Genomic DNA, 144179 nt, shown 5'->3' with positions numbered 1-144179 from the left:
GGTTTGTAGGGAGGAAAGGAAAGGGGGAAATGGGTGTAATTATTTTATAAGCTCAAAATGTAAAATAGTTTAAAAATAAAAGAAGCCAATGCCTAATTGAAAAAAAAAAAGAATGTGGGTGTCAGGAGCTAGAGAGAAGGCAGATAAGAGCACTTGCAGATAAGAGCACCCTCTTGGGGGCCTCACCACCATTTGGAACTCCAATTTCAGAGAATGTGATGTGTTCTTATAACTCCTTTAGACACCAGGCATGTATGGGCTGCACATACATACATGCAGACAAAAACATCCATCCATATAAAATAAGTAAATCCAAAACATTGTGTTGAAATAAAGGGCGGGGGGGATGTGGTCTCTGCAGTCAGCGTGCCACACCAGTTCCACAAACACAGCTTTGTCAGCACCAACCGGGAAATCTGGGTGAATGACTTAAATCGCCCATGTCTTGAGGCACTCGTATAAAAGGGAGGAACAACACAGGTTATAAGACTTCTGGAAGAAAGGCCCTGACATATGGTTGCAGGTTACTGGGCTGGGGAGATGGCTCAGTCAGTAAAAATGCTTGTCTTGCAAATATGAGGACCCCAGTCCCATCCTCAGAACCTGCATTTTAAAAATAGTCAGACTTGGTGTTTCATTTGAAACCCCAGCTCAGAGAGGTCAGAGGCAGGTGGACCCTTGGGGCTGGCTAGCTTGCCAGCTTAGCATGATTGGTGAATTCTAGACCAATAAGAGATCCTGTCTCAAGAGAAGTGGCTCAGGAACAATACCCAAGGTTGACATCTGGCATCGACATGCATGAGAATTCATGTTTCCAAACACACATGCATGCACACAGACATATACACACTAAATAAATAACAGATACATGCTATCTGTTAAATATCCTGTGTTTAGTAATGTTATATCCTACTAAAGGTCATGCCCCCAGTGTCTCTTGCAAAGTGCAGGGAGAGGAAGAAAGATAATTACCATAATTCAAGCAGGTGAGTGGTTGTGATGGAATTTTGTCACCGACAATATACTTACTTGCCCATTGGTTTTAGAGGTCAGGTGCCATACGGACAATTCCTCTGTCAACTCCCTTACTGCACAGACTGGTCTAGTGACTCTGCAGCCACAGTTATTCAGACAAGACACCTTCCATAGGAAAGCAGACACCGAGATATATGCAGGGCAGGGCTTCATTTGATATAAAGAGGGGATGGAGCACTTTGCTGGCTACAACTTTCAGGGTGCTATCTCTGTTCCGTTCTGTTGTTCTTTTATGAAATGGGGTTTCACCCTGTAGTCCTGGCTGGCCTGGTACTCTCAGAGATTCCCCTGCCTCTGTCTCTGGAGTGCTGGGATGGAAGCTGTTTGCCACATGCCTGGCATTTCTGTTCTCCGTCACAAAGGAATCTATGTCACCCTGCCCAGCAAAGTGACATGTAGTCCTATTCAAAGAGAAAGAAAAGCAATGAGACAATTAGATATATGACAGAATTAATCCTTTTCTCACTTCCACCTCTACTTTTTGAAATTGCATGTGATTATCTTTTCACTTCTGTCTGCTTCCCAATAAATTACTTTTAAGGTGTTATTACCTCAAGCTCAGAATAGAATATCAGCTGTCAAAAATATTGTCTAGATTTCAGTTTTGTTTCATCAGTGCTTTTTATTTTTAAGTTACATTTTATTTATTTTAGTGTGATGGTGTATATATGTGTGTGCATAAATATCTGTGTGTGCAGATGTACATGTGTGTCCGTGGGGGAGGTCAGAGGACAAAGTAGTGGTAATTGGTTCTTTCTTTCTACCATGTTGGACCCAGGAATGGAACTCAGGCCATCAGATTTAGCAGCAACTTCTTTATCCCTATAAGCCATCTCCGCCAGCCCCTGTTCATCAGTTCTTTTAATCTATAATTGGGGGTTGTGTCTAATACCACTTATGATGCTCTGTACATACTGTACATATGAGAATCCTGTAGGAAACAGTTGTGTGTGACCCCTGACCTCCCACCACTGTCACCGCATCAAGGCAGAGAAGCAACAAGTATGTCTACAAGAAACAAATATGTTCATTCTGGACTGCTGTCATTCTGATGCAGGAAGCAAATGACAGAAAACATAGGACAGAAAAGAGAGACAGGGTGTCTAGCTGGAGTCTGATCAGTGCTTTGGGAGGAAATTGAAGAGCAGGAAGAGGCATAGAAGAGAACTATAGGGTGCAGGCCTTGACAGCAGCTAGCAATGCCCTCCTTCAGCACACACTGCCCTACACTTCCTTTAAGAGCCTGCCTGCCTCCCTTCCTCGTTCCTTCCCTCTCTCCCTCCCTTTCTTCTCTTCCTTCTTTCTTTCTCTCTCTCTTTCATAGAAATAGGCACTGATTCATTCTGGTTCCTTCATGACTTTGAAGCCCTGTTCACTCTCCGCCAGACCACTCCTCAGCCGCGTTTGCCTAGCCAGGAACACGCTGGCCCTCAGCTCCTTCTGCACAGTTTCTTGCATTTTACTCGCTCCATTTAATTCACTTATTTACTCATTGTCATGGCCTCACCACACAGACAGAAGCCATGCATTTTTCTAAAGTAATCATGAACATTTTTCCTCTTTGTGCACACTTCCTTTACAGTCATCTTCCACCTCCCATGGTCAGTAGCAATTACTGACCAGTTGATCTGCCTGGTGATGCCTCTAATATGTAAACCACTAATCCATGCCTGGTTCTCTAATGGCCATGTATTTAGGGTACAGCATATCTGTAAACTATTGAAGTGTATCAGTGAGAGCTATTATCTACTCCAATCATGAAGCAGAAGGAGTGACCCTGAACCTAGTAGACATTTCCCCTCGATACCGCCATTTCTCCAGGAGTTCTTACAGAGGATTATATTATATTATATTATATACATCATCCCTCCTAGGAACTTACCCTTGTGAGGGTGCTCTGGATTTACTCCAGACCCCATTGATGGGGAAAGTCCTTCTGTGTATGTTTATCTTATTGAGTGTTGAATAAAACACTGTAGGCCAATAGGGGAGCAAGTTAGGCAGGACTAGGAGTCGAGGAGGATTCTGGGAAAGGTAGTAAGAGAAGGAGCTGGCATGTGAGCCCGACAAGAGAGGACACATGCCTCCGGCACCCTCGATCAGATAAGTCTTTATAAATATATAGGTTAATAATTATGGTTGATACTTAAGACAGAGATAGCAGATAAGTAATCCTAGTCATTGGCCAGCAGCACTGTACCTAATATAATAAGTCTCTGTGTTATTTTGGGCACCCACATGGCGGCGGGGTTTGGGTGGCTTGGCAGAAAGATTTATTGTTACACCCCATATTCTTCAGCCTTGCAACATGAGGGACAAGGGAGCAGAAAGAAGTGAGGAGTCCTGGTGAGAGGGAAGCACAAGTTGCTTTTCTTTACTACCAGAGATTCCCTACTGTCCAGAAAGTTGGGCCACACAACAGGAATTCTTGAACCCTTTGTGTTTCTTTGTTAGTTTGGTTTGTTTGGTTTTGCTTGGTTTTTGTTGTTTCGTTTTTATTTATTTATTTATTTGTTTCCTTGTGCAGCCTTGGCTGTCTTGGAACTCGCTCTGTAGACCAGGCTGGCCTCGAACTCACAGAGATCCACCTGCATCTGCATCCTAAAGCTAGGATTAAAGGTGTGTGTTACCACCACCTGCCCCTGAACCCCTTGTTTTAATTCATATGAAACAAGGGATTAATAGATGTAGGTAGCTTAAAAAAGGATGGCAAATTTTAATAGTTATGATACTTAAATATTTATGATATAATGAATATGATATTTAAATATCATAATTGTTAGAGACAGGAGGAACTTAGCTCACATCTACATCCCATGCAATCTTGGCTGTGTCCCCCCACACCATGAAGTTGTTCCTCCTGTACAATGAAGAGAACATTTACCTAAAGGGATCTGTGTGAAGAAGTAGTGACAGGCATGCATGTGTAAAGGTCTTATGGAATGCCTGGATATGAGTAGTCACAGTGGCTCATATTCACAAGGCCTAGCAGAAAGACTGGATAGCTCTATCTCATCTGGTCACTATAAACAGATCTGGCCTGACCCCGTCACAGGCATTAGAAATACATAGACGTCTACCCCCAAGACCCAGGTCTCAGCATTCTTCATTTGCCAAAATAGTTCACTCAGACATCTATTTGCTTCTTACTGCCCACATGGTCTCTGACTCCCTAATTCTATCTCTGAACCCTTTTGCTCTAGTGACCCTGAAGGACCACCATCTGTCCTTGTGATTCAGACTTTTATGGTCTAGGTTCACACACACTCCAATGTGAGTAGAGGTTGTCTCTCCTCCCCATCCTGTCCAGGAAAGACCTTCACATCCCACTGAGGGAGAAAGAGAGTGGTCCATATTTGTCCGAATGGAGTGCTAGCTGATGAAAACAAGAGCATCCATCACCTACTTGAAAGGAGTAGCAATCGTGGTTGTGATAATACTTTGACTAATTACTGAAAAATAAAGTATTCCATATTTTAGTATCATGCTACCCACTCTTAGAGGCTCATGGTCATTGTTGCTAATTCTTTGACACAACCCATCATATACAACTACAAATGCCAAAGCCTCTTCAATGCATAAGTACACACAAATGCAAAACAAAACAAAACCAAAACAAAACAAAACAAAACAAAATCTGAACTTGCCAAAATCTATCCTTGGGTTTTCTTTAAGCAACACTGTCTCCTGCATACCTTTTCTGGGATCTGCTGTCTCCCTACTACTTAACTTTCAGCTACTTGTCAATGATCTCCCCTCAGGCATAGATGACATTACCTTGAGGTATTTTAAGTGAGGGGGGAAAAGAAAACATTTGAGGCTTAAAATACAATGTCCCAACATCTCTGGTGGTATCTATATCTTTCTAAGCAACTCTTGAAGGAAGACCCAGAGAAATGACTCTCGGGGTTAGATATCAGATATCAAAGGTTCAAAATTATCTCTGTTCCTGAAATTACATCAGTTGTGGGATTGTTCATCTTCCACAATTGCTAAAACCCAAACACAGCAGACAAAAAGCAACAGGAGGTGCTGTGTGTGAAATACGCAACTCCCTTCTTTCACATGACCTCTGAAGTTCGAAGCACTCCTGTCTTCCCCACTGATCCAAGATGTGAAAACCCTCTCTGGGTTTGGATTCCTTCAAGCAGCAGTACTGTGAAAAGTCGTAGCCTTTTCCTCAGACCAACCCTGAAAGGATTGCGCTCTCTGTAAACCCAAGCTGGCCCATGATTCTGGAAGAGTATCATTCTAATAATGAAACTACCAACCCAGAAAAGGCAGAAATGTCCATCTGAGCAGTAGTGTGGCTCCCAACCTGCACATGATGCTGTTTATTGCAGCCCTCTCCGGACTGTTTCCAGAGAGCTAGGGAGCTTTCATTCCATGAGAGGGTGTCTTCCCTACGCTCATTTCAAGATCACAAGACACACCAACTCATCTTATTCATGAGAAGACAGAGACTGTGAAGGAAACCAAAGCAGCCAGGAAAAAGGTACAGAATGTGAAACATGGCAAGCTTGTCTGAAATTTCATGGAGTCAAGGAAGGTAGAAGTTGCGATAGTTGGCAAGTGTGGCTTCAAGACTAGAGACTACTGCAGACAAGGGAGCGGGGGACTCATGGAAAGGGACAGTGCAAGAAACCTAATACTCCTCTAGAAGTACCTCAGGGAGCCAATGAGGCAGGGACATCTTAATAGGTCAGTGGAAAGGATTCTGATGCATTCATTCATTATTGTCACTGAAGGGCAAAGGCTCTTCCAAAGTCAGAAACACTGATATTGTGACAGTTAGTGTCAATGCTGGAAACCCCAAAACTCCCAAAGAGCCAGGCATGAACCAAACTATATGAAGTGTTGTAGGCCCTGAGGGTCCACTGTCTTCCTTCTCCTGGGCTTTTTGTCCTGTTCTACTGCACTTCTGAGAAAAGAAACTAATGGAACTAAATGAATGTAAGTGTAGGTTTATCGGTGTCTCTTTAAGTGGAATGGTAGCATGCTTTGCCAACTGCCCCACTTCTGCTTCTGAGCTGGCATAAACTGCTGCCTCATTTAGCCACAGTTGAAAATCAGGCAGAGTCAAGGTGAACAGCTGGCAAAGAGCTTGGAAACCCTCCAGGGAGAAAGCTGAAGGCATTAGTCACCAGAGCAGCAAATGAGAAGGAACTGTGCTAGCCTTTGACTTCTTCAGCTGCACCTTCACCTCTGCTTTCACTGAGTAACCAGGGCTCAGTGCTTGACTTGGGCTTAAGGAACAGAAACTAAACCTGCCCATGTTTTTCATCTTGAATCCACCAAGAAAGTGTGACCCAGCTTCAATCATCTCCCCTCGAAGGTATTTTAAGATGCAGCTAAAATCATGCTGAGGTTCTCACTATGTACAATCAGTGCCTGTTTATCAAAAACAAAGTCAAAAGACCAGCAGAGTCTGGACGATGAGAGACCACATGGGGCAGAGATGTACCACAAGCAGAGATGGCTGTTCTCCAGCTTGTTAATAAAAGAGAGACATAGATTTCTGTCTTGTTTAAAGCACAAAGCATACAACCAGATGAAATATTTGAGCTGAAATGTTGAATTATTAGTAAAACATAATTCCTAGGTCCAGAAACTTATCTAAACAACATCCTTTTCTAGAAGGAACTTCATTCTCCAACAGAATAAGATAAATATTCCTCACAAGTATTGTGCAAAGGGTCATTTCTAGATTAGCCATTCCACAGTAAAGGATCAGGGATTGGGAACAATTGGCCTTGGCATGAAGCTACTTAGTAGAAGAGCGTCTTTTCCCTACTCCTGAAACTTTGTATTGGTTGTTCATGACATATACACAATTCCTGGGTGTCTAACATGCACACAGTACTATCTAATGGCTATGAAGAGTTGAACCCAAGTAAGTCCTGGCTCCCTCTCCCCTTGAGTATATGTGGAGGTCACTGTTCATCAGATAGCATCCACTGTGTGTGGAGAGTCAGGCTCATAAACATTACCGTCCAGATACCCACTGCATGAGGATAGCCAGGCTAGCAAACATTGCTTTCTGCTTATGCACTTTCTTCAGTCTTCAGAGGAGGAAACTAGGACCCAAGACAGTCGTGCAACTGCCTAAAACTAAATAATTCATCTGCAGCAGAGACCAGATTTGAACCAGATGGTGCCTAAATCAGAGACCTTGGCTCTTACCTGCATCCAAGACTATCCCACACTGAAATGTTCCACTGACCCCTAGAGGAAATGGGAAATACTTTAGTTAAATGCAAAAGGAGTTTCTGAATACTTTTCCGTGGGAGTCCACATAATTGCCCTCCATAGATAGCTTTGAAATGAGAAGGTGCTGGATGGGGGTCTCCTTTGGAGTAGGCCTGCCTATTTCATAGTAGGAAGTGAGAATAGTGTATCTCTGTTTTCTCCCACACCATGACTCTAAGGAACAAAAATAGCAACAAAAACAACTATCCCCTCTGTTTTGCCTGGCATTCAAATGAGCAGAAACTGGTAAACTGACTGCAAATAAAAGAGACTAGCAATGTCCTAGAGAAAATACACATGAACTTTAAAGGGTTGAGGAGATGGCAGTGTTTTCAGGCTGGTGTTGAAGATTAGGCAAAGGTATGTGTTTGTGTACAGTGACTAAGCCGGTGTGCAATGGGAAGCAGCCACTCCAGATGGCTGAAAATGTGGTCATGCTGGAAGACACATGTAATGATTGGCACCCTAAAAGAAAAACAGGTGTCTCCTCAAAAGAAAGATTTTTAGAATAAGGTGCCTGCTGACCTCTTCAGGCCTCTTGAATTGGATCTCAGAGTCCATCACACAGGGCAATTATTTAGGCTTCAGTGCACTTCACTGTGTCCCAGGAGAGAAACAGAGCTCCAGAAAAAGAAAGAAAAAAAGCAGCATGCACTTGAGTGCACACACAACAAATAAAAATTAAATAGAAAAAAATTTAAAATATTTTGCTGATTGCACAATGTGACCAAGGAGCTCACTAATTTTATGTCTTAATTAGATAGGGATCATCTCCACAAAGCCTGAATTTTAGCCTGAGATGATAACAAAATTGGTCTTGGTGGGTATCAGAGATAGCTGTGAACCGTTCTAGGCTCACTTTCCCTGGGCAATGTTCCCTACTAGCTTCAGGATAAATTTACGTCTTGTTGCTTCTCACTTCCTATCTGGGTTCAGAATACTGAATTGTAATAGGCACAAAAATATCTGGAATTTGAAAGGGTTCATGTAACAAGGTGTCCACTCCATGGAGGAACTGGATAACAATGTGTGGCCTAACACAAAATCGTAAACTTTCTTTTAAAACTATGAGATTTTTTTAAGTAATTGTTTTATAACTCAACTGCATATTTCAAGCAGAAGCTTTATAGATGACAATGCTGCATTTCTATGCCATGCAAAATAAACACACACAGGTTCCTCCAACCCATGGACTGTGGATTGATACCCATGTATTTAACATATGCTCAAGGCAATTGCTTGTCCAATGTGTCTCAGAGAAGCAATAACATTGGAGACCCTTGCTAAACTTTAGAGATGAAATGACACTACCTGAATGCAACTGCTCATATATCACCCTTAACCATTCCTGTAGAAAGGCAGAATTAAATCATCTGCCACTTCCCATTATTTAATGAGGAAACAGTATAAATTATAAAGGGGTTGCTAGCTTTCATGATGGCTACACGTCCTAAATCACTAACTCACTTCCCAACTAACAAATGTATGGGATGAATCAAGTGGATTAATGAATAATACCCATAGACACTAAGGAAGCTTGTTGTTCATCACCCTGCACTGGAAAAGCAATGAGAAACTGTCAGAGCAAAAAAATGCCGTCTATTTTCTGTTCATCAGGGAAGGGTTTTACAGAAAAGATGGGAACAGTCTTCAGCCAAGGCTATTTAAAGACATCCTGACTTTTAAAATTCCTCACTGCCTTTTCTTAATGGCTTTTCTCCCTTCTGTCCTTCAGGTCACAGAAGTTCTCCAGCTGACAATGCAGCTATCTAATGGGAACAGTCTAAGAAAACATCAGTAAACCCCCGAGGAACTGGGACATGGTGATGAGACTCGCCTTGTGCTTTGCTTGATCCAACTGGAACTGTCCTTTGGGACTCTCATGCTGACTGCTACAAAGCCAGGGAGAACACTGGGGCATACAAGTGAGAGGCCAGAGGGTGGGACAGAGCCAAGGGAAGACATAACAAAGGGAATTTTAGAAAGGAGAAAAGGCTCAAGCTGGAGCTGGTCCAAGAGAAAACTGGAGGCCAGTAAGGAGGCCCTAACCGCACTGCTCACTTCTCTTACTCTGCTGCACTTTCGTGAACACCAGCTCCCTCCCCAACAGTTCTCCCAACCTCCCAGTCACCTGAAACAACAAACCCTTGGAGATCACCACTAAGTTTTGTGTAACCAGTGAAGATTAGTTGTGCACAAATGCAACATATTCTGACTTTCAAAACTAGGCTTGCCACTTATACATTCTAAAACTCAAACCATAAACAATTCACTAGCATATGTTAAGGTTCTAGTGGCTTCATAGTAAAAGCCAGACCAGGATACACCCTGCAGTAAGTGCTAGAGTTCACACCTACTCTTCTACTCTACAATGATCCCATACCTACTTTGAGGGCATAAAGCTTTGAAGGACCATATTACCATTCTATATGCATTCTTTTTATTCCATCTTTGGTCTAGATTAATTGTAATCCAATTTCAATGTGTATAATAATTCCTGAGTGTAAGAATTCTCAAAGATATCTATACTCTATGCCATAGGTAAGTGCTTTCATGCAAATTTAAAAATATAAATCATGTATGTATACACATGTTCATGTGTGTATATATGCACATGTGTGTGGAAGCCAGAGGCTGACATCAGGTATCTTCCTCAGTCACTCTCCCTGTTTATGAGAGAGGATTTCTCACTAAACCTGAAGCTCAGTCTAGATATATCTAGACTGGCTGTGCACAAAGCCTCAAGAACCCTCACACTTCCATATCCCCAGTTCTGAGGTTATAGGTGTGCAGCACCACGCCCAGGGTTTCTTTACATGGGTGCTAACCATCAAACTCAGCATTGTAGACTGAGCCATCTCCCGAGATCCTTAAGCAAAATTGTGTCTCAATGGATTTTTCATCGAGTTTCAAATTTTGAACATGCCTAGTTGCAAAAGTCACCTCCATGAACAATGGTATGTACATATTCTGGATAGAGGATCTATTGCTTTGAAATGTTCTCTAAATAGATCAGAAGTAGCAGGGAAACTGTCTAGGGGATAAAAGCCAGGTAGGAGAATGTAGAGGGAATATATTCAATGTAAAATGTATGTGTTTGAAATTCTAAATATACAGATAAATAAATATTAAAAAGGAAGATTGGGGAGTAGGAAGGGATGGGGAGCAGGAAGCAAGTAAACTACACTTAAGGGAAGTTTGGGAAGGAAGAAATGACCCTTAACGCATTGAAACATCTATCCCAACTCATAGCAGGAGATCACAATGTCTGCCTGATGAAGGTGAAGAATCTTAAAATTCTGTGCTTTGGGATATTTTCAGGTCACACTCTAGAATAACTCTCTGCAGAACAAAGGTCATAATCTTCCCATCACTACATCCCAGACCAGGGCTGAGTCCTGTGCACGGTCCAGTGCCCATGGAAATGGGAAGGACAGTATGGAAAGCCACTTGTGTTAACACTTGCGCTCCAGGAGTAGATTCTCGTCAGAGGGCATTATAAAAGAAACGTGGAGACAATCCTGAGCAGCTTGATGCATAACCTGTGAAGAATGTCAGCTAGAGGCTGGAGAGATGGCTCAGCAGTTAAGAGCACTTGCTGTTCCTCAACAGGACTGAATTCCACTTCCAGTACCTGCATAAGGTGGTTCACCAATGCCTGTAACTCCAGCTCCATGGAGTCGGGTACCATCTTCTAGCCTTGGCAGAGTATCTTTTTCTACATAAACAGTCTCTATATCTATGACTAACTAAAAATAGTGTAGAAAATAATAGTTTCCAATGGCATTTCCATTCAAGTATATCATTGCATTCTGCTCATCTGTTGCCCTCTTTGTCTCCCTGTCCATTGGTCCCCCTTCTGCTTTTATGTCATATGTGTATTTAAAGTCTGGTTTCCACAAATGAGAGAAATCACGATGTCTGTCTCCTCTGTCCCCAACTCTCTTGTTCCTTGCTCTTGTCAGTCTACTCCCCATTCCTGAAGTTCTCTCTCCTCCTCTTTCGCGTCATAGATAAATCTAGATTCCCTGTATGAGAAAAAGTGTATGCTGGTTATTTTCCTTGAGTCTTGATAACAAGATTTCCAGTTCCACCCATTACATGACAGATGACATAATTTCATCCTTCTGTATGGCTGAATAGAACTCCATGGTGTACACAAAGCACATTTTCTTTATCTACTCATCTGCTTGTGGACATCTAGAATGGCTCTGTATCTTGGATATTTCCACCAATCCCTTAGCAAGGAAAAAATTAATATTATCCTTGCTTCCATTGTCCTAATCCTAGAAATTGACTGAGTACAACACTGGAAAATCTAGATACTTACCCATAATGTACCTAGAAATTGTTTTACTAAACTTGTAGAAAAGAGAGGAATTGTCATTCACCATGGAGAATACAGGAAGCTTCCAGCCAGAGCCCCTGCTACACTGAAATGGAGCTTCAGCATTGGGGAGGAGAAAGAGGGGTTGAGGGAAGAACATTTGGAGCAGTCCTTTCCCTAGGCAGCAATCTGAAACAGGGGTAACAGATTTCGTGTGGTGTGTGTGTGTGTGTGTGTGTGTGTGTGTGTGTGTGTGTGTGTGTGTGTGGTGTGTATGCTGTATGTATGTATGTATGTATGTATGTATGTATGTATGTATGTATGTGTGCCTGTCTGTGTGCATGTGTTAAGTGTATCTATCTCTGTATATGTCTATGTGTGCTGTCTTTATGTGTATATTTCAGTGAAAGATTTTGAAGGTCAACATGAAGTAGTCCATAAAGACTTAAAGGTCCATGGTAAAGGGGGTGTCTTGCTTAGTGTTCTATTGCTGTGAAGAGACACCATGCTTTCTTTCAGAAGGGTTTCCTGCTTACAGTTTCAGAGGCTTAGTCCATTGTCACCATGGCAAGGAGCATGGAAGCAGGCATGATGCTGAAACAGTAGTTGAGAACTACATCCTGATCCATAGGCCAAGCGAGAGGCAGAGGACTGGGCCTGGTACAGACTTTTGAAATCTCAAAGCTCACCCCCAGGGACACATTTCCTACAACAAAGCCACACCTCCTAATCTTCTCAAATATTGCCACTCCCTGATGACTAAAATTCAATATATGAGACTATGGGGGCCATTCACATTCCACTCCCTGATGCCCATAGACTGGTAGCCTTATCATGTTGCAAAATGCACTCAGTCCAATATCAAAGGGCCCCATAGTCAATCACAGTCTCAACACTGTCTGAAAGTCCAAAGTCCTCCCCAGTTCCAAATGAAAACTTCACCAGGGCCTGGAGAGAGGGCTCAGTGCTTAAAAACCCTTGCTGCTCTTTCAGAGGATAAATTTGGTTCCCAACACCTCTGGCAGATGGCTTATAGTGCCTGGCCTCTATATACACATGACCTACACACATCCATACACATAACAAACATAAAAATATTACCAAGAAAGAAACCATAGCTGGTTGGGATATTTTTTGTCTTCATTATAATAATACACTGTTCTCCCTCTCCCCAAAATCATACTTTTTTGTTTGTGTTTTGTTTTTCAAGATAGGATTTTTCTTAGTAGCCTTAGCTGTCCTGAAACTCACTTTGTAGACCAGGTTGGCCTAGAATTCACAGAGATCCTCCTGCCTCTGCCTCCTGAGTGTTGGGATTAAAGGCATGTACCACCACCACCTGGCAAAAGTCACATTTTTAATAATGTTATTAACTCTTTAAATAAATAAAAAGGAAACCTACAAAGGCAATGAGTTGCCAGGTGGATTTCAGATAGCTTTACTTTTTCACAACACTGAGTTGCACAGATGCTGTGACCATTAGTCCCTGTTTAAGGTTAAATATTTGTGTTTTTGCAGATGCAAAATAGGTCTGGGATCTACTCAAAACCAACGTGTTTCAGTTGCAAGGTTTATCCCAAGAGGAAAACTGGAATAATTTTTGCATGATAAAAATCACTGATTTGTATTCTCAGCCTTGGCTGATTTCTACACTAATGTGGAAGAATTATAGGAAACTGTTTCTGGAACATGTCCATCATTAAGTTTCCTAACAGACAGCTGCTCACCAGCCCAAACGGAGCTAGAACAGGAGCTAGACACATGCGATTCCAAATGCTGAGATCTCTTCATCAAATTCTGTCAGAGTGATTTTCTCCGCACAGGACAGTAGACCTTATTTTTAGATTTTCATTAAATCTCATACAGCAGGTGTCGTTGTATGCTAAGATTGCATTGATATGAACACTCCACTATAGACAGAACTGCTTTGCTCCTTCCAGAAGGTTCATCTTTAAAGCAGTGTGTTAATAACAAGCTTTGATCTCAGTGCAGCTCCCATGCTCAAATCCTGTTCCTCCAAAGGTGGAAACCATCTCTCTAGGGACATCTTGGCTTACCTCCAGCTGAGGTGTGTGCTGCCACCCACCCCATGGTCCTTCAAATCAGAAGACTGAGTTTGAGAACTGGGAATGACCTTGTGGATTACTGGGCCACCAACCTACTTACTTTAAGACAAAAAATTAAAGCCCAGAGCTGCCTCTTCTACGGAAAGCAATGCTTCAGAAACAACACACCCAGCTTTGTCAGGACTCGCTCTATGGCTGTGGTCAGTTAAAGTCTTAGGGTTCCCGGCGGTTGACACCACCTGGACTCTGTTTAATACCCCTCGTGTTGTTTTTCTGTCGTGGACTGTACTCCAGGCTGGGGAGCAGGCTCTCTCATTGCATTATTCTGCTATCATAACTTGTGGTTGTTTTCACATCCTGGGTTGTTATAGCTGGGTGCTGGCTGGCTGAAGTGGATCAAGCATGTAATCCCAGCACTTAGAAGGTGGAGATAGGAGAACCAGAAGTTCAAGGCCCTCCTTAGCTTTATAATGAGTTTGGGGCCAACCTGTGCTACACAAAATCCTGTCTCAAAAATCTAAACAAAGGAGCTGTAGAGATGGCTTAGGATTAAGAGCATTTGTCTTAATGCAGAGAAGACTTGGGGTCAGTACCCTTTTAAGACGTTTTTCTCTGGTGTTTTGGAAAATAGACTAACATAGGGTTATAATAGCTTATGTAGAACATTCTGGATTTGGGTTTTAGTACATAGTTCTGAATATCACCCTGAACAACACCCTTCTGTGTATCTTTGTACACACAAACTGATGACTTGAAGCCTTGGGTCATGTAAAATAAATGAAAGTAATTGTACCACTCCAAGGGTCACAGCCATAGTTTAATGAAATCAATGTCTGTAGCTATCACTGAACAAATGTTGGCTCCTGTTTGTCCTTCTGATTTCAAGTACCCAAGGAGAAGCTTGACTTTCATCCAAGGAAAATACACAAAACACAAACATCATGTAGGCAGAAACAACCTTAAAATAGCCACTCTATAATTAACCGAGTCCTCAGAAATGAAAACAGTTTCATGATGACAGAAGGGAAAAGAACGATTTTCAATGTCACCTCAACTAGGGCAGCTGAATGAGGCTCCTCTGGTCTCTTTAGGGTGTCCAGCTGCACTGCTGAATTTTTTACAACCTCACTGATTCAAGATGCCCAAGGGGGTCACCTAGGCTGTAGGCTGCTCAACAATCTTACTGTTCCCCATGGAACAGTGAGCTGCATAATCAGAGGGAGATATGAAAGTCACATTTTTGTCCTGACAGGTGGGAAAGATTAATTTTTAAGTCCAATTTTCTTGCAATGGCTGTCTTTTCTAAATGTATTGTGATTGATATATAAAATATAAAATCATGTTAGCCAACTTAAAGAAGAAAAGACTTGTTTTAGCTCAGAGTTCAAGGTACAGTCCATCATGTGGGGAAGTGAGATAAATGCAAGGAGCAGCTGGTCACATCACATCAGAAGAGAAAACAATGGGTAGTTGCTGCTGTGCGTCTCCTTTTCTCCACTTGTACAGCCCAGAATCCCATCCAGGGAATGGTACCACCTACAGTGGGCAGGTCTTCCCTCAAATCAAGATAATGTGCCATGGGCATACCCAGAAGCCCATCTACTGGATGCTTCTAGATTCTGTGATGTTGACAATTAACACTAGCCAACACAACATAACCCTTGTCAGATGCACACTAGCCAATATGTTCTCCTGTGCCATGGTGCTCTGAGGAGGATTTTTTTGTGTCTGTGTTCATTGAGGATGCTGGTCTATTGTTCTTTTATTGTATTGCCACCTGCTTTGCTAGCAAGATAATAATGGCCATATTCCTTCCTGTTCTATTTTATGGAAATGACTTGAGAAGAACTGATGCTGGTTCATCTGGAAATGTTTGGTCAAACCCAGCAGTGACTCAGCTAGTGCAGGTTCTTCTCCAATGGGCTGCATTTAAACAAGACTCAAAAATCATGACTTGCTGCTACTCCATCCAGGTTGTCTGCATCTTCACCAACCAGTGTTCTTAGAGTTGGTGTTTAAGAACCCATCCATCCTTTATGTTACTAGATTTTGGAGATCATCCATAATAATCCCCAATGACCACTGTACTTATATGATCTCAATTGTAATACATCTCCCCTCTCATTTTCTAGCAAAGGGTTTATTATGTTAGTTTTCCAAAGAATATCTTTTTGCCATCAACCATTTGCATTTTTGTTGTTTGCTTTTTGAATTTCTGCTCTAGCCTTTATCATACCTTGCCTTCAACCTATTCAGGATTTGAATTGTTCTTGCCCCCAATACTGGGATTATATATGTGACCTGCTGCCCCTAGCCTTTAATGTAGGCACAGGGCATCTGAACTCAGGTCCTCATGCTTGTGCAGCAAGCACTTTACCTACTGAGCCATCCCCCAACCCCAAACTCTTGGATAAGACAATACATCTTATCCAAATTAAGTATAGTTATCCTTGTTTTCCTTTATGGTTCATCCCTTCACTTTCAGATCATGTGTGTTCTGCCAGGTGAAGTGAGTTTCTTGTAAACAACATATACTCAGGTCTGGTAATTTTTCTTACTTCCTAGAGTTGCTCTGTGTTAATCCAATTAGGTAAACCAATCCATCAATATTCACAGTAACTACTGAGAGGTAAGTTGGCACCAGCATGTCTTCTAGTTTTATTGCAGTGGCCCTTTGTCCCTCTTGGTCTTCCCATGTGGTTAAATGAACTATTATTATATTAGTATGTTTTGATTCCTTACTTACTATGTTTTGGCTTGTTTACCAATGGATTTTCTTTTATTTGTGTGGTGGTTTGATGAGAAATGTCCCCCACAGTCTTGGACATTTGAACACTTGGTCCCCAACTGATGATGATGCTTGAGGACATTTAGGGGACACACCCTTGCTGGAAGAAGCACATCCATCACTGGGGAGTGGACTTCAAGAGTAAAACCCCATCACTTTGAACTCTGTCTCTGCTTTGTGTTTACAGCTGAAGATGTGAGCTTTTCATCTTCCATCTGCCACCATGCCTGCCACTTTACTCTCATGCCTCCCCGACTTGATGGACTTCTATCCCTCTGGATCTAAGCCAAAATGAATCTTGCTCCTGTAAGTTGTCTTGGTCACTATGTTTTATCACAGCAACAGAAAAGTAACTAATAGACCTAGTAATTACTATGAGGCTTTAAAACATCTTTGAACATACTAAATATTTCAAAATGAGAGCAACTTCACAAGAACATAAGGATATAAGCAAAATCCAATAAATACAGAGAAGATGCACTATTAAGACATGTCCATAGTTATTCCATTTAAACCATATTGAATGTGTGATATCCCATTTTACATATTTGTTTGTTGTTGTTATACTATTTTAGTGATTTTTAATTTTCATATTGAAGGTGTTACTTTCATACCACACCTTAAAGCTGGAGGACTCTGTGTATGTCTTCTCTTCTGCTGCATGCTAGGACCTTTCAAGCTCTTTTTCCTCACAGATTTCTCCTCCAGTTTGAAGATCTTCCTCTACTGTTTCCTGCAGAACAGGCCTGGTAGAAACATGTTATCTCCGCATTTGTTGTTCTAGGAGTGTCTTTATCACACCTGTATTGCTCTGTTTCTCCTCCTGTTGCAGTTTCCTGGTATGGGTCCTGGTGTGTAAGCATCTGCTGAGAAGCTCTGCGCTGCTGCCTCTTTTCTCTTGAACTTCATCCTTTGCCTTTGGGAACTTGGTTCTAAACAGTCTCAGGCAGGGACTGGAGAGATGGGTCAGTGGTTAAGAGTGCTTACTGTTCATCCAGAGGACCTGGGCTCAGTCTCCAGCAAGTGGTGCACAGACACACATGTAAACAAAGCACTCATAAGCATAATTTTTTTTCAAAATTCTTTTTAAAAATGACTCAGACAGACTTGGAGATGTTTTCTGTGTTATTTCTCTGAATAAGCTTTTGCCACTGTGGCATTCTTGAGCCTTTCCAACCCCAATACGGCAGTGTTTGCTCCTTTTATACTACTTGTCCCTTTTATACTATCTGTCCCTTTTATACTACCTGTCCCTTTTTCATTCATTACCTTCATTCTTTCCTCTCTGTTCCTCTCCACCTGAGTTCTGAGCCTGGGGACTCTTTCTTCTGTCTCACATACCACATACCTCACACCTTCTGCCGTTTGTTTTACATATGTATTTGTTTACTTTAGTCGCTTCCATCTATTTGCTAAGTCTCTCTGTTATAATATTGAAAGCTTTTTCTGCTTCCTTCAAACTTATTGTTAACTTCATAACAATCATTTAAAGTTCTCCCCGATTGATTAGTATTTGGTCATTGGATGGCAATGTCCTAAGTAAGATACTCTATAGCTCTTGAGGACACTTTGCTGCTGCATGAGCAGGATCTGGAATTGAAAGGGAAGTGTTCATTTTGGTGGTCCTCACCTGGCTTTTTCTGTGTCAGCCTTTCTAGAAATTCCTGCAAGCTGTTTATTTTCCTCAAGTCTGTGGTCCCTTTAATGGCCTAGGTGATGCCCAGGTCTATGTTCAGTGTGAATCTGTTGTTGCCATGTTATCATGAAAGAGTAATCCAAACTCCAGTCTATTTACACTGCATTACAGGTGTATTATTCAGAAAACAAAAGAGGATAAAAGAATCATCTGCCCCCATATGTCTCTCTCCCTGGGGCCAGCGTAAGTCAGCATCCTTGTTGGCAGTTAGCATGTTGTGATCAAGAGCCAGGATGTACCTGGATCTGGATGGCCACCCAGCATGGGGACCGGGACCTGGGCTCCAGTCCTCTGAGGGAGCACTATTCGATCTTAACTGCTGAGTCATATATTTAGCCCTAACCCTTTCTTTCTCCCATGAGACTTTCCATGCTATCTCCTTAAAGGTAGATAATTCATCACACAATGAATATTCATTTAAATCCTATAGAATAGGGCCAAAGAGACAGCTCAGCGATTAAGAGATTTGCAGAGGATCCAAATTCAGTTCCCAGCACCCAGGTCGAGTGGCTCATCACCAACCCTAACTCCAGCTCCAGGATCTGATGTCCTCTTCTGGCCTCTACAGGTACCTGCACACACATGGAGCACTACCCAGAGGAGAGGGAGGGAGGTAGGGAGGGTGGTTGGGAGTGGGGGAGAAATTCTAAATCTGTAGCATGGAATGACATGGTCAGGACACTATGATGAACAAAGAAATTTCTCATATCATAGTGGAACTGAGGGTGGAAATAAGTTGGAAGAGATCTTGACTAGCAGGCACAAGGCCCTGTGTTCAATATCCAGCATCATATAAGGTGGACATGGAAGTGCATATCTATAATCCTATCATTTGGGAGGTAGAAACAAGAGAACCTTTCACAAGTTCAAGGCCTCCTCAGCTAAGTACAAAGTTTGAGGCCAACCTCAGATGCATGAGACTGTCAAAAACAAACAAACAAAGCAAAACCAGAAGCACATGGTATCTAGATTAAAACATTTACAGAGCAGGACCAGGAATCCTGGGGTGGGGTTGAGGAGAGGGGTAGAAAGTTCCAATCATTGTCATTGCGAAGTGAGCTTTTAAAAACCCCAACATAAGCACTGAGTCTCCAGTTGTGTTGGTTACCCTTTATAGCCAACATTCCACTCTCTGTGTTTAATGACTTGGCCCAGAGTTAGGACCTATTAGGTCCTATCCCAGCAAAATATGCTCTCTTTATCTCAAGAGTTCCCTTCCTAGTGTGATCTGTGGGTCTTTGTGTAAGCAAGATCCCTTAGGAAAAAAATAAAATGGAAGAGAGAGTACTGTGGTCACAAATGTGTTCTCCAACCAAACAGCCTGTGTTCAAATTCTAGCAAAGCTGCTTGCTCAGTATGACCCTGGTTATCTCGCCAAGTACACTAGCCTGGGGGACATTGCGCCTAATTAAATAATTTAAGTTTACAAGTTTGGGAATTGCATTGTCTCTCTATATAGAAATTCACAATACTCTAATAAAACTTGTCCTCAACATTTAGCTTTAATAAGCAACACTTTCTAAGTGTATTCACCAAGACATAATTCATGTGTATGTGCGTACATGTGCATGTATGTGCAAGTATGTGCACAGGTGTGTACATATCAAGGCATGCTTCTGTGGAGAACAGAGGCCAAAATTTGGTGCTTCGGTCATTCTCAACTATATTTTCTGAGGCATGCTATCTCACTGAATCTGGAACTTTGCTTGCTAGCCAGGGAGTTCCTGGGATCACCTGTCTCTTCCCTGCAATGGGATTAGAGGCATGAGATGGCAGGCCCAGCTTTTCCTATGGGTGCTGGGGACCCAATGCAGTCCACCTGCATCCAGAGCAGGCTTATTACCAGTAGTTGGACTTTCTTTTACTCTGACAGCCCCAAATAATGACATGGAGACTTGATTATGAAAGCTCAGCCTATAGCTTTGGCTTGTCCCACTAGCTCTTAGAACTTAAATTAACCCATTTATATTAATCTACGTTTTGCCTCATGGCTTGTTAACCTCTCTTCCGTATTGCACCTCCTCTTTCCTCTCCCTGTCCTCTGACGTATCTCTTATGCCTAGATTCATCTCTTCTTTTCTCTCTGTGCCCAGAAGTCCCACCTAATCTCTTTGTGCTATTGGCCATTCAGCTCTTTATTAAACCAATCAGAAGGTGCATTGGCAAAGACACATCTTTACAGTGTACAAAAAAGATTATTCCACTATAATCCCACTGAGCCATCTCCCTAGCCTCCTAAGAATGTTTTTGTAGTTTTAGAAATTATTCTTAAGACACACAAAAATTTTGGATACTTGCTGTGGGAGTGTGTGCTGGGTGCCACACACTCCTAGTGACCACCAGACTTTGAATCAAGAAGGCACAATTCAGAATTCTCCCTCATTTGGCTGGCAGGCCACTTCTGAATCTAAACATATAACTTCCCTTCACCATCTACCTTTACATGGCTAGTACAGAAACTGGCCTTGGCTAACTGAAGATGCAAAGAGGCACCCATAGGCAACAATGTCAGTGTGTATTTAATCCCCCATCTAGAGAAACAGAGATGAAAGCAATGTCTAATGTCTATGAATACACAAGTAGACATTCCTATTAACTTTCAATTACCCAGTAGAGGAATCTGGTCACTGATGAGCAGCAAGAATTTGCAATGTGTTGTCAACATCAAAACAGAAAAAAAGAAAAAAAAAATCATCTAATTTGTTACAACATTAATCCTCTAAAATCATGCCAACCCTAATTATTTTAAGGCTCCCTCTTGTTTAATGACAGAGATGAGGGGGTGTGTAGCAGGTTTTATTTTATTTTAAAATTTATTTTGCATTTAACATACCAGCCCCAGTTCCCCCTCCCTCCCCTTCTCCCACTCCCCATCCTCCCATCCTTCCCATCCCCCATTTACTCCTTAGAGGGATAAGTCCTTCCTTGGGGAGTCAACAAAGTCTGACATACCAATTGAGGCAATCCTCTGCCTTCTGTGTTCTCCAGAGAAGACAAAGTCTCCTCGATGTACTGCCATTCATGAAGTACAGAAAGCTGAGGTGCTGGAACCACCATACTGCTAATTTCCTTCCTCCCGGGGATTAGTCCTGGACTGCTGTGCAAAATCTGAACAAAGCTATTACATACACATTTGTCCAATTTCCAGTGCCCTGGGTGAAGAGCAAGTCCAGCCTCAGTGACTGAGTTACATCTGGAAATGTAATGCCAGAACTGTTTTAATCACTATTATTCTTTAGGCAAAAAAGGCTTTCCAATTAAAACAAGAATCACATGAATCCACAAAGACTTAGCCTTCCTCTTCAAAGACCAGAGTAGTCCCTTTTAATCCCTCAGCAGAAGCCCTAAGGTGATGAGGTTCTATTCAAAAGGAATGAGCTTCTGAACTCTACAGAGCAACCACTGCTGCCACATCATCCTTTCTTGTTTCCTAGTTCTGAATCCCTCACTTTCTTCTCAAAAGTCTCTCAGTAGAATATTCTGCCTAATTATCCATCTGTTCAGAGTGCAAGGACCCTTCGGGACTGCACAGTGTATGGATGGCTGCATTCCAGGGGTGGTGGGGAGGCTAGCTCGGGTTTTATTGCTTTTTTTTTTTTTTAACCAAGGTGAGAACACCTGTTCTTTTAGGAAAATACTTGCTGGAGACCACAGATCTGCCTTTATTGTTTAATATAGAAGAAGATATTGCCTAACCAGCCCAGGGAGGAATGGAGGCCCCTTTACCCATCATTTAAAGGGAACACTTTAATTAGGTCTGGACTCAAGTTCATCTTCAGAAAGGTAGTTAATAATATTGAAGAATTTTTAATAACAACCAAAACACTCCTCTTTCCTTCCAGTCAGCAGAAGAGCAATGGAAGGGACCATTAAAAATATTGTCTATCTAATTGACCTCTGGAGAATGATAAATTACACCTAGCAAGCATGTATAGGTTTTTAATTTGGGTTTGTTTTTACTCTTTTAAGTAATTCACCAAGGGATATGTGTGGAAGCTTTGGTTCATTAACTCAAGAAGTGTTTACTTTACTCTTGTGTTGTGTCATGACCAATGCTAGATATTCCCTGGTGATGAACTGAGTGTGGTCCAGTGGCCCAGGAGCATACAGTCCCTGGAAGGAACAAGATCTGTAACTAGATCACAGTATGTGATCATCACAATATGTGTGATAGAAAATATAGTAGTCACGCTTTCATCTAAAAGAGACAGACTTAGCTACTGGAACACAGAGGCCTGAAGATGAATTCTTCCTGTCATAGGAAAGTTTCCTGGAGGCAGTAACCATTCCACTAGAGGATGATGGACAACATAACCTGAGCCAGCTGTGAACTGGAGATAACAGAAGAGGCATGGGGAATGCGCACTAACTTAAACACTGTTCTGTGGGTTGTGAGGATGCCAGTGTAAAGCTAGGTCACCAGTCCCTTTGCTGTGCTCAGGTCATTGCCAAGAAGTGGGGCCAAAGCCAGGAAGCAGGTCTGACAGATAACTGCAGGTAAAGTCAGCCTGAGCTCTTGGGAGGGTGAATAACAGTGAAGAATGGAGAAATGTAACTGATGTGAGTACAGCAAAGCCTCTCTCCAGACCTGGGGACTTTAGATGAAAACAAGTCCACTCACCACTTAACCCAAATTTGCCTTTTCTTGTGTTCACATGTGCATTTGGAGTTTATGTAGCTTCAAACAGAGCATCAGAGTGTGAAGACCACTGCTGTGCTGACTACCAGGAGGCACTGATATGAGGCTCACTTCTTCCTTGTGGAGCAGTGAGGCCGTGCAATTCTCTACAAAAAAAAAAAAAAAAAAAAAAAAAAAAAAAAAAAAAAAGACTTGGACAAGTGCAAATATTTGAAGATTTATTCTAAATTTTTCACTTCTCTGAAGTACAGCTAATCCTGCCTGGAGGTTAGCTCCTGTCTGCATGCACATACGTGCATGTATGGGTTTGTGTGCAAGCCTTAAATTTTTTTTTTTTTTTGTGTGTGTGTGTGTGTGTGAAAGTTACAAACATACACAGAAGGAGAGAAAATAATTAAGGAACACCATATGGCTGTCACTGGTTTCCATAATTACCAACATCTAGCCCATCTATGCCTTGTTCCTCTTCTCCAAGAAATACTCTGTTTCTTTGTAGACATTTTAGTATGTTTCTTCAAAAGAACTCCCTTTTTCCTTTCCTTATGTAGCCAAGGCTGGCCTCAAACTCACTACGTAGGTGTGGATGATCTTGAACTTCTGGTTCTTCTGCCTCTACTATCTCAGTGCTGAGATTACTGGTGTGCAACACAGGCCTGGTATATGGAGTACTAGGGAGGGACCACACACAGGGATTCAGGTACACTGGACAAGCATTTTATCAACTGAGTTAATCCCTACCTAGCACAAGAACTCATTGTAAAAAGTGAAACTATTCTTTAAACATAAAAATACCATTGTTGTCCTTCAACTATTACAGCCAATGCTGTTCCACCAGTGTTTAAACTTCCTTGATTATTTTATTTTTTTAAGACAGGGTTGTTTGTTACTCAATAAACAAATGACCCAGAGACAGATACTGGGGTTCAAACTTCAAGCTAAAGATCAGAAAAGCAAAGCAGCTGGGCACTAGCTCTCACTCTACCTCAGAATGAAATGTGATCCTGGCTCCACTAAACCTCAAACTGCTGCCTCTCCTCAGCATGGCTGGAGAATCCTGAGACTTCAATGTCTTCCTATCCTCAATGTGGCTGGAGAATGAATGCCTGATACTGACTACTGAGACCCTGCTCCTGTCTTTTATACCTCTCTAGTGCTGGCATTAAAGGCATGTGATCCCAGGTGCTGAGATCATCTTTGTGTGAGCTGTTTCTCTTTAGGACTGATTCAGTCTTGTGTAGATCTGAGTGGCCTTGGACTCACAGAGATCCGTCTACCTCTTAATCCTGAGTCCTAGGATTAAAGATGTGTACTACCACCACCTCCTAGCTTCTGGCTGCTGAGATTAAGGGTGTGCATCACCACTGTCTGATCTCTAGAGCCTGAGGCTGACTTTGCTTTCTGAATCCTTGGGCAAGCTTTAATAAATCATAATGTATCACCATAAAGGGTCTCACTGTATAGCCCTGGCTGGAGGCTAGTCAGGCCTTGAACTCACAGAAATCCAACTGCCTCTGCCTCCCACAGGGTGGGATTAAAGATATGTGTTTCTGGCCCTGGTTGTTTTCTTTTCTTTCTTTTTCTCTTTCTTTTTCTTTCTTTTTCTTTTTTCTCTTTCTTTCCTCTTTCCCTTCTTCTTCTTCTTCTTCTTCTTTTTCTTCTTCTTCTTCTTCTTCTTCTTCTTCTTCTTCTTCTTCTTCTTCTTCTTCTTCTTCTTCTCTTCTTCCTCTTTTCTTCTTCTTGTTCTTCTTGTTCTTGTTCTTGTTCTTCTTCCTCCTCTTCCTCCTCCTCCTCTTCTTCTTCCTCCTCCTCCTCCTCCTCCTTCTTTTAGTTTTTCCAGACAGGGTTTCTCTGTGTAACAGCCCTAGCTGTCCTGGAACTAAGTTGTTTTCTTAAGACAGAGTCCAAATAAGGGCTACTGAGCTTTTCCTGCTAGGACTCCGAAAGTTCACTTGATCTCAGCCATTCCTATAATTAGGGCCCCAGGCATCCCCCATGAAGCCCCCATATGTAGCCAGGGCCTATAGCAGAAACCCCAGGGACCAGCACAGGTTCACATGAATATTTTCTTTCCTCTCAGTAACCCTTTAACTCTAGTGGACCTGGATTTGCATTTCTTTACTTTCTGCCTTAATTTCCAGAAGGCCTTCCTGATAGTTGATCTCATCTCTTATGATTTCCAGTAGCTATAAATCTACCGTGGATAATGTGTTTATGCCACTGTTGTGCCTGCAAGGGTTGGGCCAACACAAAACAGCAAAAGTGACAGAGTATGGCACACATAGGTGGCCATGAAGCAGCTACCCTTTTTGCTGGACAAGTCAATCATCACATGAAACTCAAATTACACGAAGAGAACTCACACAGGAACTCTAATTGGCAGTCCCAGAAGAACCCAGTCCTTACATCACCTCATTAGCCACTATGCCTGTGCTTAAAGATGTTTCTAGAGGATTCTGTCCTTCATCATTGGGGTTTCTCTTGATGTCCCATTGAGCCTCTAGGTGTTGTGAAGCAGATAAAAGCTGTCCCCACATAGTTTTTGTGTGTGTGGCCTGAAGATGGGCCTAAGAAACCATCAGCACAAGAAAATGGTGTTTTGTGCTGTTGTATTTGTTGCAATTTGGTAATGCATTATAACCACCGTAGCCCTTGCCTTGCCTAATTAAATTCCCCCAAACCTATGACTCAATGCAACACACTGAGTGTCTGAATTTAGCTGAGAGTTCAGATAAATAAGTGAGCTTAGAGATCTCACCATCTCTATGTAAAATGTAATGCCATACCCATTTCTAGTCTGCTGACTCACTCGACCTTTGGCCTTGTCTGTCATCACTAATTACAGAGTGTCTTAATTTTTCTGTTAGCAAGCCTCCAGATGCCTACCTTGATAGGGATGGGCAGAAAGTTTCACAAAGTTTAAGTCTTTCATTCAGTTCACCCTCTCTCTCTTGCTTCAATCCCATCTTTCCTTGGTCCTGTGGAGTGCAACAGCTGCTGCACCGAAGCTTTGCCTTCTGCAGGCATTATGTTCCAGCTCTTCTAACTCTACTAAGTCTGAGCAAAAACCCATCCATTTTCTCTCTTCTAAAATATTTGCTAGAATCTCATATCTGCCATGATATCTGGGAAGGTGGCCAGAGGGCCTGTCTTTGTTCTGTGTGTGACTTTCACGATGCCTCTGCTCCCTGCTCTCCTCTCATTTGAGCCATACACGAGGTTTTATGATGTCGACTGACTTTGTTTTGTTTGCTGTAGCTTTAGAGCTATCTTCTGTTGCAGAAGATCGGGCCGGTCCTCATTCCTAATGCTGGGTGCTGAGTCTTGCAAGGCTTCTGTGGTGGTGAACTCATGCTGCTTCCCACTTGTAAAACTCTTTGAATCTGCTAATGATATCTGACATATTTCACACCCCACCACTGGTGAGCATTGGGTTTGCAGTGTGCTGACATTTTCTTAACCAGTACGAACACAGGGCATTCGGATATGTGAGAGAGCCAGTAATGTCTTTTGCAAATTCAGAAAGACTACTTTTTCATGCCTGGTCTGCAACTTCCTGGTAGAATGTTGGACTAGTATGTATAAAGTCCTGGGTTCAATCCCAGGCATTGTAGAGAAAAGGGGTTGACTTCTGATCCATGCTGTAAAATAAAAATGGGAGTAGAAACACATACAAAGAAGATTAATATCAACACTCAAAAGTCATTAGTTAGTTTCCACATTCCAGCAACCAGTGGATAGTGGGTGAGTGGATGGGCATGTCCCTGGAAGGCTGAGACAGGAATGCTCAACATAAACACTATCCTATCCTCAGTTCTACTGCTACTTATTAAGTACCAAAAAAAAAATCTGCATGCCTTATTAGGTACTGGCCCATTTTGTCATTGCAGTGACTTTCTATTGCCTGTCACAACTGAAGTTCAGCTCTGAAGGAACTGTGGATGGCAAAGCTGGACAGGATGTCCATCCAGGGAAGTACATCCTAAGTACAGAAATTTGAAATCACTTTGGTATGGCGAGGTTGCTAATTTTAATTTTAAAAAAGGGTTTATTTATTTTTTATTTTGTCTGTGTGTCTGTCTGAATGTATACATGTGTACCTCCATGCAGATGCCAGAGGAGGTGAGAAAAGGGTATCAGATCTCCTGCAGCAGTAGTGACAGGTGAGTGACCTGCCCAGAGTGTGTGCTTGGAGCTGAACTCTTGTCCTCCCTAGGACCTGCAAGGACACTGAGCTATTGAGCCATCTCTCCAGCACTGTTTTTTAAATTTCTTAATGTTGTTTTGTATGTAGATTTCAAACTTTAAAGTGCACTTTCCTTTGTTACATTATCTGCATTGTGAGTTCACAACATTGATAAACTAAAACCACACTTTCAAACTGTGCCTGCTCTGCTACTGAAAGTCAGACAGCCACAGATTGACAAATGTCAGATCTACTGGTCCGTCAGATTACATCATGTTTCCACTGCTTTATTTGCTAAATTGCCTATTACTCCCTCAAAATGCCACCTGCTCAGTAGAAGACACACCAGGATGTTGACTAACATTTAACAGAACATGGCATTGGATGGCAAAACATTTCCTGCAGAGATGCGCATCTACTCACCCCAGATAGGGGGCCCATGACAGACCAAAGGATGGATACCATCAAAGTCAAACTTGGTAAACAATGACTCTGGGGGGGGGGAGGATCTACTTACAGGAATGTGGGTGAAGGGTTACTTACAAGAGCAGAAATGACTCTAAGACAGCCATGTCCCCAAAGCCTACCCCAGCATGGGTGACAGCTCACAAAGCTGGGACATGGAGCACACTGCACAGCCTGCAGGTGGCTCAACAGGTTGGAGAGTGTCTCTTCCAAGTGACTCTGGTCTAAACTTCTTCCAGGGAGCTCAGCTGGTTTCTGCTTCTTTCAGGTAGCTAGCTCATCTGGGTCTTAGACTTAGAGCAGTGGCTCTCAACATTCTTAATGCTGCAAAGCTTTAATACAGTTCCTCGTGGTGTCGTGACCCCAACCATAAGATTATTTTCATGACTGTAGTTTTGCTAGTGTTAATTTTAATGTAAATATCTAGGGTCCCCAATGGTCTCAGGAGACTCAACCCCTAAAGGGTTTCGACCCATAGGTTGAGAGTCACTATCTTTTTGTCTTCTTTGCAGTCTGAGTCTTTTTTTTCAGCCTGGCTTCTTTACTCTGGGAGGGAGGGGGAGGGAGGGAGGGGAGGGAGGGGGAGGGAGGGAGGGAGGGGGAGGAGAGGGGGAGGGAGGGAGGGGGAGGGGAGGGAGGGAGGAGGGAGGGAGGGAGGGAGGGAGAGAAGGGAAGGGAGGGAGGGAGGGAAGGAGAGAGGAGGAAGGGAGGGTGGGGGGAAGGAGAGAGGAAGGGAGGGAGAAGGAGAGAGGGAGGGAAGGAGGGAGGGAGGGAGGGAGGGAAGAGAGAGGAGGAAGGGAGGGTGGGAGGAAAGGAGGGAAGGAGGAAGGGAAGGGAGGAAGGGAGGGGAGGGAGGGAGGAAGGGAAGGGAGGAAGGGAGGGAGGGAAGGGAGGGACCCAGTGAATCTAGTCAGTTTCAGGGACTTCCTGGAGCTATTTACTTTCTTGCCTAAGGAGCTTCCCTCAGGATGGAATCTTACAGTCTGGAGGAAACTGGTGCACAACAGCATCTACAGATTGCTAATATGACTTCATGAGAGGGTACATGCACCCGTGAAGTAGAGTGATAAACTAATATAACACATTTTGTCTTTATAGTATAAATATATCCTATAGTGTACTTTGGAAGTTCGTGAAGAAAAAAAATTATTCTAACATTTGCTCAAAACAAGTTAAAGTATTAGAAGTTGATGCATCACTTGTGGTACCCACAGTGGCCATGCCAGCACTGTCCGTGACTGCTCATGTGTACTGCCTTTCCCATTGTGTAGAGATCTGGTGGCCACACTCAGACTGCAGGGAGTCTGTGCCCGAGCCACAACTGAATGGATCTGCAACTGATACTTAGGCCAGGTCAGTCAGTTGAATTCTCTCAGCTAATACTGGAATTTTCGATTTCTTCTTCATAGAACTGACTGAAAGAACACAAAGCTAAGATGTGAGGCGGGTTTTTAGTGGTGGAAATGAGGCCCAGCTGGCTTGAAGATGTCCTATTTTTTGCTCAAGACTGCTCTGGGTGGATGGGTGTGAAGTAAGCTGCAAGAGAATCCAGCAAAAGTCTTCATTCAGGACTCAAAAACCAAGCTGAGCTCCCAGGCCAGAAGAAGGGCCATGGGAGTGTGGCATGCTCAGATCACAGACCATGAGGTATAAAGTTCCCAGTGACTTTAGAGGGGATTCCAGAGAATGTGGAAAAGCCCCAGCTTTGACAGAGCCTCGTGTCTCATTTCAGGAAGTCAGCTCTAGACATCTGCTAAGTCCAGAGAGTAAAGCTTTCAGGTGAAGCCAAGCATGGTGGTCGATGCCTGTAACTGGTGCTCAGGGGGTGGAGATGGGCGATTTGGAGTTTAATGTCACTTTTGCCCCTACATATTGAGTTCAAGGCCAACAACCTGAACTGTCTTAAAGTAAAACTCGACTGCTTGTCTCCCTGCTTTGTGACAAGCTGAGCTAGAAAGAGTGTAAACTGAAAAGAGCAGGCAGATGGTAGCTGGAGAAGAAAAGGACCATGGCCTCTACAACAACAAATGGCTGTAGGCAGCCACCCACCTAATAGGATGCTAGGTGCTGGGCTAAGAAACCTCTGGAAGCGTTTGAAGAGATAAACTAACACTGGAATTAGGAATATGAATTCAATATGTACATACATATAACAACATAAGGCAGAAAGTCATGACTGAGGCACAAGGTACATTAGAAACTAGATAGCAAAGTACCATAGCTCCATTTTCAGATCTGTTCCACCCCCTTATTTTGGGTTTCACTCATTATTTTTTAGAATTTGCAACTTATTATTCAGGGTACTAATACAGTAAAACATTTGGTCCAGTACTTCCATAACATTGGATATTCACTCAAAAATTGAAATTTGTCAAATTTCATTTGACAAAGAAAACTGACACACTTTATCCTGCCCAAAATGTTATGGAATAATCTTTTTGTATGCTGTGTCTTTGTCAAGGCACCCTCTGATTGGTTTAATAAAAAGAGGTGACTGGCCTATAGCTAAGCAGGATGTATGGGGGGACAGCAAGACATAAGAGAGGAGGCTGGGAACAAGGGTGTAGTCTTGGGAGTCTCAAGAGACAAAGAGGGAAGCAAGATGAACATGCTACTTTGAAAGAAGGTACCGCCATGTGGCAGAGGATAGATAGGAAATATGTGTTAATTTAAAATATAAGAGTTAACTAGTAACTGTAAGATCTCTGGAAAGCTCAGGCCTCCAGGATCTCAGCCCAGGACCGCTGCCACCCCAATCACCATGCAGAGTCGAAAGCTTGATGCAAACAGCATGAGGCTTTATTATAGTTGTTTAATGAGCTAACCCCATGTTAGCTCGGGCCTTCCATCCATCCACCATGGCGGATGGCTAGGAAAGACAGCTAGGGAAGTGTCTACATAGAGTTCTTGTAGGGCAGCGTAAGGGGACTGTCTAGGGGTACACACAGGCTCAGGATTGGTGTGGCTCCAGGCTTGGAGGGCTTGCCCTGTGTTGATTGGTCAACTGGTTGTTATGGCCCATAGGCCCTCCCAGGGTGGTTGCTATGCTCTGCGTGTCATTGCTGTGTGCTTGTCCGTAAAGCACACCCAGAGCCATAAAGCATAGCACCACCAGCTAACTTCTGATTGGTTCCTTGCCATGAGGCAGGTGTCTGACCTCTTAGTGACTAAGACAAGGTCAGACAAGCACATGTGCGGTTGCTATGGCTGCCAAAAGGGGCAAGCATCTGACCTTAGTGACTAAGACAAGGTCAGACAAGCACGTGTTTGGCTGTTATGGCTGCTGATATGGGGAGCTGGTCCCTTCAGTAACAAGCCAGAACTATTGGTAGAGCATTTATAATTAAGTCTTTGTGCATTTAATGGGGATCCATCAGTCCTGACCAGAAAAACCCTTCACCTACAAATGAAGCCCAATGTGGGCTCAAACCCACAACCCTGAGATTAGGGGTCTCATGTTCTACCAACTGAGCTAGCTGGGCATTTACGATTACTAAGAAGTTTCTGTGTTGTTATGTGGGAACCGGTTGGTGGGAAGAAAAGTCTGCCTACACCAAAATTTGTCAGGTTTTCACACGGCAAAGGAAATACAATTTTTTTGAGCTGCACTGAAAATTATCAATACAAGAATAATTTGACAGAAGCTAAAATAGCCAGCCTGGTTTCCCAGATTGTCCTATTAGCAATGTATAGCTTCATTCATCAGATATGGAAAAAGTCTGTCACCTGAAATACACAGATCATGTTAACTACCCTTAAGGACCATCTAAAGCAGTGGTTCTCAACCTTCCTAATGCTGTGGCCCTTTAATACAGTTCCTCATGTTGTGGTGACTCCAACCATAAAATTATCTCATTGCTACTTCCTAATTGTAATTTTGCTACTGTTATGAATGATAATTTAAGTATCTGATATTCGACCCCTGCCAGCTGAGCCCCATAGGTTGAGAAACTGCTGATCTTAAGCATGTGAGAGCTTAACTCAAAGCATGCCACTTCTGACTTGGTGAGAACTGAAGGCATAGGGGAGCTTTCATGGCTGCACAAGTTGTATAGTGTGTCATATAGCACCGTGCTGCATCCACAGAAAAGCAGTGATGCTCTCACTATCTGTGCCACCACTACCTAGATGCCCACTGTCTTTGTTGGAGGTAAACAGCTTCTAATTCAGTACTACTATCTCCTAATCTACTGTGTTGCCCTCAAGTGCAATAAGAACAGGTATGATGGACTGATTGCTTGTGAAATGTATTCACATATAACAAAACATTCAACTATAAGTAACTAGAGTGCTGTTGATGGCTCAGCCTAAAGGCTAGGCTCACAGCTAAGAGGCTGGCTCTAGCCTCTGAGGGTTCTAGGGCTGGGCTGGCTAGGTACCTGCTGCAGTACTGTTTCGTAGCAGAGCCCTCCCTCTTGTGGACATTGGTAGGAATTTTAACAAAAAGGTTAAAATCTTACCAAGATTCATTTCCTCTTAGTATGCACAGAATTTTAAGACAGAGGGATAGTTATTTATGAGTCAATGATTTCTAGCTTTGTATAGGTTGTTTTAAAGTCAAGGTCTTTAGGCTATTGGAGAGCCAACATGTAAATCCATTTTCGGGCTCAGAGGAGTTTGTATTCATTCTCTCTAAAATTCCTCTGCTGGATCACCAACTGTTGACAGTAGAAAGCGAGGGAATATAATGCCTTAGACACGAGAAGCCAGCTGCCTTGACTTTCCACTGAGGATGTGATGAGAAGCTAACATCTAAGAGTAAGTCCTCTCCACAAGTGTGAAACCAGCCAGTGCCTTCATCTTGGACTTTGTCTGGGAAACTGTGAGAATCAGTGTTAATAATCCACCAATATAAGGTGCACTAGGTCAGGTGAGCTCAACCTGAGCTTGCAGCCACCTTTACTAACAGCTCTTGGTTGTGCAGGCTTGCAGAAACCTTTACTAACAGCTCTTGGTTGTGTAGGCTTGTGCACTGTAGAAGGTAGACAAACCTTTATTCACTTGATCCCAGGAGCAGCCCCTCTCCAATCTCACCTGCCCTAATCATCAAAAATATAAGAGGCTTGGATGGGTAAGATGGATCAGCAGGTAAAGGTGCTTGTCACTAAGCTTGATGGGTCCGAGTTCGAATCTCAAGACTCACACAGTAGGAGAGAACTGACTCCTGCAAGTAGTACTCTCACCTCCACAAGTACACTGTGGCATAGGTGTCCATGTGTGCGTGAGAACACATACACACACAGTAAATAAAAAAAGGTAAATTAGTAAGATATGTTAAAGAGGGTTAGACATCTCAATGGAGTTGCCAAGTTGTACTGAAATACAGTGTGGAAATGAAGGTGGATCTGGTCTGCTATTATATATTTATGCAACACTAGACTTACAGGTAACATTGTAACATTTAACAAACTAGGAAATGAGTATTGTTTTAAAATTTTAAGACACAGAATGGAGGCCTGAATGCCTCCAAGCCTTCAATATGAGATTGGGGGGGGGGGGGAGAGACAGACTAAGAACAGGAACAAGGAAGGAGACACAGGAAGTTGTGGCAAGTTGGGACCCTGAACTTGGCAGTCACAGAACATTTTTGTTCTTCCCTCAGCAACTCGATCCTTTGCTCCCTTAAAAAATCTGGTGCTTGCAGATCGCCAAAAGCAATGACTGGCAAATGGCTCATGAAAATGATTAGATGTGCTCCATCAATGAGCTCCAGTTCCAGCCCTATGTTGTTTTGTAGCACTGACTCCGTTTGTTAGGAGGTAGAAACAGGAGCCAAACCTACACAGCAGCATCGCAACTGCCATTACTCAGACATTGCTGGAAGAAAATGAGCAGAAGCAAACCATGGATATCTCCAGGGACAACCTGGAGTGGTGGCGACATTATTTTTCCTTTCTTCCTTGAACTTAATGCTGCTCACATGTTTTCCTTCTCAGTGAACAGAGCATAATTTGGTAGGGATCGCTGACACGGTGTTTTGTATTTCGAGATGTCTCATCACACTGGCCAGGCTGACCTCAATCTTGTGACTCTCCTGCCTCAGTCTCTCAAGTAATAGGATTACAGGCCACACAATGTCCTGTTTGCATTGCCCTTTTCTTTTTTTCTTTCTGTTTTTGCTTGCTTGTTTTGTTTTTACAAAAAGCTGGATCACAAAATTGGGACAGTAATTTACACATCACTCACCTAAAAGCAACAGCTCAACCAATTCTGCTTTCTTTATATTCCAATCCATTTCTCTCCATGAGATGAATCAAAAACCAAGCATTTAACTTAGAAGGTGCCACAAAGACTTGTAAAGAGTAATTATAACCATTATCACACCAGAAAATGATTCTTCAATCACATTACAAAATAACCAGTGTGAAAATTCCTCTATTGTATAAATTTCTTCAAAAAATTAAAAATTTGATTCACATTAAAAATGAGGGCCACCAAATATGATTGGTTATTTGAGTGCCTCAGGTTCCATTTCTATTGCTTTCATCCCCTTGCAATTTATGAAGAAATAACAGTGCCAATCACATCCTTTTGGTGTGCCTTTCAATCTGACCTTGGTTCTATTTCCTTCTAATTTGAAAGAAACTAAATCTACTAACTGGGCAACTCTTTATAGGGAGTGTTTCTCCATCAGAACACTCAACTGTAACAATGTGCTCTCTCTACTGCAAGTTGCAAAAACAAGAGATCATTATTCCATCTTAAGTTTTGGCATAAATGGATTATTATTTATTATTAAGTGGATTTTCCTCCCAAGAAAAACTGCCTTTAGTCTATCTGTCTAGCGGTTGAAAATAATACCAGTGTTCAAAATAATGAATTAGTCCCTAACCATTTGTCAATGGTGACCAATTACTGCTCTGGTTTTGTGCTTCTCTGTCGTTTAATTACGTACATAAACACAATACAATACATTGCTTTTATTTTCTATGTAGTGTTAAACTGCTATATTCAGATTGGCTTGCCCATCTCACTAAGGAAGAATGAACCAGATAGGATATTCTTCTAATGCCCAGTCCCAGTCATTTCCCCCATATCTATTGTGTTAGGACTTCCTTGGAAAACCATGAACCTTAGGGAATGTGTAATAATGCCTCGCCCCAAAATGTACACAATGAGATTCCTACACCTGGAAATATGGCACCCTTCTGGACAACTGGGACTTTGTAGATGCATTTGTTAAACACCAAATTAGAGTAAATCACTATAGTAGAATTAACACAAAGCTTTTGACATATTTTTATTGTGAAATATTGGGTTTAGAAAAAAGTACAAAATGTCAACAGTCAGATGTGTACAGGTACAATATTTTGTTAATTTATACATGTGACCAGCATTAACAGGTTCATTGTAAAATGAATATTTAGACCAATACACTCTTAAAGATGACCATAATATTCACAGGCTATTAATACATGATAAACTGGAGTCCAAATGACCCTCACTGGGATATGCTAACTGCAGCAAACAGGCTAAAAGTACAATACAGCACACCATAGTATTTCTGGACAGGTCCACATTTAAATGGTATCAACTCATTAGGCCAATACACTACATATCTGGGACTGGGACTCAATTACTAATTTATACAATTGCAAAACAATTAAGTTATAAAATAAGGTCACAGAATAAAGAGTTTGTCTTATTAGGACTGAATACTGTGAGGCCCCTAAATTTAGGTTTTAGCCTTTCACTTTACAAAGCTTCACTATTTTATACTGATTCTCAATTTCCATGTTAGTTAAAGGGGAAAAGGGGATTTCATTTCTATCATCTCCAACAAGGTGTAAGAACTATTGTAGTTCACTTAGAATTTTGACTACTGTGGTTTGAAAAATGGCCAGGAAACTGTAATATGAATCGTTACAAAACTTAAAGCAAAGTAACGACAACTTTATGAATGCACAAATCCTCCAAATATTAGTATCCACATTAAGGCATTATCTACTGTGATTGAGAACAATAAATTAACATTATTTGTGAGGGTGTCATAACAACAGACTTGTCAAACTTTTTCCAAATCTAACTCAATCTTACTGTTACTTGAAAATTATGTGTTTGCAAATTGCTAGATTTGCTTTTACTTGGAGTAAACAACTATGGGAAGTTTACTAAAACTTGAATAACTGAAAAAAATAATTGTTACAATTATGTACGCTTAAAAACACTAATCTTTGATATGAAGACCATATAAACACTTATCTAAAAACAAACCCTTCAGACTGATTCAAACAAGTTTAAATGTGTATTTCTAAAAGAAGCCACATGTTGTTTCTAGCAATGCCTTTAGTTTTAAAATTCACCTTGAAACCAGAACTAACATTAAGCAGACCAATTTCAGTTACTGGCTGAAAACCACTAGGGTTCAGAAACTAATTTGTAATTTCACAGACTCTATTCCATACTACTGAAATCTTTATAGACAATTTTATACTTTGAAACAAATTACTTATAAGTAGTGTCTGAATCTTACAGATTTCAATTATTCAGACACAAGCATGGATTTGATTATAAAGTTATTTAATTTTCCAGATTTGTAATAAGTTTACAAAGTAAGTATGGTGTACATAAATATTAACTTAGCAACACATTATAAAAAAAGCAGATATATGGACCGTTATAGAAACATTATAAATTTTAAAGAAATTTTATATAAAAATAAAGCAAAACATGTAACTCACAAAATATAAACATGAAGTCACACAACATAAAAATAAAATCACTCTATCAAAATGGAGTTAAAATTAAATCTTTAGGAAAGTATTTCAACATAATTAAATGAACTCAATGACCAACAGCTTCCCTTATGATACAGAATCAAATCACAAAATCACTTAAGTCTATATGCATTATCAGTTAATTCTTAATATGCAATCTTGCATGTTACTAATTGATTTCTTTTTGAAATTGGGTTCTGTACATATGCACTTATATACAAACACTTATTAACATGATTTTTAAACAAACCATATGTACAAAAAATCAGCATTCCTATAAATAAAAACATTAGGTGGCAAAAGGCACTTGTAAGTAAAAATCTACAGTTTTTACAAAACAAAAACACATTTTACCTTGGATGCTGTACAGTAAACATCAATCCTATAACAGCAATGAAATGTTAGATTACTAAACTAATGTTAGTGATGTAACTTTTAAAAACATATTCACATATACTCTGAAGCTCTTTTAATAAAAGCACCATGATTCTCTAAATTCATGTTGATGCGAAGTAAAAATACAATTCCCCAAAAAAATCAGTGTTCACCATTTTCCTTGTTTAAAAGTTTTGCATTTCTAAATTGAAAACTATTTATTTGAAATCAGCATCATGTTAAACAAAAGCAAGACACAAACCCCCTGCTGCTGTTCTTCCAACCACTCCATTATTGCATGTTGCATTGTATACAGTGCACACACGTGCACTCCACAACCTTTAATACTATTGCTAGAAAAAGTTCTAGGTATCAAAGAATTAAGAAGTCACTCCAAACCAGCTGAAGTTTTATCTGTATGTTTACAACTTAAAAAATGCTGTGTGTCAATTACAAAAGTGAATAGGAAACACACCAATTTACTTGGCATGTAAAAATATTTTTCCACTGCACAGAATTTAAGGGCTTCACAGGACGCCTCAAATACACACTGTCAAGCAGAAATGCTAAACAAGAGACCTTTTCAAGGAGACGTTAGCACGCTTCCACTCTTGTCAAACTTTTTACCCTTTGACAAGGCTGCAACCTGTTTGAGTAGTTCTCTGTTTTTGGCCTGTGAGAGACAAAAATTTAAGGTTTAAAACATTTGAAGTATTAAGTCATGCTGAAAACTGCTACTTAATACTACTTCTTCATTTGTATAAAATTTTTTTATCAATGAAACACTAAGAGATCCAAGAGTTAGTATATTTAATCTTTTTAAGGATAGGTAGAAAGAGCTCCTGGCAAATGTCAACATAATTTGTCCAAAAATACAGTTCATTATACAAGAAATGGCACGCGGTTCTCTCCCAGAGGATTCAAATTTAAGATCAGAAAAAACGTTTGGTTCTTTAAAGCATGAAAGCTACTGACATGCATGCTATTCTACAACTGAAAGCATCAAAGAATAAATCAAATGTTTATTCTGGAGAATTTTCCAGCAAACTGAATGAAGTCTTCCATTTGCTATTTACCGTTAATGCAGAAAAAGTATAAAACTATTTGTGAAAATCATTCTATCATTTGCCAAAGGCCCTTTTTGAAAAAACAATTACTACTCATCTTGTGTGCACATATGTGTGTATTCGAGGCCACAATATGCATGTGAAAATAAAGGAGAGGTGGTAGGGTTCATTCCCTGCTCCCACCATGTGAGTCCTGGAAACCAAACTCTAGTTGGAAGACTTGGCAATAAGATGCTATCCTTTACTGTTTATTACAGTCCCTAATGGCCCCTTCATTTGATGACTTTAGCATCATCTAAGCAAATTCCTAACAATACTGGTATAATTTCATAAAAACCCATTTGTTGTTGCTGTTGTGTCACCTGACACAACAATGCTTGGTCATCACTGCAGGGGTGCTGTTTGGTAACATTGGTGTTCTCGGGAGAATCTACAGGTAGGACCTTCATGGAGTTTTTTTTCTCATTATCTGGTCTGTGCTACTTTATGCACTCCCTGGTAACTTAGATAATGAAAGTTCCTCCTGTACACAGATGATTATCAGGACAGTTCTGAAGTTTCTAGCCAATAGAAACATTATGGAGCTTGGGCACTACTAAGAAACAACATAATCCTAAAGCAAATCCTCAGACACACAAAGGATGTCTCCACTACTCTTAAAGCTTAAACTGTTACTCTCTGACAAATCCTAGTCACTGCCAGATATAAATAGTAACAGTGCAGCTATTTATTATTTAACCACAACAGACCTACTGGCTAAAAAACGGGAAACTCAAAAAACCAATTTCAGAGCCAGGAGCAATGAAGGGCATAGGCCCAGTCAGCAGAGGCAGTTACTAATAACACTGGCTTACCCAACAATTAAAACCCCACTTTCAGTCATCAAGGGAAACTGAACTGTCATTCTTAGAACAAAAAGGGTCTTGAAAGCAGTCTCTCTCTTTAATACTTTTGCAGCAATTTTCAGTATTATTTATAGATTTATTCTCCTAGTGACATCAGTAACTTGTTGATAAATTATATTAAGACAAAGGCTTTAAGAAAAATAGTCTTATTTTAAGTAGCTGCAATATAAGTTGCAATACAGTATTTAAATGTACACATATTGAAATTTTATTCTAATACCGACTTTATAGACACCAATGAAATTATTCTAATATTTAAGTCAGAAACATTTAAAATGTTAGCCTAAACAAAGGAAGAGTGTTCAATGAGTAACTACACAGACTCTGCCTATCTACTTACCCACATTTAACTGGAGGACACCTTACCCCAAACAAGAGACTCACGTAGCTCAAAGAGCTAATCACACAGCCACAATGCAGTGGCTGTACACAATAGCATTCGAAGGTCATTTCCCTTCCCCTTTTAGCTTTTCTTACTAAAGAACAGTTTTTACTTCACATTATTAGTACTTAGGAAGATTTTATACCATGTGGGGGATGAATTTCAGTCTGTATTCCTAGGCTTGATAGTTTAAAATACTTAAAGAGCTATTAGGGCAAGATAAATTTTGTTAATCATTAACTTTTGTATACTATAAAAGATTAAGAAAAACAGGCAGAAGTAAAGGGAAAAATCCAAGTATTTGGAGGCCGAAGAAGACCAAACTGGCCTATACAGTGAAGCACTACCTCAAAAACAAAACAAATGAAACAGATAAGAAAATAATTAACTAAGTATACTCACCTCAGTAACCGCTACTAAAGCAAGTAGGTGGGGACTACGCTGAGCTGTCAAGAGTGTCTCTAGCAGAAACTCAGTGTACAGGGAAGCAACTGATAACTAGGACATTGAGATAATCGAATAACCTGAGGTGTGAGCTGATGCAGGATAGGGGAATGGACAGGAAAATCTAAGGCACACAATGTGAGTATCTACATCTCTCTAATTACATAACCAGTTTCACCTGTAAGATGGGAATAGCTCATAATTCAGCTCTTGTTATGGAGCAAATACGAACAGCATATACAAAACACACTGACTATACCCTCCCTTCTGTGTGAATGTTTGCCATAGTGGTAGCATAGGAAGTATGCTAAAGACACCTACCAGGCTAAAGTAAAAATGGTTCTTTTGCAACTGCCTTTAACAAAAGGAATTGTTCTTTGGAACAGTGGAAAGTACATACCAGGTTAAATGAAACCTAGGAAGTACTTACCGTTATCATGGTTATTCTATAACTTAGAAGTATTTACTGCAGTACTTCAGTTACAGAAGGCTGATTATATCCCAGGTAAACATTCAATATAACTTAATAAGAATAAAACAAAATAATGGCTGGTGGCTAAAAACAGTTAACTAATGTACAAGAGGCCTAATTCACAACAGGCAATCTCTGAGGAGGAAGGGCAAGTCCATTTCCAAAAATCACCACCCATGAACAAATTCCCTATACCCCTATTTCTACAGAGGACCCTTTTCAATTTCCTGTCACTAGTAAAAACAGGTTAAAGACTGGGAAATATACATCTGGACTCCAGTGAGTACGTAAATCCTACTCAATTATGAGGCACACCAAACCATGATAGGAACAGAAAATATCCATGGGTGTTAAAAAAAATTCAGCAGAAAACAAAACATACAAATAAAGCAATATTCACACATCCTTTTTAAAGCTGTACTCTCCCTTCATGTCTGAAGGCTGAATATGACATCATCTGTATGCTTAAGATTGTTTAACCTAGGGGCTGAGCTTAGGGCAGAGCACTTGTGAAAACCAAGGTTTGATCTAGAATAGCAAAAATAAACGAAAAAACAACCATAAGCCTGTTACTCAAAGATTAACTCTATAAATATCACAATTTATAAACTGTACAACATGAAATCAATGTAGTATAGTTTCATGCCCCAATTTGTAAAACAGATAAAAACAAGTTTAAGGGAATAAGCCTTTCTATGCTGACCCTCAATATCTACCCTCTTTGAGATGGTGGTGACTCTCAGCTTCACTGTTCAATTCTGTATGATTAAAGAACACACTGTGTACTATATATCTATATTACATACAATAGTGAACCTAATACACTTTCAGATAGTACACAGTTAAAGACCATCTTAATTTGCAGCACTTGCACACAGCACAAAGGCCCTTTGGTCACAGGCTTTGAGAACTGGTTTCCTTTTTCTACTCCCTTCCAGTTATCCTAAAGGAAATGGGAAGAATGAGTATCTAAGTATAGACCATATTTTCACCATAGCACTGTAAATGACACTCTGACCTTAGCTCAACAGTCAAGTGGACACTAGATTAAAAGTGAATCACCTTTTCAAAACTTTATAAAGCCGGAATTAAAACTGGAAATAGGAGTAATAATACCAACTCTTCTAAGAAATACAATACAGATTTAACTCTCCAGCCCAACTCTCCAGCTCACACAAATAACACCATTTACCTGAAGTTGTTCCACAGTTTCTTTGTGAGCTTTTTCCATACTGTTCATCTTAGTTCTCAAATTTGATTCTTGGTATTGAAAGTCTGCCTTCAGTTCAGTTAACTGAAAAAAAAAAAAAAAAAGGCATTCATATACAGGCATGTATACTCTCAGATATCACACCATTTAAGTACTCTTCACAACAGGCACACGCTTGCTAGACAGGTGGGAGAAGTGGTAGAAGCTGCATATTCTGTGAAACAGAGTAGTTTTCCTCCTATTGTCAGGGTTTTAATGGTAAGGATCATCTTTGAGAAGGTGACTTTGGATTAACTGGTCACTTTCACAATGAGCAAGCCAATGGCTCGCATCCTGGAGAGTGTTTCAACTGAATACACTTCACATTAAGTAAACAGGTTTCCAGGTAGAACCATTTTTCAATGATGGAAGGAAAAGGCTTCATAATGTGCAAATGTACACAACAGTTATCAACCAAGGGCAACAGTGTTTATAATTGTTCATTTGTACCCAGCATTATGTACACAAAGCCATTACACTATATTTACCTACCAGCACAGAAATACAATCAATGTGGCATGTAGATAAGTAACTTCTGTAAAATCTGAACTAAATTAGACAAGTGAAAATTAAGGGAAAATTCACTGGTGTAGAGAACTGGAGACCACAAGACAATGCTTTCATAGATAAGGTCACCAACAAAAAGTGTAGTGTTTTATGACTTCAAATTACAACCTACGCTGCTATTAACAGTATTCAGGTTTCTGCCATTATGTAAGCTTTCAGAGTTTGTACTAATTACCAAGTATCTAGTATGTATTTTTGGTTGTGAGCCTAGCCTTAATTTAACAGCTGAGCTATCTCTCCAGCAAAGTACCTAGTATATAAAAAGATGCAAAAGCTAAGAGAAAAATTGGGAGTTTGGGGCAATGTTGTATGTTATAAACAGGCTTGTGTTGTGAAATGCCAATTCTTACCATCAACTTTGATAACTATTCTAGTCGCTGAACCATGATTTGCTTCCAAACTGAACTGCTGGAAGGTAGAGACAGCATCTGACCTAGTACAGTGCCTGTCTTTGAAAAGCACTCAATAGCTCAAACAGGGACAGGAAACTAACTTCATCCTTTTAGAATTATAAAGAAAAAACGACAAGTGTGTAGTTAATTTTAGATACATAATTATTTTCCTTACTATAACTTTAATTATAAACTTGCTAGTGTTTTTGGTTTTTAAAGGAAACACTCACGCATGAAATGCCAATAAACTACCTAAACACAATGGTGATGCTAGGGATAGAGAGGCTACAATGGAGGTTCTCAACCTGTAGGTTGCAACCACTTGGTGGGCTGAATAACTCTCTCAAAAGGGTCACCTAAGACTACTGGAAAGAGCAGACATTTACATTATAATTCATATCTGTAGCAAAATTACAGATATGAACTAGCAATGAAAATAATTTTGTGGTTGAGGGTTACCACAACAGGACTGCTGTTTTAGGGAGGACGAGAAACACCGAAATACAATTTGTTAATGCCCAGTTTGGAATTATTGCTAATTTGCAGGAAACATGGCATTTTATTAACTTTGGTTCAAGGTAAATGTAGACATAGTTGGCTTTACATAGTAAGTTAAAGCTTAATGTACACACTTCCATAAAAGCAAATTTTAATTTAAAGTTTCAGCTACTCATAAGGAACCCTAAAAGAAAGACAACTACAACTATCCAATTTTACCTTACACGCCAACGCCAATTTTTACATACTTAATTTACTCAAATTGTGGTATATACTAAAATAAAGAGGTTGGGCATGTCTTTAATCTCAGCACTTAGGACAATGAGGCAGGGGAATCTTGAGTTCCAGAACAGCCAGAGGCACACAGTGACACACTCTTCAAAAAATAAGTAAATAGAGCAGTAAAATAAAGGGCATCAACCATCAAAATGTGGGAACTGAGACACTGGAGCTCCGGGATGAGGGCTCAAACACTATTTATATCCTACTGGAACTGTTTACATTTGAACTCCCCTTTTTTGCTGATGGCAAGCACCATTTAGAGTCTAGGTCTTCTTTGTGTTCATTTCTTTCATCTTTTAAAACTACAACTAAGATCGGGCAATAGTGGCACACACCTTTAATCCCAGTATGTGGGAGGCACAGGCAGGTGGATCTACAGGAGCTGGAGGGCAGTCTGGTCTACAGAGTGAGTACCAGGACAGGCTACAAAGCTACAGAGAAACCCTTTCTGGAAAAACAAACAAAAAAACCAAAACCAAACAAACAAAAACAACTAATGACTATTAGGAATCAGTAAAAACAATTTTAGAAACCAAGGCCTCAACTAATGAACATGTTCTACTTAAGGCCACACAGAAACAGCCAGAATAGAGACTTCATCCTGAATGTGGCTAAATACTAAAGTCAGGAAGTACACCTGATTTTATGTTCCTACAATATGTTCTTAGATACCTAGTGCTAATCACTGCCACAGGACATCAGAATATTATTCCCTCTCACCAGCTGATTGACAGAGACATGACCAACATATATATATATATATGCTTTTTTCAATTACTTTTGAAACCACAATAATTTACATATTCCATTTACATCCCATTTTAAAATTAAGATGTTAAACCTGTTTTAACTTTACATGCTAACTGAAAACTAACATTTAAAGGTTACTGTTATACACCACTTTTACCTATCTTCACTAGATGTTTCAGACCCAATTTGGGCTTCTGCAGTTTGTCTTGTAAGAGTCATACATTACAAACACTACCAAACATTTAAAGAAAACTTGCAAGGGTTAATTAAAGCCAAGATGCAAATCTTACCAGGCTTCACTGAGCTATATTCTCACCTTTTTATCTTTCTCTAAAATGGTCTGGTCTCTTTGCTGTAAGAGACGTTTAAGTGACATCACTTCTTCTTTCAGTTGACTTATAAGGACAAAATTGTCTGTTCCCCCACTATCTGCTGACTGATTTATAGAGCTACTAAAAAGAAAAAAGTAAAACAGAGTTACACAAAGTAGAAGGAAAATGTGCAGATGTTCAAATTGCATAAATTAGACAATTCCACAAACATCCTTAAGGCTAATGCAAAAAAATATGTACCTGACAGAAATGGATGCAACTGGCAAATTACCTTACTAATGGCACACATTACATACACCTGCAGAAATATAATTCAGTATTAGCTTTTAGGGGGTCAATACTTCTAGTGTAAAGCAATAGGCAGCCAATTTGTACAGTAACATCAGCAAACTTGGCTAATGAACTAAAACAAAGTCACACTCATATTTTAAATCAAAACATTTCTAAGCAGGTCAATTTAAAAATACTACAATCAGATTTGTTTTTTTTTTTTTTCTTGAGGAACAATTACAATGTTCTCTATTGAGATTTGTTCTTTCCTCAAAACCCAAATTTATTCCCCAGTTATAACAACATAGTTCAGTGCCACTTTCTTATTGCCAAAATTAAAATTTTCTTAACTGATTATGTATATTTTACTCTCCCAGGTGACTTAAAGAAGTTGGTGTGTGAGACCCATGTTTCTATTCTCAGATAAAATATGTAGTAATAATTCAGAATTAGCCAGAACTATTCAATTAAGTTCAATTTTCATAGCACTAAAGACATTCATTTTTACCTATCTCCATTAGATGGCTTAGATTCCAATTTGGGCTTTTTCTTTGGAGTTTCATTCTGAATTGCTGCAGAGGATTTATGGCTGAAAGCAAACATTAGCAAAAATGATTAGAATAAAACAGGCATTAAGTTATAAGCTACTCTTCCTCTCAAATACCACTGAACATCACTAGTTTTTTCAACCTAAATAACCACATTAGAGAGGCTGATTTACACAAGCACACTTCAAACACACACACTGTACACCAGCACACTTACCTCTGTTTCCACAGTCCTTGCTCCTGCTCAGGACTTAGACTGCTGATTCTGAAAAACACACGAGTAACATCTGATAACAGCTACCTTTAATATTCTTTCCCCACAGACTCAAACTGTGTTATAAATCTTTTCTTCACAGAAGCCAGATCATCTGATATAAGGAACAAATCACATTTTAATAGGATAAACTCTAATCAAATGAACATTAGCCAGCTTCAATTTGTTTTTAAAGATAATGTACAATGGTAAATTGCAATTTCTTTTTAGGATTTCCAATAACTCAATTTAAAATTATACTCAGGTTTGGAGTACATGAGCACAGCAGGATCATGTAAGAATCTAGGAATGTTGACATCAACTGCCCTGGCCATTCCATATAGAAGTCTGCATCTATCTGTTTATCCTAAATGCAAATAAGCTCCTTCACATAACTCACGCTGCTAAGAACCATGTGTCAAGCAGAACCAGGAAATAGCTTATTTCTTTTATTTTTTTTTCCTAGTTTCCCTAAGGAGCCTCTCTGAAGTCTATAGGCTTTTCTTTGTTAGTACTGTATATAAAAGTCACAATCCATTAGAAAATTTCATTAAAACAAATGATTTCACCTATAATAGTATGACTTCCTTTCCATTTATCGTAATATCAACAACAACTACATTATCTATGAATCAGAAACAATGAGTTATGGACATATCTACCATGTTAGGTATTGTTAACTAATTTACAGACCATTTATAGTGCATAAGAAGGCATAGGCCATGCAAACACCGGACCACATCATGGAAGAGACTGGAGCACTTTGGACTTTGGTTTCCAAAGAACTTGAACAGATCTTTTGTGAGTAACAAGGAATTAATGTATCTATCCCCCAAAAGAGTGAAAAATTGAAAGTCAGCATTGTCTTTTTCCCTTTTCCATTAGGAGGTCATCCTTAAGATTAGATGACTGCCACCTAATTCTGTATCTTGTTCTTTCCCATCATGCTAGGAAAATTAACCCTGGAAAGACAGCCAGGGAAGAATACATTCTAGAGACTCAGAAGTAGGACTTATGGTACACAGTTGTCATTCTTCTTAAAGCAAGAAACAGAATCAAGGCCTGTGTTCCTTTGTTCCTTGGGTTACTTTGATATAAAGGCCATAAATGTTTTTAAAACTATAGCAGTTTACCGCTGTCACCCCAGGAAACACTACAACATGGTAGTAGTATATGCTAAAGCCTCAATGAATCTTCACAATCTAAGAGGTATTTGGTGGCAATTAAGCTAAAACTTTTGTGGTGCAAAATGTGGCAGTCATTTGTTTCCTATATATAAAATCATATTTTAGCCAGGCGGTGGTGGCACATGCCTTTAATTCTAGCACTAGAGGCAGAGGCAGGCAAATCTCTGTGAGTTCGAGAGGATAGCCAGGGATACACAGAGAAACCCTGTCTCAAAAAAAAGAAACAGCAACAAAATCGTATTTTAAATAACGATCTGAGCCGGGCGTTGGTGGCACACACCTTTAATCCCAGCACTCGGGAGGCAGAGGCAGAAGGATCTCTGTGAGTTCGAGGCCAGCCTGGTCTCCAGAGGGAGTGCCAGGATAGGCTCCAAAGCTACACAGAGAAACCCTGTCTCAAAAAACCAACCCCCCCCCCAAAAAAATCTGAAATTCTAAAGATACATAGTAAAATTTAGAGAAAAAACACTGTGTTCATTGTATCCTTTTTTTTTTTTTTGAGATTTTCATTTACATGTAAATCTGTTTTAATGTTGATTTTCTATAACTAAAACTATATTTAAACAGACCCTCTTAATACACACAATTATTACTATTCCATAATTTCTCCCTACCTGAAATCACTTTAAAAATTAAGATGTTTTATTTGAATAGCATTACAACTATACCGATGTTTAAAAAAAACACCAACAACCAACAAAATAAAAAAAGTACTCATAGTACGCTTTGGAACCTTCAAGGTTAACAATGCTTCTACAGGGGCTGGGCATGTAGCTCAATGGTAGAGCCTGTACTTAGAACATAGGACCTAGGTTCAATTCCTACTACAAAGGAAGAAAATAAAATGTTTCTATCATTGTCACAAAGGATTTTAGAATCTGTTCTAATCTCTGCCTGGATGCTTTAAGTATGATTTTATTAAGATAAAGGCATGGCAAATGAAACAAACTTCCTATACTGGGACGGCAAGTTAGCTAAGCTGTAACAAGGGATGGGCTTGCCATGAAGCCTTCCACTTAAGCTTCATCTCTGAAGCTCCATAAGGTGGAGTAAAGAACTGATTCTACAACACTGTCCTCTAACCTCTAAGTCTGTGGTGGTATGCACACACCCCTAAGATTAAAAAATGGACAAAGTTTATAAACATAAAACCCTAAAATTATTTTTAAAATGGAAGCTTTTGTTAACTGGCATAATTGAAACACCAATTAATGCTGACATATCTTGATTTCACACATGATTTTATAGATAAATTCTTCATTATTTTCATAAACACCAAATATATTGTGTGGAAATTTTTCACAGTACAGCCAGATACTAAAGCAGCTCACCAAGTGCAACAGAAACTGGCCTAGCCCTTTATCACTACACTGAAGTAGATATCTGTGCAAAGATCATTAGCAATGCATGAAGGGTTTTAACAAAGGATTTCAAAGTGCTTACTTGTGGTGGCCACTACTGTGGCGATGGTGGTGGTGATGGTGGTGGTGATGGTGTTTTGAATGGTGCTGGTCTTTCTCAGTGAGAGATGAAGACGAAGAATTGGAATGTGAAGACCCCAAACTCTTCCTCTGTTCTTTTGTCTTCTGTAAAACTCTCTTATATGATAAGGTACAGAGCCAGCACAGTAACTTTCCATCCACCTTTAAAGAAAGTATCTGTATAAGTGCACCTGTAAACTAGAAAGTGAGCCCAGCAAGCAGACTCAATTTGAGATTATACTTCACATCATGTGTGCAACATTCTGTGATTCTTATGAAATTGTAGAATATGAATGTAATATGCAGATTCTAAAATTAAGACATTTGACACTTGTGATAATATTGCCAAGAGGATTATAAAACTGGCTAGAAGATTTGATTTATAGACCTCCAGCATTGTTAAAGTCCTTTAATTTTGAGACACTATCTTTATTATTTCTGTAAAATAACTACAACAGGGGCTAGAAAAATGGCTCAAGAGTTAAGAGCACTGTTTGCTCTTGCAGGACCCGGGTTCAGTTCTCAGCACGCACATGGTGACTCACAACCACCTCCAACTCCAGTTCCAGGGCACTGAACACCTTCTTCTGACTTCTATGGGCATCAGACAAGCACACAGTGTATATTCATAAATGCACGCAAAACATTTATAGACATAAAGATAAAAAAAATTTTAAAAAGGAGTACAAATGGCTGACCATTTTTTAAAACTCTAGCATAAATGTTTTAGTCTCTCCGTAATTACCAAAATGATAGAGTACTTTCCACAATAGTTAAGTACTGACTTAAACAAAAACAGAGTCCAAGTAACAATCAATTCTCATTATCTTCAGAGTTTATTTATCTGTAGATTTGTGTATTGATTTCTAAGTCTAAAATCCTATTTACAGACATTCAGAGCAGTGGAAAACTCATGCCAACAGATGTCACAGCCCCAACTATCGCAGAATGAGGTGGTGATACTCTTCCATGCTTCTCCTCTCACACTGTCAACAACTGTTCTTCCCACAGGCCATTTAGTACTGCCATTTTTAGTTTTAAAAAAGGCTATGATGATCCTTATGGAAAAACATGTTGGTTAAGATTTGTTCAACTATTATTACTGATCCTGGCCATGTATTCAATTAAATTTACACAAGCTATCTTAACAGACACAAAAATCACTAATGTAATGGTGAACTGACAAGCATGTTACGATTATAGGCAGGAACTTAATCCTCCATTTCCCTTACAAGCCACAGTTCACTAGTCTGGCAACTTTATAGACTGTCACAACTGCAAACAATGAGGCTCAATCATGAGAGTCCAGGGGAGAGAAGTGCCTTCTTTTGAAAATTAAAGTATAGTTTCTGCCTTCTTTCATTTCATTTCATTTCATTGCACAGAGGAAGTGCTGGAGGTGTATACAGTACTTCGGGATCTGGGTAAGCCCCTCAAAGAGACAGTCATCCCCCAAAGCAACTGAGATGAACAGACAACAGGAAGTCTGTGTGAGTGCTGGTCAGCAGAGGAATGACACATGTATACCTAGTAATTAAGTCACTGTAGGCAGAGAGAAACATCGGTTCCAAACATGAGAGTAAACAAAAGAAAAATACTAACTTCAAATTTTATGAACTAATATGGGTATTTTTTTCACACCAACATTTTTAAGTAACCAGCAAAAGGGTGTAAGTGAAAGGATTTACTGCAAAACTGAACTGGGGAATACACAGTGCAGAATAGCTATCACAGAGTAATTAAAAAGTCTTGAGACAGTCTAGGTTGATCTTGAATTCCTTGGTTCAAATGACCCTCCAGCTTCACCCTTAAGGAGCTGGGACAACAGGCATACAGTACAATCAGCACAACTGATTTTTAAAGTGCAGTCATCCTAACATATCAACACAAATCCATGCATGGTGCAAAGACAGATATGCTATATATTCTTCCACTTCCGCTTTCAGGTATCAGAAACAAATGTCTTAGAGGTATACTGATAGTAATTGCCAAGTTGTCTGGTATTTTATTTCTAGAAGAAGTCTTAACAAATAAAACGTACTTTTCTTCTTCCTTCCTCCTTCCGATCAAAAGCACATTGCTGTTTGCACTGTTCACAGGTCTGAGGTGGTCCATATTTTTTTTCTGAATTTGTACAACGCTGACACTTGGTACCAATAAATGCTGCAATTATGTTACAGTATTGACAAGGCTTGGGCTGCAAAATAAAAACAGTTTCATTGAGACATTTAAAACTTTGTTATATAAGACACATCCAGTATTAGTTATTTGCAGAGTTAATGAAGGAAAGTTAAGTTAAAAACATCTGTTTTTGCCAAATACATGTTCAAAGTCACATATGGGCCTATTCATTCAACTAACATTTATTACGACAGTCAGAAAGCTCAACTGTGCATGCTCAAAAAATCTGACCATTGTGAGAAACACACTCAGGACTTAAATAACACAGAATTTGCTTATGAGGTTAGATAGTTACTCACAGAAAAGTCTCATGACTCTATAATTTGAGGAAATGAACTTGTGATATGCTAGCTGGCTTAACTGTTGTATCATTTATTCAACTAAAAAGAATTTCACTGCATGTAGGTAGTTGTCACAGTAAATGCATACTGCAAATATCTTTTTTTTTTGACCTATCATAAACAGTATTATTATGTTAACATCTACAACATACATGTGGGCCAATTTGTACCAGGATACTGTCATTAGTTTTGAACACATGAACTGTACTGCCATATAAAAAGTTGCAGAAACCAGGGAAAAGTTTGATTATGTTAACATTGTAAATAAAAGCTCACCACATTAAGGAATTTGCTATAATTGTGTCTTTAAGAAATAGTTTCACAAAATGCACATTGAAATTCACTACATAACAGGTAAGCATGCAGTTGTTTTGAATTTGTTTTCATTTTCCCATCTGAGACTATATAGATTTTCTTCCCCATGAGCTATTTTGCTATGTTGAGAGACTTAAGTACAGACACTGGATTGTTTTATAAGAAAGTCCTAAAGAACCATAATTGGCCAATAATAATCCCATGAAATGAAAAACATACTTACTGTTCCAAATTGCTTGACATTCTGAGCACACTTCTTACAGATTGTGTTAGTTTTGCTGAAAAGGAAATTACACCCAGATGATTAGGGTTATGTGGCTGTCTAGGCTAAGTAACATATGTTGATCTCCAATAAATGGCCAAAGTCAAAAGATTTGTAGATTACTTACTAATTCACAAGTACTTCTTAAAGGCATGGATACTAATTTTAGGATAGTTGTTTGTAAACTTATTTCTCTTCAAGACAAAATTTTCATATTATTATTAGAGACAAGAGTATCAAGGTCTCAGGATATGTGTCCAGGTTTGTCTCTAAGTGGTAATTCTCCTGTCTCTACCTCTAAACACTGTGTTTACAGGCAACCAACTTACTGTATAATTTTGGGAAGAAAACAAAAGACCTGATGTCTTTCCCTCTGGTTCCAAGCTTTTCCTTACCAATATAAATACACACGTTCATGCATCAGGGCCTCTCATTTCTCAGTCAGCTGTTCCCCACTGCGATTTCCACACATACAAAAATAATTTGTTCTCTTGAGCTACTTACTTGTGTGTCCTCTAAAAGAGGATTTTCTGTTAAAGACATCTGTCCTAGTCACACTGAAATGTCAGTGACTTCAGTCTTGGAAGGCAGCTGGTAACACTATAGCTCTTTCCTCTGGTTCATTAGCATTTTCCATTAAGAAGTTTAAAAATAATTGTATTTTGATTGTTGGCAAAAGTGTACATTTTCCTTCCATCAATTTATCCCCTATTTTCTCATGTTCAAACTGAAGTCTAGTTCTAAAAAAATACCAAGACTTTTAAATGTGTTCTCTCATACTATGTATATAAGTTCTTAATTTTAAATTTCAGAAGCAAAAGTATTTTCTCAAAACGCTGTAACATATGACAATCCCCAGACATTCCTTACATGAATTTGTAACAATGAAAAAGTGCTTAGTATACAAACCTCTCCTGCTGAAATTCTGATCTGCAGTAAGTACATTTTACAATAGGATGTGCAATCCGACATTCCTGTAATAAGATAATACATTAGTCAGTTTTATCTCACAGACCCAATGTCACTTTTCTGGTAGAAATCAATCTAGTCAAGTGTCTGAAACGTCAATAAACAACTGGGTGACTTATCCTATCAGCAGCCAGTCACAGTGTAATTCCACAGGGAGGCCATAGATATTTTTATCTTTTTTGGATGTGTGTGGGGGGGTATGGAACATTTAAATCAAGGAAGCTGTCAGGACTGACTCCCAGGGGAGGTTACATGTGTTATTTTGTACAGTTGCTCACAGACAGCGTCCCAGCTTTTATGGGATGGGAGGAGCTCCAAATCAGAGCACCCTGTTCCCAAACCAGTCGCTTCGCTTTCCGGGACAGGAAGCAGGATGCCGTCAGCTCTGCAGCCTCGGGTTCGGGATCCTAGCAAGAAAGTGCAAACACGAAGCCCTGCCTCCCAGTGGAAGGAGAGGGCTGACAAGGCTGGGGCAAGAGTCTGCACCGGGTCTCTGCGACGCCGTGGACTAGTGGCTGCCCGGCTCAGCCCCACCCGAGACCGCCGAGCGAGGCGGAGCCGGCCCCAGCCTCGAGCTGGCGGGACGCGACCGACCCGCGTCTCGCCCACCTGATCCCCGGGCCCCGGCGCCCACCGACCTTGCAGAGCTGCTGGCCTTGCGACAGCTCCTCGAAGGGGTAGCGCTGCGTGCACTTGGTGCAGGCATACAGGGCCGACGCCGCCATCCTGCTTTCGGGCTCCTCCGCGCGCGCTCAGGCGGGGCCTCCGGGAACTCGGCTGCCCCGCCCGCGGGCTTTTCTGCCGCTGCGGCCCCTGCCTGGCGACCGCCGGGCCCCCCCCCTCCCGTGTCTCCCTCCGCCTCCGCCGCCGTCCCGGGACACCCGCTGCCGCCCGCCCCGCTGCTCCCGCTTAGGCCCGGAACACGGCGGAGGGAGACGAAGCGGGCGCTGGTCTGCGGATTCCGCTTCCTCTTCGGCCTCGCGTCCCCCTCTATGATTGGTCACAAAGATCCTCACGTCACTCGGAAGCTCCGCCCAACCCCTGGCCTGGGTTACGCAGGGAGCGCCCACAAAGAGAGGATAATAACCACCAATAGTAGACCGGTGCTCTGAGCGCGCGAAATCCGCTTCGGAAGAGGTCCCGCCTACAAGCCGCGGCCAGTCCTGGTGTGGGCGGCTCGCCTGAGCCCATTGGCCATAAGTCACGAAGCGCCGCTTTTTTTCAGCCCACGGTTTCCATTGGACCATGCCGTTAAGCCCCACCCACTTTGGATTGTCATTGGCCGGAAGGCCATTACTTCACCTGGGGAGGCGTCGCGTTAGGCGGACGTTCTCTGGAGTGTCTGGGGTCCTGATGGAGTGTTTGAACGTACACTCGCCTTTACTCCGCTCCCGTCTTCCGTCCTGGCAGCCGCTGGAGGCTCCAGCGGCCCGAGTCTTTGCTTCCTCCTCCGGGACACACTGCCCTTTCCAGAGTACTCGGAGCCGTCTGTTAACTCCCAGCGACGCGGCTCCCGCAGGTTCAGGGGCGCGCTACCTTGTGACGTCACCGAGAGGAGAGGCGGGCCCTAGCCTGCGCCCGAAGATGTCCTCTTTTCTGATTGGTCAATGAGGAAATCCGTCAAGGCGCGCTGCTCTTCTAGTGATCGCAGTGCGTGGCGTCCCTGTGGAGTGTGAGGCCGGGGCTCCTTGGGGATTCGCAGCGCGCCCGCCCTTTCCATCTGGGGTTAGGCTTCAGCTCGCCCCAGGCGGGCGGCTGTCGAATCCGGAGGAGAAGCCCCAGGTCGGCGGCCCGCGTCGTGCAGGCGGGAAGATGGCGGCCGCCTCTGTCTCGGCGGCTTCTGAGTCTCAGTTTTCGGTAAGCGGCGGTGTTCGCGTGGGTCCCAGGTGGGCCGGGACGGCGCTCCGGGTCGCCCCGCCTTCCCGGCTATCCCGGACCTGGCGCTAGCAGTGGTTCCGGAGCACGGTCCCTCCGGGAGGCTGCACCCGCGTCCTGGGGAGGGAGCCACAGCCCTGCCCGCCTCCACTCCCACCTTGCATTCGCTGGCCTGGCAGCCGGCGCCGGGCAGCTCTGCTCTGGCCGGGCTGCTGCACTCCCAGGCCTGGGAAAACAAAGCTCTGTCGATCACGTGAGTGTAACGGCCCCGCTCCGATACCTTTGGAGAACAGGTAGGTGTGCAGGTCTGCTGAGTGGCGGCCGCCGGGGCGTCCGAGGCCCCCGAGTGCATTTTCGTCGTTGTCTACAGTGCTTCTCGGTGACTGTTACGCGGCGACCCTTGCAGCCAGAGCCCGCGCCTTCCCGCTTCTTTGCGGATTACTAGGACTCTGGAAATGCTGCACACCGGCGGGTTTAGTAATAAACAGGTAATGGAGAGGTAGAGTTGGGCAAGAGGAACTAGAACAAGTAAGAATTGACTAATGAGGGAAGTCAGAATATCGGGATAATTTCATAACAGATGAGGGAGAGGCCGTTAGATAGTGCAGTCACACTTAAGAATGTCAGTTTCAGCTTTCTGTGGCCACCTGTGCTAACAAGGCCAGACTGTCTCAAGTTTTCAGCACAATGCGTCTAGCAGACAAAGATCCAGGAGTGGAGAAGCAAACAATTGGGAGTTCTTCACGGACCAGATTGATAAAGGGTAAAAGTAAGACTGGCAGAAACAAGTGTCTGGGTGCATAAACTATATAGGAGACAAGATGTAGTTAATCCTTAGTCCTTTTGGTACGCACAACTGAAATCCTAAAGCCTGTTCAATAGGAAAGTATATGTATTTTGTGCACTGCTATTTTCTTTTGGCCCTATTTTTGGAAAATTGGTAGAGAGACAGTATCAAATGTGTGTGTCAGGAAATGAAACAACAGAAACTACATTATGTGGAGGTTTTATGGTAAGAATTCGGGATTGTGCTCTGTTTTGGAAAACCATAGGAGAGTTTTGATTAGAAATATTAACTTGAAGCTCTCACTCCTTTTAGGATCATCACTAGCAAGCTGTTTGGGAGAGCATACTTAAGCGTGAAGAACAGTTAGAATTTCATAGCTATTCAAACTTAAAAAAAAAAAAACAGCAGCAATATCTGCAGTAGTAGGGATTCTAAATGTGTTATAGAGAAAGACCCCTGAGTGATTTGCAGAGAGATTAGATTTGAGTGAATGAAAATGACTCTACACAATGGTTTTGTACAGAGCAGTTTCATAAATGGCAGTGCCAGTTGTTTTGGTATTGTGTGTGAGGAGCAGATTTGGCAACTAAACAAGAATTTGGTTGTAGTGGAGTTAAATTTTAGGTGCCTGATAAGACATCCAAGTAGGTAATCAGTGATGTGAGTTTGGAGTTTTAGATTTAGATCTCAGTTCCATATTTTAACTTGAAAGCTGCTGGCAAATAAAAATTAAGAGGCTTGTAGTAGATGAGATTTCTTTAAAAAAAGAGAATCAATGTAGACATAAAAGGAACCTTAAGAATCAAACTTTGGGAAACTCTAACATTTAATAAAAGCGGGAGGAGCGATCCAGGGAGTTTATGAGGAAGAGACCTAGGAGATTGAAGGGAAATCACTGTTGCTTCCTCCACTGAGTAAAATGCTTAGATAAATGATTTCTGTGATCCGTGCTTCTAGTTTTTTTAGTGTGTACATGAGAATGTGTGTGTGGTGCACATGCCACAGTTTGCTCCTGGAGGTCAGACGACAGCTTTGAAATTGCCTCCTTCCACCTTAGTGGCTTCTGGGGAGCTGGCTTGGGTCATTAACCTTGTTCAGCAAGCAGCTTTATCCACTGGCTAGATTGTGTTTTTTTTAAAAAGTCAGAAATCAGTCTAAGGTTGAGGAGTCTTGGAGTTCAGGAAGAGGTTTTGTTTTTATCCTTTTATGACACTGGGAAAAATGTAGTGGACAGGGGACTGAGAGGTACCAAGAGGGGTTTAATTGTAGGAGGTGAGACTTTGAGAGGGTAAGAGGGTAAGCTGAGACAGACAAGGTTTTTGTTTGCTGCAGTTTTGGCAGATTGAAGAGCTAATTCATGGGTTTTCTATTTAGAACTAGTTGATTATTTGGTTTGGGTTGCTTCTGCTGATTTTGTGAGGGGGAATTCTACAGTAAAATCTCTTAGCTTACTTTGAATGTTAAATGATGGAATTCTAGCAGTTTCTAGCTAGAAACTAAAATCCAATGTTCTCTGTTAATTATATGCAGTGCTAGATCAAGGTTCGGGACAATTCTAATGCTATATAATAACATTGACTATATTTTACATTTTTAAAAATTAAATTAAAACTGTTTTTTAAATTGCCTTCAAAAACCTCATGCCAACTTGCCTTTTTTTTTTTTTTTTTTTTTTTTTTTTTTTTTGCCATTAGACTTCTAAAAGGATAAATGTTACTCCCTGAGCCCATATGTTACAACAGATAGAGCTCTCATTATAGGCAAAAGGCTAAGAAATGGTAGCACTTGTAGTGCACTAGGGCTCTTTTTGAGACTTGTACCTACCGAATTTCCTAAGCTCATTGCCCCCTTATAATTTTCACAGCAACAGTGTGTTTTGTAATTGCTCTTATAAATCCACTCAAGTTTGTATTACGGTAACACAAAAGTACAAATCTTTATTATGTAGTTATTTGGATAATTCTGTTTATTCAGGAAGTGGTTTATTGTTGTGAATACTTATCGTTCCTTTGTACCTACACAGACTACATAATATTTTGGCAATAGTGTTCTTAAGAAAATTGAAAATCCTAATTTGTGTGGCAGTCTGAAAGGGGAACTAGATGTGTGAGAATTCTGAACAGCTGGCAGCCATCCTGTCTTCTTCCTTAGCTCCTAGCATTGTCATTATTTCCCTCTTATTTAAGTGTCCTGAACCAAAAACTCAACTACTACTTATCTAAGTGTCCTCCTACACCACAGACTCACCTACTACTAAACTTCAGTTAACATTCAGAGGTACACTATATTAAATTTGTAACATGTAGAAATTAACACCAAATTTGACAGATTTGTGGCAGATGGTATATGTGGAAAAATAGTTTTACATGAGAATATGTGATAAGACCAAATGTTTTATAGTTGTTTCCCCTTTTTGCTAAGTATAAATTCTTAATATATGAACATGCTTTCTTTTGTTGTTTTTTTGTTTTTATTTTTTGTTTTTCGAGACAGGGTTTCTCTGTGTAGCTTTGGAGCCTATCCTGGCACTCCCTTTGGAGACCAGGCTGGCCTCGAACTCACAGAGATCCTCCTGCCTCTGCCTCCCAAGTGCTGGGATTAAAGGCATGCTACCACCGACGCCCAGCCGAACATGCTTTATTTAGGGAGTTTTGGGTCATTATAAATATTTGGCATATATTTTGTTTATTGGGGATAGAATATAATTCAGCAAATTGCATCTGTTTCTGATCTGAACAAAGATTTAACTTGTGTAAATATTTGTAGTGAGGTTGTGTGAGAAGGATTTTTTTTTTTGCCATGTGGCTTTTCATCTCTTGACAATAATGTTTGGGTTCTTCTGTGAAATCAGTTTTTTTCTGTTGTCTTTTAGAGAAACATACAGTGTTTCTCAGTCATGAGTATTAGCTTTAAATGTTGAAAAGGTAATTTTATTATTTTCTTTTTCAGAACATCCTAACTAAACCATCAAGGTCGAATGGAAGTATGATTCGTCATTCTCCATCTCCATATGTATTATATCCATCTGATAAGCCTTTCCTTAATAGTGATCTACGACGATCCCCAAATAAGCCCACATTTGCCTATCCAGAAAGCAACAGCAGAGGTAAGCAGAGGTAACCAACTGTAACAAAGGAAATGTTATTTGTTTACTGGTTAGTTTAAAATTCTTAGTTTTGACCTCTTTTGTTTTGAAATTAGAACAGCATATATTTTCCCCTTTATTTGTGTGAATTTATAGAGCTTTTTGTATTGATTGCTAAACATTATCCACCGAGTCATGGAAGCTAAAATACTTTGAGTCACTTATTACTAGTCTGTCATTTCCAGAATCAGTCAGGAGCCTAAGTGTTAGGCAGGGGCTGGAGAGATGGCATCAGTAGAGATGCTCTTCAAGAGGACCTAGTGCTTTGAGGACCTTGCACTCTCATGGCAGTTCACAACTGACACCCTCTTCGGGCAACTGGGAATTGGGCATGCATATAGTACACAGATGTACATACAGGCAAAACACCCATACCCATTAAATAAATAAGTATCTTTTTAAAAAGTCAGAGTCATTAGGTTGACAGCACTTACTAGACTTTGAATTACATTTTTGTAAAGAAGACAGACATTATGGGGTGTATTGTGTTTGGGGGTCAGGTCCTGGGGGACTGTGGAAGGAAGTAGGTGAACATGATCAAGGTATATTACATACATATGTGAAAGTGTCAAAAGATAAAACCATTCCAATACTTTTTTTTTTTTTTTTTTTTTTTTAAGCCAGGCTTTTTGACACCTTGTTCCTAGTGCAGTAGTGTGCCAGAGACAGACAGGTCTCTGGGACTCACTGTCCACCCAACATAGCCGAACCAGTGAGCTTCAGTTGTGAAAGACCTTGGTTGAACAAACACTGTATTATCTGAGGAGTAGAAGCCAAGGTTGGCCCCTGACCTTGGCTTATTTATGCATTTGGTGTGCACACAGCAAGAAAGATTTGAGGCATCTGTTGTATGCCTGTTGCTGGGAATACATGAACAAATGTCTGCTTGCGTAGAGAGGTGCCAACAATAGACCAAAGAGATGATTCCATTAAAGACAAATTTGATGAAGCAGTGAGTTTTCTGAGCTTCCTCACATGAACACGGGCAACTTATAGTTGACTAAGGAGGAGTCTCCCCTGAGCTGACAGTTATTAGCAACCTCTGAGGAATCTCTAGGGAGAAGGGCCTTGTATCCTTCCTTCTGAGCTGCTTGGTAGTGTATGAGCCTCCTCATCTTCCAGGAGGGAATGTTTGGACATCTTTTAAGAGGGTCTTCTGTGGATAGCCATAGCTGCTCTGATTTCAGTGCATCACCCAGCATCCTAGTGGTTAACAGCATTTAATAATGTACTTTGGGAGTATCTGCCAGTGCTGTATTGCTGTGAAGAGACACCATGACCACGGAAATGCTTATAAAGGAAAACATTTAACTGGGTCACTTATAGTTTCAGAGGTTTAGTTCATTTAGTTCATAGCAGGGAGTGTGGAGGCAGACATGGTGCTGGAGAAGTATCTTTGAATTCTGTATCTGGATCTGAAGGTAGGAAGAGAGAGACACTGGACCTGGTGTGGGCTTCTGAAACCTCAAAGCCTACCCACCAGTGATACACATATCCTTCAGCAAGGCCACACGTCCTCCAGCAAGTAGTGCTGTTGACCAACCATTCAAATATAAGCCTATGGGGGCATTATTATTCAAACCACACTCCCTGGCCCTTATAAGCTTGTAGCCATATCGTGATGTTGCAAAAATGCTTTTAGTCCAACTTCAAAAGTCCCAATAGTCTCTCAACCCTTTAAAAATTCAAAGTTTAAAGTCTCTTCTGAGACTCATGGAAATCTCTTCATTGTGCCCCTTGTAAAATCAAGATTTAAAAAGCAGGTTATATACTTCCAAAATACAGTGCCACAGAATATATATTACCATTCCAAAAGGGAAGGAAGGGAATAGAGTGAGGAAATACTAGACCAGAGCAAGACTGAAAACCAGCATGGCAAACTCCAACTTCTGCATTTTGTGTGATATCCAAGAGATCTTCAGATTTACAGTTTCTTTCAGCTTTGTTGGCTGTAGCACACTGCTTTCTTTTGGACTGGTTCCACAGCCTGTAGCAGCTTTCCTTGCCAGGTGTCCCATGACTCTGGCATCTCCAGCATCTTGGAGAGTCCAACACAATCTAGGTTTCACCTTCACATTTTCACATAATGCTTTCCTTTATAAGAGTTGCTATGTTCAGGCACACCCCTGACACATGCCTGGCCTTAGTAGCTTTCTTTAGCCTCAGAGGGGGGCCATTCTTACTCAAAGCACCACAGGATGGTTGTGAATTTATGTATGATAAGCCAAGGTGTTTTGGTTGTTTGTTTTTTTAAACCCCAGTGGTGGGTTTTTATAGTTTTTACTTAGTAACTAGTAGAACCTTTTAAAGAATTTGAAACAAAGCCTTGGGATGACTTTTTAATTAGAAGATTATGCTTTGTTTTCTAAGAGTGATCTCTCACTTGACTAGTGTCTGTCTTCTAAAATTTTCTTTTCAGACCTGGGCTCTATGGCTCACACCTGTAACCTAACTCTTGAATGACCATTTTGCGGTACACAATGAGAATCTGTCAGAAAGTTTTTTGGTGAGCTTCTATGTACATTACTTAAGGTGTGCATTTTCTACTTTGCAGCCATATTTTCTGCTCTTAAGAATCTTCAAGAGAAGATTCGACGCTTGGAACTGGAAAGGATTCAGGCAGAAGAAAGTGTGAAAACCTTGTCTAGGGAAACAATTGAATATAAGAAAGTATTGGATGAACAGATACAAGAGAGAGAGAATTCAAAGAATGAAGAATCAAAACACAATCAAGGTTTGTTGAAGAAGGAAAGTAGGATCTATCCAAATATTGTGAAATTATTTTAGATTTCACGTTGGTATGTTGTGATGGTGACTCTAAGCATTACATAATTACATCACAATCAGATGTATTGTGAGGAGCAAGTGACATCATGCATAGTGCTTATTGATAGTGTGGCATATGTGACTTAGCATAAGAAGAACATAAGTCATCCAGAGAGGTTTCCAGACTACTGGGAGGACTGGCGGTTTTGGAGGGCAGCTGTTTTGTTTTGCAGTACTCAGGCATACTGAGCAAGCACTCTACAACAAACCTTACCTCTAGCTCTATGATTAGCTAGCTCTATGTATGTACTACTGTAAAGTCCACTTCCTATTTACAAGCTGTTGGGACAATCCTCTGGGTTAGCTGATTACTACTTTTTTTGTGTGTGTTCATTTTAGAACTGACATCTCAGTTGTTAGCTGCAGAAAATAAATGTAATCTGTTAGAAAAACAATTGGAATACATGCGAAATATGATAAAGCACGCAGAAATGGAGAGGACATCTGTCTTAGAAAAGCAGGTATGGTGCCTTCCAGATGAAATGAAGAATGGTGACAGATGATTAGCAGACCTCTTTTTAGAGAGGCTGATGGGCTGATGGCACTGCTGTTAAAGCTCCATGCTGGAATTGATTTGGCTTAGTGTAGTAGATGGTAGTTTGATTGGCTCTGTTTACTATGTAGGATTCTTGTACTTGGTAGACTTGTGCTTAAATCTAAAAAATAGTCATGTTAATGTTTTGGAGTCTGCATTATCAAATGTGTAAATAACCATATGTACCCCCGACCCACTAAGCTTTGTAAAATTCCTTGCAGTTAAAAAAAAAAAACAAAACCTTATAATTAATTTGCTTATTGAAACAGGGTCTCTCTGAGCCTAGGCTGGTTTATTATTTTATCCAGGCATGACATGGCCCTTTTCATCTCCCTGACCTCATCTCCAAAGTGCTGAGTTTATAGGCACATACCACTACACTTGGTGTATGTGATACTGTGGATTGCATCTGAGGCTTTCTCTGGTGCTAGGTTTTTGTTAATGTGCCCTGCTACTATCTTGCTAAACTTTATAAACAAAATGCTTTTCTCCTGTTGCAACTTTGTACTTAAGTAACTTACACATTTGTAGAGGAAATACAACATCAGTGTCCAGTATACTTTTTATTCATCCTTTTCATATGTACACTTTAACTTTATTATGCAAAATATGATTTTTTTATATGCTTAAATGCTAGATAATCTACGGTTGTAAAAGAGAAATACTATTTTCTAGTCCATGTCAATTCTTGATCCTAATTTAAGGCTTAAGCAGTTATACAGCAGTGTTGGGAAAGATGTGCCAGTGAGCCAGTGATTAATCACAGTTTACATGTCTTCACTGTGTTATTGCGTGGATTGTTTCATTATTCAAAGTTCTCTTGTATAATTCCCCACTGTCATGGACATTTGAAGAAATGGCAATGGCATATTCAGATACTTAGTGTTGGGCTTTTCCAAACATATCCAATTAGTCTATTTTGCCCATTTTTTTCTGATTTGTTTATTCTGAGACTGTTATCCTTAAGTATATGGGCAGTCTTTCCAAATCATCCTAAGTTTGAAGGAAAAAAAGAACATGTATTCAAAAGGAAATAAATGCATTCAAGTTCTTATAGTTATTAAGAGATTAATAAATGGGACCAGACTGACTGGAAATATTTGTCGCTTGTGTCTAGTAAATCTTCTATCCTAGGTTATAAAGGTATATGCCCTTATGTAAAACCTTATACTTGATAAAATACTATACTGAGAATAATATTCCAATCCTGCTGAGATGGCTTAGTGAATAAAGGCACTTTCTTTGAGGCCTGAAAGATCAAGTTTGATCCCTGGGATCCACATATCAAAAAGAGGAAACCAGCTCTTAAAAGATGTCCTCTGCTATCAAAAGGCACGCTATGCATACACATACAAAATGAGACAGACAGATGATTGGTACCCTGAGATCTTCTCTTAGTGTTCCATTCCTAGAATTCCTTTCCATATCCCGCAGAGGGTCTGTAGGAGGACAGGCAAATTACACATAGTATTATGTTGGGTGTGTGCTGTTTTCAACTTTTTAATCATCAAATTATATTGCATTTTGATGCTATTTCTCAGGTTTCACTAGAAAAAGAACGGCAACATGATCAAAACCATGTTCAGAGCCAGCTGGAAAAACTGGATCTTCTTGAACAGGAATACAGCAAACTCACTACGATGCAGGTCCTTGCAGAAGTTAGTGAACATGACTTTTTTACTTACTGATGTAGTGTGCTGTGGTTGTCACTATTTTTTCATAAACATGGATATTTATAATGTAATGGTCTTACACATAGACTTTAAGAAGAAAATAATTTGAAATGGAATGTTGACATTTTGCAGTCTTGGTGGCTGGACATAAGGTAGTTCTTTTTGAAAACAGTGAAAGCCAAAATGGTTTTGATACTTAAAACTTGCATCATATAAATTTTTTCTGAACTAATTTTACTTTTAATTGTGTTTTACTTGAGAGTTATTTAATACTACTGAGTGAAGATCTAGATTTGTATTTGTTATTTTAACCTTTATACAAAGCTGTGTTCTTTGGCCATGGGATTTTTCCCCCATACTCTGGCCACTTAAATCATATCTACATCACTAATTACTATTAGTTGATTTGGAGTATCATGGATATTATCAAGGCCCAAACCATTACTAGAGTGAACTAACATGCTTATTTTGACTATCCTTAAAACTCTACAAGTAGATACTTTTAACCATTATCTGCTCTGATACTCTTATTACTAGAAAAAGATGCAAGAGTTGGAGTCTAAACTTCATGAAGAAGAGCAGGAAAGGAAGCGTATGCAGGCACAAGCAGCAGAGGTAAGTGGAATGGTGAACAGTTAAATAAGTGTTTCAGTGGTGAACTGTTACATATGAGCACACCAGATCTACATGTAGACCTCAAGAGATAGCTTAGTATTGGAAATTAGGAATGTAACTTTGCAAAGTAAAATTTGAGCAGTTCTTTGGATGTTTCAAATTATGAAGTCTGGATTAGTATTTTTAAAACCCATGAGGTTGGAGCTGGAGAGATGGTACAGAGATCAGAGCATGTGATTGTCCTTGCAGTGGACCTGACTGCTTCTCAGCAACCCACATGGTGGCCTACAACCATCTGTAACTCCAATTCCAGAGTCTGACAGTATTCTAATCCTTGGGCCCAGGCACATGCACGTACATAAATGCAGGCAGTTTTGTAATACATAAATCCATGCACATAAAATAAAAACCTGTGAGGTAAAAACATGTCCAACACAGAAGTCTTAGACTCTGTAAGATAAAGTTATTTTGTATTTTAACAAGACACACTTTTCTCTATGGTTATTTGCTCAGATATTTCCTAGTCTCTCTTTTCTATCCTCTTTAAGATTATGCTTATGTTTGTAGCTTTTATCATAGTAACCCAAAGGTCCTGATCTGAGAAGTTTGCAATTAAGCAATTAAGCCTATGGCATCTGTCTAGTGTCCTGCATTCTCACAGCTTCCGATGCAAATACTACAGTCTCTTTCTTTTATTGCTTCTTTGAGTCACTGATTGTATATGCCTATTTCTTATTAAACCTGATATGATTTATAGATTTACTTTTCTCTGTGTGCTTACTGAGTTAAATGGTCACTTAACCATTTTTGATCTTTAGTGAATTTGTTGTGACTTTAGGGAAAACTATTTTAAGATGTCTCTATTCCTTACATGTAACATTGCAAAAGTATGAGGTTTTCTTTATTAAATTATAGTCTATAGTCCTTATATGCTAAATAGAAAGTTTCACAAATTCATTGATTGATGAATTCTTACCAAGTTCTGATGATGAACGCTATGGTAGTGGAAGGCAGGTGGTGAATAATGATATTTCTCTATCTTGCTGTTCTGAACAGAGTATTTAGCCATCCAGATCCTGGATTTTATAGTGCTAGGGAAATCAAACAAGAAGTGATCAAAAGTAGCCCTTAAGTAGTTCATTTGTTACTGTTGACACTTGTTGACAGTGTAAGTATTCCAGAAGGATAATACCCTGTGGAATTATGTCTAGTGTGTCGTGCTTCTGAGGATGGAGAGTTTAGCATTCTACTGCCAGGGACTATGCTGTCCTAAGAGTGCATGAGATAATGAAGGGATGTTTTTAGTGTTCCTTGCATTTCATTCATTACTGTGCTGTTTCTGAAAACTCAGTCATGATTTCTGGGAAACTTCCCTCATTGTGAATTTTTAAACTCTTTGGGGGGAGGAAGCTGGTCATTAGAATTTTTACCAAACTCCAGACTATTTTTGATGTATAGAAAGATAACCACTTTCACAGATTTTTGGAGAGTGGGGCTGTTGAAAAATAGTTTAGAGAAAATTGCAGCTTCCGCCTCTGCCCCCCCCCAAGATTTATTTTTATTTATATTGTGTTTTGCTTACTTGTCTGTATAGAGCACAGTCAGTTTAGAGCTACATGCATTCCATTTCATTCCTGAAGTAGAATCTGCAGAGTAACTACCAGTAGTAGAACAGTGCTTCCAAGCAAGACATGATCAACTATAGATCAGCAGTTCACATAAATGAGAGACTGAAGACATACTGTATAGTCATGCCATTGCTTTCAGTGAGATGACTACCATTGTAGTTATAGACTTATTTATATGGCACCTCAAATGTGGATTGTAACTTTTCTCTTAGATCATTAACTCTGTTTTTTTTTTTTTTTTTTTTTTTTTTTTTTTTTTTTTTTTTTTTTCTAGTTGCAGACTGGTCTAGAAGCAAATAGACTTATTTTTGAAGATAAGACAACTTCTTCGTATGTTGCAACCAACACTAGAAAAATTAAAAAAAAAAAGTCAAAACCACCAGAAAAGGTATGAAAATTGAACTAGTTAGTCTTACCAATTTTGTGTAATAATTTGTGTAAACAACACTCAAGCCATGTGGTATTAGGATCTTGGGAGAGTGAGTCTTTCATTCTTAGTTTCTGTACTAAAACCTGAAGATAAATAAATTTTACTTTTGAATACTTAACCCTGGTAGTGAGGGCCCATATGAAAGCATTGGGAATTACCAAAGAACATACAACTGGGAATATTCAGCTGTGTTCACTACCTTTGACTCTTAAAATGCTTCTTGAATACTGTTCCTCTACTTAACTCTTGATAACTGTTTTGTTAGTACTCTGCCTTCCAAGCAATATTATGAGTCCCAATATAAACAAGTGTTATGGTTTAAATGTGAAATGGCCCCCATTAAGTCACTAGAAAGCAAGCCTTGAGATTCTGAGCCTGGCCCACTTCCTGTCCTCTGTCTCTGCTTTCTACTGTTTGGTACAGTCTAATGAAAATCCACCCAACCCAGACTACTGTTGCCATGTGTTTTCCATGATGAGTTGTATCTTATCAAACTGTGGGCCAAGTAAATCCCTTCTTAAATAGCTTCTTGAAGCCTTGTTGCTATTTGGTCACAGTAGCAAAAAGGGACCGGTGTAGCTAATTATCCAATCAGTAGTTTCACGGTGAGCTGGAATCTTGGGTTAGTTCACCAAATTAAATGAAATGGCTTTTTTTTTCTCCTTCTAGAAAGGTCCTAGGAACTATTTTGGTGCACAGCCACATTACAGATTGTGCTTAGGCGATATGCCCTTTGTTGCTGGAAAGGTGAGTTATAGCTATTGATACTTATTTTTAAATTACTTCAATGTCTTTTTTTTTTTCTTTTATGTATATGGGTGTTTTGCCAACCTATATGTCTGTGTACCATCTGTTTAATGTCCACAGAGGCCAGTAGAGGGTATGGGATCCCCTAGGACTAGTGCTCTAGATGATAGTCAGCTGCCATGTGGGTGTTGGAAATTGAACCTGGAATTCCAATGGAAGATCAGCCTGTGTTCTTAACTGCTGAGCCATCTCCAGCCTGTTTCAGTCTTTAGAACACATTTTAGGGGTTATAAGCAGAATTTGAACTTTAAAAAAAAAAAATCCTTCTGCCTCATCACTTCTGGGATTATAGGTATGAACCACCATACCTGGCTCTAGGAAAACCTTTTAGAAGGCACAGCCTACTATTTATAAAATCAACTCAAGGAACAAGTTTTCTCCTGACTTTGTATAAGCCTCTATAAGTATGGTTGTGAAGTTATTTTTTGTTATATTTTGATTAGTGTGTTTATTAAAAACATTGTTTTCATTGTGAAAAAATGAGGGGGCACCAATGCATGTGGAGAGGTCAAGGTACAACTTGAAGGGAGTTCTCTCTTTCTACAATGGGTTCTAGAGATAGAACTCGGGTCATCAGGCTTATACAGCAAGAGTGCTTTTACATACTGAGTCATCACGCTGTCCCTAAATAGGATTTTTAAATTTGTAGTGAGACATTTACCCTTGTCCACCTGACAGTCTTCATTCTTTGTCCTGTCTGTAGTCTCATCATACCCATGTTGTTGTCTTTGGTAATTCTCATTGAAGCCTTTACTCACAAAGGACAGTACTCAGCTTTTCAGTGTGAACTCCTTTTGAAGTTCTTTTATATATTCCTTATAAAATGTTATTCTAAAAGTTTTAAGAAAATACAGTTGCTTAAAGCAATTGAGTTTCATTCTACAGATTTTGAATAACCAGTTTTAAAAGTACTTACTGCTATAGAGCCATGCTTACATATATAATAAAAATGAGTCACTGGAAAAGTAAGACTTAAAAGCCCAAATCTTTCATTACTAGACTCAACTGACATAAAATTACATTATGAATCAGAAAAGTAACAGTAACAAAAATTTTCAAAACTTGCTCATTGCATATTAAAGTATACACACTGGCCATTATGTGTGTTTAAGTTACTGGCAAGTAATGATTATTCTGATTGTCATTCATCACCTTTGCATTCCTAGGATTATCCCACTCAGGTTTGGTGTATAATTCTTTTTCCAGTGTGACAAACTAAAGTTCATGCAAACTCATTTGTAAGAAATGAACACATTGAGTCTTAGGTTCTTCCCACAAGTCTGCATTTTAAGCAAGTTTTCTGCTGAGCTTATGGAGCTCAACAAGCCCAGCCAACTATTGAGATTGTTATTTCCCATTGAAAACAAGAAGCTTGAGACGGGTATCAGGCTTTATTCTTCTGTTTATGATGTGGCAGATACACTTCAGTGTTTCCTATTACTCAAGCATTGTGCAGATATTTACAAAAACTGGTAATTACATCACGATTCATAGCAGTAGCAAAATTATAAAGTAGCAATCAAATAATTTTATTATTATATGAAAGGGTTGCAGCATTAGGATGGTTGAGAACCACTGTTCTAGGACCTAGAAGATCAAGTGAGTAGGTAAAAGACATGCAGACACGTAGAATATGTTGTGATAAACAAAGACAGACAGATGTAAAAATTGTCAGTGTGCTGAGAAGTGGAGTAGTTAATTTCGCAGGCTTTTAGAAATGGTATATTTGGACTAGTCTTTAAGGTAGGGTAAGAAAGTTGCTTCACCAAAGAAATGTCACCTGCAAATAAAATTTGCTCACATGATTAAGAGACTGTAGAGGTTAAGCAGAAGTGTGGTTGTGTTCTACACTTATAGGGGCACAACACTGGATTTCAGGTAGAATAATTGTAGGACTGGAGCTAAGAACACAAGGATGAGGCAGGAAGGCCAGTTGGCTATTTTGTTTTTAGTGGTGTTGGTCTGTTTGGTTTTAGATGAGGTCTTGAACCCCACTGTAGCAGAGGATGAACAGTTTTTGGTCTTCTCTTGCCTCTACCTCCCAAGTGCTGGAATTACAGATGTGCACCAACACATCCACGTTTATATGATGTTAGACTAAGTATATGACACAGGGTGGATGAGTGGTTGCTGGTTTGGAGATTTTACAGGTGGTTTACTATGCCCAGGTTAAAAACTAGAAAACGGGAATAGAGGATATTGCTTGTTTAACTTTTCTCTTTAGTCCACCAGTCCCAGCCATGCCGTGGTAGCCAACGTTCAACATGTCTTGCATCTGATGAAGCACCACAGTAAAGCTTTGTGCAATGATCGAGTTGTTAACAGTGTCCCCTTGGCAAAGCAAGCCTGTTCACGAGGTTGCAGGAGTAGTAAGAAGTCAGTGACACCTCCCTCTGGCAGTGTCAGTGAAGAACTGTCGGATGTCTTAGAGACTCTGCAGGATGAATTTGGGCAAATGAGCTTGTGAGTTTTGAGTTTTTGAATTTAAAATTGCATTTGGTTCTAAAATCTCATTTTTTAGCTGCCTTATTAATCCTGATTTTGTTAACAGATGTTGAGCAATAATCCCTACACAGGTTCGGAGTTAAATAAATGTAAATGTCATGTCTAAGACCTCCTTTTCTAATTTTGTTAGATGTCTAATATCATGCAAAAGGTTAAAAGTATTGTGGATTAGCTAAATGTAACTGGTAAGTTAGGACAGTGCTTGAAAACCAGTGTCATCCAGTAGAATTTATTCATATGTAGTGTTCATGGAGGGAGCAAAAAGTAGATAAACGTATGTTAACCTATGTAGTGATATCTTGCTTGTACAAATAAAATCTGTCTGAAGGTCAGAAAATGAAGCTTGCCACTAGCTAACCATAGAGGTATGTACAGACAGACATGAAGGTGAGATAGCTGGGCAGAAACAGGATATAAGCAGGGAGAAACAGAAACTCGTTCTCATGTCTGTGGAGACACTAAAGAGGTAAGGTGTGCTGTGGCTTGCTCCTTCTCTCTGGTCTCTCAGCATTGTCCTCTATATCTGACTCCTGGTTATTACTTTAGACCAATTAAAAACTCCATTTACAAGCCTACAACCCTGGAAGAACACAAACTTGTCTGGAATTAAGAATACTTGCATATACCTTCATTTTGTATTGACTTTTCATGTATGTATATATCACATGTGCAGATGCCCAAGGAGGTCAGGAGACACCAGAGATCCTGGAGCTGGGTCATTGGTGGTTGTGAGCCACCTATATGATGTGGTTGCTGGAACTGAACTCAGGTTCCGTGGAAGCAGCAGCACTTCTTTTAAAAAGCAAAATGGGTCTCAAAATGGGTCTCATATATATATTATTTATCAATATTAATAAATTCCCATGCTGAGATTTAAAGAATATAATTGTTAAACATGGGAAACTTAAGGAAGTTCCACTTGTGTTTTGTGTGTAGTGATCACCAGCAGCTTGCTAAACTCATACAGGAGTCACCAACTGTGGAACTGAAAGACAACTTGGAGTGTGAATTGGAGGCATTAGTGGGAAGAATGGAAGCAAAGGCCAACCAGATAACTAAAGTGCGGAAATACCAAGCACAGGTAACTCCTTCCCTTCGCTTGTTTGTGATGATTAACTTTCTCCCTTCATATATATTAATTGATGATGCTAAGGTGTGTTTACTTGTCTAGGTTGTTCCTGAGGATTTTTTTTTCTTTTTTATTAACAGTCAGTCTGTGTTACATGGTTTAAAGAAGTATTAATTTTTACTTAGGTTTCATATATGTTTTTACTGAATATATTTAATATCCTTAGCCTTATGAATAAAAAACTTCTGGACAAATTTAAGTGGTTGAGTTTGACCAAATTAAATTGTGTAAAATACACCTAGAGTTTTTCAGTTGTCAACTAGTAAGTCAGATTAAATATGTGAAAAAGTAGTTTGTTTGCTTATACCAAACCTACTACTTCAGCTTTGCCCACTTCTCCCCAAACTCCAGTTACTGTCAGCCCAGGAACTGGACTCCCCTTTTGTTCTGGTTCTGTTTCATAGTAATCTCAAATACATGGGCTGTTTCTCTAGATGAAAGTTCCGAGTAGATTTATTTAATGTGGGTACACCTTTTATTTTAGTCTATGTGTTTTTACATACTTAAGCACTGAATACTAAATGATTTATGATTTCTGCAGATTTATGTGCTTTAAAAAACACCTAGAATGTATCATTTGAGTGTTAGAAGATTAATTATTGGTATACTCAGGAGGTTGAGGCAGGAGGATCAAGAATTTAAGACTGTATATAGGAAGACCCTGTGTCAAAAACAAAGTACTTGAGCTAAAAGAAAATATTTTTTATTGAATTCTATTTTTTTCCCTGCCTTGATTATTTGGATAGCTGGAGAAACAAAACATAGATAAGCAGAAGAAGGAATTAAAACCTAACAAAAAGACTCTTGATGAAGAAGGAAACAGCAGCAATCGGTCACCTGGAGTCACAAGGACCACAAGTAAGAAGGATTTTGCCAAACAGAGACCTGGAGAAAAAAGCAGGAAAAATCTTCAGTTATTGAAGGACATGCAAACCATACAGAATTCACTGCAAAGCAGTAATCTGTGTTGGGATTACTGACACCAGATCATAAACGATATACCTTATTGGACAATAACAATAAGACTTTCCAGGTTTCATGCTTGCTAATGTTGCCATTACTAGCAGGTGTCCAGGGGCCCAAGCTTCATTACAGTCTCTTGTGTCATGCAGCACAACTACGTGGAAATGGAGTTTTACACCATGAGAGGCTTGTACTGTTTGAATTTGCTATACTCATATACTGCACTTTGTAAACAAATGACCAGGTTTTTACTTGTGGGTGTTTTTTTAAAGTAGGACTATATGTAAATTGGGTTTGAAAATTCAGAATGAGGCTGTCCCCGTAGTCAGTGCTTGAAAAGTCTCATTTTTAAATCTTCCCCAGGCATGAAGTGACCTCTACTTTCCCCTCTCCAGATGACCATTAAATGTACTGTTTTCAACTACTGATAGAGGATTTCTGTATTTAAATATTTATATATTTAAGAGGACTTTGTTTTGTTCTGGTTTTTGGTTATTTCAGATGTTGATAAGCATTAAGTCACTCTTAAAGACCCAAACATTTTAAGTTATCCATGAAATATCTAACAACATCTTCATAAAACTAAAGACAGTTGTTAATGAAATCAATGAACTTTTGAAATAAAGAATTAGGAGAAGGGGGGAAGGTTGTGAAATGTACACATCTGCAATTTTTTGTAATCATGTTACTCAATTAAGCACTGGTTTTTAATCTTGAACCCCATGCTTTTAGCATACAGAATAAGGGTAGTGTGTGTGTTGAGCACAGACAACTATCATTATGTCAATGTAAATTATAATTTTGAATAGATTGACATGTTAAACTTTATAAATTTGGTACTGAAATCAATAAAGCAATTTTAAAACTTATTCTATTAGCCAGCTAACAAAGGCTTTATTTGTTGCACAATCTCAAGAGTGCATATTAGTATCCTGATTGAGAGAGTCTTCAGTGCATGTTTATCATTCTCCTGCTTTTCAAGATCTAAGCTCAGTGTGCCTGGTTGAGTGATTCAGATAGGCTGATGAACATGCCAGCCATATACTAAAGGAATTGAGGTGGAGGTTATGGATTATAGCTTACTAGCATGAACTGATCATGCTACAATTTTCTAGTTAAGGATTCTCAGAGTTCTTACAGATTTGAGATTTATAAACCTCCTGAAATTGTATATAAACTTTACTTGTGTGTGCAATTTTCTGACAAGCAGGTTTGCAGCAACAATGAATTGACAGCAGTGAGTCCATAGACCCCAGGAAGGTGAGAAACTGCTCTGATGACATGGTAAATATTATATTTCGACCACCAGTTCAACTAACTACACTTGTGTTAACTTGTTTGAATATTAGAACATTAAACTCTATAACTGTCATTTGAGTGGCAATGGCTCCAACTCCTAATTAGATAGTAATTGAAAGATGCTCAATCTTACCTATCTCTAGCTGGATCCTAGGGCTTTGGGTTTTGATTCTCCTTCAGTTTCTTGTTCGCTTGCTCCTTTATACTTTGTACAAGATGTCAACGTGGATCCTATGCTGAATAAGAAAGGAGTGCCAGGAATGCAGTTGGATTCCACATGAAGTGCTTTTAGTGTGTACACACCACACTGAAATTTCTTGGAGGTCATAGAAGACCATCAGAAGGTTTTGAAGGGAAACATGATCCTTCTGATTTTTGAGTGATTGTACGATCAGCTTTAATGTCTGGATTCTGCCGGCATCCCTTTGTACCATATCAGTTTCAATGACGAAAGTACAAAAAAAGTACAAACTACTACTCAAAAACTTATTTTGAGTACTGTTAGTAACATAAATACCTCCTAAAATTTTTCTTATAATTTTATATCAAACCAAATCATTTGCCATCAGTTTTGTTAATACTGGGAATGCACTTGCCTGGCAAGTGTGAGGCTCTAGATTCAACAAACAAGCAAAAATAAATAAAAGAAAGAGGGATAGGGAGACTTCTATGCATGTATGCATTGTACTAATTCCAGCATCAACAATACAATGACAGTTCAGAAAATAATGAACTAGTGACTGAGGTTAGGGTTATTTTTATAGTTTGATTTAGGTGTCAAGGACAGGTGGGCTCAAATTGAACATTTCTAGGTAACATTTAGGGAGTGGGGCTGGGGTAGATACTTTAGACAACTGTGGACAAGGACAAAGTTTGAAGTCATTTAATTAAAAGACCAAGTGGTAATAAGCTCCTTTGTTACAGTACATTACATATGGCTCTTATACAGAGTAAAATGGATACCAGGAGGTCAGTTGTTCACACCAGCACCCAACTCAGGTGAATAGAGAAACAAGGCTTTACTTGCTGGCACTTAGATTGTAATTCCTTACATGCAGTGTGTTCTTTGGTAAACTGTTCATGTGAAATTTAAACATAGCACTAAAGTCAGACTTTAAAACTTGCCAATTATCACTAAGATAAAATAGAGTAATAGTTTCTAAAATGTCTTCTGTGATGTTAGCGATTAACACACAAATGTAAATTAGTCTGAAGGGTGTGGAATGTTCTTTGAATTCCTGGATGACAGATACTGCTTTGTCCCCTCATCCCCCCAAAGCACATATATAAGGCATCATTTCCTAACTGCTGTTGAAAATACCCTAGTTACAATGTCAGCAGCAATTTTTAACTATTGATATGCAGTAATAATCTCAAAACAATGGTTTTTACTGTTAAATACCACAAAAATTGAGAAATCTGAGAAGGGAGTAATTTGATCTGACATTTACATGAAGGCCCAGACATATGCTCTTGGGTATTAGAACAGCTGCTCTTTCTTTTCTCCCACCTAGAGATCTTACCAGGTGCTTGGTTTTTAAGACATTTTAAAATTAAAAACGTGTCCCCACTGTGGAAATAGGACTCCAGTACTTTAGTATTCTTTGGGTGACTTAAGTTAGTGTCATACTTTAATTACAAATGAAATGATTTCCATTGTCACCTGCACCAGACATTTCCAAACTCATCTAAGAGAGACTTGAAATAAATACAGCATCTGAAGGTTTCTCCCATAGATGGGTTTAAAAACATGGAAGGCTTTCTACCCGTAAGGTGCTGTAATGTCAAGTTCCTGGCAGTGAGGCCCTTGACCTAATAGTCCTTTCATACAACAGTTTGAACAGGAGTCACACACTGTGCAGGAGAGCTGGCTCTCTCTGAGGAGGAGGTTGAGCGGTTGGAAATTTCTCTTTGAAGTTCTTCTACTTTTCTCTGAAGCTCTGCTCTTTTGGCAAGAAGTTCTTTGTATCTGTTGTGGATGGGTTCCTGCAAGAGCAAACAAAATTACTGTAATAGGAATCCCAGCCAAACAAGATCTTAACCATTCGTCTGGCTTTGTGACACCGAGTTCCTCAGTGGAATTAAAGCAAGGTTTTATTGTCATCACTGATCTTTCAATGTCTTTACGTTTCTGGAAGATGCTACTTTACAAATACATCATCTAGCTAAAACTCTTCAGAACTGTGGACCTGCTGTTTTTAGGCTTTTATAAAGTTATTTTCTTCAGGATGTGTGCACTTGGGAAAGTCTCCTGTCTTATGCAGTGCTTCTGTGACTCTGTGGATTGTAATTACTAATGGACAGAGAGAGTGTGACAGACCTAGTAGAGTTATACTGTATATTGTAGATCTGTACCTGTGGTTTCATTCGGGGGTTCCACCTTATGTAATATCCTACCCAGAGTTCAAGGTGGCGCATGCTGGCTACTGGGTAAAGGACATGATTGGAGTAGCTTCCATAGAGAGGATTGGTGAAATCTTCCAGCTGGCTGTTTATGTAGGACCATAATGACACTGTCCTCTTAGGAAGATTCTGCAAGAGGAAAAAACTGGTAAAGATTCCCCACCACATCAGCAGTACTTGTGTACTGTGTGATTATTAAAGTCAACAATAGAGGAAACTAACTGCTAATAGACCTACTTTGATGGAAATGAACACAGTTAACATGAAATGCCCAACAGTTGTATTTGCAGATTGAAAAACACTGGTACATAAAGTGCCTCAGTGCTGGAGATAGGATCAAAATTTATCCACATTGGGTAGCTCAAAACATTAGCTGCAGGGCATCTAATATCCTCTCTGGTCTCCCATGCACAAACACACATGCCCATACACAAAAAATAAAAGTGCTCCATATGTTTAAAGCAATACTATTCACAACAACCAAAATAAAGAACCCAAAGGAAGATTGATTTGAGACAATGGAAGATTATTTGACCATGAAGAAAAGAAAGTACTATGACATAAATGTTGAAAAGATAATGCAAGGAGCTAGACACAAATTTCACATGGTGAATGACAGTGCATAATTCCTGAGAAACCAGGTTAGTATCTACCCAAACCTGAGAGAATGTGGATAGACAGGTATGGGTGACTGGTGTGATGAAAATGCTCTAAATTTTGATGGTTCCAATTCTGTGGCTATACCATTAAATTACCACTTTAAAAGAGGGCTTATGGTATTTAAATTACAGCTAAGACTTAAATCAAGGGGGTTTCTCAAAAGTGATAGTAATTAGAACACTGCAGTGCTCTATTGGTGATTATCTAGTACCACGTAACATATGGAAAGCCTACCATGCACAGAAATACATTCACTGTAAGATACAATACCTGCAAAGTACAGTCTAAGAAGCACTTAATTTTCATCTACTTGCCTGCTTTACAGAAATAAGAATGAACATGCATATTAGTGAGTAACATCTGAACCTGGTAGCAAGGCTTTTCAGTGTGAGTACCCTTATTTTCTGACAGTTTTTAGGATGAACATTGATGTGCATGGAGGGAACTACCAGTACCACCAACAGTGATGCTTCTACAGAGTGGTTCTTTTGTTTGTTTTTGTTGTAGCAGGATTGAACCCAGCACTTCACAGCACTAGGCAAGCAGTCCATCACTGAACTCTACATCTCCAGCATCCTCTTTTCTTCAGACGTCTTTTGAGATGGGATCTGTTTAAAAAGGCTGGCCTCAGATTTGTGATCCTTCTACCTTACCCTCTGGAGTATCTGGGATTATAGGTGTGATTTTCTCACCCCCACACTTCACGGATGGAAGTATATACTAGTATATCTTGTGAGATACAAAAAACCAAATACCAGAGTAAGAGCCAGAGCTATACCTTACCTCCTTCCCCCTCTGCTGTTCGCTGTTACAGAGGAATGTCCCAAATAAACAGCTGTACAAGTGGTCCAGGATGGTAATGAGGAAATATTCATTGAATTCAAACGCAGTAGGGAACTGCAAAATTGAGCACACAAATTTAAGACATTTTTCAGGGATAATTATCCCTGTCGTGAGTAGATCCTCTGTAATAATACTTAGACAGATTTGAAACTACCTAAGCATTTGTGGCATGTTTTCCTTTGCAAGGTAGAGTTTCTCTCATGCAGCAAGTATTGAGTGGACTTAATGCTGGTTTTGTGTCTGCTCTGCCTTGACCCTATAGTTGCCAGCCACTGACTTATGACTTGGAGCAATTCTGATGAGTCTGGTCTTCCATGTTTATTAGTTTTCATCACATCTTATTTCTAAGAATTAAAAATAACAAATGTGTTTGGCAAATGCCATCACTATATACACAGAAGTAAGTAACTGTGCAGCTATGCAGTCAACTTACAAGTCAACCTATTTATCTTGTTGAAGAACAGGTCCTTGTAATTCACAATTGGCAACATCAGTCCAACACAGAATTCACCCCTATACAAGCTTCAGTGGGTATCTTAATTTTATACAATCCAATTTTGGAGGACCAAAGGAAGAATTAAATTACAGACCACCAAAAGGTAGTAAAAGGCTTAATTTAATCCACCCTGTTATTATTTCAAAATCATTCAGAAACATACTTGTAAATCTGAATAGTTTGTGAAAAATTCCACAACAACCTGGAAAATACTGTCTTGGTATTTTAGAAAAAGTTCCTGTCAACTAAAATCTATGGAGACATGTAGTTTACTGCTAATGCTTGTTTTGCTAAGTAATTAAAATGCTGATTAAATTAACTTTCAACTTCTGGTTTTTTTTTTCCCCCTTCTTAGTTTAGAATTAAATTTCTAAAAAATGTCTCCCCATCCTACCCAAACAGCACTCTAGTCAGTCACAGCTCCCAGGTTATACCTAGTGACCTTGGTGGATCCTACCAATCAGACAGCTGGGTCAAATTCTTGCCTTATTTATCTTACTGGTATGTCTCCAGTAACAAGAACTATGCCTTCAGGCTTAACCCTACTCCTGAAACCATTTTCAAGACCCTGCAGCCCCGTTTCCTATTGTAAAACCAAGTGTTATCTTCTAGTACCTTTCAAGACTGGTCAGTTTACCCAACTACTTCAAAGGCTGTTACAGGGTTCTAACAGCTCCACATTGAGAAGGGGCCAAGTGATCGCTGCCTTGATACTCTGTCCAAATACTTCTTTCTTTAAAACAGCTAAAAGGACTCAAAATAGTGTCTGGTTCCGACTGGAATCAATGTAGCTCGTTTCTTCATCTTCCTTAGCAAAGTATACAGAGCTTTCAGTGAGCAAAGGACTATTATTATACAGGAGGAATCTTCATTTTTATCAGTTCCCCTGGTTGCGATGCTACTAGTATCAAGCTCTTTATTCATATTAAAACTTCTAAAAAGTTTTAATGCCCAACAGTAACAGCTGTTATCACTGGGAATTCTACCCAAGAATCACAAGCCAAACAGTGATCAAGTTTCCCCACTTTGAGCTTAGAGATGTGTGAGAAGGGTATTAATAGATGATGCGTTACCTGTCTTGTCATCTGCCAGACACAGTCAATAAATTGAAGGAAAACAGGTGATCTGTCTGCATCTGCATGGTTCTTATCTCCATGGCCAACTCTCTGAAGCAAAGAATGAAATGTCACATGTAAGATATTTTACTTAGTAGAATCTTATTTTCTAAAAGTATAATTTGGTCAGTATTTTTAATTTCCTCAAAACTGTCACATTGCTACTTAAATGAAACCCAGATTCTAAAACAACAGAGGAGCCTTAGAGCCCAGAGTTTTGTTCTAGAGATTTAACTTCCTATGACAAGATATTCGTTATGAAAGGTCACTGGGACAAAAAGCACCTCCTAAGAAGATAGCTACATTAGCACAAATCTCAAGATCTTTCAGAAGTACTTGGATCTGTTTTTCACACAAATGGGTTCCCAACCATGCAACTGAAAAATCCCAAAGCAGGGATTCATTTAAAAAGTGGGGCATAAAAGTTCTGGGGCAGGTTTCCATGTAAAAAAAAAAAAAAAATACAGTCATACTGCTAAGATGTTGTTTTGGTTCACCTTTCCCAGTGAGTAGCACTGGTACTCGTGCAAATGCATACTGCTGTTGGTTGTCAAGCTAGGCTGTGGTGATGGGCCACAGTAGACTGTATGTATTCTATCCTGCCAGATGCTCACAACTGAAGGTAGAAAATCAAGTTTTCTTAGAGGGTATTATTGGCAAAGCAAGAAAAATTAACAAGTCTTATCTATGAGTAAACATTTTAATCTCATGACAAAATGGAAAAGGTATACAATTTTCGATTATCCTATGCATCAGAATGGAAGGATATAACATTTTAATGTTAACTATGGCTCTCATAAGACTTGAATATGTGATGGATTTTTTTCAAAAATATACAGTTTGTTTTCCTTAATGTAAAAGACTATGGATAGTATTTGGTGCTAATAATTTGAAGATCAGAGTTTCAGTAAACTTTTGCCTTATCCACTTATCTGATAAAACCACATACATATGCCTCTGAATCAGTAGAATGAAACAATAAATCAGGAGGCTCTGTATAATCATGAGTTAGTGTGTTTCACATAACCAATATATACTGTTACAAAAAACTATAGAAAATGTAGGAGACTAAAAGAATTCAGGGGAGACAAGACAAAGATATGTTTTGTTTTGTCTTTTTCTGGATTCTACAACAAACTTATTATTTGCTACATTTTAACAGATTTCAAAACAACCATAATTCTCTAAATGGGCTCCTATGAGACTACCTACATAAGGTTTTCCTCATAAACTTCAACAGATTGTCAGTAGCATGCCTTCTTGACTGGTTTTTATTTTAAAAAAGAAAAAGGAGCCCATTAATAGTGCAACTAGAAAGAATGGAAAATGGGTGACCAGAGCAAGCAATCAAGGAGTTTATGGTTTTGAAACACATGACATTTTTTTTGGGGGGGGGGGTTGAAACAGGGTTTCTCTGTGAAATAGTCCTGGCATCCTGGAACTCACTCTGTAGACCAGGCTGGCCTCAAACTCAGAGATCCACCTGCCTCTGCCTCTGAGTGCTGGGATTAAAGGCGCGCGCCACCACTGCCCCAGCAACACATGACACTTTTAAGGAAGAAATTTTTTTAATTTCTTAAAAAATGGGAAAGTGTGAGGCACTGAGGGAGATGCCTCAGCTGCCTAGTTTTGCTTGACAGTTGACATTCAAAAAGAGGCAACCAATTTCAAGTTCTAGTTCTTTAAAATTACCTATAAACACTGCTAGTAAACAGTGTTTCGAAGGAAAGACTAATAATATTAAAGAGCACCTATGCAGATGCCAGGACCCATCTCCTCAGTGCCTTCCAGGCCTCTAATGCTCTGGCTTCTCCCTCCTCTAGACTCCAGATTCCTGCCTTGGTTATTACTCATTCTTAACCCAGACATCTGCTTATCCTACTTCTCCTTCCTGGGAACAGGACCCCAGTGTTCACTCTGATTCCAATACAATAACACAGATGGATAACATGAGGAAGACAGAGATCCACAAGGTAAAGTGTTCCCATGTTTCCTGATTCCAATACAGCCTTGAGCAGATTTAACATCCCACTGAAGAATGCCCTGAGTCCAAAGCATAGTACAAGGAAGCAAAGGCAATTATGTTTTCTCTTTTCAAGGAGGACATAATTCCATTTCACTAAAGAACTGAGAGAAGCTATGGGTACCACACTTGTAGAGAGCCATTAGTAATACTGGTGGACAACTGGGATGGGGAGACAAAGCCCATCAAGGATGTTCATTCGGAAAAGCTGAAGCTTATGGGTGATGTGGGGAGACAGCTATGGTCAAATATCTGAAAAATAAAAGGAACACTTTTCATTTGTCTCCAGAGGGAGGGTTGGAACAATAGGAAGCAGGAAACTTCATTTCATTATCACAAGGAAATTCCAGCAGGAGTCTTAAGTGGGACTGCTGGCCTCAAGAAGGGGTGTATGCTTATTTCTGGACATGAATCTAAACACTAATTTTGTAGGTACAACTTAGATGTTTTAGGTATATACTTTGAATTCATGGATAAACATTTTAATCCAACTAACAACACGTTTTCAGCACCACCTAATTTAGAAATACACAAAACAAAAAACAACAAAAAACCAGTCCCAGTGGGACAGACAGAAAACTCTAGTTGCTCAGACACTGAGGCTAGAAGATCACAAGTGGAACTGTAAGCTGCATTTAGGGGTCAGCCTTGGAAACTTGGCAAGATCCCATGTCTCAAAATAAAACTTCTCTTTCTTTTAAAGTGGTAGAGTGCTTCTCTAGGTTGTATACATCCCTGTGTTTAACCAGAAGTTCTAAATAAAAAACTTGGAACAACACAGGGCTCAAAATTTTGCAATTTCCTTAAGAGAATCTGTAAAACTTTCCAAATTTATGGAAAGAATAACTAGGGAGGTAGATTTTAGTCTAAAGATGTTCAATTTTTATTTCTATGTACATGAGTATGTGCACATGAAGACTGACACCAAAAGGCTAGTGCCAAATCCTCTAGCTCTCGTTACAAGCGCTTGGAAGCTGCCTAATCTGAGCCCTGGGAAACGAGCTCAAACCCTCCACAAGAGCAAATGTTCTTGACCATTGAAACCCCAGATTTTTTTACTCTATTATTTTAGTTAATAATTTTTTAGACCCTGAACTACATTAGCAACATTATATGTAACTGAATTAGTAACTGAACCACTGTCCTTTTCATTCAAGGCCAAAGGGAAAGCTAGCAATACTTTATGCTCCATTTGGAGGGACAGCACCATGGCCATTAGTAACAGCTGAATTTCTAGGTAGAAACCACAGAAGAGACAAGGTCATATGCCTAAACCAACCTGGGTTCAGATGGCAATACATTAAGAATATACTAACACTTTACCAAATACAGTGCTCTCATGACTTCACTCTGCTAAATAAATGGCCAATTTTTTCTCTCTCGTACAAGATGTTTGTGAAACATTAAAAATGAATGTGCTGGATAGATCATTAAGTATTTACTACAAAAACACCAAAATCTGAGTATTTACCACAAAAACACCAAGATCTGAGTTTGGTCCCAACACCTAAGTAAAAGTTAGGCATAATATGCATACCTATAGTCCTAGCATGGACAGGCAGAAATGGCAGATCTCTTAGTTTTGCTGGCTAGCTGTGAACTCTGGGTTCAGTGAAGGACCGTGTGTCTCTAAATAGTAAGGTAGATAGTAACTGAGGAAGAAAACCAACAACCCCTAGCCTGCACACAAATGTACATGCCCACATGAGCACATGATAAAATGAAGGTTCTTTACTTACTAGTTGGAATCGATGTCCAAAGCTTAGCCACTCTTTCTCCACGAGGACTTCAAATCCTCGAATTGTTCGATAGTATCCGTCTAGCATGAGCATGGCCAGGGAAGTGAGCTGAGCTGTGCGATCCCAGCCATCACTGCAGTGTACCACTACAGATGTCTTCCCTGATTCTACCTTGTCAGCAATCCTAAGAGCCCCTGCAAGAATGAGCTGGAAACAAGGTGTAAAATGAAAGTCTAATAAAAAATGTTAAACACGTCTTAAAAGAAACTAATATAGTTCTGTTACATAGAACTGCCTCAGCCAGGTGTAGGTGGCACATGCCTTTAATCCCAGCACTCAGGAGGCAGAGGCCAGCCTGGTCTACAGAGCCAGAGCCAGGATAGGCTCCAAAGCTACACGAGAAACTCTGTCTCGAACCCCCCCCCCAAAAAAAAAAAAACTACCTCAGTCACATGGCAAGAAGCATCAATCAACAATAAAAAGGATGCAGATGCCAAGGGTCATGCCTATAATCCCAGGAGTCACAGGTGGAGGGCTGCTTGGACTTCAGAGTGAGAACTTGTTTCAAAAACAGTCAAATAAATGAAGAATGGCATATAAGTTGAGTAGGGGTTGAGAACCTAAGAGACTGGAAATGGATACAATGTGCGAAGACTGTCAGAAGTGAAAGACACTGTCTCTTGAGTATGGACAGAATTCAGATGGAAGAGGAAAACAAGAGGCAGCAGAAACCCATGCACAGCATAGGATGCAGCTCCTTCAGACCCGAGTGTGCACAGAGCCACTGGCTCCACTACTCAGCAGGTCCTTCCTGCTGATTTCAGTTACAAGAGCCAAGGCAAGCAAAGGAGTGGAGGCTTTGAGAAGGAGTAGCAAATACACACCTTAATGTGTTCCAGCCAGTGTGTAGATTCCAAATTAGACAACCAGTGAGTTTCCTCAATGTTGGGGTACACAATCTCCTTAAGCTTTCGTAATGATTCTCTCATAACATGAATATTGTGAATATCCAAAAAAACAAGTTCTGCATTTTGATAGGCATCTTCACTTTCATAACCTCCCCCTTTTGCCTGCAAAAGGGCACAAATCACAGAAAATCATAAATGAATGAGTAGCCATCTTTTGAAGACATCCATTACAAAGTTCCATAAACTATCTAAAATAGGATGGACATTGCTGAGGATAAGGATAGCAGGAGTAGCTCAGGGTCACTTGTAATAAACACACACTCATACCATTTCTAAAATGGAGTCTGTGCTAAGCCTATGTGATCAGTTTGTTTATTCTGAATCATTTCAAAGCACTTCAGCATTGTAAAGAAAACTTTTCCTGTGTGTATCAAATCCTATCTATAACTTCTTATGTAGACTTCCCTTCAAACATACTGAAATAATCAAATTATCATTTCTGCATGCAAGAGTCCCATTCTAGACCACCCAAGCTTATTTTCCTTTTCATATCATTTCAGTTAATAATAGAAAAACAAATTCATTGTAGCCATAATGATCTCCAAGTTAGAGTTCTGTTGCTGTGAACCAATACTTGAGGAAGGATTTCCTGGGGAGATTTACTTCACAGTCAGTTCCACAGGTTTCAGTCCACAGGTAGGCCCCACATTTCTGGAGTGTGTTCATCATGGAGAAAGAACATGGCAAAGGAAAATCATTCACACATATCAGCCAGGCTACAGGGAAGAGTAGCAAGAAGGGCAGAAGGCCACCGCTCAAAGGTATACCCCAAGTAGTCCCCTTCTCCCAGCTAAGCTCTACCTGCTATATACTAAACTTTGCAAAATCTAAAATGTAAATAAAAAAATGGATTAACCCATTGGGCAGGTCAGAGCTTTTATCTCTCAAAATGCCCTCACAGAAACAATAGTCCTCTTTTCAATCAAACTGACAAGATTAACTTTCAGTTTGCTTATATTATAAGCAGCTGATTCATTTTAAATTTAACATACAAACAGAGAATCCCACTGACATTTACTATCCTCAAATCTATAAAATAAGAAAATGCATGCTTTTCCAAACAAGCTATAGCTGAAAAATAGAACATAATTTTCCCAAGTTTAATATTAGATTTTATGTTTAAAAAAATCTTCTGTCAAACCGTAAAGCAATGAAGATGGATTTACATTTAGAAAATGCCAGGACATCCTCAGAAGCTCTTGAGATGACAGGTACTGCTCTGGAAAAAGGATGAAGATAATCTCTGCCATGTGGTGAAGATTAGTTGAGGGATAGGCCTATACAAAACCTACATAGCTCCTACTCCCATGGGGGAAGCTATATTTTTGATGTCTTCATATCTGTTGACAGTATCAGAATGTTTCACATATAGTACATAAAAAAATCTTCTGTCTTGCCTAACTCATACATAAAATCACACTTCTTGAAGCCTTATCAAAAAGCAAATTGGGAGTACAGTAGAGCAACTCCACTAATAGGATCGTGACTATGATACCTCTGAATTCAACTCCAAACTAATTTAAAAAATTGTCGGATTTCTAGTCCATGGAGTAATTTGTATTCAACATTATTACAAAAGTAAATGTTGGTAATACTTGTTAACAAAGATGACTTCTGAAGAGTGAAAATGGGTGTTATAGTTTGAACATATGTCACCCATGGGCTTATATTGTATACTTGGTCCCTAGTTGCTAGTACTATTAGGGAGATTGTTGGGAGATGTTTACAATGTGAGGCCTAGCTAGAAGACGTAGGTTTCTCCCAGCATGCCTCAGCGAGTAACTGGCACATGCTCACAGCAGTCCTGTCAGCTGTTCTGCCCCAGGATATAAAAAGTAACTAACAAAGTAACTGTAAGATTGAGGATAGAGAAATTTTCAAAGCAATTTCGTTGCAACGAATTTCAGGAGATGGTAATAGTAGCTACTACAATAGCCCATCACAGAAACAGGAAGAAATACTACAACCCACAGCATGGCAGTACCTACTCTAGAAACCCACTACAGAACGAGGATGGAAATAATACAGAACTCATAGCTACGATGGGCTGTGAATACACTAAAGGAACGGATACTTTCTTATAGTACACTGAGTTATATCTCCGTTAAGTATTTTTTTTTTAAACAGCAACTAGATAGTAAAGCAAAAGATGAAAAGCATTTAAAACTAAACTTGGTAATTAACTACTCTACTGAGTCTCAAACTACCAAGTATAGGCAAGCACAGGGCAGACTACCAATAGTCCCAAAGGTTGACTGCCATCAGTGAATGGAAGGCACCAGACTGCAATGGTCACAGATGACCTTAGTCAGAAGAATGTCCACAAAGTCACATTTCTTCTTTAATCTTAGAAGTATAGTAACCTTACCACAGAGGCTCAACCTTTAGCCCCACCCAGAACTCACCAGGCAGAGGCAGGCAGATCTCTTCACGTTTCAGTCTAGCCTTGTCTCCACAGTGAGAGGCTATGCACCCTAAGCTAAGAGGGGCCCTTCCATCCTGATAGCCAAGTGCTAAGGCCTAAAGTAGGTGTAAAACAACCAACACTATCTAATCTCTATAAATTCCTACCTGTGCAGCCCCTCTCATGTCTGAGAATTAAGAAGCATTTATCCTGATTAATCAAAGGTAAGAGAAGCATCACTTTACAAAAAGAATTCAATCAGTACCTTTAAAAAGTACTATTTTAGCTCAAGTGAATCAAAGTAACAGATTCAACAGTCAGCAGTGGCCCACAGAACAAATGGAACCTAAATCTGAATAAACCTCACGTTCACCTCAGAGATTTGGGAACAAAATAAAAACAGCCCACACTGTGACAGAGTCAGGTGACATGAAAGGAAAAGCTGGATAGGCAAAAGGAGACCACAGATCAAAATCCTAAGACACTGAACAAAATATTCTGGAAGATGAGCTGACATGCAGAGTGCAGAGGTAAACACCTGTGAAATACATAAAGATGTGTGAGGAGTGCAGAGCAAGAAAGTGACTGCCCTTAGGGTACAGGTGGCTCAGTGGGATCCTGGCCACAGGAGCAGTTACAACAGTAATTCATCAAGGTGTGAAAACTGCTCCTCCTATACTTGCTGCAGATTTCCAGAATGAGGTGTAGAGGAGGGAGAGTTGACGACATCAACACTTTGCCCTACCACAGTTGCTGCCTTTCCTTCTCACAGATGACTAAGTCTGATTTTTACTTTTATTCATGGTCAGAATTTAGGGAGGAAAATCAGCACTTGGTGGAGAAAACATCTGACTTCCTGGTTACAGGCTTTATTTATGCATCACACTCAGTAAAATATCAAGAAGAATAACATAAAGAAGAAAGACTATTGGTGATGAGCAGTGTGTTAAACAGTATAATGTAAAATTATGATAAAACATGTCTGTGGATGGTGCCTGTTTGATGTTCACAATGATGTGAGTCTGCTTTTGAAAACTGCCTGTAATTTTGAGCATTCAAATTATTTAATACTAATTGAATGAAACAATTCTGCATTACAAAATCTTTTATAATGAACTTGGTTGTAGTTTTTACCCCAATGAAGGGTATCAGTTTAACTGACAAAAAAGAAATGATAAAAAACAACAACAACAAAAAACCAAACCAACAACTATGCTTTACCACTGCAATGACTTAAGATATCATGGTCCTCCCTCACCTCCTTTAAAAGGGCCATTTGCAAAGGACACCTGGAGTTCACAATGGCCTTAAACAAACTATGCAGATGCAGAATGAGAAATATCCTCCATGAGTTAAGGATGGTCACTCAAGCACCTCTCACAATGGGAGGACAAAAAAAGTCTAATGTTTACTGTGATTATTATCAGACATTAAGAAACCATTATAAGTTTTCAGTGACATAAAATGTGTTAACTTACAAAAATTATTCCATTTCACTTCAAATATTTACAGAAAACTACATATGCCTGGAAATACAAGCAAAACTTAATGATGTTCCAAGTTTTGGGGCATTTTAAAACATTTTCTTCATCTACTTAGCTAAATGCATGAACTAATTTTTCTATAATACAAATGAAATGCAGTCTTGGAAATCATCATCATCATTTCCTCAGTGTAGTCTGACCTCTCTCTGCCTCCATAGGGTCTGACCACTTTTTACCAGGCAACAGCACAGACAAATCTAGCTGGCTTTAGCAACACCAGAGTGACAAATAATTACTAAAAATAAAAAACAAAACAACCCTCACCTTATTGGCAACAGCATTGACACTTGGCCGAGCATCAAATATAAATATTTTGTGAGACTGGGCATTGGAGTCCATGATGGCCTGAAGGTACTTCTCATCCTCTTTGCTGCGTTTCCCACTCACTCCCACCATGGGCTGACTGCAGCGAGTGACTGTGGCTTGACTTTCAGGATGAATCCATGATAAAACCTTAATGACAGGAACATGGTGATATTGCTATCCTGCTTGTAAGTCTCCTAGAGAGCAGACTTCTGGCAGAACAGGCCGAGGGCCCTGGATGCCAGGAAAATATGCCACCATACTTTCTAGTCAACTGTTTTGTAGAGAATTGCCTACTTCCAAATTAGATACTGTTGTAAAACTTATTATTGAAAAATCTTTTCTTAGAAAAAGTACAATAAAACAGCTAAACAAACTCCACTTGTTTTTTTTTATTACTATATCAGTAAAACTATAAAGGACTCGGATTCTACGCTTCTGCCTCTAAAATTATTTCATCTGCTCTTTTGAGACACAGTCATACATACATCATCAATTTGTAGTCTTCTACTCTTTGACTCAGTAAGAAAAAAGCATTTATTGCCATGACTAAAGAATATATAAGATAAAGAATAACCAACACACAGGGCAAATGTTGAGTTAGGAACTAGGCAACTCTGTTTCAACTTTACAGTTTAATTTAGTCTCTGATATCCTCATATAAATGCTATGGCCATTATCATCCTGTACTGAAATGTACCTACAGAGTCTCAAGGCACTCAGCCTACTTACCGGGATCCGGCCCCGTGACCTGAAAGATGCTACTCTTTTTAGCTCCTCATCAGGAATGTTTGCTGGCACAACCAAGAGGGCAGGATATGTGTCACAAAGTTCATAGCGTTCATTTATCTTTGTTATTCTCCAGCTTTCGTTTGGAATTCCCTACACATGACATAAAACAAGAGACAAACTGTCAGCTAAAATAGACACCAGGACAGTAAGCCACTCACCTATCTCCAGTTCTCATATCTTAAAACTGCTCAAATGGTGATGTGGCCAGACTTTTAGGAAGACACATATTTTAATGGGAGGATCTGCATTTTTTCAGGGGGGGGCATCAGATGTAATGTTTAGTAGCCTATTAGTTCATTAAATTCTATCAGAGGGTGTGAACCTAGATGGGGGAGGGAAAGGGAACAGAAAGACAGCAGTGTCCTATTCTCAAAAGAGCCATCAGGTAGTAATAAGGTAACTGATTTGCTGTGGTATATACATAGTATACATTCTCTAGAACCTTCTCTGGTCATTAGTACTCTGTCAGGAGATGATTTTATTTCCCTTCCATTTCTACAAGATATAATTACTGATAAAGAATTAAGCCAGCAAATTTCATTGTACAATCAGGTCACACTATCCTCTAGCCTCCACTTTCACTTTTGAAAAACAATTTGCCATAATGAGAGCCTTTGGTGCCCAGCCCCAAGACCCTCTTCTCAGGGTTCAGGATGGATGTAACAGCAATTGGAGGACTTAGGATATCTGAGGGTGAAAGAATTCTTTCATTATGTGCTTTTCTGAATCAGTCTCTCTATTCTTCTGTTTCTAATTCTCCTGTCTATTTGCAATTCCTCCTAGCTTCTTCCTCCAGCTTCCTCTTCTATTCTAAAAACTCTTCTCCTTACAGGAGCCTTGAAACGATTAAAAAAAAACTTCCAAGAGTTACCTTTCATTGGTCAAAAACACATTCCTAGAGTAAGCAATAAGGAGCTGAGCCATTGCATGGAAACACAAGGTCCCAAGGTCACAGGACCAAGACCATGACCAGATTGGGAGTGGGGGGTGGGGAGCACAGTGCTCAGTGACAAACCCTGAGACACAGGTCCATTGTTAACAGATTGGCAAGCAAAGAACCTTCATGCCCTTCCTAAGGTGCTCTGCGCAGCAACCGGGTCAGACATCTTCGACTCTGACCTTGTGCATAGCTATAAAGTTTTAAACTTATGATCTATTGACAAAAAGCTTTTAGCCTAGTTGTTTTGAACTTGCTCTGAGATGAAAGTAAGCTAACTGTGTGTAGTTAGTCAGAGAAAAATGAACAAAGCAGGCTTTTAAGTGTCTATAGTCCTTGTTAGACAAATATATCTAGTTAGGAAGCATGTCCTAGTATATTTTCTATATATCAAAATTATATAGCTAAATGAAAAGTCATCCTCCTGACCACCCACAATAGATAGAATATTCTTACAAGACAAACACACGAGCAGTGGGAAAACATCCAAAGCTATTCTTAGGAAAGAAATTAAGTGCACATGAGAAAAATTACAGATATAGACAACCCATTTTCAGAGTCAGTGGTCCCCCTGTAAGCCTTGATAAACAAGATTTTCTCCATCAGAATCTGGTGGGTTGACACCTGAATTATCAATTGCCATATGCTGTGTATTTCCATAGCCTCAGACACTGCTAGCCAAATTTTTTCTTTAAAAGACAGTAATAAAAAGAAATAATTTATTATTATTGGTAGGGAATGGACATAAAGAAGGGTAAAGGCGGGTACTGCAGCCCACCTGTCAAGGCCAGAGAACAGCTGTGTGCTTGATTTGCATTTGGGGGATTAAACTCAAGTCTCCAGGCTTGTGTGCTTAATGCCATCTCACCAGCCCAACAGAATTATTTCTTCTAGCCACTTTTAAGACTTTGTGGGTCTGATGCTCTACTGTAGTACTCCATGTCTATGTATGAACTTCTTTACAGTCATCTTCCAGATTAACTCATCTATTAGCTCTACAGGTTGGTATCTGACTAATACTAACTTACCTACTGAAATATAATTTTGCAAATTCAATTCCCAACTTCCACATTAATAGCTATGTTACCATGGACAGATTACTTAATGACCCTATGCCTCAGTTTACTCTTGCTATGCAGATAATATTTAGTACCTTTACATCATGTGCTTAAGTACCACAGGGTAAATAAACCAGTATGCAAAAATTTGTTAGTTAACATAGATAGCACACACTGTAAGCAAACTCTTCCCTTAGCCTCATGCATTCAATCATTCAACAAACACTTGTCTATGACATGTCAGGCACTGCTACATCCTGATAACACAGCAGTGAGAAAACTGGCCAGTACCCTCTCTACTGGAGCATAAGCAATAACAAATACCAAACACCTGACTCCAGTAGAGAAAAGCAGAAAGGACACACATGGCATTAATAAATACTCTTCAAGCTTAAATGAATCAAAGTTGAGTGGAAAATATTTGAGAAGCTATTAATAGGAATTAAACTTTGATCTACATGAAAAATGGAGATATAGCTCAGTAGTAGAGTATTTGTCTCACATGTATGAGGCCATGAATTCAATCCCTAGTGCATGGAAAACATGCAAGCAAATACAAACAGGCACAACATACATGTGTGCATACACACATTCATGCACGCTGACAGTAAAATCTATGGGTTCTGACACAAACACACACACACACACACACACACACACACACACACACACACACACACACACACACACACACACACACACACACACGTGCTCTCGCGCACGCGCGCGCGCGTACGTTAAAATAAATGGGTACTGACCAAATTAAGTCAATGCTGCCCTTAGCACAAGGGAAAGTGTTACTCTATCCTCTGTGAAGAGTAAAACCCAAAATTTTGCAGAGCTAAATTAGAATCAATAGTTATTTTTTTCATAATTAAATTATAGGATGCCTAATAAGAAAAAACTGAGTGAATAATATTAAGGCATATAAGAACATTAAATTTTACACATACTCATTCTGTTTACATCTTTACAGAGCAAACATTTTTCAGACAAACTCCTAGATAAGCAAAGATTTGTAGATCACTAGTGTATTCTGGAAAGCAATTCAAAGGAAAAGCCAAGCGAACCAGGGTTAGCCTTCACTTAAACCAAAAAGGAAGAGACACTGAAAGAACTCCTGACTCTGATCTGTCTGTAATGAAAATAATACAGAGCATGAAAGCTAGAACAGAAAAGCACATACCTGCCTTCGATACTCTAGAAGGGGGTCATACAATTTCCACCCATTTTCAGGGAATACTTCTTTATACTCAAAAGCAAACAGAGGCTACAAAATAAACAAGTTAAAAAAAGACATTTAAGAAAGCAATCAATCAGAAATATGTCCTTAAAGGGTTATAATTACTTATGTTTTAATTAGCTTATCTGCAAGAGTATTTTAAATTCCTCCTTTAAAATGGTTTTAGTTTTATGACTGAAATTACTGTTTAATTTACAATACTAAGTATTTTATATATTTTAAGAAGTACAGAAAAGCTCAAAGACCCACTCATAAAATTTTCCAAATGCTAACCTATTACTTTAAAATATTTTGGCAGTTTTTGTAGGTTTAATTCTAAGTAATAAATGACATCTCCAAAAATGCACTTTCCAACAGAAATAACTGGTCCAACACAGAGCAGCAGCAGCTGAGTGGCTCTGTAATATTGTATGTTCTAATACACTAAGGGACCTTTTTATACTTTAGTGTATAAAAGCTTTTTTTTTAAATTCGACTAGAAAAGTCTGTAGTATTTAAGAAAAAAATTGCAACTGAAGTGAGAAACCCAGTATTAAGTTAATAGATTATCTGCCTTATCCATCCTGATTTTCATATGGGAATGAAGTTGGCTGACATTAGGTGAAATTCTATCATACAGATGAGGGAACCTATCACTGTCACAATACTGCTGAACTAATAACTGACCCATATTTCCAGTCTTAATGCCAGTTCCTATCCAGGAAGATTGCAAACCCTAATGAAGACTACATAAAGCTTTTAATCATGGAAACATCCTAAAGAAAAATATTATATAAGCTGATATGGTAGTTTGAAAGAAAATGGCTTCTAATGGGAGTAGCACTATTAGGAGGTGTAGCTTCATTGGAGTAGGCGTGGTCTTGTTACAGGATATGTGGAGGCCGGCTTTGAGGTCTCATATATGCTCAAGTCACACCCTGTGACACAGACCACTTCCTGTTGCCTGGTAGTCAAGATATAAGAGCACTCAGCTGCTTCTCTAGCACATTGTTTATATGCATGCTGCCTTGCTTCCTACCACAATGATAATGGACTAAATCTCTGAACTTAAGCCACCACAATGCAATGTTTTCCTTTATAAAGAGTTGCTGTGGTCAGTAGGACGGTGGTGGCGCACACCTTTACACCTTTAATTGTAGGTGGAATTTTCTACTCTACTTAATTGTAGGTGCACTTGGAAGGCACAGAGGTAGCCAGATCTCTTTGAGTTCGAGGCCAGCCTGGTCTACAAAGTGAGTGCCAGGAAAGCCGGGGCTGTTACACAGAGAAATCCTGTCTCCTCAAAAACGGGGGGGGGGGGGGAGAGCTGAGAGCTGCTGTGGTCATGGTATCTCTTCACAGGGATAGACACCAACTAAGACAGCCAAGATGAGAGACAGGCTGTAGTCCAGACCTCCTGAACCTGAGGCAGGAGTAGCCAGCCCACACAACTTCAAAAGACCCTGTCTCAAATAAAGACACATAAATAAACAAAACCACTCTGTGGTATAGCACTTCCCTAGCATGTGTGAAGCCCTGAGTTCAATCTCCAATTTTTCCCCCTCCTCCAAAGTCAACATAATTATAGAATGTCATTACTGAAATTGACTTTGGGCACAAGCTAGCCTCTGGCTAAGTGCCAAAGCAGGAACACAAAGGGGAGGATCTGGACAACCTAGTTGAGTTTGATCACACTAATAATTACATTACAGGTTAGAGAGAAACTTTACCAAGCCATTAGACACAGGAAATGCATATTTCATTAGATTCTCAAATATGGATCTTCTTGTTCGCCCCTCTGGTTTATGAGCAAATCGTAAATTCCTGATATCCTAGAAAAGATACAGTATCCAGTTAAATCACTTTGTTCCTTTTTAGTGAAGAAATGAAATTACTTGGAAATGTTGAGTAAAGGTAAAGCTCTACATATAGGATACAAAACAATTGTTCCAGGACACAAAGTAGCAATGATTCTCTGTGAGCAGAAGAAACACAAAGTACTCCACTACATGGCACAGAATCTAGACCTGTGTGTCTAGGCTTAGTAGGGCCCAAGGGGATGTAAATAACTGACGAATACACACTATCAACATTTGTCCTTTCCTAGGCAGGAGAGATGGTTCAGTAGGCAAAATGCTTGCCTCACAAGCACAAGAACCTTAGTTTAATTACCAGAACTTGAGTTTTAAAAATAAAAAACACGATCAGCTGTTACTACATTTCACTTGCATATAGAGATCATTTTCTGATTTATTACTGCTTCCAGGAGCTCACTTTGTTATGTCTCTTCTGCTAGACAGACAGGACCAAACTGCCTGAAGTTCTTCCACTTCAGGAAGTCTTAACAGCTGGCTCAGCCCAAACCAATGTGTGAATAGCAAAAAACATTTGCTTCTATGAGAATACATTTCTAGTATGCAGTCCACTGACTTGTACCAGTTTCCAAGTATAGGTTCTACTTAATAGCTTTCCAAAGTAAATACAACCACACAGTGTTGTAAAATTTACCTTGCACACGGTCTCCAGGCCATAAGAGTTTTCACCACGGCTAGATGCACCACCAATTTTTTCTACTCTACTTATCACTCCAAGAGAAGCATCTAGAACAAATGGGGGGTCCTGCAAGATGAAAAGAAAACACACAACTTCTAAAAAACTGTTAAGTGCTTTAATAACACCAACAGGACAGGACGCTGGGTTCAATCAATCTCCAACACTCATCCCCCCAAACTGGTAAAATCTTAACCAGAAATTCTTGAATCAAAAATTACCCAGAATTAATTGGGTATGGTAGGGCATACTTTTAGCCCCAGCACTTGTAGGCTGAGGCAGGCAGATCTTTGAGATCTACATACCATGTTCCAGTACAGCCATGGTTACACAGATAAGACTTTGTCTCAATAATAAAAACTAAATCAGAAGTGAGCAAACCCATCCAAACACCAAGCAAATGTACAGGCAAAAGCCAAACTCATAAGCCTCACCCGTTCCATGCTCTTGAAATATAATCTGTAGTTTGTGACAGTTAGTGTTCCTCGTACAGCACCAGTGAAGGGGCATATGTAAGTCACATCTTTGGCTGAAAAGACAAAATAGCTATTAAAAACAGCTTACACATTTTATAAGATTAATTTGACTGCTTATCTAATTGTGACAAAATAAACCACAGAATGATTTAAATAAAAAACCTTCAGCAGCCTAATCCATGCTTCCAATTTTGTCTTACACTAAGAATTGTAAAATAAACAGAAAGGCAAAGGGAGCCTCTCCAGAAATAGGAAGAGGGAGCAAAGATTGCCTGCTGTCCCTACTGAGTGAAGCAGGTCAGAGGTTGGAGTGGCAGGGAGATGATCAACATATGAACACAGAGCCAGCACTCATTTCCCAGTTTATAGGCCTCTTTCACCTGCTGTTTTGCACTATTTCTTTAAAAATAAAATGACCATAATATATACAATATCAGAAAGTATTGAGCTGACTATATGTCTGAGACATTAAAAGACTGCAGACAGAATAACATTTCTTTGAATGAATGTTTTTTCTGTATGTGTTACCAGTGTTTTACTTGCGTGTGTGTGTGTGTGTGTGTGTGTGTGTGTGTGTGTGTGTGTGTGTGTGTGTGTGAGAGAGAGAGAGAGAGAGAGAGAGAGAGAGAGAGAGCCTGATACCCAGACGGTTCTGGCAATCAAATCCCAGTCTTCTGCTAGGGCAGCAAGTGCTCCTAACCACCAAGCCATCTCTGGACCTCTTTGGAATAAGATATTTTAAAAAGAGCATAGTATACCCTGACCAAGTTTCTGACATCGAATTTTAGACATAGTCAATGCTTTATTAAATGCTAAATGATGGATCTATGTGGCTTCTGAAAGTGGAAACGGTATTTATCCCTAGTGTACGAATGGACTTCAGGGAGCACATTCCCCATGGAGGGATACTCTCTCAGCTTAGATACATGGGGGAGGCCCTAGGCCCTCCCACAAATGACTTGACAGACTTTGATGATCCCTCATGGAAGGCCTTACCCACCCTGGGGAGTGGATAGGAGATAGGATGGGGGGGGGGTTGGTGGGGAGCATGGTAAGGAGAGGGAAATGGGATTGATATGTAAAAGAAGATTATTTTAAATAAAATTTATACAAAAAAAGAATGAATGAAAGAAAGAAAGAAAGAAAGGAAGGAAGGAAGGAAGGAAGGAAGGAAGGAAAGAAGGAAGGAAGGAAAAGAAACTAAGTTGGCAGTTACTATCAGCCCATCTGAGGATAGGTCCTTGCTTTGGCATGCCTATTTTACACTATAAGTGAAGCATTTCCTTTAATGGGGGATAACTGACTGAAATATGAAAGATGGTGTTTACTTTAGCAAAGAAAATATGTTCTTCATCCTCCTAACAGTGCTCTTCAAAATCTTTGAATATTTGTTTTGTGAGCAAGAATAACAGAACAAGAGCACACAGTACAGCTTTCCTGCTCAGTCTCAGTGCACAACGCAAATGATGAGGACTGTACTGGGCAGCAGACCGTGTCTACACACAGTGCTTGTTCTGTAATGCACATGAAAGACTTCATCCAAAACTTACCCGAGTTTATCTAAGGAAGAAAATTATAAAAAAAAGGAGCAAATGACAGACTGTACTTTAATTTAAAAAAAAAAATCACATGTCCAATGTGTCTAGCTCAGCAACCCAGTATCTAAATGCAGTAATTCAAATTCCCAACAGTGAGACAGGACACACCCAACAGCTCTGGATCTAGGTTTACAGCACACAGGCTGGGAGCTACAGGAGAATGAACAACTGTGCATAGTCAGAAAGAAACAAATTTTAAAATACCATTACAGACCCATGTCTTTAATGTTTTCTCCTGGAAGCAGAGTTGGTTCCTCCATTTCTGCTAATTTGTTTGACTCCCTCAGGACCTAGATGGGGGAGTGTAAGAAAGAAACATTGTTTTAATCGAAGGCTATTTTTTTTCCATTCAAATTTCATCCAGATGATCTGCATTTATTTGAATTGCAATCTTATTATACTACTTTAAATCAAATTATATAAACTGTAGTATTGCTACATACACTATGAAGCTGCCATTTTCTACAAGTATTTCCTGAGTGCCTAAGAATTACAAAATCTTACATTCATATGAAAAATGGCGTATTTTCACAATAAATCCTAAAATATCATAAAAATAAAGTAAGCTTTTTATCCTCGCTTATTGGTGAATAGAATTTTTCCAAAAGATTGAAAAATTACTAGCAGCTAGAACTCCGCTCTCTGGCTTCTTGCTGCCTGTCAGCTCTTTCAGCTAAGGGCATGCCAATGCAGAACAGTGGCAACACCTGAATTTCCAAGGATGATGGGTGGGGCCTCACTGCTGCAGCTAATGCAGCCAACCCCCAACTGAGAATTTTGTTAATGTTTGTTTGTTTCATTTGGTTTTTTTTTTTTTTTTATGGTTTTTCGAGACAGGGTTTCTCTGTGTAGCTTTGGAGCCTATCCTGGCACTTGCTCTGGGGACCAGGCTGGCCTTGAACTCACAGAGATCTGCCTGCCTCTGCCTCCTGAATGCTGGGATTAAAGGCGTGCGCCACCAATGCCCGGCTGTTTTTTTGTTTAAATGTTTCTCCCCCCTCATATTGGGAGTAAGTCAATATTTAAATGTCCCTTCATGGGAAATGGTTTTTGTTTTTCCCTAATAAAGGGAATAACTATCAATAATCCCCTTATGGGAAAAACATTTAAAAAGCCCAACTTTTGATATAAAAACAATTGCAATCTGGGCATAAATCACTAAGCCAATGCTATTTAAATTTCCAGAGGTATTAGTAATTGACTATATTGAGGACGTTCTCTTTTCCTGATTATCTAATGAATGATTAATTTTTCATGGTAAATTAAAAAAAAAACAAAATTTACAATTTTGAACTATATTGTTGGTTATACTCTTATCTGTTTATCACTCCTGAGGATTTGGCCTGTTTCCTTAAGTTACTCTCTGGGAACCCTCCATTAAATTCTACAAAAATATACCACCTAAAACAGAATAGGTTACCAGCTATTCAGATAACGTGGCTACAACAGTGGTAGCTGATAGAAATAGTCTCTTACTGATAGTCTTATAGAAAACAGTCACTCTAAAATTTACCACACAAACACTGATTTTACTCATTTTACTCTTCCTGGCTTGTCTTGTATTCGCATATAGTGGAAAATACAAATAGCTTCAGTAATGAGGTTCTTTGCTGTTGAATGTTTATTGAGAATGTTATTTTTCATTTAAACAAACACATGAAGACAGTTTAGGGATATCTATAAAGGTTCTAAAATACTTGTCATTATTTTTTGTAAGACTCCATGAAACACAAGATTAAAGGCATTCCCCCAGTTCTAAGGGTTATCTTCACTGTCTATGTGCTGTGCTAGTGACAGTGGCTTCTTGGTATGTTGTTGGTTAGATCTGAAAGAATGCATAACATGAGCAGTTTGGAGATAGAAATAAAAAAAGAGAGACAAAAATTTTAAAAAACACTTAATGTGCTCCTTTAACTTAGTTTCCTTGCTTTAAACACTAACCAAGCCGGGCCGTGGTGGTGCAAGCCTTTAATACCAGAATTCAGGAAGCAGAGGCAGGTGGATTTGTATGAGTTCGAGACCAGCCCGGTCTACAAGAGCTAGTTCTAGGATAGGCTCCAAAGCCACAGAGAAACCCTGTCTCATAAAACAAAAACAAAAACAAAAAAGAACACTAACCAAAACAACAAAACAAAACAAAATACCCAAAACCCTGCCTAAGAGGAAAGTCAAGAATAGCTGTAGCTGTTATTAGTAAAAGGCAACACCTAAAAATTTTCTTAGACCCAAAATATTTTAGATTAGAATGAATTTTGTGTGATGATAAATTCTTAAGATTATAAAGGGTTGACAGAAGTTAACTTAGAGATGTATGTCTAGTAAAGCTGTAAAATTTGAAACTTTTAAAAGCTGCTAACTTGTTATAAACTATTAAAAGATGGTTAAGACATACAAGTTAATGGTAAACCACTTTAAATGATCACTTTTTTAAATGTGCTCAGGGCCAGGTTTATAGTTACGCTAAGTTCAAATTTAATTCATTCACAAGAACAAGCTTTAGCCTATATGTGTTTTCAAGGTTAAGCCTAACAGGTAAAAGTGGGTTTTGGTTAAAATCAGGTATATTGGTCAAATTTTTTAATTTATAGTTTTGTATAACATAAAAAATTAAAAAAATAGCAATGAAACAGGCTTGGAATGAATTTTAAAAAGAGATAAAAGTAAACTAAAATCAAATAAAGTTTAAAAATATTTCTTCTACATAATGCAATGTCCAAAAATATAATTACATGTTTCTTACATTTTCATAACGGCCAAAAGGAGTTAAATCAAAATTACGATCAATAAAAAATGGATTACTTTACAGTAGTCACCTAAAATTATTTTTGGTCCAGCTTGAGACTCTGTTATATCAAACTGTCTATAAAATGTAGTGAAAGCCAAAGCCGTCTAACAAATTCTTCCTCCATAAACTGTTATGCTTTGAGATGGTTCACAATTTTGTTTCATTTACAGTATTTTAGAAACAGGTACTTTGATGCTTACATGAAAAATTCCAATTCAGGATTTTCTATGATTATTTCTTAGGTACTTCTAAATATCCTGTTACCTAGTTTTTTAAGAAAATAATCTTGAGTTGTTTGTAAATTTTGGAGATCAGCCCCCTGTCAGATGTGGGGTTGGTGAATATCTTTTCCCATTCTGTGGGCTGCCATTTTGTCTTGTTGACTATGTCCTTTGCCTTACAGAAGCTTCTCAGTTTCAGGAGGTCCCATTTATTAATTGTCAATCTCAGTGTCTGTGCAACTTGTGTTATGTTCAGGAATTGGTCTCCTGAACCAATTCATTCAAGGGTACTTCCCACTTTTTCTTCTAAGAGGTTCAGCTTGGCTGGATTTATGTTGAGGTCTTTTATCCTTTTGCAGTTCAGTTTTGTGCATGGTGATAGATATGGATCTATCTGTAGTCTTCTATATGCCAGCATCCAGTTATGCCAGCACCATTTGTTGAAAATACTTTCTCAATTACATTGTATAATTTTAATTTCTTTGTCAAATTTCAGGTGTTCATAGGTGTGTGGGTTGATATCAGGGTTTTCAATTCTATGCCACTGGTCTACCTGTGAATACCTGATCCAGACCCCCAGAACATGGGTGTCAGTTAGGAGGCCTTGGCAATCTATGGGGCCTCTGGTAGTAGATCAGTATTTATTCCTACAAGAAAAAAAAATCGACTTTTGTGTAAAAATAATTAAGCCTTTGTACAGCTATTCAGGGTTCAGCTCATAGAAACTGTTCCTCCCTGCTGCCAGAGAGAGGCATTCTGAATTACAATCTGGAGTAAACTTCTCTTAGATCGTCCCATATAATACAGAACACCAGATAGAATATGCTTGCAGACACTGGTCTGTAGCATTGAACCTAGACTTCCCATCTTCTAGAACCATGAAAATGAATGTCTACTGTTTAAAAAGAAACTCTGGCAGGGCGTTGGTGGTGCACGCCTTTAATCCCAGCACTCAAGGGAGGCAGAGGCAGGCAAGTGGTTGAAGAAAAGCAGATGAATCCACAAATATGCTATCATTGATGTGTGGTTAATTCTGTAGAAATAAGGCAAAAATACAGGGATATTTTACAATGTACTGAGATGTGTAAGAATGATCCATCACCTGGTGCTTAGTAACTACAGAATTGGACTCAACAAGATAGAACGGTGGTGTGGAGGTTAGCTTTGGTTGTCAACTTGACTGCATCTGTAATCAACTAAAGCCCAAGCAGCTGGGCACTCCTGTGAGGGTTTTTTGTTTTGTTTTTTTGTTTTCTTTGTTTTTGGATTAGATTATTGGAAGTGGGAAGACCCACCTTATATCTGAGCCACACCACAGTGGCAGTCCACATAAAAGAACATGGAAGAAGGAAGCTTTTGTTTTTGCCTGCTTGCCCTCACTCTTGCTGGGAAGTTCATTTACTCTTGCTGAGGCTTTCTTTCACTGATGTAACATAGACTGAAGACTGGCAGCTCTCTACGAATTCTCTGGGACTCCAGTACCAGATTGGGACTGCGGAGACACTCAGTCTTGTGGAATGAACAACTATTAGGGTCTTGGCCTTTGCATCAGGAGACACCCTTCATTGGACTACTCAGATCACAGCCTGAATGACACTCCAATAAATTCTATCAGTTCTGTTTCTTCAGAGAACCCTGACTAATACAACTGGCTAAACATAACTAAACTGATTAGCCATGACATTAGCTCTGAATCTCTGGACATATTAATCTAAGATACTACATGGAAATAACAAAACATCTCAAGTATTACAAGAGATAATTTACTTAGAGCAACAGTTAACTGGCTTATGGTAAGTTCTCAATGCATGTTAGTTATTACTGCCTGGTAATATGGAAGCTATTGGGAAAAAAGTACCACAAAATAAATTAGACAAAATATTTTAAAGTACTAACTTAAGGAATGAAATGTACATTTTTTAAAATGGTAAGTAGCCAGACGTTGGCGGCGCACGCCTTTAATCCCAGCACTCGGGAGGCAGAGGCAGGTGGATCTCTGTGAGTTCGAGGCCAGCCTGGTCTCCAGAGTGAGTGCCAGGATAGACTCCAAAAAAAAAAGCTACACAGAGAAATCCTGTCTCGGAAAACCAAAAATAAATAAATAAATAAATAAAAAATAAAAAAATAAAATAAAATCGTAAGCAAGCATTCAAACTTGCTGGCCTGGTCTGGGAGAATTTATAAAGTCTGCGGTCTTTGAGAACTCTCTGCCACGACCTACTTAATTATTAAAGGTTTTGCTGACAGTGCTGGTCAGACACTGAACAGTATGGCCATCCTCAGTATGTTCACGCAGCATACATACCCTCAAATCAGGAGAAAAGTTGTCTGCCGAAGTTGAAATGGAATCTGAAGATATGGCAGAAACTGATTTCGTATGCACCGAGTTCTCTGAATGAGAAGTGGAAGCACTAGAAAATATGAAAACACAGTATGTTTTGGAAAATGGAGCTATGTTGACCAATTTTAGATGTTTGGTTTGTAACTCCAATATTTACTGCAACTTGCATTGTCAGCAAGTCCTGGGTGACCTCTTCAATGGTTTCTAAAGACAGGAAATTTTCAGACCCTGTTCTTTAATAGTTAAGTATGCTTGAATCTCAAGTCTGAATAGACTTTCCCAATATTCATGATTTGGATGAATTCCTTCCCTTTATCCATTCATCCATCCACTCAGTTACTTACTTATTCATCTAAAGAACACTCACGGAGGGGGACTGGTGAGATGGCTCAACAAGTAAAGGTGCTTGCCTCAAAGCCTGATGATATGAGCTCCCCAAAGCCTGATGATATGAGCTCCCCAAAGCCTGATGATATGAGCTCCCCAAAGCCTGATGATATGAACTCCCCAAAGCCTGATGATATGAGCTCCTCAAAGCCTGATGATATGAGTTCCTCAAAGCCTGATGATATGAGCTCCCCAAAGCCTGATGATATGAGCTCCCCAAAGCCTGATGATATGAGCTCCCCAAAGCCTGATGATATGAGCTCCCCAAAGCCTGATGATATGAGCTCCCCAAAGCCTGATGATATGAGCTCCATCCCAATTCCCCTAAGTTGTCCTTCAATATCCACACACGTCATTGCATGAGCACCCAAATAAACACATATACACCCAAAATCAATAAGTGTAAAAAGGTTTACAAGAACTTTCCAATATACAAAACCACTACACATCAGGCACAGTGACTCAAAGGTAAATTTGGCATAGTCCCCATGTGCATGTGGTTCATGAGCTTGTGACATAACCTTGCAAGTGAATAAATGGGCCATGTGGTAAACCCCCCCCCCCACACACACACCTGAAAATTCAGGGAGAACTTAGGCAACGGCACATGATGGCACATGAATCAGATCTTGTGCATGCCAGGCTGTGGTTCCACTGAGCTATATTCTAGCCCTTTCTAAAAATACTATATTTTAGGTGCAAGTTCTCAATTGCCCTTACCAGGCTGGTGGGGAACCTAGTCTTCCTGCTGCAAACTGCACCCGCCACCGACCATGGCCTAGGAACATTTGCATTTGAGCTGAGTCCTGAAAGAGTAAACTGCCAGGCCAATAAAAAAGTGCTGTAAACACTGTCTGACCATAGTACACAGAGTCATGATGTTTAACTGGCATTCCAAACCCTTTATGTTAACAAAATAATTAAAACTTAATGATTACTTTTTGTGATTTTTTTTCTTTTAGTGGCTCACTAATGGATTGGTTAATATTCTACATTAGTGAGTAAGTTTTGGACAAAATATTGCTTGATTGGGGGGTGCACATAGTTTTTACAGAAAAGTTCTGCTGCCATTGACATAAACCTCATGGTTCAGTAAACACACTAACACAGTGAATACCAATGGTTGTGTCAGGTGCTGGTTTGTGCGCATGCTGAACAGCCACAAAGCATCAATGATAATCTCCTGATAAAGGCCAGCATTCAATTCAGAGTCCGCCCAGGTTTTGAAGCTGGTTAGTGCAGTGCTATTAAAATTCTGTTCCATTAATATTCTTTTAAAAATGTATTCACATGCTGTCTGAGGAGTCTTTACTTCCTCAAAGAAGTATAGGAGAGCCTTAGAATTTCTGAGGGACCTGTACCATACAATGTATCATATAATACTATCTTACATGAATGAAACAGTAATATAAAATTTAAAAAACTAATCATTTAAAAGAAGTTACGCAATAAATTTTCATGGATAAAAAAAATGCTAAAGGTATGGCAACATGAAAACACAGAGAACATCCAAGAATCTGCATGTAGTTCAACGAGGCTGGGTGGTGCAGACAGACCCGCCTTTGCTCCTTGGGGCCTCCTAACACATTTGACTCCATACTCTCACATAGCCTGTCATGGACTGTTATGGAAGTAATCACAGTCAACAGTTACCATTCTTCTTGAATTCAACTTTTGATACTTGATCACATTACACTTTTTATTGTTTACTGATGTCAAATAATGTAACTCAGTCCCCACACATTTTAAGTCCCTCAAGGATAAAAAATGCATTCTTAATTTATTTCTAAAAAATCTAAATCATATAAAATATTAAATTAAAAATATTCAAATAAGTTAACAATGAAAAGACACTATATTAAAGCTTAAAATGCAGATTTAAAATATGTATACAGATATGTATGTTAGTATATACGTACACATGAGCATACACATACACACACACACACACACACACACACACACACACACACACACACACAAACACACACACTTACTTTTAAATTAGCTCAGGCTGAACACCCAACTTGTAATCCTCCTGCCTTCAGCCTTCCAAGTGCTGGGATTACAGGTATAAACCACCATGTACAAACATGTATTTTTTAAGGTCTCATTCTCAAATATATTAAAACCCTAACCCTTTACATAAAAAGTCTAAATTTGTTTCATTATTTTTTCTTGAAATGCTTCCTATCTTAGGACCTGTGACAATATTTATTATTTTAGCTTTAAAATAAACAAGTCCATCTTAAGCCTGTTTATTAACAATAACAAGTAGCAAATAAATGAACAAAATACAAAATCATTGCATCTAGCTTTTGATTAACACTGTTTGCCTTAGCAGTTGAAATAAAACTTAAGACCATGGTGTAATCCATGTTCATTTTCACCACTCCATGGAAGAGTTCCTTTCCTCTCCCATAGCATCCTGTGCTGGGCCTGAGAAGACAAGAGTCACTTTAGTTCCCTTGTGGCTACAAAGACCAGAAGAGACAATTCTAGTCACTGAAATCAGATTCGAAGTCTGCTAATAGCAATTGGAGACCTCTTTTTACTAAAACGGAGTATGGCATATATGCAAGACAGGCCTTATTGTCTTCCCTTTCTCTTGCAGTCATTCTGTAAACGGGGATGGGGGGGTTACAAAAAGTCCACCAGGTGGGTCTTTAGGACCTCACAAAACTGCTGGGCAGCTGCAGCCATCCCATAACCCTAGAATTCATGTCACATAGAATAAATGAACATCAATTTCCAAAAATCACTGCAATAGGATTTTCTGTTTTGTACAACTAAACAAAACTCTAATACAGCAACCCTAAATTCCATTTGGGTAAGTTTAAAATACATATAGGACTACTTCACAACCTTCTGTGAGAATAAGGATAACTTTTAAAAGCAATACAACTCCAAATTATGTTTCTACTTAGTTACATTATTTATAAAAATATTGATAGAGCAATGTGGCATCAAGGAACCAAATAACTGTTAGAAGCAAAGTGAAAAAATAAGTAAGAGAAATCAAGTTTGTAATCTCAGATTTTAAAATCTGGGTTTTCAAGCAAGAACCAGCTGGCCAGCCTTTAAGTTCTCTTTTCAGACAAGATGAAAGTGGAGGGTACAGGGTGTGGATGTGGCACAACACTCTCCCTGTGATGACATCAGAAACACACATTGGCAGGATTGCCAAAAGCTGCTGTCCACATCAAGTGCTGCTGGGGGTGAACGGGCAGGGAAGGGGGCTTCCTCAGATTGAGGTACCACAGCAAAGAAGCACAACTCTGTTTCAGGACACCCCACCCTCCTCCTTTTCCTTCTCACATATTAGTATGTGCATGCTCTGGTCACCACGGCTATTAATACAACACATCTAATTCCCACTTTTCTTCCCCTCCCATTTTCTCCATTACTCATCTTCATGTCAAGACTTGTTTTACCAATTGTTCCACAAGCCCAAACATCATGCCATCCCACACAGACTATTTCTTTAGCTCAGCCCATTTATTAACATGCTACTTTTCCTATCAGACTCAGGGAAAACCTAGACTTTTCCAAGAAGTCCCCAGGCCTTCCAGCTATACTAAACTCTCCATCTTATGTTTCCACAGTCTTTAACTTCACTTAACCACTTTCTTCATAACACTGGAGAGCCTCAGCTACATGGCCACCTCACCTGTGAATTATAAGCTGCCAGACAATAAGAACCTTGTAACTGGCAATACACTAGATCTCAGGGCATTGTACAGTCTGCTAACATCATTTATCAATCAATAACAAATTGGTCCTCAGGTTTCCTAAGCACATACTTCATTACTTCATCACTTCATCAGTCCACCCCATGTCCTTGTTCCTCTTGCTATGCTGGGCTTCTGATTCTAGTCATCTCTTAGTTATGAATGTCTGTTACCATATTACTCAGTTTCTTCCACCCACTTTCTGTCTAGGATATCCATCAATAATTCTCAACATTTATGCTGGAATCTTTACTCCACAGAGAACACACCCCTGGCATCTGCAGCAGAATTCTCACAACCTCTACCTCAGTTGATATCTCCCAGGAATTTTCTTCCCCGAGCCCCTTGAATGAAGGCAGCTTTTTTCTTTTTTTAAATTTTTCCACATCTAATAAAGGCCAAAGAAACTCAGCATTTTTCTAGCTCATTTCTCATTTTCCTATAGTAATGTACTTTTCTATCTTCACATGTAAAAGACTTCTGAAGTAAATGGCCTTTTATACAACTTGTTGCAATCCCTTCTTGTTAACTAACCATGCCTCATACACAAAGGGCTTTTCCTGGTCACCTGGCCCTTTCCTATTTTTTTTCCATTCCAAAGCTGCTATCTGTGTGGCAATTTTATTGTCCATCAGGATATACTCCTCCTCATCTACATTCCCACTTCATCAATGTGAGCCTTATCGGTTCTAGAACAACTCTGCCTCTATTATCTTTAACCCCAGGAACTCAATTTCTCACCACACGGTTTTTATTTCCAGCAATCTTGCTTTCTTACTTGCTTTTCATATAGTCTTCAGCCCCATACAGACACCAGTCCCTCAACCCTTCCATTCTTCTAATCCACTGCTCTCCCTTGCCTGTCTCACTTCCCCTTTCTATCCAAACTGAACTCAAGAGCATTCATTTTCTACTTTGTTTTGGCAAACCCTCAATATCCTCTTGTAACCTGAAGCTATGTTAACCCCTAACTTTACATTTTCACCGGTTTACAGCTCTGTAGTGTAATCAGTTATATGACATTTTCACAGGCATCTTAAAGCTTAGCTGTCAGTGAAAGATATCATGACATTGACTTCATGTAAAACTCATCTAGAACTATGAGTAGTGTCAAAACACAATTCCAAGTCCCAAGTGATTTCTGAAAACCAAAACTATCTTTTCTCTACTTCTGTTCTACAAGCTGTTCTACCAGTTAGGGTTTCTATTGCTGTTATAAAACACCATGGCTAGAAGCAACTTGGGTTGGAAAAAGTTCATCTCATTTTACAATTTTCAGGTCACATTCTATCACTGAGGGAAATCAGGATAGGAATTCAAAGCAAGAAACTGGAGGCAGAAGCTGATGCAGAAGTCATGGAGGGGTGCTCCTCATGGCTTGCTCAACCTGCTTCCTTTACAACCCAGAGCCACTTGCCCAGGAATGGCACCACCCACAATGAGTTAGGACCTCTCATATTTATCATCACTCAAGAAGATGTGTCACAGGTTTGTGCACAAGCCAATCTGGTAGGGACATTTTCTCTTTACAATGATGCCAGCCTGTGTCAAGTGGATATAAACTAGCTGGAATACCAATCTCACCTCATCACTCTAAAGTCCTGTAGATCTACTTCCATATTATCTGGACATGTTACTGCAGTGAGATGCTCTTAGTCTTAATTCAACACCCCATCCTTAGACTACTGCAAATTATGTGTCTATTTTCTGTTCACACAACAGGACATAATATATTGGCAAAATGTAGAGAAACTAGTACTCAAACATTCCTGAGTGGAATGCAAAATGGTACAGTCACTTTTGATGGACAAATTGGAGTAAGTCTACATAATGGTTAGTGTAGGGGAAGCTGTAGCCACTCCTACTTAGGGACTGGCCTCAGGTGTGCCTGACCACGCTTGTGAGGGCGTGGTCAGAGTGACGTGGTGTGATTGCGTTTGCTCTTTCAGTTTCACTTTGGTACTTGCTGTACAGACTGCTACCACGCCGGCTGGCTAGGTCGCTCTGTAAGTAAGGCTTTTCCCTATTAAATACCCTTATATTTCTATCTGACTCCGTATTGGTAATTTCCCACTATAGGTTAGTTCTGTCAACTACCCACAACTTGAACAGAGAACTCAGTTGAGAAACTGCCTAGATCAGGCTAGCCTATGAACATGTCTATGTGGGTTTGTTTTAACTGCTAAATGATGGGGGTCCAGCCAGTCTTACTGTGCGAAGTACCATTCCTTAGGCTGGTTCCTGAACTCTGTAAAAGTGAAGAAGTTGTTGAGCCTACATAGTGGCAAATAGACAGCTTGGTTCATTCATTTCTCTCTGCTCTTAAGTGAAGACATGATGAGACTAGCTGCTCTTTAATTTTTGCCTTGACTTACTCTCAATAACAGACTATAACCTGGAATTGTAAGCCAAATAAACCTTTCCTCCCTAAGTTGCTTTTGGGCAGTGTGTATCACAGCAACAGAAATGAAACTAAGACACACTATGACCTCCAAAGATAGCCCTAAAAGAAATGAAAATATGGCCTCACAAGACACACAAACAGATACAAATGGTACATAAATGTTACAGCATCATTATTCACAATAGTAAAAAGGTAGAAATAAACCATGTCATTCTCTAGCTTAAATCATTTTATGAGGCCGTTGTACTGATTCAGCTTCTAATTTTAGGCATAAGGAAGCTGAAGCAGGATTACCACAGACCTGAGGCCAACCTGGGTTATACAGTAATCTCTTAGCCCCAAAATAGCAAATAACAGCAACAAAGTCTTACCACAAATTTCTCACTACATGAGCTAATTGACCCCAGACTTCTCCAACTTTCTGTGTGTATCCATCTCCCCTGTTCTCCCCAGTCCAACAAACAAGTCTTCCCTGTGATCCTTAAATAAGACAGACTTCCTCAGGCAGCATGGTTCCTTCAGGCACCATCTTCAATTTCAGCTCTCGCCTGAAATGTCACCAGTTGTAGGGTGTTTGTACACTGTGTGAAGGTATATTGTTGTGACTGGTGTAATAAAAAGCTGAAAGGCCAATAGCTAAGCAAGAGGTATACATGGGATTTCTGGGGAGAGAGGAAGAGGTGGAAGAATCTAGGCACATTGATGATGCCAGAAGACATGGAGAGGAAAGAGGAGGTGCAAGAGAGAAGAAAGGTAATGCCATGTGGTAGAATGTAGATTAATATAATTGGGTTAATTTAAGTTCTAAGAGCTTGTTGGGAATAAGCCTAAGCTATAGGCCAAGCTTTCATAATTAGTAAGAAGTCTCCATGCCATTATTTGGGAGCTGACTGACAGGATAGAAAAGGACTTGTTACATAATATGGTGCCCAACATGGGACCACATATAACCACATAAGGCCTAAGAAAGCTTCACAAAAAAAAAAAAAAAAAAAAAAAGTACAGCTTCCGGGTGACTGCAGTTTCTTAGGTAGGCTTAGTATGCAGATGTGTGGCTGTGCAGCAGAGCACCTGAGCAGCTGGCACTGGGTACAAACTCGTAGTTCAGGCACATACAACAAATTCCCAGAGCTGGGGCGGTAAACACAGCCCCCACAGGCAGAAAGCTAAGCTCGTGGGGGAACCCGAGAGAGAGATGCCGACAGCAGTTTAAGGTTTGGCTAATGCCATCACAAAACACTGTAGATGTGCAAAAGTCAGGCACAGATCAAGAAAACCTCTGGACAGGTATAGTGTGCTTAAAAATGTACTTGGATGTCAAAGAAAAGAGAATGGTCATAGAAAAAATAGTTTAAAAGTAACAAAGTCTTTAAAGAGAGAGTAAGGTAATATAAAAGGAAAACATATAAAAATGGGAAATACAGGGTGTCTGGATCATGTACGGCACTTTGTTAACTTTAATTTTTTGAATGCTAATGAACAGAGACCGACAGCTGCTGAGACACTCTGGATTTTGGAAGGAACTGCTAAATTAATCCAGCTTATATATTTTAGGGATGTCTTGACTTCAAAATGGAAGTTGGACAATGGTTGCATTGGGGAAGAGGTTGTGCTTTTATTTCCACAAAGATAATCGGGATCAGATTCGATGGGGGTGGGAGTGGGGTGGGTGACCTCCTGAGGATCTTGGCTAAAGACATAAAGGAAAAAGCCAAGAAAGACAAAGGTGATCCCTCTATTATGGGAACAGCTCTTAAGACTGGATGAGACATGCTAAATCTTGTTGGCTACAGAATCCTCATGACTTATTATTACATGCCGTTCTTTCATATGACATGGATGGAGGTTTGGTTATACAGTCCAAACAGACTTATAAAGCTAACAAATACCCTTTATCTGTTCAAAAATAGAACAAAAAATCATCTTTAGCTGACTTGTGCACACTGCACATTCCATACTGTGCTAACACAGATGTATAACCTTTAAAAGTTTTGTGTATTTTTAGAAAAAGATGAAGGACTAGACACTAATAAAGACAACTAGCCCAAGTGATCCAGCCCCTCAGAACGCCTCTGTTACAGTTTCCTCAAAATTCTGCACCAAGAACATCTTCAAAGCTGCTAGCTGAGATGGTCCAGCCTCACAGACTACAGCCAAAACTTCAGATAAGCTCTACAACTTTCCCATCACACAGACTAAACAAAGTTAAAAAAAAAAATACAGCTAGCTTTCTCAGGACTTGACCATTATCCCAACATTCTTAGGATCCCCTGAAGATGCCATCAGCCCCAGACAACAGGAAGCAGCTTAAAGAACATGAAGCCCACATTCCCAAGAGGTGGGATGGGTGGTTTCTGGTCATCCAGTGATTTATGGATGTTTTTCATTGTTTAGGGAGGTTGGTTACAAATTGTTACTGGTCATGGTAAGGGAGGAAACTAAGCAAGGGAGATTGGATGCAATGATCTTTCTAAAAAGAAAAAAGGAATATAGGAATGAAAGAATAAAGGGGTGAATTATTGAATCTACTTTTAACTAAAAAGCAACTATTAATCTCAAATATTTTACACTGGTATGGAATTGTATATACTGATACAAATTTAAGGTTGCTTTTGTCAGAACATACTCTATATATATTTCTACTCTTTTTAAAGATATTTTTGTATATTGATACAAATTTAAAGTTATTGTTATACTGTATATGTTTCTATTCTTGTTTAAGGTAATATGCCTACACAGCTCTTTTAAAAAGGCAATGTAAAGTCTTAGTCCTTGAAAGCTATTTAGGATAACAACAAAAGACAGGTTATTAGTTAGTTATCTATAACAATCAAACTTATAGTCATATTAGATATGCTTTCAAGGTCAGATATATTTTAAATAAATGGTCTTCAAACACTTCAAAGACCTACAGAATATGGCATTTAAAATGTTTTAATAACACAAGGCTTTTTATGATAGTGAAAAACATCTGCTCCTAGCAGCATCAATCTACTACATAATAGGATGATAGGCATTGAGGAAACTCCATATAGAGTTTGCCTTCAATATGGCAAAGTTAGCCATTTGGGTAAGAAACTGCCCTTGCCTGACTGCTGACAATATACTGTCCAAACTGGTCACAAAGGAAAAAGGCTGCTGAGCTTTGCCAAGATAACGCTGGGCTTTACAGTAAAGTTTGTCAGATATTGTAGGCCTGCAGGCTGAAGATGGATGCCCCAATGTTGCAGAGGAACCTTGGATGACTGTCCAGGCATCCAGATGTCTCTGTCATTTATACTGTTTTGGAAGCTGCTTGCTCTGCAGTTCCCGTTTACTCAGATAGTATTGTATATTTCTCCAGTCTCTGATGGAATTGAAGATGAGACAGTTATAGAGTTTTCCTTGTTACCAAATTCAGAAAAAAAAATTTACATAAGAGATGAAAAGTTTATAAGGGTGAGAAACATAATATCTTGTTTATCTAAGAAGATATTTTTAGTTCTAAAAAGATACTTCCAGGATGGTAATACATGTTACGGTTGAAAATGGTTTAGGCATAAAACTTTGGACTCACTAAGATAGTATAAATACAGCACTTTCTCCAAATTTGCCAAATATATATGGACTAAACATTGTGGATGTAATTCTTACTTGATAATTGTTCTTATTGTATATAGCTTTCCTGCTAGAGTTAAAACCTTTCTTTTTATTTAGATAAAAAGGAGGAAATATTGTGGGGTATTTGTACATTGTGTGAAAGTATATTGATTGCTATGACTGGTGTACTAAAAAGCTGAACAGCCAAATAGCTACACATGAGGTATAGAAGGGATTTCCAAGGAGAGAAAGGAAGATGAGGAAGAATCTAGGCACTTGGGAGACAAAGAGAGTAAACAGAGAGGCAATGCAACATGATAGAATGCAGATTAATATAAATGGGTTAATTTATGTTATAAGAGCTAGTTAGGTACAAGCCTAAGCTATAGGCTGAGCTGTCATAATAAGAAGTCTCTGTGTTATTATTTGGGAGCTGGCTGGTGGGACATCACTTCCTCCTCAGGAATGCTATTGGATGTGGGACCCACAGAGCAAGCTCACGGTACTTCATGTTTTCTTTCTTTCCACTTATCCTAATCTGCTCCTATATAGCTTGGCAAGTGTTTAATAATTGGCTACATATCATAAGATTGCAAATTTCAAGAAGGAAGGGAAATGTCAAGAAAGAAGAATGTTAGTTACCCCATTCTGTCCCTAGACTCTCACATGCAACTGGCATTGAGCAGATACTTGCAAAGTCCTTGTTGGATAAATACACAAGTGAAAGAATAAAGATCAAAAGAATGGATGATTCAAATCAAACTCTTTTAGAAGCAATGATGAGGATGCACAGATAAAATAAAACAGAAACTTGAGGAAACGTGGAGGGTGAAAGAAAAGGAAGGTTTGTGCTTTCTGGAGTCCTTTGTATGCACTCCCAGGCAAAGGTTCCTTAAGACACTAGAGCAAACACTTCCTTTAAGATGCTAGCCTGGCCAGGCATTGGTGGCGCACACCTTTAATCCCAGCACTCGGGAGGCAGAGGCAAGGGAATCTCTGTGAGTTTGAGGCCAGCCTGGTCTCCAGAGCGAGTGCCAGAATAGGCTCCAAAGCTACACAGAGAAACCCTGTCTAGAAAAAAAAAACAAAAAAACAAAAACCAAAAACAAAAAGATGCTAGACCGAAGAGAAGGACAAATAGCCAGGCAGTGGTGGTGTATCCTTTAATCCCAGAAATTGGGAGGCAGAGGCAAGAGGATTAGATCTCTGTGTGTCCGAGGTCAGCCTTATCTACAGAGCAAGTTCCTGGACAGCAGGGCTACACAGAAAAAGACAGAGAGAAGGACAAATAATCCTTAAACAATCTGTGGTACTACTCCGATCAGTAAGCTTCAAGGGAAGTAACTGAGAAGTTAGTAGCAAGCTCTTACTTGACAGCAATGTCTTTGGTCAACATACTCAAGTCCAGTCCCTCCAATGTCACTATGAAAAATCTTTTTCTATTAGACAGCAGTAGTGGCTCTTAACTTTTTGTTGTCAGCACCCTTTGAGAACAATCAGCAGCAGTGTTGACAACATGTAGGGTTAGCACACCTGGGGCTTGTGAGACTTATACCAGGTACCTAAGGCTCAGAGTCTCCGCCATGATAACAAACTGAATCATGTGTGTAGCTGGTGGATTCAGTCTAGGAATTTTTCAGATGGAGCTGATGTGTGCTGCCATATGTACCAGGAGGCAGAGGGGCTCAGAGCTTACTTTCTATGCATTTGTGCATGTGTTACTTATCCATTTACTTGATGCTGACTTATTCATGACTTCCCACTGTAAAGATGCACAGAGTTCAGTATTAGATGTGCTATTAAGGAACAGGCACCAGCGATGCAGATACTTATTTAACTATGCTCTAAGAGTAACTTTAAAAACAAGTGCTACAGGTGCACAGAGAAGGATGCATTAAATGTGACTGAGAAAGGTTTAAGCTGGAAAAATTCTGGAAGAATTTTGGTTTATCAGGAAGTTACTTAATAGACAACCAGAAAGGTCCATATTATGACACACAAGAGTCACAGAAAAAACAAGTGGTTAAACAGATAGGGAATGCAAAAAGAATATATATAAAATGCTGATGCCACTGAAGGTGGGGTTCTTGCAAAACTACTCAAATTGATCTGCTCACTAAATAAGCAGAAAGCTATTACTCCATGGAGAAAGCTGGATAGTGACTAAGTCTAATCCATTAAATTATACTGATCCAAGGAGTAGAGAAAGGATTTGGTATTTAGTAAATACAACTATATATCTACTGGTGTACAGACGAGAAATAAAAGTTAAAAATAATAATCAGAGATGGAAAATCAGTTTAGTACAAGCCAAAACAGTTTTAAAATAAGTACACAGCATTAGCTAATATTACAGAGTCGTCAAATAAAACAGAAAACCCAGTATCAATAAAAGATGTCCTATCGATTACTCTGCCACCACAGTCTGTTACTCGTTGAAAACACTAAGCTGACAGGACTGGAAACAGGTGCTGAGGGGTGGCTGGATTCAACTTCCTACCCCACCCTAGTGAATTCCTTTCATTCAAACCAACTCTTCCTTCCCATCTCAGATGATGAAATGTCCTCAGACACAAGGTCAGTTTTCCCTCCAATGCTCTTCAACCTGTCCTCTTCTAGTCTCCTTTACATGGAGGAAGCACGCACATGTATTACAGACTTGTAACGCTAGTCATTTAGTAGGAACTCAACATGAATACCTCAACCTGACTGTCAGTGACACCCTGTCACATGTCTTCTAGCCACGCTTCTTCTGTTGCCATTAAGATTTGCTGGTTCTGTCACATCTTCCTCTGGATTCTCCTCTAGTTCCTCCTTAACACAGATGAGTTTTCTGAAGTCACTTTCCACCTTTCTATCCCAAGTGCCACTTACACTTCTCTAGCCTGACTCCTCAGTCTGAGGCTGCCTGGCTACTGCCTACATCATGTAATAACACTACCTTGTACCGAACGAGTATTCCATCAAATACTGTTCTAAATATTTCCTTTAAAATCAGGTATATGCATCAGTTAGTCAACAATTCAGCCAGTACATGAGCGCCACAGAATGCATTTACAGACAGAGTAACAAATGAGTGGCTGAAATATACACACATCTGCCACAGAAGCTGGTCTCTTCTACCTGGCTTTCTCTGCTTCTGACAGAGATGAAACTGAAGGGGAATGAGCATCCTCCTGGGCTTGAACATGCTTCTTACACAAACTCTGTATTCACTATAGCTCTTCCTAAATGGCCTCTTCATCTATTATGCCTCCTAATGCCAGATTTTGCCCTAAGGACACAACTTCATAACACACACCCAACTCTCTCTCTCTCTCTCTCTCTCTCTCTCTCCTCTCTCTCTTCTCTCTTCTCTCTCCTCTCTCTCTCTCTCTCTCTCTCTCTCTCTCTCTCTCTCTCTCTCTGACTTCTCTACTTTCCTACACCTCTCCTCTGTGTCTGGGCCTAGGGAGTGGACTGACCTAAACCCACATCATGCAAACCATCCCTGTTGAGATCATAGCTAAACTCTCATTTCTCAAAGACGTTGCTCCAGGATCACCACGACTCTAATATTCTCAATTTCCTCCTTCCTCCCTTTGACAGATAGTGCTGATATGCAGCCCAGGCTGGCTTCCCCCTATTCGAACCCTCCTGTCTCAGACTCTGAGAACTAGACTGAACTATATCCAACAACACCTAGTCCTAATTCCAAAAACTCATAAAATCCAGCTCTCTGCTATTCCACACCTATAGCCACATAACCAAATGAACCCAAAGAAAACTTCTCAATCACAAAGCCTGGATTCAGCCTGAATCATGGCTTCTTACCTAGCCTAGGCCTTTTAAAGCCCTTGCAGTCCACCTTGTGTTACAGAGCAAGATTTCTCTCTTAACCCCACTTCATTAGGGCTTTTATTATACCAATAGAACTGCTCCTGTCCAGGACACTGATAACCCTCCTTAATAATTTCACTGGGCCTTTCAACACTGCCACCTCTACATGAGGGAACCCTGACTTCCAGGTCAACTCTAGACCTCCCTAGACTCAGATTTCAACAAATTACTTATTTAAGTGCCTCCACAGACCCCCAAAGCTAACTCTATGCTTGTTTCTGCTTCCTCCAACCAAAAACTTGAATTGTTTTTCACTTTTTTTTCTTTCAAGAAGAGGGTTTCTTTGTGTAGCTTTGGAGCCTGTCCTGGCACTCGCTCTGTAGACCAGGCTGTCCTCAAACTCATAGAGATCTGCCTGCCTCTGCCTCCCAAGTGCTGGGATTAAAGGCATGTGCCACCACCACCCAGACATTTTTCACTTTTTTCTCAAGAACGTCTTTGGCCTTCGAAACACATGCATTCTCTAATCACTGTGACACAGCTCTTCTGCTAGTGTATCATTTCCCTCCTGAAGGAGTTCCTAAAACACATGCCTTGCCTCTGCACTTCCATTCACTCTTAACACAGCAACCAACATCATCATTCATCTCTCCTCAACTTTCCTAAGCCTTCCCATGTCAATGCTAGGGTAAGTGAAGCCCTTAAAACAAACGACCTATGCATTGTCTCGCTATCTGCTGCTGTCCTGACCTCATCTCCTAGTTGCTCTATGGCTTCCCTGCAGGCACCGTTGGGTACCACTCCTGATGACTCTTTTCTTGCAAACATTCCTGGTTTTCCCTTTGGCCTTTTTTGAACTTCTGCTCACAGTCAGTTCATATTTAAAATGTATCATTAACAACCTTCTTTCCTTCCTTCCTTCCTTCCTTCCTTCCTTCCTTCCTTCCTTCCTTCCTTCCTTCCTTCCTACCTACAGCATCACGTGTGTCTTATGTGTTTATTTTCTGTGTCCCACATTCTTTTAAGTGTAAACCTTTAAGGATTCCACATCCTATCGATACTGATCATTATGGGATCCCCAGAATCCAGAACACACATTCCCAATGGGAGAATATGAGCCCCATGGGTGTGAATAAAATGGCCCACTGAGGTAGGGCCAAAAAAAAAAAAAAAAACCAACAACAAATTTTAAATGTTATTTTGGTTTCTGAGATAAAGTTTTATGTAGCCCAAGCTAGTCTTGAATCCCTGACTCTTCTATCTCCACTGCTCATGTACTGGCATTGCAAGCATATACTAACACAATCAGTGAAAATTTTATTATTTTAATTCCCAAACACAGTAGATAAAATCATACCCACTGTGTGAGCATGAGGAAGAGGGGATAGGACAGAGAAATGTGCCAAAACATTCCTTAGGAGGGTAATAATTTTCTTGAAAGATGATAAACACTAGCCTAGCTCTATGATAATAGCTGGCATATGATAGACACTCATAGGTTTAATTTTATTTAAACTTATTGGATAAATTAGTTAATACCTACTGAGTACTTAGCAATGCTAAGAGCTATTCATATACTTATAATGATGAATACAATAATACATCTAACAGCTTAGCACATTTCCTCACAAACAATACCATGCCAACTGTTATTTTACTTAACGGAGGCTAGAAAAGGACATCTAACCATTAGAAAACCTCAGTTGACCACAATGGAGTTCAGTACAGAAGTGGAAAGTTAAAATGGGTGAAAGTCTACCAATCTGATCCTTAAAGAAACGGAGTTAGGGATAGAGAGATGGCTCATCCGTTTGTGAAAGGCTAAGCCCACAACCGAAACACCAAGAACCAGAGTTGGCAGGATGTGGAAGGACAGGCCCCCTAAGGCTTAGGAAGCAAGGAAAGGTAGCAACTTCTAGCCTGCTAATAGAATTAATGAAATGCTGTCTCAAAATAAAGAAAAATCAAGGAAGAAAACAGAAGAGTTCCCATAATCAGTGTCAGCAGAGGGAGACTATAAGACTCAAGACTGACAGGAACTGAGAGCTACTGTTACAAACACTGAAATCATTTTGTTAAGCTAGGTTTAATAACTCTTCCACTCCTGAGAGCAAAAATAGTCCCCAACTCTCCTCTCCCAGTCTGTGCACATACACACAAATGTAAACATTTGAAAAATGCTAGCCTTGACCCTCAGCATTATTTGTTTTTTATTCCTGATTAGTGTGGGCCTTTTTGCCTGAGCCAGGAAGCAGAGTTATGAACTAAAATTAAAATCACAATCTTCTATTCCTATATATCTTTCAATAGGAACACACACATATACACATATACACATATAAATATACACACATAAAACACACATATAAACACAAACATACATAAATGCAAATACATATAAACAAATATATACACATAAACACAACATATGTATAAACACAAATACATACACAAATAGACACACATAAACACAACACACAAGCATACACACATACACATACTTATTAAACATATACTGACAAAGCTCAAAGCCCTAACTAGCAACTTCTAAGGCACTGTATAACATGTAAATATTAGTAAGATTCAAAACAACACAGAGTCAACTATGCTGTGCAACAGGAGTGATCACAACACTCCATGCCCCCGAGCATTAATGCCTCTCTTCAGAAAGTAAAGTTAGGTCAACACAGGAAGCATAAAGTAAAGTTAGGTCAACACAGGAAGCATAAGCAGCACAAATCTTAGAAACTGATGAAGCATTACAGCAAAACTGGTCAGAATATAACCAGCACTGTCCAAGATGTCCATTACACTTTACATTATTCAGGTGGACAGTTTTTCCTATGAGAACTACCCCTCACAACAGCATTACAATTTTACTGTACTGTATTAAAGAAGACCATTAACAACTCACAAACAGCTGGGGTGTAACTTAATGGTTGTGTACTGGCCTGGGAGAATGCATTTATCTAAATTCTCATCATTACTCTAAAAAATGGAAGTCAATCCAAGATTCTCTTCCCTTTCTAGCCCAAATTACACTCTTCCAAATTCCTACATAAAAAGAATAAAGCTGGTATTATTTGAATGCTTATTTCTCCATGAATCCCATATAGCTCTGAAAGAACAGAACGCACATATACAAAAAAGGAGGGCACAGAACAGCGAGAGCACTCAGTCTCCATCCCCAGCCATCCCTGCGCTCTGTCAGTGGCAGTGCTTCACGCACCACGAGAACCAGACAGAACCCTGTCATCTGACTCAGTCATTCTCATACAGCTACTCATCTACTGTGGTACCACAATGCCCTCTTCCTTTGCTGTCCTATTCAAAACTTCTACTACCACAAAGTGCAGCACTGATGTGAACAGTAACACAGGCCAGGTATCAGCAGACAGACAGGAATTACTCTGTCCTTTTCAAAACAGTATCAAAAGTTAAAGAACCTACTTTTCTGGGGTTTCTTTTGAAGTGACTAAAGATGCAAACTTGCAAATTAAGAAAATTCCTGCTAAGCAAATGAATGTTGGCACCTCTGAGTGCCCACAGAAGTACTGACACATTACCAGACCTAGAAGCATCCTTTGTTAATGCTGCTAAAGAAACAATAATGTCTGCAGACAGCAGGTTTCACACACCACCTCAAACATCCCCATACCTCAAGGCACCACCTCAGCTTTGTAGAAAAATGGAGTCTAAGGAATGGCAGGGTCAGCTAACTGCCCTCCTACTCTCCCTCTTCTCCATTTGAGGAAGCAGGAATTTCTTAAATCACTTTCCTTTTCTTTTTGCTACATAACCAACAAATGCTGTTGTGTATCATGTATTGTACAAAGTAGGTTAGACTGGCAGGCTAACCGAGGTGCTAGTTTGACACTCTCACACCTCATCATAGCCAAATGTGAGAAGGAAGGTTCACCAAGGAAAACATGAAACACAGACAGAGAACCCAGTGGCTGAAACATGAGCTTTCAGTCAAAGAATCTTGGTTTCACACCAGACAAATATATTTAATCAACTTAATCTAAGCTCATTCTTTATAAAATGTTGATACTATATAAAAGTATTGTTTAATATTGAACTAGTAGGAAGTGTTCACCAACAGCATTGTGGAAATACAAGAGCACCATATCAGAAGAGTAACAAATGAAATCATAAATAAGGAACCATTAAAAATAGAGAGGAAATCAACCAGTTGGACCTAAAAGCCTATCTTCACTGTAAAGTGTCTTCATGTACAATATAAAACTGACAAGTTTCTAAACTCAAAATCTTTCTGGCCAAAACTCAACCTTATAATAGAGTATAAATACTAGGGGAACTTTTAAAAAATACACACACACACACACACACACACACACACTCCATGCACAACTTTCAATCTATTCAATAACACTAATCCAATCTTCAAACACAAAGTCAAGTCTACCACCAGTATTTTTTAATGAAAGCAATGGCAAAGTACTGTCTCTGACATACTGGTCTGCTGGATTGTTAATAAAATCCTTGTCAGCACTCAACAATAATAAACAGAAACTAAAACCCAAGCACTAACAGATTCCAACATTCATGCCCCTAATTCCTCCTAACCCACTATTCCTAAAGTCAATAAAAACACTTCTTATAAAATCGAAAATTAGAGATACTAGAAATGTAACTAACATCACACATTCTTAACTCAAAACAGCACGGAAGTTAGAGTCATGTCACCTGTGTTTCACACTCCTCATAAACAAGTCTCAAGAGGGTTCAGGATAAGCCATGTTTCTTCCACTCCCAGGCTCAGCTGACCACAGCTGCTGCAGTAAGATCTAAACCACTTGCCTTGTTTAAACAGATTCTCTCACTACCAATTCAATTTTTGTTGAGTATCCCATGAAAAGAAGAGGTACTTTTTTGAGAGTGTTTTCTTGTTATTAATGCTGCTGCCCACGGATATTAAAGAATGTGTTCTGTATTGTGATTGGGAGAAAGATTTTCTAGGAATGCAAATTTTGCACTCAACACTCACACAATGGACTAGTGTCCTTCCTAAGCATTGTGTGTGCTTATGCTTGTTAGTCATTCTGTTGAAATTTTTACTTAAATAATAAAAGGCCTGCAGTGTGTTCTGCAACACAAAAAACTTACTGTCAGAATATCTGTCTCCAAAACAGAAAACAACTTCACCAGAACACAGTACTGTACATTTTTAATTCGTTTTCAAACACCGTGCAAGCTCTACCATGTTTATATTTTTGGTTGTGAGCCTAGCATTTAACGGCTAAGCCATCTCTCCAGCTTGCTCTACATGTTTAAATGTAACCAATCTGAAGGACAATAGAGGTGACACAAACCTTGTGTTATCACCGTGTCTGATGACAGAAATCAATCTTCATTCAGAGAACAAAGTGGACCTGAGCTCAGACAGCCTTGGCTGACACCGGCTGGCACTTTGGAAAATTCCAAGGAAGTAAGAACAGATCATCTAGAACACACGGTTACATTGGTATCATTTTATTTCCAGATCAATTCAGTGCATGTGACCTGTTAATTCCAACATAAATCTGAACAACCAATTTATACTGGTAACAGCCTGCAAGACTTGTTTTCCCCACAGTAACAGAACTGGCAAACACCAAAGCACTGTAATCAAAGTGACTGTCAACAGGAGGTGGGTGGGGCCAGCAACAAGGGCTGAGCACCAGCACTAGCACCAACACCGGGCCTGTCCCCACAGTCACAGAAGTCCTAAAATAACTCCTCCAATTCTATTTTATTATTTGTATTAAAGAGAGCACCTTAAGTTAGTACTTAAGTGGACTCACAAGCTGCCTACAGGAAAAGTTCCTTACACATGAGTTAACTGAGAGAAATATTTTAAACTGAATTTTTCAGATTGTAACTCAAGATACCTAAAGCCTGAACTGGTAGTCACCTTAGTCAGTAAAGCTTTGATCTGGGCAACACTCTGATCTCGGCAAGCACAGAACAACACATACCCACTAAGACTATTCTTACAGTTGTTTATTTTGTGTGAATGTTTTACCTGCATGTGTGTCTGTACACCATATGCATGCCTAGTGCCTGCAGAGGTCAGAAGGTTTTGGATCTCCTGGAACCAGAGTTACAATGGTTGTAAACTGCCATATAGGTGCTGACAACTGAACCTGAGTCCTCTGCAAGAGCAACAAGTGCTCTTACCTGAGCCATCTCACCAGCCCCCATCTGTGTCTTAATAAATGACTTTTGTATAATCTTCTCATGCTACTTGCATATGTGAATTCACTGTTAAATGAATGGGTGTCATGCCTTAAACTAAGCAGGTCCTTTCCCAGGACAAACGCTACTATTACTGCACAAATCACAGTCCTTCCAATTAACTTAACTTTCCACACAGACTTCAAAGTCTGGGTGACGATGAGGAAGTGGAATTGGGTTTTACTGCTCATTTCCTATCACTAAGCCAAAGCACTAAGAAAACACAACCCATTCTCCATCCTCTTCCTAGCCTGGACTAGTTGATACCTGAGTTACCATTCATGGATTCCTACACGACAATGGTGTGCATCCATACTTTTGAACACGGTTCCCTACATACTTACATTTCTGGTTGGTTGCCACAAATAACAGGCCATAGAGTCATTACTTCTAGCTTTTTTCATTTTCTCTTTATTTTTATGACAGGACTGAGGAATGTCTTTTTTATGTTTTTGAAGTAGTTTTAAATGAATACAGAGAAAGAGAAGGATTAGGTGAAATGAGATCTTTGTAGTTAGACTTTAATGGAACTGACTGGACAAGATGAGCCTATCATCAACTTTCCAACAGAAGAAATTTCCTTTAATCAGCAAAATGTACATCCCAAGAACTTTTTACCACTTCCACGCTATAATTTATATTGGGAGTAAAAAATCAACAGCACACTTATACGAAAATCCAAATTCCAGTTCCATCTTTTATTAGCAGGGACACTGGAAAATTCTGAGTCTGTATCTATCATGATAATAAGGGCTCTCCTGAGAAACCATAAAATACAAATTGCATGCTTATTAGCTTCTGTGATTACACTGAATAGATGAGTGAATATTCATTTATTTATTTGCTAATCATTTTCTTTCATGAAGATTTGCTGGAAGAAGTCTTCCAATATAGTACTGTTGAGTATTTGAAGTAGTGAAGGTGACAACCTGAACTTATCAGTAAGATTCTGCTTCAGTGTCTTCTGTTGCTGTCAGAAGAGGCCTGACAAAAGCGACTTGAAGAAGTCACAGCTCAGGGACATGTCCATCAAGGCTGCACAGTCCCAGCAATAGGCTGGTTACTCACATCCAGAGTCAAGAAGCAGAGATGAATGCACTAGAGCGCAGCTCACTTTCTCCATTTTGTAGACAAGGCTCCCCTGCTCAGACAATGGTCCCAACCTCTATTTAAATGGGTCTTCCCACATGGAATAACAAAATCAAGATAACTCCCCACAGGCATGTCAGGTACCCATTTCTCAGGGGATTTTAGATCTTACCAAGTGACATTAACCATCACAGACTCTTACACAATGAAAGAGAAATTTAGGTACTTGTGTAAAGATTACTTTAATAACACATACTTAAATACTTAACAAAATCTGAGCACAAGAAGTAAGAAACAGGTTCAACTGATCAATGTATACATTTTTCATTCTGATTTTAAACTAAATCAATGGCAAACATCTATAATTAACAAGGCAACTCCATAGGTAGCAGTTACATTAAAACTATGACATTCTAGTTTTTCAAACATTTCCCAGGTTATCCTAGAAATATAGTGTCATTCTGAAGTATCTTTCTGCATGTATGAAATTACTTAAGTAAATGTCTTTGGAAGGGAATTAACATTACATAATAAAGTCCCATTTTTCTTTCTTTTTCCTTTATGATGCTGGGGACTGAACCTGGGAATGCCTAACATTGGTTTTACCAATGAGCTATACTCCCAGACTAAGTTCCCTTTGAGAGATGATCTATTTGCAAATTTGAGCCTATAGTTTACAAAACCAATGATAATGAATTGGGATCTATGAAGCCAATGATAATATGTGTGCAGAGGTGAACAACAACTTACAAGAAGCACTTTGAGCAACTTCAAGCTTCAGCTTGGTTCCCACATCACAAAAGCAAATTATTAACATCTGAAAAGCATCCTTTAAGACATATATCAAAACACTCAGAAACTGAGTAGTAACATTATATAATCCAACTTTTTCATGTTTCCAACATAACAGGGTATTTTTTTTTAACTGGGTAAACTTCATCTATGAATACAAGGTACAACTCAAGAACTATAAGACACGATATAAAATATGTAAAGTAATAAAATTAAGTCAAAACATATGGTTCAAAATATTCCTTAGAGTTTTCAATAAATACCAAAGTATTACAAATATACTGTTACAAAATATTACAAATATGAGTTAATATCAATGGCTGTATCTGTGGCTCCATAAACAGTTAACTCAACAACTCCTAACACTGTGCTTCACAGAGCCCAAGGGGAGAAAAACAATGAACAGAGCTGCTCACAACACAGCTAGCCCATACTTCCCACTTACAGACTCTACGAAAAGAAGTCAGATCGTCAGAAGCATAGAACCTCAATCCAGACAAGACTATGAAAGTCTGACCTACAAAAAAAGTGCTCTTTCTCCACCCAAACTATTACCCAATGATTATTTCAAAGTCACAATCAGCCATACATCTGGCTAAAGACTCAGAAACTGTGATCTTCAGGCTTCTAGGTTTTTCCAGGTACAATGGTGGACTGGTTATGATACTAGTATGTGAGATGGAGGAAGGGCTTATAAACACTAAGCATAGCAAGGCTGTCTAGCCAAACAAAACATACAACATGACCTGTGAAGGCTTCAAAGAAAAAACACTTAACTTTTCCCAGCCTCCAAAAATTAACTGTGTCTTTGGATAAATAAACTTCCCAATGCCTTTCCCTCATCTTCAAACTCTTGGAGTTGGACTAGGACTCCAAAAAGCATCTGAACTGATGGTTCTCAGACTTCATTCAGTACAGATTCTTGGATCTGTTCCCTGTGTTTCAGAATGGCTAGAAACTGCAAACCACATGTTCACCAAACACCACCTGAACTAGAATGTGCAGGTCTCCAGAGCATCTGAAAAGCACTGAGTGGTCCTGATGTACCTAACAGTAATATAGCTGTCATAGCACCAAGCTATCAAGAATTAAGGAAACTAATTGGTAGAGAGCTTGCCTGGCATTTAAAAAGCCCACAGTTTGGTCTGAAGAATTTCCAAACTCAAGTGCAACAATCTTCTGTAGTCCTCGTACTCGAGTGGTAGAAAGAAGCAAGAGGATCAGAAGTCATGTCCACACTAAGCTGCAAAGTGAGTTTGAAGCCAGGCTGGGCTACATTAAGCCCTGTCTCAGGAGGGGAAAAATGTAGGATCTAGCCCATATCATAAACAGACATAGTGAATACTCAACAGATCAGAGAGAAATGAAGGGATGAAAGGAGAAGGTGGGAAGGGAGGAAACAGCTTACTCTTTATGACTAAGACACACAAAATGGTTATCTATGTATCTGTATGTATGTATCTGCTGCCAGAAAACAAACTCTCCACATAAATATAATTTGTTCCCTATTCATCCTGTTCTCACATCAAACTTCAAAGTCCTAGAGAAGAAAAGGGAGGAAGTACACAGAGGCACCCGCATACCCCAATGGAAAATTACTGGGTGACTAAAACTTAATGACTGCTTTCCCCAGACAAAAGGATGTTCTGGACTGGAACATGGCACTAACGTTTGAAGTTACTGATTACTCATATGAACAAATTTCATTTGGGGTAATATAGGATTCCAAAGGTTATTATTGGCAATATTAATTTCTGTCCAATTTTTGTAGTTTCCCATTCACTTACATTATAATTTTTGAGATCTTTTATCTTCACTTCTGATGATCTTCAAATGTCAATGGCTCTTAACACATTAACTGTAAACAAACACAAAGGAACTTAGGGGTTCAGACACTGAATGAGCCCTAGAGTTAAGTATTCTAAATGACTGTGCAAAGTCGGAGGGGCAGGGAAGGAAGGGAAAAAGCTTTACTTGCATAATTCATGTGACCTCCAAATGTAAAACTGTCCTTGCAAATGAAAACTACACAATCACCAGGCATCTTGCTTTCTGTGTGAAAAAAGGAATATTCAAAGCTAAAAAAAAAACTCAATTCACTAACATGCAAGAAAATACCTCTGCAACCAGTGTCAATCTGTGCAGGAATTGTCCTCTAACTGCAAAGCTGTCTGAACCACAGGTACCTAATCTTCAGGCACAGTCACTTCCATCACACAGACCTGGACTCCACGGCCAACCCACTCTAACCTTCAGTTCTCTTCTCTGTAAAATGGAAAATGTATACTGTCTAGCTTACACAGACTTATCTGAGAAAAACACATAAGTAACTTAGTGCCACAGTCCACACACAGTAAGCCTAAAACAAACATTCAGGGCTATTATCTACATTATGCTGTTTACTAACTCTATTAATTTGTTACTGTAACAACTATCATGTGAAAAGCAAAACTTACCCTGAATGTTTCTATTTTTATTACCCCCTTTAATATAATGAAAGAATATTTTTAGTATTAATAAAATAAGATTTATTAACTTTGTTTTTTACCTTTACAGGCAGGCATCTTTGCTTAGGTCAAGAAAGTTATAGCTCAATGACTGACCTATTAATTATTGTCCTTTTTACAAAGGCACAAACTCAAGGTGAGACAGAACCACTCATTTGCTGCCATCAGGAACAGGAATTCTGCAGTGTCACAGACTATGTGAGAAGAACAGCAAGCATTTATGGAACTCATGGAAAATGTCTCATTGGTTAGCATAACCGTGGTGGGTATGTCACGGAGAGGCAGAGCCCTAAGGATTAGTTTCCTCGGGACCTTATACTATTACTGAGCATAGCTCAAAGAGTTCAAGGATATTCACAGTAGCAATAGTCTGTGAAAGAAAGTGGTTCCTACCATGGATCCTATGTACCAAGCAAGGAAGAGCTGTGCAGCTTGTTCTTTTAGTGGTCTCCAAGTATGTTACAGTGGGAAAGATAAGCAGTTAGCTGTGTTACAGAGCTGCAGGAAAGAGGACTGAAATGATGACTGTCCACTCAGAGGACATCTTCCACAGTCCCCTGTACTCTGAGTATCTGAAACCTCCTGACATCATCACTTTGTAGAGTCCCATTTTTAACCTGACTTCCTGTAGAAATCAGCCTTATAAAATCATTCCAGGTCCTTTATTAGCATCTCTTTAGGAGATTCAGCCATTTATGGCATAAAGATAATAAGACATATTCCAAGACATTTTCCCTAAAATGGAAAACATTCCACACTAGAATAGGAGAATTTCCACTCTTCAAAACCCAGAATCACATGCAATCTTAGGCCCTCGTGGTTTTTAATACAATAGCATTAATTTGGAATCTTTCCAAAATAAACTTCCTGCCTTCTGGACCTGTGTACCCTCCAGAGTTATTTCCTTCCCTTGGGTGCAATGCTGGTTGCACTGGTTTGTTTATTTATGCTCTCACATAATTTCTCCATTATAACATTTTTATAAATGTATCTTAGTGTGATGCATTACATTAGGATCCCTATTTTTAGGAAAAGTCCTAGAGTCTACAGTTTTGACTTGTGTTATTCACAACTGAAAATAATAAATATTCAGAAAATGTCCTTTAAAGATGAGATTTAGTAACAATAACAACAACAAAAAAGTACACAGGATACAATCTCTGCTTCAGGATTAACTGTCATATTTTGAATAGTAATCGGGCTTTTAAAACTCTTGATAATAAGTACTGGTTAGTTCACAATACTATTGGGCCTTACATAGAAATTAAAAGTTCTTTTAGGGTTTAGGAATAATGAATTCCAAAATAATTTTTAGATTACCACTGATTGTAAGTGCCTGACTCAGTGCCGGTAATAACAATGTCAAGGGAGACAATCAACCAGATAGTCACTCTGTCCTGAAGTTGTAACTTCTAACACTAGTTCTGGACAGAGGCCTCAGAAAACGCACGATGAGTCATGATGTGAATGGATAAGAATGTGATTGTATACAAATCCATCACCACTGAAAAAACCTGGAAGCACATTTCCTACCAATATATCACTTTCAAATGTCCTTAAAGTTAAAACTACAGATGAGATTTTGAAACAAAATATGCTTTAGGCATCCTGGAAACTCTTAAAACTATAATTAAAATTCACAGAAATGGTAACCCAGGATTCACTATTTTCAAATGATGATAATGTTAAGAAAGACATGCAATTTAAAAAATGCAATTACGTTGAAGGGTAGGAGAGAGAGTGCACAACTGTAATCACAAAACTCACGAGACTAAGGCAGAAAATTTTTTAGCTCAAAGCGAGACTGGGCTACACAGTGAGTCTTTCTCAAAACAAAAAGCAATCAGCTGTGAATGATCTTCAGCATGTGTAAATCTTCTTATTTTGTTAATGAAGTTAAGCATAAATATGGGACATGGAACATGCATGCTAAATTATTTGTCAACTAGAAAACTGATAAAACCAAAATAACCAGAGACAAGCAAGTATTACCCAGAGTAACTACAGCACAAGAATATATGATGATGAAAAAAAGATACATTAAAATGACTAACATGGAAAATTAGAGAAGAGGGAGTCAAAGTAATCAAGATTAGAAGATGACAAACAAGGTGAGGAGGACATAACAAAAGGACCACACATAGAAAAGAGAATGCTGCCAATAAAGACCACACAGGGTGCCTTGTGGCTCACATACAAGAAAGCTGAGGATGAACATGAGTTTGCAACTGTTCAGGTCAATCACAACAGGAAAGTCTTTTGTTGAATGAGGACAGCAAGGAAGACCAGCGGTGAAACATGCACCATTCCTTTGTTCCAATGTTCAGAGCACCTACTAGACGCAGCGTCTTACCATCTGACTACACACTGTAAAAAAGCAGACATCAAAGAAACCTACTCAGACAGTGCAATCTATAGTACACAGCCCAGAAGATGGAAACCAGATGTAGGTGGTAAAATAGTACGGTACATTGCTGAAGGTCAGGTCTATCCGAGTCTTCATAACTGGCCTATAGTAGAGCATTTATATTTATATTCTGTAGAGTCCTACTTACACCAAGAATGAGAGCAAGACCAACAAAACTAAAATTATGTTAAAGTCTGTCCCAACATCCTAGGGATGGGGAGCTATATGTGTGCAGAGTATGCAAGAGCTGCCTAAAGAAGGCAATAAAAAGCAAGATTTATCACACATACTGCTTACTACCATTGATTAGAAACTATCTGAATAAAGAAAAAAGAGGTCTTTTAAAGCCAAAAGTATCAGATCTATGTTGACCCAGAAGGCAAAGTTAAACCAGCACAACCTAAAAGGACTCACACGCTCCATCAAGACAACATACTTTCAGTAGGGAACTACAGACTTCCTTTCAAGCAACTTCAACTGAATATAATCCCAGCACTCAGGAGATAGAGAGAGACAGATCTCTGTGAATTCGAGGCCATCCTGGCCTACAGAGAGGGTTCCAGGACAGGCTCCAAAGCTACAGAGAAACCTTGTTTCAGAAAAAAAAAATTATTAAAATAAAAACAATGGCCCCTGTAACTAGATACAGAGTTCATTTTCATATTTATATTCTTCCCAGAAAGAACACTATCAATTAACTATTCAAACAATATTCAACTAAATTCATCTCATAATAGAAGTATTTGAGACCATCAGAGATGAGAGTTTTATCGACTTCAGTTATAAATTTGAAGTTTTTTGCTAAGCTGAGGAAATAGTTACTATTTTCCAACAAATAGAAGGTAATGATTTTTGTATAGTTTTCCTTGTAGCTAAACTCAATAGAAATTTAAGTCAGAGCTGATGAGTGAGATGGCTCAGCAGTTGAGAGCACTTCCTGCTCTTGCAGAAAACCAGGGTTCAGTTCCCAGCACCTACAGGAGGGTTACATCTGCCCTGTCCCTCCAGTTTAAGGAAACCTGATACCCCTTATGACTTCCTGGGCTCCTGCATGGATGTGGTACACAAAAACTCATGCAAGCACACACATAAAAAAAAATTTAAATAGTACTCAATGTTATCAGTCTACTGGGTGAAAGAAATTGTGTGATACATTAGGCAGTGTTAAAGATTATTTTGTGGAGTATACGAAAGCAAAGTTATAAGATAATTTATTCAAGTTCTTAATAAAAACAAAAAAATAAAGTACAACTTTAGAGTGACAGGTCAGAAAAAGCTGAGCTACCACACAGTCAAACATCCATACTTGGCTTGTAGTACTTTGTACTCCGTAGACTAACAAAACAAAACTTGAAAATACACTAATAGAAATAGCATAGTCTACCCTGCCTGTACATGATAATCACCTGTGACTGTTGGCCTACATTAAACTTAAAATGAAGCTAACAAGTTTCTAGAATGAGGCTACTACCTACAGTTAATTAAAGAATGTCCCAAACAGACACCACATATAATGTGCACTATGTTGGCAATGTCACTCATGTTTGAACTAAGAAACTGGCTGTGTGAGACTCTGCGTCCCCGCCCCACTTTAAACCGAAGCAGTCTTGTCTCTCTGAACGTCCCCACAGGCCACCTGTCTGGTCATGTGCTGGCCCCCAAACCCTGTGACAGGGAGGGCAGAAGAGTGAAAACGTCAAGCCCTCGACAACAGAACTCCTGTTGAAGTAAAAACCACCACGAGCGGGAATGAAGCAGGAATAAGAAGGGCATCGGCCACCAAGAAACTGCATTTTCAGCTCTCACGCCGAGGACCCAGCGAAGCTTCTTGGCATGGCTCTGCCGGGCTCTCCATGCTCGCACTGGCTGCCCGGGGCTGCTTCTCTCTCCGAGGCCTCTCCATGCCCCCCCAGCTCTGCCCTCCCGCTCCCTCTCCCGCCGCCCCCGCCTCTCCTGCGGCATGCCCCGGCCTCTGCACCCTCTCCCGCCGCCCCGGCCTCTCCATCCTCCCGCTCGCCCCGGCCTCCGTCCCCACACGCTGCGGCCTCACCTGGACAGCGAGTCCTCACTGGGCGGCCGTGCCGCCGCGGGCTGCGCGCCGAGACTCTCGCAGCTCGAGCTCTTCTCCATGGCGCGAGGACGGGAGGTCGCTGAGCCCTCTGCGGCCGCCGGCGAGAGAGGCAGAGGGAGGAGCGCGCGGAGCCGCAGCCGCCGTCAGTGCCGCGCCAGCCTGAGTGCGAGACCGGAAGCGGCCATGTTCACCCAGCCTGCACCGCGCGCGGGGGCTGTTGGGAGCCGGGACCCCCGGGCCCTGAAACGCCGGGCCTTGCGCGTGCGCCCTGGCCGCCCGGCGTGAGTCTTGCGTGAAGAGGGGGAGCCGGCGAGCGGGGTGGAGGCTTTGAGCTAAGAGGGAAATTTCCTGAAGGAAGGCAACGCCCGTTTGTGTCAGAGAGCAGACCCGGGGATGGGAAGGCTTGGGAGCGGTGGAGTCGAGGAACGAGGGCAGCCTATGGCATGAGGTGGGGAGGGAGGAGGGAGAAACCTGGGGAGATGGAGGGACAGAAGTGTTGAAGGGTGAGGTTGGAGTAGCAAAAGGTGCAGCGTACCCGAGGTAAGAATCCGTTGTGTAAAGGCAGCAGTGAAGCCTGGCAGGCTCAGATGCCACTGCCTTCACCTACCTCGCATTTACGTCAGCTTCCTTCTGTGCAAGTGTATTATTGGCCTCACCGAATAGGGGTTGGCATAATGTAAAATGCCTAAAACAGTGCTTAAGAAGACGCACTCAGCAGTAGCCAATGGGTGCGTGTATATAAACAATCTTACAACTTTAATACATGGTAGCTGTTAGGAAAGAAAACTAAAGGATCACAGACCATTAACATAATGGTTGGTAAGAGAAAGGTAATAACAGCTACCCCTAGTGGGGGACGGGAGGGAAAACGCTGAAAATCATGTTTATATTTCAGCTCTGACCATTATACAAAGGAGAACGAGAGTGGAGTTGAAGTTTTCAGGCCTCCTGTGAGAGTATGTATGGTTAGCGTGGCTTGGCGTGTGTCTATAGCTTCTAAGTACTGAGACACCAACCCATAAAGTGTAGGAAGAGGAGTGAAGAGACCGTGAGGGAGAAACCGGTAAATTCACCAAAAGAATTAGAACACTGCTGGAGCTGTGTTTAAAATAGAGGACACACTTACCTCTCCATACCCTGTGCTCCTTCAGATTCCCTTGAAAAGCAGGAAGGGAGTGTGGAGATGGAATGTGATAAGGGAACAGGAACTGGGTAAAGGGAAATGTTAATGCCACTGACTTTCTGTTCCTCGGGACACAACAAGGATAGTATTAGAGGAATGTTTCTAACTGTGACTCTGCCTCAGTCACCTCATACATATGGAAGGTAAAATTAATGCAAAAATTACTTCTGTAAATAAAAGAATCTTTTAAATATTCTTTGCTAAGATAAATATAATTGTGCTGATGCAAGTTAGATTTACTTTAATACAATTACTTGATTTCTTTTAATGAAAACCTTAATTTATGGAACCAAGGAAATAATTTGTGTGCTAGCTTTTCTTTACTGTAACATTTATGAAAGATGGATTCCAGTCCATGGTCACTAGACTCCATGTTTTGAGCCTGTGATAAAAGAGAACATCCTAGCAAGGAACATATGGTAGAAAAATCTTTCGTCTCCAGGTGACCAGAAAGAAGGTAAGGAGGAATGGAGGGAGATAAGGAAGGAGGTTATAGTCCACCTTTAAAGGGGACTAACTACTCCCCTCCTCCTAAAGTTCCCACTGTCTCCCAGGGAAACTATCATTTGACAACCTAGCCTTTAGAGCATAGAGCCTATGGGAGATATTTCAGATCCAAAACCTTAACAATCTGTGAGTACATTCTCCACAAGATCAACCTATCTCAATTGTGTTCTATATAAACTAGAAAAATTATGAATGAATGATGAATGAATGAATATGTGATTGATTATGTTAATCCTACATATTCGAGGAGAAAGACCTCTGACTCAAATCTTCATGGGCAAATTAATTAGGTAATTAATTAGAGCAAACTTTTTATTTGTGTAAATGAACTGTCTCTCCCTAAAGATGGGGTTCAACAAATCAGCCTTGGAAGTGGGAAATAATAAGGTTTTTATAACAGGCAAATAGGTGGGGTTACAGAAGCAGAAAATAAATAAGCATAACAAGTTGGTCATAACAATCTCCTGAAATAAAGGCATGATTGCAAGGTGGTCATAACAACAGGTAATAATGACAACCTTTTTGAAACAAAAGCATGGTTGCTGTTTCCTGGAACAGGCAGTACAGAACCAGTTGTAGTTAAGGCTACAGGTGGGGCATAGCCCAATCCTTGACAAACACATTTAATCATAAACAGGAATGAACCTAGTTTGTCTTTAACATAAAATGGCTTTCAGGCCCAAGATGGAGGCAGGCCAGTTCAACAATTAGCCTCAAAAGAATTAGCCTTTCTCTGCCATTTTTTTTTGGGGGGGGGGTTGGTTTTTCAAGACAGGGATTTTCTGTAGCCTTGGAGCCTGTTCTAGTACTTGCTTTTTGTAGACCAGGCTGGCCTTGAACTCACAGAGATCCACCTGTCTCTGCCTCCCAAGTTCTGGTTCTCTTCCATTTTCCATAAAGGACAGATGGCAAGCAATTATTTTTATCTCTAATTTTTCAAGAGATCTTAATTGTACCTCTCTGATAGGCCAACAGGATAAGTAGTCAAATGAAACACTTTGACAAGCATAAATATCTGTAAGAGTCTGAAAGAATATCTGAAAGAATGCATCAGTTGCTTCTCTGCCCCATCAACATTGCTAAGTGCTGAGTCATAATGACTTGATACTTCAGCTTGTTCATGTTGAAGAAGGATGAACCCGTTTTATTTTAGCCTTGTGTTGACTGCTATAAACTTGTGCATGGCCCTCTCCAGTGATTATTATGGAACTGTGTTAAATGGATCAAGAAATAAACCAGAAAGCCTGCATTGCAATCCTATGCTGTTGGCAAAAGCTTGCTCTGAATGTTTGTTTCTCATCTCTGAAAACACAGAACAGGTTGTTTTTCTTAATAGTCAGTTGCACAGGAAGCTCTTGGTAAATAAATCTGTTGCTACTGTTTCTTTTCCTACTGCACTCTAGCTTTACTTCTATCCTGAATGATGAAGATTTAAAAAGCAAAGAATACTTCAATTGCAAATGAAAGTTAAATTGCTGCATTCCTTATCTTACACATTGCTTGTTATGTCAAATACCTAAGAGAAATGAACCTAAGACTTCCTGCAGCTCAATGATCTCATTTTTTAAAATAAGAATAACTTAACATCAGGGCTTGGAAAGATGGTTTAGTAAAGTGCTTGCTTTACCATGAGGACCTGAACTCCATCTCCTAAGAACCTACATAAAGAAAGAAAGCTGAGTTTAGTGGCCTGCTTGTAATCTCACGGCCCAGAGGAGAGTGTATTCCTGGTTCTCTCTGGCCAGTCAGCCTATCCAAATGAGCCTGGGAGCGAGGAAGAAATTGACACATCCGTGAGCTTTACAACAGTGCACTGTGATAACAATCCCTGAATCCAGAATGAGTTCACTGAGTTCAGGTAAAAGTGAGCGAGTCGGTCTCACAAAACAAGAGGGGTAGTGTGCTGTTCAGTTTCTGTCAACTTGATACAAACTAGAGTCACCTGGGATGAAAGAACCCCAATTAAGGAATTATCCCCATCAGATCGGCCCATGGGCATGCCTGTGCAGCATTTTCTTGATTAGTGATGGATATGAGCAGGCAGACCACTAATGGGCAGCACCATCCCTCCAAGGAGGGATAGAAACAAGCTAAGCAGGTCAGGTAAAGCAAGCCAGTAAACGGCTTTCCTTTGTTGTTCCTGATTACCTCAATGATGGACTGTGACAGCATGTAAGCCATCACAGTATGCTTTCCTCCACAGGATGCTTTTGGCCATGGTGTTTCTCACAGCAGCAAAGAATCAAACTAGGACAGGCACCTGAGGCACAGGTGTCCTCAATGCACAAGAGCATGTGCCCCTGGACAAGTACAATACCCACAAACGTACATATGCACATTTAAAATGGGGGTGTTGGAGAGGTGGCTGACTGGGTAAATTGCTTGCTGTATAAGCATGAGGCCCAGAGTTCAGATCCCCAACACCCAGGTAAATGCTGATGGGCGTGGTCATCCCACCATAAATATGGCACATCGTAGCTGGCTCGGCTACCTGAACCATTAAGTTCTGAGTTTAAGGGAGAGACTCTGCCTCAATGGATAAGATGAAGAGAGACTGGGGAAGACACTGACTTCCAAATGCACACGTGTGTATGTCCATCCACATGCATACATACATGGCACACATCCATGCATACAAGAGCTGCTACAATAATCAACTTAGAGTCAGGATACACTATCTTACGTTAAATGGTTAATTTTAAAGGTCCCCTCCAAATGTCTAGTGTTTAACTTAGGCAGGTATTTCTCAAATTGCCTGTGGAGAAGATGATTTTTAGGCTTTTAATTTCAATCACCAATCAATACTTTTAGAAATAGCATAAAAAATAATTGCTAAAAAACAAAAGTTTAAAACACGAAGAGTATGTAAAAATATAAGGTCAAATTTCTTTCTAGATGTATGTGATACAGTACTCCATGAAAAATTCACGTTTTCATCTTTTTCTAATGAACTGACAACATTTTCTGGTTATAGACACTGATTATCAGTCATAATTCAAAAATGACTGCATTGCCAGGCGTTGGTGGTGCTCGCCTTTAATCCCAGCACTCGGGAGGCAGAGGCAGGTGGATCTCTGTGAGTTCGAGGCCAGCCTGGTCTACAGAGCGAGTGCCAGGATAGGTTCCAAAGCTACACAGAGAAACCCTGTCTTGAAAAAAACAAAACAAAACAAAAAAACCCTCTATCTATAGGTGTGTTACGTCTTGCCAAAGGCTGTTTAATAGATGATTTAAATGTAAATGAGGAAATAAGTGTCTTTTGAGATGGTGGTGTGATGAGCTATGAATGGGAAGCATACGGATAGTGATGTGTACTTCTCTCAAGACAAATAAACATAGTCATTAAAAATAGCAAGCATACATTGACCTTTTAATTATCTACAATAGCTTCTCCAAATCTGGGCTCTCATATCTCCATAGTTTCAGGCAACTGTACTCAACCATACTGAAGATAGTACCTGGAAAATTCCAGAAAGGATACATTTTTAAAGGACATGCCATATGGCCAGCTAATGGAATCTCATGCTACCTTCTTCCTTTGCAAGATAAGAATCAAATCACTGTCTAGTCACTTAGTAACCATCTCCATTTTCAGATAGAGTGTTGTAATGTCAGTACTTTAGTCCATGTGATAAGAAACCCTGACATAGTGGCCCACCGCTATACCACAATGTCACTCACCTCCATCTCATTATAGGGACATGATAGCATCATGTATCATCACAAGAAGAAAGGTCATCCTCAGCTACACAGAGATTTGAAAGCAATCCTAGACTAGAAACTCCTATCTGTCTGTCTACCCATCCATCTGTCCATCTACCTATTCATCTGTCTGTCTATAAACAGAGACAGGCAGAGATAATAATCAGTGAATTAGCCTGGGAGTGAGGAAGGAATTGAAACACCACTGAGCTTTACTACAGTACACTGTGATAACAATCCCTGAATCCCAGAATGAGTGCTGAGAAAGACTTGCTTCTCTCTATAATTAGTTGGCAGCTGCACATGTCCTATGATTATGCTCTATACAACTTCTTTCTGAGACACTAAACAAAGGGGTAGCCCTATCTGAGACATGGCTAGTTTTCTTATGACTATTCAGTGATTTGATTCTCATCTTGCACAGGGAAAAGGTAGCTTGAGATTCCACCAGCTAGGCAGGATGGCATGCCCTTTAAAATGTATCCTTTCTGGAACTTTCCAGGAAATATCTTCAGAATGGCTGAGTGCAGTTGACTGAAACTACGGAGATATGAGAGCCCAGAATGAAACAAAGTTTTTAAAACTTCTTTGTGTACAGAACCTTCATCATTTCATTCATACTCTGGCATAAGAAGTATGTTCCACCCCAGGAGAGGAAGATCTAATATAATCATGCTCTATAGACTGGAGCAGTAAAAAATTTGAATAAGTAGTCCAATCTTACATAGTGTTTTCCATAAGGTAAGATTTTACCATCAGAAGAACCAGAGATAAGATGTAAAGATTTGAATCAGCAGAGGACAGCATGACCCAGACAAGAAAAGAAACCATAGGAAAAAGATACACAACGTGATTAAATGAGCAAAGTGGGGACCTGGGATGCTGCCATGAGAACTGATGCAGTTCTATTAACAAGCTGCAGTGTAGGGATGGAGAAACAGACTTTCAGAGTTAAAGCCAAACAGCAAAAAGGTGTCCTGCCTCACTTGGTCATGTGTGTGTCTAACTGATGCAACTGAAGTCACATCTAGATTCCTACATTCAAAGAAGTCTGAAAAATGTATTTCAGCTTTTATCCTCTGAAGGTTCATAAAGAATACATAAGACACTGGATACCATGCATTATTATATCCACCATAGGTCATTCCTTCAGCTATTCTGCCTTCATAAGCACTACCCAATTGCTACTTCAAATTCCAAATAACAGCTTTAGCAATACAAGATATATGCTGCCAGCCATAATAAAATCACCCTAGACACAGATAAAAACACAGTCACTAAAGAGGACATCCTAGGTCCCAGGATTTGTATCTCTGAATGATGTTCCCTTTGTCTATAAATCAGAGTGACAACATGACATCCTAATGAGATGGGACTGACTAATGATATTATTGCATGATGAAAGTAAGCAGTCATCTATAGAACACAGCAAGGAAAGAAAGATGCATGGAACAAAGGAGGAAATATAGGCAAGGAAATATGGCGTGTGTGTGTGTGTGTGTGTGTGTGTGTGTGTGTGTGTGTGTGTGTGTGTGTGTGTGTGCCTTCATGTGTTATGGAGATCACCTTGGGTGTTAGTTCCCACTTCCATCTTGTTTGACCTAGGGTCTCCAGATGGTTACCATTGGGCTAGTGTTTGGAGAATATCCTGGCTGCATACCCTTCCCCAAATCTGCAGCTACAACAGTACCATAGACTGAAATATATAAGGAAAATTGGGATAAGTACTATCTTAACATTCTGATATAATTAAATCAAGTATGAATTGTTATAAACAATAAAACAATTTCTAAGAGCAGTGATTGCAGTGACCTCTCGTGAGTAGCAAATGGCTCCACAGAGGTAGCAGTCCTGAGTTTCTTGGTGCAGAGTAAATTTAGACTACCTATCCTCTCTGGGACTTCTGTAAATGTGGGAATGCAGTTAGTGTTCCTTCTTTTTAAAAATATCCATTTTATGTTTTCTTCCTTTCTTTCTCTTTTTCTTTCTCTTTTTTTATGTTTTGAGACAAAGTCCAATTTTGTAGCTCAAGTTGGCCAGGAGATTGCTATAAAGCCCAGGCTGGCTTCAAATTCATTGCAGTCTTTCTGACCTCAGTCTCTCAATTGTTGGGATTGCAAACACTCATGAGTCACCACACCAAACTTCTTTAAAACTTTTAATTAGCACATATTGATAATATAAAATAATGGGGTTTGGGGTGGTTTTTTTCATCTCTTCCCATCTATTCAAATCATGTGCACATAAATGCAAACATGCATGTGTTCAAATGTGAGTATGAAATAAAATGACCCATGTAAGCATTGAATGCCTGGCAAGAAGCATGAGTCTAATATGCTAACACTGCTGTTGCTTTAAGAGAGACCTACCAGTGTGGGTGAGACTGAAAAGGGACAGCAGATTGAGCATTGCTACATTTTTGGAACTAACTGAAGATCTCCATGGCTATTTTTTTTAAGAACCCTTAAAATCTATCCCCACAGTCTTTTCTTCTTTTATGATGTACATATTTTAGAGATAAACTGTTTCTCGATTTAAATTCATTCAGTTCATCTTCCCAGGTGATATGGCCTCTATGACTATAATTTAATTGAACAGTAGTCATTTTTCCATTAAGAAAATGATTTGTCTCAGTTTGAGCCCCATTACTAAACTCCACTGCTGTACACAGGCTGCTGTCTTCCTTTGATTCATTAAAATGACTTTCACATTCACCACTTTCTTGTGACTTCCTGATATATTGCTCCAAGCACTGGGAAGCAGATAAAAGATTGCTGGCATATGGGGAAGGATGAATTTGTCCTGGAAGAGATTACATCTTGATATATTGTCATTGAATTTCTTGGAGAGTGTTGTATGAACTGCCAAGCTTTGGTACCTATCCCAAGTAACTAACATTCACTGCCTAATGTGCCTCACATTTATGTGGTGTGAATTGCCTTGAATGTCTGCTCCAACCCATGACAATGAATAGGAATACACCAGCAGTCACCTCTTCCTGAACTTAAATGAAGTTCCCATTTTGAGATGAATGCTATTAAAAACACACGTATCTTCACAAAAGGCTGACATCAGTTTGAAACATTCAGAATTGAAGATAAAATTCAATCAAAATAATATAAAGCTTATTTTTGCTTCAGTCTTTCTTGCCATAGCCAATGAATTTGACATACTTTTTCTAAGAACAATTGCAACCAGATTTCTCCTTCGTCTTGACTACTTTGTATATACTATTTAAACTCTTTACATGCACTCAAATTTCTTTTATTTTCTTTTGTCTTTCTTATACCTTGTATCATCTACTTATAATATAATCAATATTAAAGAGAAATCAGGCACTAGGGAAATGTCTGGAGAGCTTCAAAGATGACACCAATTAACAATCTAAGCAACAGAGGAGAGGCTACCTTAAATGCCCTCTCCTGATAATGGGATTGATGACTAATTCATATGCCATCGTATAGCCTTCATCCAGCAGCTGGTGGAAGAAGAAGCAGACACCCACAGCTAAACCTTGAACTGAACTGAAATCCAGTTGCAGAGAAGGAGGACTGATGAGCAAAAGGGTCAAGACCAAGCTGGTGAAACCCACAGAAACAGCAGACCTGAACAAGGGGGAGCTCTTGGACCCCAGACTGATAGCTGGGAAACCAGGATGAGACTGATCCAGACCCTCTGAATGTGGGTGTCTGGAGTGAGGAGACCTTGGAAATCTATGGGGCCTCTTGTAGTGGACCAGTACTTATCTCTAGCATAGGAGTGGACTTTGGGAGCCCATCCCACATGGAGGGATACTCCCTGAGCCTAGACACAAGGGGGTTGGCCTAGGCCCTATCTCAAAGAATATGACAGACTTTGAAGACCCCCCTAAGGAAGGCCTCCTTGGGGAGCAGAAAGGGTATGGGATAGGCAGGGTGTTAGTTGGGGGGAGGGGAGGAGGGGAGAGAGAGGGACCTGGGATTGGCATGTAAAATAATTTTCTTTCTAATTAAAATAAAAATAATATAATCAATACATTATTGTCTATTGTTCATTATGCAATGGTATGTTCCTTAATTGTACAGGATGTATGTAATCTATCAACTTTACCAACCAGTGTTTTCCAAACATGTACAAGAGGCCATGGTGTGAGATAGGAGTTCAACAAGATATTAAGATGAATGAATAGATGGATGTAGCACACATTTAAAAATTGTTGTGATTTGATAATGTTCATGAAAATATCTTAACATAAAGGGAGAATGTGTTACAGAATATTTGTTTAACTATGAATAAATGTGTTGCATTTGTTTAATTATATAAAGATGTATCACTGTTTTACCTTGCCTGCCTAAAACACCTGATTGGTCTAATAAAAAGCTGAACAGCCAATAATGAGGGAGGAGGTAAGGTGGGACTTCTGAGAAGGGATAATAAGTAGGAGGAGGAATTTAGGCTTGAAAAAAGAAAGAAAAAGAGATGTCAGGGAGACACCAAGGGTCAGCTAAACAGCCAGACAGTCAGAGATGGAGGGAGTAGGAAAGCAGGACATACAGAATGAAAGAAAGGTTAAAAAAAAGAATGTAGGCAAAATGTAGAATAATAGAAACAGGTTAAATTAAGTTATAAGAGCTAGTGGGACAAGCATAAGCTAAGGGCGGAGCATTCATAAGTGTCTGTGTCTTTGCAGCCCAAAGAAAATTTCAGTGTCAAATGGCATACAATGTGAGACCCAAATTTCCACATTGGGCCTGAGAAGGCTGAAAAAGAAAAACAAACAAAGGATACAGCTCCTTTAAGAGGTGAGCCCTTTAGGAGGTTCTGCTGTACAGCAGAGCATGTAAGCAGCCAACATGCTATGCAGAAACAGCAAGATAAGTAAAAATGCCTGTGACAGTGTAGGCACCAACTTTCTGGAGCTGGGGTGGTTTAATGCACCTTTCAGATAGCCATAGCTCGCAGTAAAATAGCTCCCAGCTCTTGGCCAGGCCCACAGACTTAAGGCCTGACTCTTAACGCCTCCAAGGAGGAGGCAGAAGGCCTAGCTGTGGCTTAGCCTTTTATGGTTTGACTCACATAGTCAGAGAATGATACAGGTGCATAGTAAAACAGGTCCAGACTGAAAATACCTTTAAACAGGTTCAGTGTGCATAGGCACTTAAGAAAGAAAAGAAAATGGGTATAGACAGTCATAGGAAAAATAAATAGTTTAAAAATGACTAAGTAAAGTCTTCAAAGAAAGAGTAAAGTAATACAAAAAGAACAAGCTATGCAAAGATGGGAAATACACAAGGCATCTGGATCCTGTATGATATCTTGTTGACTTTGAATTTTTTGAATGCTGGTGAGTGAATGGCAGCTGTTGAGAGACATGGTATAAAAGCAACTGCTGAATTAATCAGGCCTAGATACTTTAGGGATATCTTTTTTTTAATTTATTTATTAGTTCTAGTTAGGGAACAAGCTTGTTTCACATGTAAGTCCCTTCTCCCTCTCCCTCCCCTCATCCCCATCCCTCCTCCACCACCCCCAACCTACCCCTCACCCCATCCACCCAGGCAGGGTAGGGCCCTAACGGGGGCTCTGCAAAGTCCACCAAATCTTCCGGTGCTGGTCCTGGGACCTTCCCCATGTGTCCAGGGCCAGAGTGTAACCCTTCACTCTGGGATGGGCTCTCAAAGTCCCTTCTTGCACCAGGGAAAAATACTAATCCACCACCAGAGGCTCCCTGGAGTACAGAGTCCTCCTTATTGACATCCATGTTCAGGGGTCTGGATCAGTCTTGTACTGGCCTCCCAGACAGCATCTGGGGTCGATGTGCTCTCCCTTGTTCAGGCCAACTGTTCCTGTGGGTTTCTCCAACCTGGTACAGACCCCTTCACTATTCATTCCTCCCTCTCTTCAACTAAATTCCCAATTTCAGCTCAGTGTAAATCTGTGGATGTCTGTCTCTGCTTCCATCAGCCACTGGATGAGGCTCTAGGATGGCATAAAGAGAAGTCATCAATATCATTTTAGGGGAAGGGCTTTTAGGTTATCCTCTCCACCATTGCCTGGATTGTCAGATCGTTTCATCTTTGTAGGTCTCTGGAGATCTCCCTGGTTCCATATCTCTTCTCGGACCTATAGTGGCTCCCTCTGATATGGTATCTCTCATCCTGCTCTGTCTCTCCTCTATTCTTCCCCCAACTCAATATTTCTGCTCCTCCATTTCCTCTCCTCTATTCCTCTTCTCTTGCTCTTATTGTAGCAGCTCCCTCTCACCTACCCTCATGCTCCCAATTAGTTCAGGAGTTCATACCACTTCCCATTTCTGGGGATCATTTATCCCTTAGAGTCCTTCATGTTTCCTGGTTTCTTTGGTGAAGAGGATTATAGGCTGGTAATCCTTTGCTCTATGTCTAAAATTCATATATGAGTGAGTACATACCATGTTTGTCTTTTTGTGACTGGGTTACCTCACTCAGGATGGTTTCTTCTAGTTCCATCCATTTGCCTGCGAATTTCAAGATTCCATTGCTTTTTTTTTGCTGAGTAGTACTCCATTGTATAAATGTACCACATTTTCTCAATCCATTCTTCAGTTGAGGGGCATCTAGGTTGCTTCCAGGTTCTGGCTATTACAAACAATGCTGCTATGAACATGGTTGAACATATGTCCTTGTATGAACATGCACTATTTGGGTATATACCCAAGAGAGGAATGGCTGGATCTTGAGGTAGACTGATTCCCATTTTTCTGAGCAACCGCCATACTGATTTCCAGAGTGGTCTTACAAGTTCGCACTCCCACCAGCAATGGAGGAGTGTTCCTTTTTCTCCACATCCTCTCCAGCATAGATTGTCATTGGTATTTTTGATTTTAGCCATTCTGACAGGTGTGAGGTGGTATCTCAGAGTTGTTTTGAGTTGCATTTCTCTGATGGCCAATGATTTTGAGCACTTTCTTAAGTGTCTTTCAGCCATTTCAGATTCCTCTGTTGAGAATTCTCTATTTAGTTCTGCACCCCACTTTTTAATTTCATTGTTTGGTGTTTTGGTGGCTATCTTCTTGAGCTCCTTATATATTTTGGAAATCATTCCTCTGTCAGATGTGGGAACTGTGGGTGGTCGTTTTGTCTTACTGTTTCCTTTGCCTTGCAGAAGCTTCTCAGTTTCAGGAGGTCCCATTTATTAATTGCAGACCTCAATGTCTGTGCTACTGGCGTAATGTTCAGGAAGCAATCTCCTGTGCCAATTTGTTCAAGGGTAATTCCCACTTTCTCTTCTAGAAGATTCAGTGTGGCTGGATTTATGGTGAGATCTTTGATCCATTTGCACTTAAGTTTTGTGCATGATGACAGGTATGGATCTATCTGGACTCTTCTGCATGTCCGAATCCAACTGTGCCAGCACCATTTGTTGAAGATGCTATCTTTTTTTCCATTGTATAGATTTAGCACATTTGTCAAAAATAAGGTATTCGTAGGTGCATGGGTTAGTATCAGGGTTTTCAATTTGATTCCATTGGTCTATCTGTCTATTTTTGTGCTAATACCAAGCTGTTTTCAAAACTATGGCTCTATAGTAGAGCTTGAAGTCGGGGATGGTGATGCCTCCAGAAGATCCTTTATTGTAAAGAGTTGTTTTGGCTATCCTGGGTTTTTTATTTTTCCATATAAAGTTGAGTATTGTTCTTTCAATGTCTGTGAAAAACTGTGTTGGGATTTTGATGGGGATTGCATTGAATCTGTAGATTGCTTTTGGCAGGATTGCCATTTTTACTATGTTAATTCTACCTATCCAAGAGCATGGGAGATCTTTCCATTTTCTGGTATCTTCTTTAATTTCTTTCTTTAAAGTCTCAAAGTTCTTATTGTACAGGTCTTTCACTTTTTTGGTTAGTGTTACCCCAAGATATTTTATGTTGCTTATGGATATTGTGAAAGGTGATGTTTCCCTGATTTCTTTCTCATTGGATTTATCATCTGTATATAGAAGGGCTACTGATTTTTTTGAGTTAATTTTGTATCCTGCTACCTTGCTGAAGGTGTTTATCAGCCGTAGGAGTTCCCTGGTAGAGTTTTTCGGGTCACTAATGTAGACTATCATGTCATCTGCAAATAGTGAAAGTTTGACTTCTTCCTTTCCAATTTGTATCCCTTTGATCCCCTTTTCTTGTCTTATTGCTCTAGCCAGAACTTCAAGTACAATATTGAAGAGATATGGAGAGAGTGGACAGCCTTGTCTTGTTCCTGATTTTAGAGGAAACACTTTGAGTTTCTCTCCATTTAGTTTGATGTTGGCTATTGGTTTGGTGTATATTGCGTTTATCATGTTTAGATGTGTTCCTGTTATTCCTGTTCTCTCTAAGATCTTTGTCATGAAGGAATGTTGGATTTTGTCAAAGCTTTTTCAGCGTCTAGTGAGATGATCATGTGGTTTTTCCTTTTCAGTTTGTTTATATGGTGGATTACACTGATGGATTTTCGTATGTTGAACCATCCTTGCATCCCTGGGATGAAGCCTACTTGATCATGGTGGATGATTTTTCTAATATGTTCTTGGATTCAGTTTGCCAATATTTTATTGAGTATTTTAGCATCAATGTTCATGATGGATATTGGTCTGTAGTTCTCTTTCTTAGTCATATCTTTGTGTGGCTTGGGTATCAAAGTGATTGTAGCCTCGTAAAAAGAGTTTAGCAATATCCCATCTGCTTCTATTGTGTGGAACAGTTTGAGGAGTACTGGAATTAGCTCTTGTTTGAATTTCTGATAGATTTCTGCAGTGAAGCCATCTGGCCCTGGGCTTTTTTTTTGGTTGGGAGGCTTTTGATGACTGCTTCTATTTCATTAGGGGTTATAGGTCGATTTAAACTATTTATCTGATCTTGATTTAATTTTGGTAAGTGATATTTATCCAGAAAGCTGTCCATTTCCTTTAGATTTTCGAATTTTGTGGAGTATAGGTTTTCAAAGTATGACCTGAAGATTCTCTGGATTTCCTCAGTGTCAGTAGTTATATCCCCCTTTTCATTTCTGATTTTGTTAATTAGCATGCTCTCTCTCTGCCTTTTGGTTAGTTTGGCTAGAGGTTTGTCTATCTTATTGATCTTCTCAAAGAACCAACTCTTTGTTTCATTGATTCTTTGTACTGTTTTCCTAGTTTCTACTTTGTTGATTTCGGCTCTCAGGTTGATTATTTCCTGGTGTCTACAACTCCTTGGTGTGTTTGCTTCTTTTTGCTCTAAAACTTTCAGTTGTTCTGTCAATTCTCTAATGTGACTTTCCTCCAGTTTCTTCATGTGGGCACTTAGTGCTATGAACTTTCCTCTTAGCACTGCTTTCAGAGTGTCCCATAAGTTTGGGTATGTTGTGTCTACATTCTCATTAAATTCTAGGAAGTCTTTAATTTCTTT

The 144179-nt window shown here is 39.7% G+C and overlaps 3 protein-coding genes across 11 annotated transcripts; 1 reads left to right on the top strand and 2 right to left on the bottom strand.

Annotated features, from left to right (window-relative positions):
- Positions 1–34658: 34658 nt before the first annotated feature.
- Fam76b (family with sequence similarity 76 member B) lies at positions 34659–52558 on the bottom strand. Of its 2 annotated transcripts, none has more exons than XM_027415140.2 (10): positions 52326–52558; positions 51628–51692; positions 50680–50734; positions 49661–49816; positions 47582–47781; positions 44916–44963; positions 44659–44739; positions 43865–44000; positions 41003–41104; positions 34659–37213 (listed from the first exon to the last, which is right to left on the bottom strand). In XM_027415140.2, exons 1-10 carry the CDS (start codon positions 52410–52412, stop codon positions 37124–37126), a joined length of 1020 nt encoding a protein of 339 aa, XP_027270941.1. In that variant the 5' UTR covers positions 52413–52558; the 3' UTR covers positions 34659–37123. The 2 variants fall into 2 exon arrangements, with proteins under 2 accessions (XP_027270941.1, XP_027270942.1); XM_027415141.2 differs by having other exon boundaries at positions 43865–43997.
- A 477-nt stretch (positions 52559–53035) lies between these two features.
- Positions 53036–71977, top strand: Cep57 (centrosomal protein 57). Of its 3 annotated transcripts, none has more exons than XM_027415139.2 (11): positions 53037–53544; positions 57299–57455; positions 60049–60228; positions 60660–60781; positions 62397–62513; positions 63066–63143; positions 65046–65159; positions 65871–65948; positions 68233–68471; positions 69450–69594; positions 70389–71474. In XM_027415139.2, the coding sequence occupies exons 1-11, from the start codon at positions 53500–53502 to the stop codon at positions 70620–70622; spliced, it is 1509 nt and encodes a 502-aa protein (XP_027270940.1). In that variant the 5' UTR covers positions 53037–53499; the 3' UTR covers positions 70623–71474. The 3 variants fall into 3 exon arrangements, with proteins under 3 accessions (XP_035299344.1, XP_027270940.1, XP_035299343.1); XM_035443452.1 differs by lacking the exon at positions 53037–53544 and adding an exon at positions 53908–54050 and having other exon boundaries at positions 70389–71977; XM_035443453.1 differs by lacking the exon at positions 65871–65948 and having other exon boundaries at positions 53036–53544.
- Positions 71978–72763: 786 nt separating this feature from the next.
- Positions 72764–129647, bottom strand: Mtmr2 (myotubularin related protein 2). 6 transcript variants are annotated; one of them, XM_027415138.2, is made up of 16 exons: positions 129388–129641; positions 124211–124281; positions 100347–100452; positions 95240–95325; positions 93396–93490; positions 92920–93030; positions 92142–92243; positions 90376–90459; positions 87135–87284; positions 86364–86552; positions 82068–82256; positions 81184–81390; positions 77380–77472; positions 75751–75864; positions 74260–74436; positions 72764–73890 (listed from the first exon to the last, which is right to left on the bottom strand). In XM_027415138.2, the coding sequence occupies exons 5-16, from the start codon at positions 93402–93404 to the stop codon at positions 73729–73731; spliced, it is 1587 nt and encodes a 528-aa protein (XP_027270939.1). In that variant the 5' UTR covers positions 93405–93490; positions 95240–95325; positions 100347–100452; positions 124211–124281; positions 129388–129641; the 3' UTR covers positions 72764–73728. The 6 variants fall into 6 exon arrangements, with proteins under 6 accessions (XP_027270939.1, XP_027270936.1, XP_027270934.1 ...); XM_027415135.2 differs by having other exon boundaries at positions 95250–95325; XM_027415133.2 differs by lacking the exon at positions 124211–124281 and having other exon boundaries at positions 95250–95325; positions 129388–129647.
- Between the last annotated feature and the right edge of the window lie 14532 nt (positions 129648–144179).

This window comes from Cricetulus griseus, chromosome 4, assembly GCF_003668045.3.
Source record: "Cricetulus griseus strain 17A/GY chromosome 4, alternate assembly CriGri-PICRH-1.0, whole genome shotgun sequence".
Lineage (NCBI taxonomy): Eukaryota > Metazoa > Chordata > Mammalia > Rodentia > Cricetidae > Cricetulus > Cricetulus griseus.
Note: the sequence above shows the minus strand (reverse complement) of the source record. Positions and strands in the feature narration are given on the sequence as shown.

What these genes read in the sequence shown, in the direction of transcription:
- Fam76b (XM_027415140.2), bottom strand. Translation starts at nt 52,412, where the DNA reads ATGGCGGCGTCGGCCCTGTATGCCTGCACCAAGTGCACGCAGCGCTAC. An exon ending in TCAGAATTTCAGCAGGAGAG is followed by an intron (nt 50,735 to 51,627) that starts GTTTGTATACTA and finishes TTTCCTTTTCAG; the next exon opens with CAAAACTAACACAATCTGTA. An exon ending in AAGCCATCTAATGGAGATAG is followed by an intron (nt 44,001 to 44,658) that starts GTAAAAATGAAT and finishes TTTTCTTTTTAG; the next exon opens with TAGCTCTATAAATCAGTCAG.
- Mtmr2 (XM_027415133.2), bottom strand. Translation starts at nt 129,467, where the DNA reads ATGGAGAAGAGCTCGAGCTGCGAGAGTCTCGGCGCGCAGCCCGCGGCG. An exon ending in AGAAAACATTAAAGACATGG is followed by an intron (nt 93,491 to 95,249) that starts GTCTGTAATGGT and finishes TTGTCTTTTCAG; the next exon opens with CCAAAGATGTGACTTACATA. An exon ending in ACCCCCGAATGAAACCACAG is followed by an intron (nt 73,891 to 74,259) that starts GTACAGATCTAC and finishes TTGCTCTTGCAG; the next exon opens with GAACCCATCCACAACAGATA.
- Cep57 (XM_027415139.2), top strand. Translation starts at nt 53,500, where the DNA reads ATGGCGGCCGCCTCTGTCTCGGCGGCTTCTGAGTCTCAGTTTTCG. An exon ending in CATCTGTCTTAGAAAAGCAG is followed by an intron (nt 60,782 to 62,396) that starts GTATGGTGCCTT and finishes GCTATTTCTCAG; the next exon opens with GTTTCACTAGAAAAAGAACG. An exon ending in GAATTTGGGCAAATGAGCTT is followed by an intron (nt 68,472 to 69,449) that starts GTGAGTTTTGAG and finishes TTTTGTGTGTAG; the next exon opens with TGATCACCAGCAGCTTGCTA.